The sequence below is a fragment of the Meriones unguiculatus genome, chromosome 16 (genome assembly GCF_030254825.1).
Source record: "Meriones unguiculatus strain TT.TT164.6M chromosome 16, Bangor_MerUng_6.1, whole genome shotgun sequence".
Taxonomy (NCBI): domain Eukaryota; kingdom Metazoa; phylum Chordata; class Mammalia; order Rodentia; family Muridae; genus Meriones; species Meriones unguiculatus.
Window position 1 is genome coordinate 6,715,350 of NC_083363.1, and position 122,635 is coordinate 6,837,984.

General features: G+C 52.8%; 2 protein-coding genes across 2 annotated transcripts; both read left to right on the forward strand.

The window, feature by feature from the left end:
- The first annotated feature begins 19,376 nt into the window (after positions 1–19,376).
- On the forward strand, positions 19,377–52,011 carry Glp1r (glucagon like peptide 1 receptor). The gene is made up of 13 exons (XM_021652392.2): positions 19,377–19,725; positions 26,444–26,540; positions 27,770–27,877; positions 34,995–35,113; positions 35,432–35,538; positions 39,828–39,981; positions 40,436–40,595; positions 45,300–45,360; positions 45,871–45,940; positions 46,056–46,144; positions 46,481–46,619; positions 48,190–48,231; positions 51,712–52,011. Exons 1-13 carry the CDS (start codon positions 19,648–19,650, stop codon positions 51,877–51,879), a joined length of 1,392 nt encoding a protein of 463 aa, XP_021508067.1. The 5' UTR covers positions 19,377–19,647; the 3' UTR covers positions 51,880–52,011.
- An 8,126-nt stretch (positions 52,012–60,137) lies between these two features.
- Positions 60,138–118,542, forward strand: Umodl1 (uromodulin like 1). The gene is made up of 24 exons (XM_060369986.1): positions 60,138–60,303; positions 60,369–60,430; positions 68,836–68,920; positions 72,391–72,633; positions 79,948–80,109; positions 81,659–81,777; positions 84,683–84,872; positions 86,194–86,310; positions 93,739–93,993; positions 95,358–95,470; positions 95,918–96,137; positions 96,707–96,844; positions 98,112–98,681; positions 99,187–99,444; positions 100,725–100,837; positions 103,535–103,748; positions 105,378–105,512; positions 106,304–106,623; positions 107,224–107,369; positions 107,662–107,898; positions 108,118–108,277; positions 111,277–111,355; positions 116,713–116,912; positions 117,760–118,542. Exons 1-23 carry the CDS (start codon positions 60,138–60,140, stop codon positions 116,886–116,888), a joined length of 4,278 nt encoding a protein of 1,425 aa, XP_060225969.1. The 3' UTR covers positions 116,889–116,912; positions 117,760–118,542.
- Positions 118,543–122,635: the final 4,093 nt, after the last annotated feature.

Sequence of the window (122,635 nt, forward strand, 5' to 3'; positions counted from 1 at the left end):
GCCAAAGACCATGGGTCCAACCCCGTGAGCCTGTGGACCATTGAACAGGAGAGAAGGGAATGAAGAGAGGATGTATCCAGAGACAGAGACTGCCATCACTAGGACTATACACTCTAGGTACCAAAGGCCTCTCGTGAGGTAGCCCAAACTTCAGCTTTGTTGTCCAACCTGTCAGTCAAATGGTTCCCAACCACCACCACCCACTGCAAGCTTCTGCAAAATACAGCCTTTAGCCATCCCCCAAAGTACCGTCAGCAGAAGAATCAGCAAACAGAAGGCAACCCAGCTTCCTGGCAGGTGATGGTGAGGAAGGAAGGCAGGACCATCCATGAGGGACAAATCTACGGTGCTAGAATCCCAGAGGACAGGGCGGAGCTGGAGAGGACCGTGCTGGAGCGCTGATGGGCAGAGGTGGGTGGGATAGTTGTGGATTGGAACCAGGGAGCTGATGATTAGAAGAGAAGAAAGTGGGTGTTCTGAAAGCTGTGGAGAAGGGAGGGTCCGGAGACTCAGCGAGCAGGGTTGAGAAGGAGCAACAGGAGGAGCCTGAAGAAGGCTACCACAGAATGGCAGAGTGCTTGCTTAGCATGGTCATCGTACCACACACACACACACACACACACACACACACACACACACAGAACCATAACACACACACTCAACACAACCGCCCACAACACAAAAATGCAACATACGTGCCACATACACAACACACATACCCCACACAACACACACATACAAACACCACATACATACCCCTCACATGCACACTCCACATACAAGCTTGAAGACACAGCTGTTTATAGTCTGGAGAATCTGGTTGGATGTTTGTTTCTTTTGTTCTTAAAATTTAGGAGAGGGCTGGGGAAGTGGCTCAGTCCATAAAGCACCCGCCACATAAGCACAGAGACCTGAATTCGGATACCCAGGGCCCACGCACCAAGGTGGGCACCGCAGTGTGTGTTTGCCATCCGTTAATGGTGGGACGGGAGACACAGGCAACCAGATCCCTCAAGACCCTGGCTCAAGGTAGAAGGTGAGGACCTCCCTGTTTGTGGTGTGGTCCACATGTGCCTGTACTCACAGACACAAATATTCAAACACACACACACACACAATGCAACCACAGTCATCAAATTATGTCTGTATTCATTGAGAGAAGAGAAAAACAGACTAATTCAGCAAAAGATAAAGGAGTAAAAGCAAAAGAAAAATTTATTGTACTGAATGACAGAAAATGGTGGAGAACGTTCCATTTTTTCTATTTTATCTTATTTAGATGATGTCTTGCCTACACGTATGTCTATATGCCACATGTGTGCAGCGCCCAAAGAGGCGGGAAGAGGGCTTGGACCCCCTGGAACTTGCAGATATGGGTGGTTGTGATCCACCATGTCGGGGGCTGGGAGTCAAGTCTGAGTCCTCTGCAGGAGCAGCCAGCGCTCTTCACCCTTGAGCCATCTCTCCAGCCTCTTTTCAATCCTAAAAAGCCCAAAGCAGCTCAAGTTAGAGTAGCTTAACGACATAGGTAGCTGTTCCAATCTCCAATGTTGGCATTTTTGGTAAATTAAGAAAAAAAAAAAAAAAAAGAACTTTAATAACTAGCCTACGCAGAAAGACTCGAAAGACACAGCAGTTGAAAAGGCTCCACACGGTGACTTAGCCACTGTCAACACGCTGATCACGGGGAGTCCTCGGGAGCTCTCCAGGACAGTTGAGCCAGTGTTGGATGTGGCATTTGTAGATATGACCAATGAAAATTACAAAAGCTCCCTTCTCGTTTTCCCTGTCTTGGTTCTGGTTCTCCAGAAGTCAAGCGGGTGAGATACGGATTTGGAGTTGGGTTTGGGGTCCCTAGAAAAAGCTCCGAGGCACAGCTTCTGTGGGGCGGTTGGACAGACTGGGACCGAGGGAGAAGTTGGGCTGCCAGGCAAAAGATGGTGCTTCAGGCTGTCCACATGTGGGAGAGCTCAGGCAGGAAGCCAGGAACAGCCATAAGCCTGGCCGTCTTGGAGGCAGCTTGGGACCTGAGTGGGATTAGCCAGCTCAGGGCATCCTTGCCCGCTTCCCCACCCACCCACTACACACACACACACACACACTCACGCACACACACAGGCACTCCTTCTCTGCCTGCTTTGGTTATAAATCCAGTCCTGAGGCTGTTTTGCATCGCCTCCTCTTCTTTCGTTCTTCAGACACCAGAACAACTCGATGAAAAGTCCTGGAGGCTGTGAGGGACCGCGTGAAGGGTTGTCTCTTCCTGAGGGAGGACCCAGTCTGAGCAATGAATGGACAGGGTTCAAAAAAGCTGCCCCCTCTCAACACAAAAGCAACGAAAACTTTGAAAGCCTCAATTCTTAATTGCTGGGTTTAGTTTGTTTGTTTTATTGTTGTTGTTTTTGGGGCCATAACTTCCCTAAGAATTTTTTTTTTTTTGACAGACCTAGCTGTATTTTTGCCTTTGAAAGAATTACTTTTGTACCTTGAGCACATGGGGGAAAGTTGGTCCATGCCACTGCATCTGGCATTGACTGCAAAAGAGAACCGTAGTCTTTGAACGCTCAAGCCTTGATTTACATACACGCCTCCGAGATGAATACAAATACTTTTGGGGTGATACTCAAGAAATGAAAATCATCCTCATCTACTCTGAATTGGCACTAATGCCTTAGAGGGGTCCCTGTCTTCGCCCCAGAGTAAAGCAGAGAATGGGGTCCTTACAGGTGCTGCTGACCCCCCCACTCACCTCCCAGCCCCCCATGCCCCTAAGGCTTGAGCACCTTTCTCGGGATGATCGTGTGTGGTGCGGGAAAGTGACAGTGTTACAGGTGTTCCATTATAAGCAGTTTTAATTGAACAGGTGTTCTTGGGTAGCTGCCTCTACCCGGCACACAGAGAGTATGGTGCCCGAGGCTCCCACCCATTCCCGTCCTCACTCAAGGTGGGACGGGCTAATTAAGTCACTCCTTTCTTATTTATTTGAACCCGTCCAGACACTTCTCGCTCTCGGCTCCGACTGCTTGACACCTTCACGGCTTCCTCAAGGTGGTGTTTATGAGTGTGTTGGGGCCCCCTCTTCCATTCCCCCACCCTGATCAATAACGTGGGTGTGATTCTGTCACCAGGAATCACAGCAATGTGACTGGGGGATAAGGACACCCGCTGTCCTTTCTGGCTTCTGTGTATGCCTTCCTGATTATGCAAACGGCCTCTTCTCTATTGTCCCTCTTCTATTGTGAGCCCTAAAGGACATCCGTGTCCTGTCATGATAAAACCCAAAGAGAGGTTGCCAGGCAAATAGAAAATCCTCTGTCACCCTCCTCCTTTCTCTCTCCTCTCTCTTTCCCGAGCCGGACTGGCTGTTTGGCATTTAGCTACACTATATCAAAAGCTTCCTCTCCGATGTGTCATGCCCCTCCTGGGAAAAGCAGTCACTTTTGGTTTTTTCCACATTTGTGGAATTTTTTTTTCTAGAGAACTGACTTGCTCTTTCTGCCTCCTCTGCTTTCCCCGAAAGCTGGTCCCAAGTGCCAGCAGGAATTTGACGTTCCCTGGTGGCTCTCAAATCCCATGTTCCCCTTGGGTCTCTCTAGTGCCCAGTAGAACGGAACATCCGGCCCAGGGATGAGCAGGTGCATTTTATCCTCAACCCTGGCTCTTGCTTCTCACGACCACCCACCTGCTCTGGCCGGAAGCTATGGGAGGCGAGGAATGACCCCCAAAGAGTATGGTCATGCTGGCTTCCGTCGCCTCGCATTACTCACTCCTGGAACCCTGCCAGCAGAGCCCCACAGGCCACCTGTGTCAGCGCCAGTCTGTTACCAGGATCCTCTGGTCTGCTCCATTCGTCCTGGAGGAGAAGGGAAGGACACAGGTGGACGGCAGGCAGGGCGCTGACAGTCCTTCCACGGGTCACGCTGGAGCCACACCTTCGGAGCCAGTGTCCTGAGGTGACACTACCGGGCCTGCATGCCACTTGTTTCCCTCGACCTTAGCACCCGATCCGAGCTGTCTTCCCGCCAGTCCTGCCAGGAAACATCTGATTGACAGGTAACAATTGCAACCATCCATGCCGCCTGGCTGGCTCCGAGTTGCTCAAGCCACTCCATTCAGATCATCCATCCAGTATGTAGATGTCTCCGGGTCAATTTATGTATTAATTTGTCACTTGCTGCATAATATTTAGTACTGAGATAAAAAAAAAAAAACCAAAACAAATAAGCCAATCCTACGAGGAATTGATTTTCCCTTCCACATCTGTTCGCAAAGACATAAATCTAAAGTTTTGCTACTTTAAAAGCCTCCAATGCAAATATAATCTAAAATTGCTGGGCTTTGAAGTTAGCCTGTTCTGTCAGGAGATGTTTATGGACCTGATCTCTGGAGCCTGGCTACTCATCTGCCCGCCTGCGGGCTCCGAAGACATTGATCACCTCTTGAGGTCCTCTCCAATCCTTCCCAACCAAGCCCGAGGGGATTGTGTGCCTTTTGCAGACTCTCAGCTCGGTGCCAACCCCTAGGAGAAGTGCAGGAGTGACCAAGGCAAGAAAGGGATCTCAGACAGTTGTCAGAGCAGAGGACACCATCTGTGCCCACAAGACAGTGTGTAAACCAGGAAGCGGTGGTCTTTGTTACAAAGATGAAGAGCTATAGTAAGAAAGGGGACGGAAACCTGGCTTTTCTTTGGGAAGACTGGGGGACAGCTGTAGAAAGGAGAATTTAGGTTGCACTGGAGAGGATAAGGGGAGGGCTCAACCAAAGAAAATTCGATCAGAGCTTCTTGGGGGGAGGAGTTCCAGAAGAATCAAAGTTTAAACCTGTCGAGGTTGGTGACGTAGCTCAGTGCGAGCCGGCTTGCTTTAGGTCCAGTCCCTAGCACTGTAAGAAACAAATGAATAAGTTAAAAAAAACAATAATGAACAAATACACCATGGCAGGGTTCAGTTTGGCTGCAACCCAGGACTCCTGAGGGGCACAGCTGGACAGACAGGCTTTGGATGCGTGACTGTGGAGCCTCAAGGGCACTGTGGGTGTGGCCAGGATAGTTTCCTTCACAGTGGGCAGTCTCCAAAACGCTCTCCTGTGCATTATCCGCACAGCAACCCTGAAAGCAGGGGGCAGCTCTGGGGAAGGTGGGATTCAGGAGGGAAGGGTTTGGTCTGGGAGACGGGTTGGTCAGTAGAAGTGTTTTTCACACAGGCACAAAAAAGCAGAGCCTGAGCTCCAGCAAAAACTAAGTGTGCTGGTGGCACTTGTGACCCCAGCACTGGGGAGGCAGACATAAGAGGATCCCTGGGGGCTCGCTACCCAGCCAGCCTCCAGACAGTGAGCTCCAGGACAATGAGAGACCCCGTTAAGACAGCCAAGGCTGAGGCTACAGAGATGGCCCAGTGGTTAAGAGCATGCGCTGTTCTTACAGAGGACCTGAGTTTGACCTCCAGCATCGGCATCAAGCAGTTCACAACTGTCTGTAACTCCAGCTCCAAAGGATCGGACATAGCTTTGATCTTTGACCTTCTTTGGCACGCACCTATAGACATGTATACATATACAGCTTAAAACATGTTTAAAAAAGACACCCACGGTTGACCTCCGGACCTACACACATGTACTACATACAAGTGGATGTGTGCATACATGCACATAAAATCCATGTGCATACATGGATTTTAGTATGGTGGAGGTTGTGTGTGCGATCTGCTTTTGGGACAAAGAATAGTGGAAGCATGGAAATGAAGATATAAAACATTAAAAAAATACTAGTTCTTCCAGAATTTTATACAATGTATTTTTAAATTTTTGTTTATTTATTAATTACAGTTTATTCACTTTGTATCCCAACTGTAGCTCCCTCCTTTGTCCCCTCCCAATCCCACCCTCCCTCCCTCTTCTCCACCCATGCCCCTTTCCAAGTCCACTGATAGGGGAGGTCCTTCTCTTCCATCTGACTCTAGCCTATCAGGTCTCATCAGGACTGGCTGCATTATCTTCCTCTGTGGCCTGGTAAGGCTGCTCCCCGCTCAGGGGGAGGTGAAAAGAGCCAGCCACTGAGTTCATGTTAGAGACAGCCCCTGTTCCCATTACTAGGGAACCCACGTGGATACTGAGCTGCCATGGGCTACATCTGTGCAGGGGTTCTAGTTATCTCCATGCATGGTCCTTGTTTGGAGTATCAGTGTCAGAAAAAATCCCTGGGCCCAGATATTTTTTTCTCTCTTTGTGGAGCTCCTGTCCCCGCCCCCCAGGTCTTTCTATCTCCCCCTTCTTTCTCATAACGTTCCCTGCATTCTGCCCAAAGTTTGGCTATGAGTCTCAGCCTCTGCTTTGATATCCTGCTGGGTAGAGTCTTTCAGAGTCCCTCTGTGGTAGGCTCCCGTCCTGTTCCCTGTTTTCTCCCTCTTCCTGTTTGTCCATCCTGTTTGTCTTTCTGAATGCGGGTTAATCATCTTACCCAGGGTCCTCCTTCTTGCTTAGCTTCTTTAAGTGTACAGATTTTAGTATGTTTATCCTATATTATATGTCTAGTATCCACTTATAAGTGAGTATATACCATGTGTGTCTTTCTGCTTCTGGGATAGCTCACTCAGGATGATCTTTTCTAGTTCCCACCATTTGCCTGCAAATTTCATGATTTCCTTGTTTTTGATTGCTGAGTAGTATTCCATTGTATAAATATACCACAATTTCTGTATCCATTTCTCAACTGAGGCACATCTGGGTTGTTTCCAGGTTCTGGCTCTCACAAATAAATCTGCTACAAACATGGTTTAGCCAATGTCCTTGTTGTGTACTTGAGCATATTTTAGATATACGCCTAGGAGTGGTATAGCTGGATCTTGAGGTAACGCTATTCCTAATTGTCTGAGAAAGCACCAGATTGATTTCCAAAGAGGTTGCACAAGTTTACATTCCCACCAGCAATGGAAGAGGGTTCCCCTTTTTCCATGTTCTCTCCAGCATGTGCTGTCACTTGAGTTTTTGATCTTAGCCATTCTGATGGGTGTAAGGTAAAATCTCAGGGTTATTTTGATTTGCATTTTCCTGATAGCTAAGGATGTTGAGCATTTCTTTAAGTGTTTCTCTGCCATTCGCTATTTCTCTATTGAGAATTATGTTTAGCTCTGTACCCCATTTTTTAAATTGGATATACAATGTATTTTAAACATATTCATTCCCCTCAATTCCTCCCCATACCACCCTCTCAACACTCATTTCTTCCCATCCAACTTTGAGATTTCTTCTTTTACCTACCTATTTATTTTTCTTCTTTCCCCATCAAGTCCGGCTTCACTTGCCCAGCTAGTCCTTGAGATCTGACATGCAGTCAGCCTACCAGGAGGTACACCATTAAAACAAAAACAAAAACAAAAACAAAAAACCATGCCTGGTGCTCCCTCTCCACCTGTCCACACCACCCCCTCTGGGCTGAGGCTCCCAACATTTTAAGCAGGGCCATGCCCCTAAACAAACAGCGTGAGCAGGGAGCCTGTAAGAGAACTTGCTCCTTAGGAATGATGGTTCTGAGGGTCTTTGGTTGGATGGGTTTGGGGTTTAACTCACTGCCTCAGGCATGTCAGAGCGTTCCTGGAAGGGAGACACGGAGAATGGTCTCCTAGAGGTCAGAACTATAGGGTCATGGGTGTGTCATCAGATGAGGTTATGGCCAAAGGGGCAGCTCTGTAGCCATCGTTAAGACTGCCAATGGACCAATAAACCAGGTAGCATGGCACACACCACTGACACCAGCTCTGGGGACATGAGGGCAAGAAGGGATCAACAGGCAAAGGCACCTGCCACCAAGCTGATGACCTGAATTCAATCCCCAGGACCTCCATGGTAGGAGATAACCAGCTCCTCCAAGGCGTCCTCTGGCCTTCATCCGGGACACACATGCACTTCATCCTGGGGTCCTGAGGTATGTGAGTGCAGAACAGCGACCATGTCACCATGCCGGGCCTGGAGAGCAGCTTGCTAATCTCCTTCCCAGCTCTGGTTAGTGTCCTCTAGATGTCAAAAGTGTGATAGGCAGTGGCCATCTCTTTGGGCCACTCAAACCTCTTAACCAAAGTCATTTCCCGTACTGAGAGTTGCCACCTCCGGTCCAGCTCTTCAAAAGCATGACCTTCAGGAGCTCGGCTTTGAGGAGCACCCTTGGAAAACAGTGTGAGAATCCCTTGATAAGCAGGGAGAGGCGCTTTTGTTTGAATACAGAATCCACTTTAGCACATACACCATGCACACAACAAACACACACACCCCATAGACCCATGTTTTGAATGTCTGGTCTGGTGGTATTATCTTGGGAGGTTTTGAAAACCTTCAGAGGTGCCTAGAGCCTCACTGGTGACGAGAGGCACACCTTTGAGGGCTAGGTCCAAAGTGCCAAAGGACTGAGCCCTCTACAACCATGAGCCAAAATAAAATTTCTGCCCGGCATCCTGTCACACCGGTGACAAAGCTAATGTAAAAAGAGGTCTCCAGGCCCTTGACTGACTGAGGCTTGCTGTTGGGACATGCATTCTTTGCCTTAGGTTTGTCCCGAGAGATCTGGGGCCTCAGCCCTGGGATTGACCCCAGCCACACCAGTGTGGAGTCTCCGCTCCAGCACCCGTCCCTCAGTACTGACACTGTCAGCTCTTTCCGCCAGGAAACCGGCCTGTTTAAATTCATCCTGTGAGTCTACCCTCTGAGGAGCCACCCACCACCTTCCCAGAGCAGCTGGCTGGGGAGGGGTGGGCACCTGAGCCATTAGGCTCTGCAAAGGTCCGTCAGCTCTGTTTGCCATCCCGTTTGGCAAATGAGCCAGAAACCAAGGCATCTGTGTGGGGTGGAGGTGGGGGTGGGGAGGGTAGTTTTAGAGGGAAGAAGGCAATTTTGACTCTGGCCTTGTGAGGGGAAGGAATGAGTGTTCTTGGAAATGACAGGTTGGTAAGGCCTGAGGAACAGCAGGAGCCCTAGAGCTTTCGAAGTCATAGGCCAGTGTGAACTGTTGTCATGGCGCAAACCAGAGTGGCCCAGGAGAAACGAGGAGAGGTGGGAACAGGAGACAGCTCTGGGGTCAGTCTCAGGGAGTGGTGGCACCTTACTTCCTGCTGGATTCTGGGCGCCACAACGCTGGGTCCACACTAAAAATCAAGGCCGAGGCCGGCGGTTCCAGCTGCCCAGAGGAGCAGGGCCCCGGAAACTCCAGGTGTCACTGTCTTGTGTTCGGTTTCATCAAGGGGAAAAGAGGGAAGACCATCAACTGTCTGCCGTGCAGAAGCTGGGGAGGCGGCAATTTTATCAAGCCTGTGCGAGGAGACCAGGGCAGGATAGATGACTCAGTCAGCAAAGTCCTTGCTACCAAAGTATGATTCTCCAGGGAAGGGGTGTGTGTGTGTGGGGGGGGGGGTGGTTGGGAAGTTGGGGGAAGGGCGAGCATGATGCATGTGATTACAACCTCAGTGCTCAGAAGGCAGAGACAGGCGGGTACCTGGGGCTCATTGTCCAGCTAACCCAGCCTCATCAGCTAGCCTCAGGCCAACGAGACCCCGATTTCAAAAGCAAGGTGAGGCCTGGAGAGCTGGCTCAGTGGTCGAGCTGCTCTTGACCAGAGGGCCCAGGTTCAGTCCCCAGCACCCACATCTGCTGGCTCACAACTGCCTGTAACTCCAGCTCCTGGGTATCCGATGCCCTCTTCTTACACACACACACACACACACACACACACACACACACACACACACACAAACCTTTTTATTTAAAAAAAAAAAATCGATCCAGACATGGTAGCACACTGGTTTAATCCCCAGCACTCAGGAGGCAGAGGCAGGGGAGTGTACTTCCAACAAACAGGCACACACACACACACACACACACACACACACACACACACACACACGTGCGCGCGCGCGTACCGGCACCCACATGCCCACCCACGCTGCTGTGAACACACGCAGGTTCCAGGGGGAGGTGCCTCAGAAGGCTCCAGGATGAGCGGCTGCCCCCAGAGTTCCCTCCTTCCTGACCCCGGGGGACGCAGGTAAACTGCCATCATGACCTTTCTCCGCCTCACAGCGGCCCCGGATCCCCACACCAAGGCAGAGCTGAAGACAGAGGCGGCACAGGTCCCTGTTTCCTCTCCACCCTGACGCAAGGGGCAGTCGGAAGAGGGCGCGCTTCAGGGTCGCTGCGAAGGGCTTCCGGGTGGACCAGGGTGACGGTCTGGGCAAAGCCCTCGCTTCTCGCTGGCATCGCCCTTGGTTTCCTTCCTCATTTTGGTCGCGGTGGGTTTCTCAGCCGTGAGGAGGCTGACCGGCTCTGAGGAGCAGGCCCCTCGTGGCACTCTTTTTCCTTCGGCTTCTGAGCCTGTGAAATGTGGTGTGTTTTCTTTTTTCCCGGAAGAGCTTTAATTCAGGGCCGAGGAAGCCGAGGGCTATCATACCCGCCCTCCGCGATCCTCGGGTGCCATGGAAAAAGGCAGACGTGTGAAGAACACTGGAGGCGAGCCGTGCGGGAGGGCCGCGTGGGGCAAGACCCGCTCAGTCTGCTTTGGGCCAGGGACACAAAGTCACAGGGACCCAGAATCCCCTCTCTGGTTCTGTCTTCCTGGGGCATTGGTGGGAGGAGCAGATAAACCTGGGGGGGAGCCCCCTCGACTTCATTGTGTCTACTCTGAGGGGACCTTCCAAAGGACCCTCGGGTGGACTAACTAACCTTGGCCCTGGACCTGAGGGCACATTCCAGGCTGTCCAGTCTCCAAATTCCAGGGGAGTACCATGATACCATCCAATGCGGGTCCGGCAAGAGGCTCTGCTCCATGTAGGCCTTTGGGGACCCCCGCTCCTTCTCTGTGGTTCTGCCAGCCCCTAGGGCCCAGGCACTCTTTGAGGGTCACACATACCTCACAGAGCAGAGGAGGAGGGAGCCGAGGGTGGAGAGCAAGAGGTATCCAGACGCCTGGGTAAGCCATCTTCTTCTCTTTGTCTTTTTACCCACCCTGGAGACGGAACCCAGGCTCTCCCACGTGCTGCCCCACTGAGCTGCGCCCACAGCCCAGCATTCTCACATTCAGGATATACCTGGGCACAGAGAGACACACGCCTAGGAGAGAGAACACGTCACACATGCAAAGACACGGAAGGCCATCGACAACCAAAGGGGGTACCCGAGGCTACGGGAAACCTGGTGGGGCCTGGACTGGACTCTTCCCTCCCGGTCCTCAGAAGGTCCTGAACATGCAGGACCTGGACGGCAGACTCCCAGCCTCTCGGCTTCTGAGGTGAAATGCCTATTGTTAAGCCGCACGCCCTGGGCTGCCTTGTGATGGCTGCCCCAGGAAGCTGAAACGCACCGCGCCCTGTCCAGATCTGGGGAGAGGCAGCCAGCTCTGCCAGAGCTTCTTTTTGTCTAAGGGGAGAAACAGGCACTTCACCATCTCCCCAGGGGATGCTTTCTGGCTCATCAACCAGGCCCCATTTGTCCCCTGGGCTTTCTGTCACTTTCTTTGCACTCAGGGGACAGGCGAAGGCCTGAAACATTTCTGGCTAGTAGCTCCTGCTTCCGCATGAAAAGGGGCAGGAGCTACTCTGCCCTCGCCCCCCACTCCCCGGTCCCTCTCTCTTGGTCCAGAGTTACAAGAACTCTGCTCACAGTTTCCCAAGTGACCTCAGGCAAATCCTCATGCTCGTGGATGTGAAAAGGGGTTGTGATCCCACTGACTCTCTCAACCGAGGAGTCCCTTTGCGAACGACGATGCTCCGACACTTAGAAAATACAGCCTGCCGCAGCCCCTCAAGAGAGCAATAATCACCGTAGCTCAAGAGGTGGTAAATCTTCCCTGCTGACTGCCCGGGGAGCTGGACAAGGCCCAGTACCTGATAAGCTTGGCTGGCTCAGCGAGCGGGGAGCAATGGGAGCAGCTCTGGGATAGCGTGGGGAAAGCGGCCCTCAGGTAGGGCAAGCCTCCCTGTCCGCTGGAGCTGGGGGTCTCGGCAGCAGCCGGCCAGGCAGACAGAGCCAGGTGCTAAGGCCCTTGGGCCTCCACGGCCACCGGCACCTGAGCCCTGGCACTGAGCAGGGGAATTGGAAGGCGTGGGTATAACTGCAGAGCTAAAGCAGCTGTCGACTGAGGACTTCATTGGTGCCAGGTGTTGGGCAGGGGCTGCCTCTGGCTGGAAAACCTCTGTGCAGCGTGATCAGCGGCTTGGGGGGCCTGTGAGGTGCAGGCTGGGTGCGTTTGCACCCAACCCCTCATGGGCTATCTCAAGCCCTGTTATGGTCCTTACTACAGCTCTGCTCATTTGTAAAACTGTAATAAAAGTAACTTGGTCATAAGCCAGTGTCGCTCTGAGCAGCGGATGGGGTTGGGGGGGTGCTGAGGGCGGGGGGTTGTTGGAAGGCGGTGGAAGAGCCAAGCTCTCTCGCCTGTAGGGGCATCCTGTGAAAAGATCATGTACCCAGGCACTGCAGCAGGCAGGCTTTCCTGGCTTTTCCTGGTTTGGGGCTCCGTAGGCTCTGTGTCCTCTAGGGGGCACAGATCTCTTCAGGCTCCTGGTGACAAGCAGGGTGGAGACATGGATAAGCCTGAGGCCAGCAGATGCACAGTGACCATCCCCACACTGCACGGGCAATGGGCCAGAGTTAGCGATTACAGCTGCACAGGAAGAGGCCGGTCTGGTTTTGAACCCGTGACTGTCAGCCTCTAAGATCTGCATGTTTGTGTGCTGATAGCGGACTCGGTGATGGCTCCATCCTCATCCCTCAGGAGCAGAAGGTGATCTTGAACTTGGGAGAAGTAAGTTTCTGAGGGAAGTAGCTTGGGACGACACCCCTAGCTCCACTCCCCTGTCCTGTCTTTCTTCTCTTTTCTCTCCAGCCTTCTCTCATGTAGAAAGACCTTCCCCAAAGGTCTCCCTGCAGAGGGTGGGGCTTTCCTGGGCACGGATGGGGAGGGTGGGCGGCCTGCTCTCAGTCTGCCTCCCTGAAGGGCTTGCCAGCATCTCTTCCTCAGGGACACTGGCTGGTCACCCTCGCTCACACTTCTGAGGACAGTGTGAGAGTGACGCTCTCTTCATGGAAGGCGAGGAGCCTGCAAGGGCCTCAGGAGAAGGCCTGGGGGTGTAGGGTAAGGAGGAGGTGTTTTCACTCTGGGCTGCAGAAAGAAACCTGCTACCCACGAGGTGCCCACCGGCCCAGCTGGTGGGGTGGCAGCCTGATTCCTTCGGGCTGGTAGGCAGCAAGCTGCCTGGCACAGCAGCTTTGGGGGTTGGTGGCAGGCTGCAGTTTTGCTCTCCTGAGCAGTGTACTTTCTATACCTGAGCTTTGGGCTTCTATAGAGGGGGCATGACAATACCAGATCACGATACCTTTCTGAGATAAGGACCCCTGGAGAACACCCAATAGGCAGTAGGTGATTTTATTTATGGTCATTGTCTATCTCTGTGTCTCTCTGCTTCCCTGTGTCTCTGTGTCTGTTTGTCTCTCTTTCTCTCATGTGTACGTACGTGCGTGTGTGTGTGTGTGTGTGCGTGTGTGTATGTGTGTGTGTATGTATAGACCAGAAGACATGGGTGCTGTTCCTTAGGAGCCCTTTATCCTTCTATGATTTGGTTTTAGTTATGGATGTGTGTATGTGCACATGAGTGCAGTTGTCCATGGAGGCCAGAAGAGGGCATCCTATACCCCATAGCTGGAGCTATGTGTAATTGTATACGGTCTGATATGGGTACTGGGAAAAGAACTCAGGTCTTCTGCAAGAGCATCAAGTGCTCTTAACCACAGAGCCATCTCTGCAGTCATTTAAAAAGTCTGTTACTGGCCTGGAGTTCACCAAGTAGGCTAGGGTGACGGTCCAGTGAGCCCCAGAAATCCAACCTTCCTGCCTCCTCAGCCCTGAGACCACTGCACCTGGCTTTTTCTCTGGATTCTGGGGATTGAACTCAGATCCTGATTCTTGCAAGGCAAGTACTTCGCCAACTGAGCCCTAGCTGCGTCCCCTCATAATTCTTGCTAATTAGCAGACAGTACTTCATGCACTCGGATCTCTATCCTTAGAGAGCCATCCTTTCTCCCACTCTGCGATGCTTGCTCGCATTGTAAGGAAACCGGTGTGTGTTTTCGGAGCACACTCTGCCCTCTCTCCTGGCCTTTCCACCTCTAACAAGGGTTTCGGGACCTTCTCACCTTCTACATACCACGCGGCTACAGAACGCTTGCATCCCCATATGCCATTTGCAACAAAAGTCTCCTAAGCGCCTCCCACGGGCTAGGGCCAGTGCCGATACAAGATATTTGAGGGTGGCCAAGGGGAGCTGTGTTCACTCTGGGAGCTCTTAGCTTTGTGGGAAAGCTGCCTAGAGAGGGACAGAGCTCCCAGGCTGGAGGCTGTGAGTGCAGAGCAGTGGTTCTCAACCTGTGGGTCGCGACCCCCTGAGGGTCAACCGACCCTTTCACGGGGGTCCACTAAGAGCACTGAAAAACATACAGATCTTCACATCATGGTTCATAACAGTGGGGAAATTACAGTTATGAAGGAGCAGCAAAAGTAATTTTAGGGTTAGGGGTCACCACCACACAAGGAATTCTTTTAAAGGGTCGCAGCGTCAGGAAGGTTGAGAACCACTGGACTAGACCAAGGCTCTGTCACAGACTAGCCAGCACAGGGGACATGACGTGGCACTTCTGCCACTTTATAATTCCACAGTGCCCTGACAGTGGCACTCACATAAGGGGCCAAGGGCCCTGGGAAATGAGGAGTGACTGACCTTGAAAGCAAGGGTCATCTTTCCACTGGGGCTGAGTCTGGGCACGACTTGGGGGTCTTGGAGGAGATGTGTGTCTAGGGCAGCTTTCCAGAGCTGGGGCTGCCATTAGGGGTAAGCATCTATGTTGACCGAAAGGACACTGGGGACAGGGGTGAGGGACGAGGGATAGGGTGAAGACTGGACCCCTGGGCAGGGGGCTGTCTGAGCTAGCATTGGAGGCATGATCTGGAGTTCAGTTAGGAGACAATAAGGGGACTTCAGAGGGGCTTGTGTTTGCAGGAGAGTGGCCAGGGGAAGAGGGAGAAGATGCAGGGGAGAGGAAGGCAGGGTGGGTTCCAGCTGCCTCCTTGTAGAGGGGAAGAGGGAGAAGATGCAGGGGAGAGGAAGGCAGGGTGGGTTCCAGCTGCCTCCTTGTAGCTAATGAGAGTGAAGGGCTTGTTTCGAGCTATGGGAAAACCGGCAGAACATCAATGGCAAATCAGGCAAGGACTTGAGAGAGTTAATCCTCAGGACCCCGGGTGAAGAGGGAAGGCCAGCATGTGTCTGGAGCTTTTCTTGTGGGTGTGACAAAATCAGTGACAAAAGCGACTTAAGGATGGAAGGGCTTATTTGGGCTCCCAGCGTGAGGCTAAGGTTCTCATCTAAGCAGAAAGCACTGTAGCTGCGGCGGCAGGGACGTAAATGTCCGAGGTCAGGAAGTGGAGAGAGATGAACGCTGGTGATGAGCTCACTCTGCCCTCTTCATGTAACCCGGGCCTTTGCTCCTGGAATGGTGCCTCCACGTTCAGAGTGAGTCTCCTCATCTCACTGAGTCCCTCCGGGAGGGGCCAGAGAGATGGCTCAGTGGTTAAGTGAACTTGCTTGCTCTTCCAGAGCACAGGAGTTCCGTTCCCAGCACCCATGGCAGCCAGCTCACACCTACCTGTAACTCTTGCTCCAGCATGTGTTCAGATAGACAGACAGACAGACACATACACACAGACACACAAAAGTTTTTATAACACTACCCCCTCACAGACATGTAAAATATTTCTAGGTGATTCTAAAGCCAGTCGTGCTGACAAGATTAACCACAACAAGCAGATTACTCTGAACGAGGGATCTGACATTTTAGGAGCTGCAGAGACGAAGCCTCCCAAACGTCCCACAAACTGTTAAGGGAAACGGCCCTGGCTGTGAAAGGGCAGCCTTGGGTCTCACCCAGCGTCCCGAGACAGAAACCGGAAGGACCCATGTTAGAGACAGAAGCAAGCTGGGCTAAAATCCTGCCTTTGAACCCCGTGCTTCCATGGTCTAGAAGGGAAGGTGCTATTTGCAGAGCCCCAGGATGCTGAAGCCAAGATGGGGAGGGGCAGCACCACAGCATGCACAGGAAGTTCTGGAAAGCCAGGCACCCTGCCCATACATACCCACACAGCCCGGGACCCCACACACATGCTGGTCTGAGGGTCCATGCGCAGATGTTTGTTTTAATTTGGGAAGTGAGCCCCCAGAAGCTCTTGCCCCCAACCCACACTATTAGAAAATGAACCAGGAGAAGAAACAAAGCAGCTAAGCTAAGAGAATCTGAGGACCCCTGAGGGAGGGTAGGGCCCCTCCAAAGCTGTTCCATTCGAAGGGCTGTGAACCACGGCAGCAATTATTTAAAAAAAAAAAAAAAAAAAAAAAGCATTTCATTGGGGCTGGCTTGCAGTTTCAGAGACTTAGCCCACGATGGCGCAGTGCCGGAGAAGCAGCTGAGAGTTCCACCTCTGGATCCTCAGAAAGCAGCAGAGAGAGCCACTGAGTGTGACTCTCAAAGCCCACCCCCAGGGACACGCTTCTTCTCACATGGCCACACCTCCCAAGCCTTCTCAAGTAGTGCCGCTCCCCAGTGACCAAACATTCAAATAGATGAGCCAGTGTGTGTGTGTGTGTGTGTGTGTGTGGTGTCACTCTTATTCAAACCACCACAGGCTCTTTTTGCTGACTGGGATACACTGTGACCAGACATCTGCTGCTCCTGCAGCCGTGCCTTCCCTGTCTGGGATGGACTGTGGCCTCTTAGTCTATGAGCCAAATCAACCCGCCTTTCCTTAAGACGCTTCTTGTCAGGAACTTGGTCACAACAATGAGGGAAGTTAACTAATACACAGTGAGGAATGAGTGGGTTAGTGGGTTGGCTCCAACATGGGCTTGCTCTCTGTGTTGATGTTCTCTAGAAGAACAGAACTTATAGAATGAATGTGTGCGTGTGTGTGGGTGTGAGTGTGTGTGTGTGTGTGTGTGTGTGAGAGAGAGAGAGAGAGAGAGAGAGAGAGAGAGAGATGAAGGCTGGAGAGATGGCTCAGTGTAAGTTAAGAGCACTGGCTGCTCTTGCAGAGGACCTGGGTTTGGCTCCCAGTACCCCCATGGCAGCTCACAACTGCCTGCAACTCGAGTTCCAGGCAATCTGATGCCCCATTATGGCCTCCACAGTCATTGCACACTCGGTGCACAAACATACATGTAGGCACCCACGTATACACATATAATAAGAATTTTAAATTGTGTGGTCCTGAGAAGGACCAGTTAGATTGGTTTACATGCCTGGCCCAGGCAACCTGACAGTGGCCGCCTCACACCAGAGAGGCTGAGAATCTGGCAGCTGCTCTGTCCGTGTGATGCTGGATGTCTCAGCAGTCCTGGTTTCACCGTAAAGGCCGGGAGGGTTCTTGGAGAGCTTCTGGTTTGTGTCAAAAGCCCGAGGAAGCTTACACTAATCTCAGCAAAGGGATGTAGCAGTAGCAACAACAGGGCAGGTGAACTTGCTAGCAAAAGTGAAGACGAGCAGGTGAAAAGCCAAGACTTCCTTCTGCCACCAAAAGCTGCCACCGGCATTTAGGGTGAGGTTTTCCACTTCAAATAATCTGACCAAGAAAGCCCCTTAGGGGAGCATTGATTCTCTTCAGTTTGGCAACCAAGATTAGCCCTCGTTCTCTCAAAGCCACTGTTCTTAGGTAGGTAGAGAAGTCCCTAATGGTCACTGTGGGATACCCTTCACCAGTCCAGAAATTCTGTGGAGGAAGGATGCCACCAACTGCAGTTCCTCAGCCTTACACCAGAATCGGGGGCCCGAATAAAATAGTCTTCAAAATGTGCTCAGCCTAGCTGGGCATGGTGGCACACGCCTCTCCTCCCAGCACTTGGGAGACAGAGGCAGGCAGATCTCTGTGAGTTTGAAGCCAGCCTGGTTTACAGAGTGAGTTCTAGGACAGCCAGGGCTACATAGAAAGACCTTGTCTGACAAAAAAATCAGATCAAAAACAAAGCACTCAGCCTGTGGTATGAGGTTATCAGCAGCAGAAAGCAGAGTCATAAAAGATACACCACTTAACTGTATCCAGATAAAAGGTGGGGAGTTGATGGTTGGGACCTTCAGGATATGTCCCTGTGGGCAATCAGCTGGTCCTTCCCTGCAGGGCTTGGGATGTCATGGCTGGGTGCAGAGCAAGCCACTTGTAGCTGTTCTGGTGGGAGCAGAGACGCTGTGAGATCTGGAGTCCCTGAGACCAGAGAACGGCTACTCACCCCAGCCTCGCCTGAAACTCGAGCCTTGCTTTACCTTAGAGCCGTACTTACGTTATTTGGGGTGGAATTTTCTGTTACCGACAGCTCAACAGCCCAAGCCCATGCGGCACACAGGGGGAACCTCTTTGACCTCTGGGTAGAGTGAGAGCAAGGGAATCAGAGGCTGGCCAAGGGGAGCACCTTTCTCTGTGAATGGAGCCTGCAAGCCCCTCCTCTTCCTGGGATGCAGCCCGGGCTGTGCATCCCACTTCCCTCAGGACTTTGAGAAGTTCTCCAAAAGGCGCAGCTAAACTCACAGTCTCTCCTAGAGTGGTCCAGACTAGCCCAGGCAGGTCCAGGGCTGAGGAGAGCCACACCCAGCCCTTCCTCACATTAGTTCTTGGGGACTGGTGGCTTCTTGCCATCCTGAAGAGAGTTAGTTGTACCTCTCTGCTTGCCTGTCCCGCTTACTGGTCAGATGGGAGTTTGGAGCTCCTCCCCCCAGCCTGAACTGGATGGAAGCGTGGGGAGAAGCTCCCTGCTGAGAGTCTCCACAAAGTAGGAAGACAGACCGAAGAGCAGAGGGCTGTCAGTTGGAGGCACATGATCACATCCGCACAGTGGCTGTGGTAATTAGCAGGCCCACAGGCTGCAAATGGGGGCCAGGAACATTTGGAAAGTTCTAGAAAGACAGACCTCCAGAGTCAAGTCCCCTCAGCCTGCAATTTCTAAAAAGTTTTCAGATAGGAGGGAACCTGAGGACCCTCCTTGGATCTCCTGTCCCAATCCCTACAACCTTGACTCCCAGGCCGGCCAAGAGGACTGGGCTTGGCCTAAGGATGGGACGGGGGGAAGTAGGGTAGCCCCGGCTAGGTAGATGTTTCTTCCCTGGTCACTGGCAGCAAGTGAGATACACACTTTCCAGAAGTCTGATAAACACTGTGACCTTGTACCAATCCTACACCTTCCCGGGCCTCAGTTTCCTTCTGGAAGCACTGACTCTGTGGGGGCGTGGCTTTTCTTAGCCGAGGGGGAGCCTGGAGAAGATGGGGTGCGGGGGTGGGAGGCGGGCCCCACTGGTCGCAGCGCGCTGGCCAGGCGCACACACCGCGGGGCGCTCGGAGCTGGTGGCTCCTGTCCTGCGGGTCCTCAACCTGAGCGGGCGCCCGCGGGGAGCGCGGAGCGGAGCACCTGTCCGACCCCAGCCTCCCGACACGACACCCGGCGGAAGACGACGGGGACCCCGCCCGATCCCTCCCGCGAGCGGGCGGGGCGGCCCCACGCCGGCTCCTCCCCCGCAGCCCCGGCACGGCTCAGTCGCGGCGCGCGGTTCCGCAGGTGGCAGCTATGACCCAGTCCTGAGCGCCCCGCCATGGCCGGCATCCCCAGCCTGCTGCGCCTGGCGCTCCTGCTGCTCGGGGCGGTGAGCAGGGCCGGCCCTCGCCCCCAGGTGAGCCCCGGGGCACCCCGGCAGCAGAGGGGAGGGGGGCGCTGCGGTGTTCTGCGGGCGGGCGCAGGAGCTGGCGGAGGGGCCCTCGGACTTGAGTGAAACTCCAGGACCCCTGGCGGGGGAAGCGCAAGGCTCAGGGGGGAAACGGACAGCGGGGCTGGGGAGCCCAGGTGGGGACTGGACACCGGGTGACTACCTTCGTCTTGAAGAGGAGCCCCGCTTCTCCTCCACGGCCCCTCTGCCAGGGCAGCCGCTGCCCCGCGGTTGCCCTGCGCTGACTTCTGCGACTCATCTTTGTCCTTCGCCGCCACTTTCCCAACTCCTGTTTCCAAACCCCCTGGCTCTCTGCCTTCCCCCTGCACCCAGGACCCCTGAGGTGCCTCCCCCTACAGTCAGCTCCTGTGTTCTCTTCTGTGTGTGGTACCCAGGAATCTCAGGAGGGCCGAAAGGGCCTGATTGCCGAAACCCGGCTCCTTCCTCCCCCAGCCTTGGCCCCTCGTGACTGTCTTTGACTCATAGCCCCAGGGACCCTGCTGGTGGCGGCTTGTTGTCCTTCCTGGTGACCTCCCAGGTGGCACTGGCTTACCACCCCCGCCCCAGCCTCTGCGGCGGGCATGCAGCAGGTTCCCTGCTCCTCCTGAATCAGCCAGGCCCTCTCCACTCTGCTGACACCCATTCCGGTCCCTAACCCACCAGGAAGCATGCTGGGACACTTGGGAGCACCCTACCTCCGTGGGGTCACCAAAGAATAGGTGGCGTGAGGACTCTTGTGTGGACCTTTCTCTGGCTCTTTCTGTCCTGCCTGTGTGTCTTGCTCCAGGCTCCTGCCCTGGGCATGGTGGTCAGCTGCTTGTGGGGAGGGTGGTTGTTCAAAAGTGCCAGGACACCCTTGAGTAGAAGAGATCCAGGCCTGGGCACTGTCCTATAAAAGGGCACTTGACTATCATCTGGTGTCCAGACAGACCTACAGGACCGAAACCTTTGGGGGAGTGGGCCTGGATGGCCTTGAACTTGGCCTGAAAGAGGAGGGGAGGAGGCAGACCTCACCCCTGGCTGAGAACCCAGTTGTGGGCAGAGGTGCCTCCCAGCAAAGGTGCCAGCGCCCTTTGAGCTCCCAAATCCTTTTCCAGGTTAATCCTCTCCCCGTTCCCCAGGGCCAGCTGACCCCAAGGGACACCTTCCCCGGTCCCTGGCACTGTCCTCGCTGTTCCGCCGCAGGCCATGGCTTTCCTGGTGACATTGGGATCTTTCCAGAGCCACAACCGCAGATCCACTGCTGACTTCCCTCCTGTGAGCCAGGAAGGTGGGGGTGTGAGCCTCCGGCCCAAAGCTGCTGCAGGCCACGTTTGCAGAGCAGGTTGGGACTGAGACAGTAGAGCCAAGCTTGAGGCCTGTCTGTTTGCTCCCCCCCACCCCAAAATCCCCTTCCCCAGTGGCAAGCTCCTTGAAGTAACAGCACCGGGGCATCAGAAAATGCAGTACACTGGAGCTCTTGATGGGGTGCCCTTGTTATGGGGGTACTGACATCTCCAGCAGCCCCAGAGGCGCACACGACAGGCCGCTTTGGGGTTAGATAGCAATCACTTACAGACACAACCTCATGACCACTCAGGAGGCTGGAAAAGAAGCCTTGTGTTTTACTTTCTGTCTGTGAGGTCAGCGAGGTTAGAATGGCCCCCTCCGTGTCACTCAGGGTGCGGCGAGGGCTCGGTAACAGGCTCCCTAGGCAATGTGGTCCAGCAGCTTAGGAACAGGGAAGCAAAGAGTGCGGGGCCCCAGCTCTCCGCCTCACACCTTCTCCATGAAGGCTGAGGGAGCAGCTCTGGCTGGGCCAGAAGTTTCTTGCCAGATAGTGGGATGGCTGAACTGACTTCAGCAAAACGTAACCCCAGGCTACTCCAGGATGGGAAGGACACTCCTCTTCCCTGTTCTTGTTACAAACAGACCCTCCATGAGGGAACCAGGCTCCTGAGAGATAGGCAGGCCTTTGATGCTTGACGTTCCAACCAGACAGAACTGAGGTCAGGTCTGATCTCATCCGGAACTCTTCAGCAGGACCCTCAATGATCCTGAACCCTGGTTTCCCCATCCATAAAGCAGGGATCACAGAGTCTGACATGGAGGGATGGAGGGACGCCAAGGAGACCAAGACTTGGTTTCTGAAATGGCAGCTTACAGCCTCCGGGAGAACTGTCCTTTGGAACCTGCTGTGTTCCCCAGGCTGCAGACTAGAGCCTGGAGCGGGACTGTTAGAAGCCCCTGGCCTCCATGATCCAGCGAGGGGCAGTGGAGGCTGAGGCCTCCGCTCGGGCTGGGTGGACTTTGTCCCTAGCTGGGCTCCCTTCCAGCAGGGACCCAGCGTGGGGCTGTCCAGGAGCAGCCAAGAAACCGCATCCTGTCCTCCAGGACCTGGTGCTGAGGAAAAACAGGTCCTTCACCAACTGCACCTGTCCTTTGGCAAATTCATCTGTGCGTGTGTGAGACAGAGAGACAGAGACAGAGATGCATATGAGACAGAGATAAATTGGGAGATAGATGTACAAGTTGTGTGAGCACCTATGTCTCTGCATGTTTGTTGGGGACCCTTTTTGTGTCACCATGTGGGCAGCAACATATCAGCATGGAATAATGCATCCGACTGTGTGTGTGTGTGTGTGTGTGTGTGTGTGTGTGGTGTTTGTATCCTATCTGCTATCCTGTGCTGTAGGAAGGGTATGAGATTGTATTTAACACCCAGGTGAGTGAAAGGGATCGGCTCGTATGTGTCCATACAGGGGAGAGGCACTGTGTTGTGACTGTGTTTATGTGTGATTGTGTGGGTCAGTTGCGCATGCACGTGTGTGTGTGTGTGTGTGTGTGTGAGTCTCAGCATTTCAGCATGTGCCTGTGCGCCCGGCAGTCTGTGTGTGACGGTGTGGGGGCAGCAGGCTCTATGTCAGTGCCTCCGTGCTGGAGACAGCCTCGAGCGTGAGAGGGGTGCTGCGTGTGACGGGGTGTTTGGGAGAGAAGGTGGCTGCACCTTGCCCCGCCCTGTCTGTTGTCTGGTCAGCTATCTCAGGAATGACCTTAGGAAGACAAAACGTGGATGCAAACACGCAGGGCTCAGCAATGGGCAGCGTGATGCAGGCTCCGGGAAGGGACCGGAAGGAAAGCATGGTGCCCAGGAGGAAGTGGCAGGGACTCTTCAGGCGGTACCCAGTCGGGGCTCTAGAAATTGTCTTCGGAGCCCTGTTTGCTCCTTCTGAGGGGGCCCACCCCCCTCCTTCCTCTCCTCAGATGAGTACATGGGAAGCCAGTGGAGGAAGCCTGTGCCACCGTGCAGGTTGTGGGCAGAGCAGACGGGGCACGCCGTTCACAGGCTGTGACCGCCCTGGTGTTCTCCGTCCCTTGCTACTTCTCCTGTGGATGTCCCCTCTTCACTGCTCTCCACCTGGGCATTGTCCTCACTTGCCTTGATCCTCCTTTCTTCTCCCCACCCCCCCCCCCCGAACCCCCTGCTGCTGCTGGTCCCAGGAAATGCCAGCCTGTCCTTCTGGCCCTTGAGGTTCCTGACCTGCCGTTTTAACCATGGCTGGTGACCTGGACAGCCACGTTAATTTCTCCCTCCTGGGAGCTTATTGAATTTAGAAGGAAGACCCCTAAATCTAGGAAGCCAGGCTTGGGGTTCTGGTCAGTCTCCCAAATAGAGGAGACAAGTCTCTGACAGCCCCTTCCACGTGTGGGGACCCACGGTCCTCTAGGCGTGGACCCTTGTCCTTCCCCTTTGCCACGCAAGCGGGCTGAGGGTAGCAGCTAAGGCTTGCACAAGATCACAGACCTAATTTAGGGGAGGGCTGCAGGGCCGAGGGCAGATCTAACCCTCCCTCACCCCCAAACGAGGGCCCCTCTCCGTTTTGTCACTGGACTCCGGGGCCTGTGGCACTAAGTGGCCCCAACTTCAACAAGGCTTGTCCCAGGTCAGAGCCCCCCCTCTCTCCCGTCATTTCCTTCGCCCCAGAAATTGCCCTGGATGTCTCTGTAGCTGGGCATGTGTGTACGTACATACATGTGTTTATGTGGGGCGGTGCATGCATTCCGGGCATGCATATATTCGGTGTGTGTGTGTGTGTGTGTGTGTGTGTGTGTGTGTATGTATGTGTGTGTGTGTGTGTGTGTTGTGTGTGTAGGACAGGAATAGAACCACACATCTTCTGAGGTGGGTTCCGTCTCTGGGACCTGGGCCTGACCATCAGGCTAACCACTGAGCCTCAGGGAGCCTCCCGCCCCCACCTTCCCAGCTCGAGGATTGAAAGCATGTGCCACCAGCTTTTTGCCTGGGTTTTGGCTGTGGGATTTAGGCTTTCGAGGGTTTGCAGGGCGCACTTTCCAGACTGAGCCACCCCCCACCTGGGTCACCTCTACACTTTTGTCCCTACCGTGCCTTCCTGTCGAAAGGCCCGTCTTCCTTGCTAGGCCAGCCTCCATTTTTTCCTGCCTGTACCTCTCAGATGACCCCAGATGACCCCTTCAGGTCAACACTGAGACCTGCCCCCTTGCCCCCCCACCCCCACTTCCTGAGCTCTTACACCCACTGCCTTCTTATGTCATTTGTCATGCAAAGCATTCATACAGCCTGAAGGCCCTCAGGACAGCCTGTCTCTCCCCAGCACCATCCAAACTCAGCACTCCCTGGCTTTGGCGGGAGATGAGGCCCTGTCCCAACAGAACCCCAGACTGAAGTGAAGGTTCAGGTCTTTGCTCTGCTCTGTCACTGTCAGAGCCAAAGTCTCTTTGACACTCCCGTGGTGCCTGGCCATCAGGGTCCTGTCTCCAGTCGCTGGCTCCTTCTCTCCACTGGATGCTGCTGGTTCCTTGGACCACCTCCTCACTCCCTGGATAAACACACCCACTGCCCCATTCCCAGCAGTGACCTGGCTTTCTGCCACTGGCCCTATAAGGATGGGCATTGTGGGGATTCCTTCCCTGGTCACTGCTGCCTGCCCTCACCTGTCCCACTCACCTTCAGGGCACTGAGAAGAGAAATAGAACAGGAGGGAAATAGAAAAGGAAGTGAGGGATGCACCAATCTGCCATGATTTAGTCCGATGGCTCTGCCAGCCCTCGCCAATGGCTCCGAGCACAATTCTCCTCGGCTGCTGGTACATTTGGTTTCCTTTTCTTTATTTTCCAAGCAAGTACTGCAGACCTTTGCTCTCGGAAGAAGCTGTCCTTCGGGGCAGCCTCACCTGCACACACACTCCAGAGATGTTGGTGGCATTCAGAGCAAGCTGGGCACCACCCCCACCTTGCTTCTGGAACTTTCCGTGTCACTAGGAGCAAGCTCATGTCACCGTGTGTCGTTCTGTGGTGATGTCATATGAACCAGGACTCTGCTCAGACCAGGCCAGGCTCACCCAGAAATCATGTCTGTTGTGTGTAAGTCAGGGAGTAGGGGGGACAGGAGGGAGGGAGGGAGCGCCAACCGGGACTGTCCCAGGCACCTGAAAATCACCTGTTTCATTTCACCACCTGTTTAACTTGTGGTTTCAAAACGTGAACTAGGCTGAAGAGATTGGGGTCATTGAGGTGCTTGCTGCCAAGTCTAATCCTCAGCACCTTACGTGGCTGGAAGGAGAGCACCAACTCCCACAGGCTGCCCTCTGACCTCTACACACCCTCTGCATACCATGGTGACATGTGCTCTCTCTTGTGCACACACGTATGCACACGTGCTCATGTTGCACACTCGTATGTGAATTTAATTATGTATAAATCCCTACCGGGGGAGGTTCTCTGATCCTTTCCACATCTATCACTTGTAAGTGGGTAATGTTTTTTTTTTTAACCTTTAAGGATGTCTGTGAAACAAATTAAAAAGCATGACAGCCCAAGGCTAGCCATAGGGCGCGCCCAGAAATCAGTAGAGGGGGGTGTGCCCAGTGGAGGGGGCCTGTCAGAGCCACACACTCAAAAGCCAGCGTTGATAAGGCGTTGATTGAGGCGCCCATGACCCCGTCACAGGTAGGAGGTCACCCCCAAGGGCAGGCAACAACTTCAGTGTTCTGGAAATGTCCTGTCGTCACCCTGCCCTTCGCATCCCTTACCCTGCCGGGATACAGGAGCAGGCTGCGTGTCAGGTCTGTGTGCTAGAGAAGATGCTGTGGGTGGGAGTGTCTGTGGCCTCCCTAGGGCAGCGACTGAGTCTAGCAGGACGGGTGGATGATGGTTGTGGCTGTTTTTTCAAGCCCCTTGGGAGGCCACATCCTGCCTCCTGGGATGCTGCAGGTTAGCCACTGAGCTTGTTGACGCTGTGTCCTGGCCTCGGCTCTGCTTCCCACGATGCCCTGTGCCTTTGATGGAGTCCTCTCTTGACTCTCCTAGAAGGGTTGGAAGCAAGGCGTCTCCAGGCAGGCTGTCTCTCAGGAAGTCTTTCTTTGCTGAGAGTCAATGAAGGGCAGATGGGACCCCAGATGAGTCACAAAATTTCCCTCTGCACTTTCCTTCACCCCACCTCCTTAAGCGTTAATCTCTTCGACACTAGCTGGGTACTTGCTGTGCTTCAGCCTTGCACAGACCCTGCCTGGATCCCCGAAGGAAGTGGCAGTCACTCCTCTTCCTTTCAGGAGTTCCTGGTGGGCTTCGGGCCGCTGGAGATTAAGAATGCAAGAGGACGGGAGTCCGGTGGGAATGGAAGGGGCTGCTGGAGCCACAGAGCCCTCATTTCTGCTTTCCCTCTTAGGGTGCCACGGTGTCCCTGTCAGAGACGGTGCAGAAATGGCGAGAGTATCGTCGCCAGTGCCAGCGTTTCCTCACTGAGACGCCGCTTATGGCCACAGGTGGGTCTGGAGGAGCCCTCACAATTGTACTCCCGCACAGCTCCAGGGGGGCTTGATGAGCCCAGCTCCTTAGCTGGTGTGGCTTGTCTCTCTGGAATGCTAGCTGCCTGGGCCTCTGTCCTGGTGTCCACATTATATCCTCACTGAAGAGCCTTCCCGACTGCTTAACCTGTCTCCTTGCAAGCAGCTTTGTGGGTACTGTTTGAGCGATGTCTTTAACCCCATGTCAGGGACCCCACTTTCCGTTCTGTCTCCTCCTCGGCCCCTCCCGAATTACACACAATTAAGACTGAGTGCTCAACATACACACTTCTACAAATCAATCTTTATTTTTTTGAGTAAGAGCTCATGCGGCCCAGGCTAGCTTCCATCTCACTATGTAGGCATGAATGATTTTGAACTTTGGATCGCCTGCCTCTATCTCCCAAGCACTGGTGCCTAGCTACCATCAAACCTGTTTTATGCAGAGCTGGGGGCCGAAACCAGGGCCTTAGGCATGCTAGACAAGTATTCTACCAAGCCAGCAGGAGTAAATTATTGTGTGTGTGTGGTGGAGGGGGTTATAAGGTTGTTTAAAATCACAGCATTGGAGCCAGTTGGGCTTGGGTTCAAATCCTATCTCCGATTATATCAGTGACCTGGGGAAGGTCTCCTCAGCCTCATGAGCCAGCATTTTCTTCCCATCTGTGAAGAACAGCTCAACTTTGCCTTATAGGAGCTGTCTGTTGAGCCCTTACTATATTCCTTCTTCTACATAACATGTTATAACAAAGTCCTGTAGACGAGGGCATAGCTTCATGATGCAGAGGAGGCGTAGAGTCGTTAAGGAAGTTGCTTAAGGCCCTGCCCCTGATGAGAGACAGGATCCTTCCCTGGTCCCTGCTCTGAGGGAAGGGTGCTCAGTATCTAGTAAGCCCTGTGGAGAGAGTTCTCAGCATCCAGTGAACCCCAAGGGGAGGGGGGAGTGCTCCTCATCCAGTGAGCCCCTGGGGAGAGTTCTCAGCATCCAGTGAGCCCCGGGGCGGGGGGGGGGGGGAGAGTGCTCCTCATCCATTGAGTACTGTGGGGAGAGTGCTCCACATCCAGTGAGCACCGTGGGGAGAGTGCTCTGAATCTAGGGAGCGCTCAGCAGAGGTTGAAGGAGTGTAGCTTCCAGTGGTTGAGGAGGAGGCAGGAAGGCAGGAGAAATGACAGCCTGGGATTCACAGATGGCTCCACCGTTTCTGCAGGCCTCTTCTGCAACCGAACCTTTGATGACTATGCCTGCTGGCCTGATGGGCCCCCAGGTTCCTTCGTGAACGTCAGCTGCCCCTGGTACCTGCCCTGGGCCAGCAGTGGTGAGTGATTCCCTTCCCTGTTCCCAGGACTACGGGGCAGGATGAGACGTGTCCTCCCTTCCTTTGCGACTCAGTTCCTGTAGCCGAAAATGTCCTCAGGCCTCCCGGAGGGTAGAACGAACGCCTGCTTCTGGTGGTTGGATAGTTAGCAGTGACGGGAGTCAGAACTGCCTGGGGTGTTCTGAGGTGTCCTGATGCTCCTGCAGGCAGAGCAGGAATATGACTTAAAGCAGCAAGAGAGGGGATGAAAGAGGGGATGTCATTGCCTGGTGTATGTGTGTGTGTGTGTATGTCTCTGTGTGCACGTGCATGCTCATACGTGTGTGGTCTGTGTTTATGTACAGGTGTGGGCCCACAAGTGTGGCCCTCCATGTAGAGAGCAGCGGTCAGCTTTGGCTTGTGGCCACACAGACTGTCCACCCTGACTAGACTGCCTTTTGAGTGAACCCTGGGGGCCTACCATTCTTGGCGTCCCCAGCACTGAGATTACAGGCGCACGCCAGCACGCCCTTCTTCTCACGTGGGTGCTGTGGCATTAAGCACAGGTCCTTAAGCTCTCACGGCAAGCACTTGACAGAGCAGGCCATTCGCCCAGCCCAGGAAATACACTTTATAAGGTAATGATGGCTAATACCAAATATCTGTGTCCAATCCTGCCCTAACCGCTTCCTCGGGGGACGGGCTTGTTTAGAGGAGGAAACTAGGGCCCCTGAGACACTTAAGTGTCTTGTTCCAAATGAGCTGGTGACTGATGGAATCCTGAGTACTTTTCTTAGCCATTATTCTCAGCAGAAACCAGCCTGTGAGTGAGCATAGGAATGAGGTCAGGCTTAGGAAAAGCCAGCGGTCTTCTTGGAGGAGGTGGCCTGGCGGGCGAGATATAAACTTCTCCTCAGCATGAGGTATGGTCTGATGAGACCCAGGCAGGTCTTCTAGCAAGGCTCCCCCCATCTCTCCTGTGCTACTGGGGACAAACCAGAGCCTAAAAGAGGCGGGCTCCGAGGGGCTCAGCGGCCCCTTCACTCAGAATTCCTCAGCACCCGTTGGTCCGTTGACAGGCAAGACACACATCCGATCCTGCCTACAGCTCTCTGAGGCAATTACTCCTATCTTCCTGATGGGTGAGGAAGCTGAAGTACGGAGATATGACGTGGCTTTTCCAAGACACACAGCTAGCTGGCCTGGCAGACCCGGGCATCAGGCCAGGAGGCTGGATTAGTCTCTGCATTTCATTGTTTAATTGCTGAGCCGGGTTTCCTGGGGAGCTAGTCAGTGGGTCTGGAGACAGGTGAGTGGTCTGAGTGACCTCCATTGGCTGGACACACCTTAGCAAGGGCAATGGGATTCTGCCCTTTCCCCGAGAGCCACGCTCGCCGATGCCCCAAGGAGCTGTGTGGTCAGGAGCGGTGCCGAGACCTCTCTGTGCTCTGGTTTGTATGCTCACCCAGGAGCTGGGATGGAGTCAAGTGATGCAGCTGGAAGAGGACTGGGGATCCTTGGGAGAGGGGGGACAAGTCTCTGTTCATTTTTCTTTCCCCACTAGCTCTACGCCTTTCTGCATGGCACATACGTTCCCCGCCTCGAAGGTTTGGGACCTCTGCTTGGGCATCCTGGCTGAGCCCCTAGACCCCAGGGAGCCAGGCAAGGGACAGAACCTATCACTCAGCACTAAGCGCCCCCAGCTCTGCCTGCACTTGTGGCTCCATCCATCACCTTTAATTTTATTTGAGCAGGAAATAGGTCCTGGTGGTGCCCGTTTATGAGCGAACACAGTTTTATTGCTTTCTCCATGAAGATAACGGCCTCTGCACAGGCCCCCTGCCAGCCACCTTCCCTCCCTTCTCGCTAGGCTAATTTATTCCCCCCACCTTTCTCTTGACACCCAGATCGGCAGCTCTGCCTCCTCTCTCAAGAGCTGGGGACCCACAGAGGCATCCACTTGCCTCACGATAGCAGAGGGGCTCCCTAATCCTGCCCAGGGCTGTGAGGGATGAGGAAGGGAGCCTCTCTGGAGCATTCTTAGCTTTCCTCAGGGAGCAGCTAGTGAAGATAACTCACAGCATGAGCTGGGGACAAGGAGATGACAGGAGGGCCTTGTCTCTGGGGGAAGAGGGTCACTGGAAAACATGCCCAGTGGGAGGTATGAAGGGATTATAATGGACAGAGCTCAGCACCCCCAGATGACCAAGACGAAAGGAGCAGGCCTGTAGCCAGAGGTCTCCAAGATGGCCGAAGTTAGGCTAAAGAGGCCACAGAGGGGCGACGCCATGGACCAGAGTCCCAGACTCCAGGGGGAAGTAAGGGGACTCTGGGCGGGGGTGTAGGGGTGAGGGAGGTAATTCTCTCTCATCCTAGTGTCTTCTGCCAGTGTCCCCTGTTGACCAAACCCAGTAATGGAAGGCAAGAATTGTGCGATCAACACCGAAAGAGTGAGATTTCTGGGGTTCAGAGCGAGGCAGAGGAGTGGGTGGCCTCATAAAGAACCAGACTCAACTCAAACCAATGACCATGGCCGAGCTTGTCAGAAGCTAGGGATATTGCTTGCATGACATGGGCAGGGATGCCACACGGAGCGGGAGGGGTCAACTTTATGGCCCAGGCAGAGGCAGGTGGGTGAAGTCAGAGACATCTTTTTTATTTGGTTGGTTTTTTTGCCCCTGGGGTATGACATCAGGGCAGGTGACATTGGGGCCAGGCAAGGAGAACAGGCAGAGGCAGGAGAAGAAGGGGAAGAAGGAGGGAGAATGCTCAGGCCTCAGAGGTGCACAGTGTCCCAAGAAAACCATTCCAGGCCCTGCTGTGGGCTGACCCTTGTCACCGTGGACTTGGGACTCCGGATGGGGTAGGAAGATGAGAAGCAGATGAGGAGCAAGATTAGGATGTTGGAAGGAGGAGCCTGGTCCATGCTAGACAAGAAGATGAGGCCTGCATGGCGGCCTCCAGCCTGTTGGAGGCCTGTTGGCTGTCTCGGGCCCTTTCGGCAGCCCCATTTACTCTCCAGCGGGGATCCGCTCCTTGTACATCATCCCGGGCTCATTAGCCGCCCTCTCCAGGTTCCTACCTGTTTGTTAGCTTAACTCTAATTATATGGGGGTCATAAAATGCTTTTAAAATAGCCTATCACTCTTAGAAACTCTGACAGGCCGTCCTCCCCTATGTGATTTCCAGCCTACCTGGGAGCTTTCCAAGCAGGCCAGGGTTACCAAGTGGAGACTGGGGCCCAAGTCAGGGCCTCAGGGAGGCCCAGGAGTCAGGGAGTCAGGGAGCTCCGGCCTTGTAGAGCTGGGGAGGTGGCATGGCCTCCACGGGGACTGTGTGTGGAGGGTCTGCCGTGCACGTGGGGGGTGGGGGGGAGGGTTCCTGCACACTCCTCCAGGAATGGTCCCCATTTCATAGATGAGGAAAGCTGAGGAATGTGCCACAGCTGACTAAGAGTGGAACCAGGATTTGCGCTTGAGTCTGGACCTGAAACCTGTTGTCTTCCTAAGTTCTGATGCTCCAAGTCTCTCAGTCCCCCACCCCCACCCCAGAGCTGGCCCCTTCATTGCTACCCTGCCCCAATCCTGTCACACTCGGGAGAGGTGCCAGCTTCCCCGAGCCTCCCCTTCTCCATCTGTGAAATGGGGGGCCCCCTGGCCCTTGCCAGCCCTCTCTGTTGCCAGGGTGCAGGAGCTAATAGATTTCGTGAGCGGCTCTCCACAGCATTGAGTGCCCGCCATCCACGTGGAAGGGCTGCAGTTAGCTTGATTACAGACGCCGTGGCAGCTTCCGGGAGGCAAAGTGTTTAATTGGGGGTTTTATTTCCAGCACCAGGGTCTGACTTAATGAAATATCCCTGGGCCTCCTGGCATGCAGCCGCCTGGTTGTCTCCTCGTATTGACTAGACCAAGCCAAGCCCTGGCTGTGATTGGCCAGCTCCTCACAGGCCTGATAAAGCCCAGCTGATAAGCAGGGCTTTGCCCGGACCACCCATCTCCAGCCTAGATGGGCATTTGGGGGCCATGGGCTCGGCCTGTCTCCAGCTGTGGCTTTTAATATTTGATGTTAATGAGGGCTAACGGACAGATGAACTCGCAGCCTGGACTTCTCCGGGACCCAGAGCTCTCTTGACTCTAAGCCAGGAAGGCACACATTCATACACACACCCCCTCCCTACCCCCAAGCTGGCCCTGAGCAGGGCCCAGAGCTATGCCGGCTGTCTGGGGCCGCAGTGGCATGTGTGGAAATCCAAACCCAGGGGAAAATGGCACCTGGCCACGGTTGACTCTTGGCACAACTTTGGCGGCTGATTTTTTTGGATCCTGGAGGCAGAGAGCTGGGAGTTAGAATCCTGTTTGTGTTAGAAGGAGTTAGGCTCCTTCTTCCTATCTGCGAGCTCCTGAGCCTCTTGGCTGAGCAGCTTCTTGGCCGCTCAGAGGCTCAGTGTTTTCATCTGTAAAATGGGGTTAACCGTGCCTCCCTGGCGAGGTGGCTCTGGTGTTGTAGTGTGCAGCCATATAGTAGGCATTCGAAATTGGATTCTGCGAGCAAATAGCCCTCGGAGACAACAGGCACAATGCATGGAGGGAGGAAGCCTGCAACTGTAGAGCGCCTACTGTGTGCACGGTGCACATAGGGTACAGTGCCTACTGTGTGCTGGGGTCTGTGCCAGCTCCGGGAAGTCTTCTGCTGTGTTTTCTCCCTCTTCTGGCTCCCGAGCTTCCTTCTCCCTACCGCCCTCCCCACTTCCTCCCCTACAGACAGGCTGTGAGGCAGGCTCTGACACCAGCGTCATTTCCCACAAATTGGCCCAGGTCCCCATCACCATTCTTGGGGTGTATCTACAGCCAAAGACGGCTTTGTTACCTACCGGAAGGCCGGACCCCCAGAAAGAATTTTAAGTACTCACGCACCAGATAGAAGAAGCATTTGGGGACCTGAGAGTGGCTCTTCAAGATGCTAACACGAGACCGTGCGCCTGCCTGTCCCCCGTCCCCCGATTTTATACGTACCCAGCCGTTCCTTAGAGATGTCCCGGGGCCCAGCTCCCTATTCGCCACTGAGCATGCTGCCATCAGACTTTAGAGTTTCGTTAGAGCCTCTGAAAATGCATGTTTCGGGCCGAGGAGATGGCTTAGTTGGCAAAGTACTTCCTGCCTGCAAGAGGACCTGAGTTCAGATCCGAAGCTGCAAGTAAAAAGCTGGGCCTGGTGGGTGTGCCTGCACAGGGGAGGGGCTGGCTGGTGTGCTAGGCTAGCCCAATCAGGGAGCTCCGGGTCTGGAGGAAGATCCTGTCCAGAAAGTAGGGAGGTTGTCAAGGAGAGATCTGGCCCCCACGGTCAGCCTCTGGCCTCCATGCACAGATGCACATACGTACATGTGTGTGTCCCTGCCCAGACATGCATGTGCACAGCACACACACACACACACACACACACACATACGGCACTTCTAACAGTTATAACTCTGCAAAGCTGAGTACCCGGATAATGTCTCTCTCCTCAAGAGGTGACACCACCCCCCCCACCCCCCCAACCCCCCCGGCTATTCACGAAAGGAGAAGAAAGGTGTGAAGAGCGCCCGCCCGCACTGGGCTGGGTGGCGGGGCTGGTGTTGAGAATAAGGCCTGACTGACAGGGACACGGCTGCACCGGCTGCACCGGAGGAGGGCTGTCGCAGGACCAGCAGTGAGTCTCCCTGGCACAAAGCAATGGTCTCTGCGGCCGGGAAACTGGCCTTTCTGTGCTGAAAGGCCACCCTGGGGATGGGCGTCCCCTGGGGGTGGGAGTCCCCTGGGGCTGGCCTTCCCACAGGGTGCAGCCGCCACTAACGCTGACCAGCCACAGCCACCGTAGCTTTCGGTCTTTAAGATATCTGTATCGCATTTATTTGCTCATTTAGGGGAGGCACGCGTGACAGCGCCCACGTGGAGGTCAAAGGGCAGCTGGTGGGTGGTGGTTCTTTCCCCTTATCACATGAGTCCCGGAGACTGAGGTCGGGGCACCAGGCTTGGTGCCAGGCCACTCTGCCTGCAGATCCATCTGGCTGATCTGAGTTGTTCCGTCTCACAGAATCTAAATCTTCCACGGTCGGCCCCTGGCTTCAGCTGCCCTCCTTACTCTCCCATGCTAAACCGCTTTGTCCCCTTGACCCCTGACCCTGTTTCTTGGCCCCGGTGGAAGATTTAAGTTCTCCCGTCGGGGAGGCAATGGGTGAGGCATTTCCTAGATATGGGGAGCGCTGCTGCTCTTCCGTGGGGTCTGGGGCCAAAAATCACTCGTCCCCCTCATCTCCTAGACAGGGCATAGTGGGGACTTCCCCAGGGCGCCCCCACATGAAGAGCACAGGTGACAGCCCACTCCCAGCTCTGCTGAGACTGTGTCAGGTCCCCGCTGGTTTCCCTTTACGCTGTTGTTTTCTGGGAGCTGCTGTCACCTTTTTTCAGAGGAGCAGGTCCCGAAGCCCAGGCTCCTTCTTCAACATAGGACTAGGGGTTACCTGAGGAGCAAGCTTTCTCTCCCCATTTGAAGAGGAAAATTTTCAAGAGCAGCAGCTATGACGTCATTGTGAGCCTTTGTGTTTTTTTTTTCCCTCCCCCTCTGGTCAGGGCTTTCTAGGTAGAGGATGCTTTACTTCCGTTCTCAGGAGTTCAGCACCAGCTTTGTCCTGAGCGCTGTCTGTGCCCAAAGAATGCAGGAGGGCGAGGGACTCTGAGTCGGGAAGATCAGTCGTCACTGATGGTGACTGACTGGCGGGCTCCCATCCGCTCCTCAGCAGACCTTGTCCGTAGTGCGATTTGAGGGTGGGCAATGAGACATAGAGCCGACCTCTGTTTGTCTTGTCTAGAAGCTGTGGATTCACTCAGCTGTGCTGTGGGTGGCTAGGAGGAACAGCCGAGGGTGCCTGAGTGACCCTCACGTTGGTGATCTCTTGTCATGTACCTGGACTATTCTGGTGTGTGTCTGTGTGTGTGTGTGTGTGTGTGTGTGTGTGTGTGTGTGTGTGTGTGTGTGTGGTTACTAACTCAGAAGAGTCAGCTGTAGTGGAGCAGGGTGTCCCCAGGTCAGGAGGGAAAAGGGCGACATTGGGTGGGCTGCCCGCTTCTGGGGTGAGCCTCAGCCTCCGTCTCTCTGCTCAGTGCTTCAGGGCCACGCGTACCGGTTCTGCACAGCCGAGGGCCTCTGGCTACACAAGGACAACTCCAGCCTGCCGTGGAGGGATCTGTCGGAGTGTGAAGAATCCAAGCGAGGGGAGAGAGTGAGCTGAGGGGTTCCGAGCCTGGGCGGGGGCAGCGAGGTCCCCGAGGCTTTGGGTGGGGCTGGCTGCTGTCACTATCACCTGTCCCCCGCCTCCAGTGACTCCGTCCACCTGCTGTCTGGCCAAAGGTGATGTGTGCCCACCCCAGGACCAGGTTGTAAACAGGCCTGGACTGCTTCCGTAGGTCACTCTCTTTCTTGATCCTGGAATCCCAAGTGGGGCCCCAGGTCTCCTCAGTCCTTGAACCCTGGACTGAAGGGTATGGGGCAAGGAGGCCACCACACACGCGCACATCCCCGTGTCCCTCTGTGTGCACAGAGCTCCCCCGAGGAGCAGCTCCTGTCGCTGTATGTCATCTACACAGTGGGGTACGCTCTCTCCTTCTCTGCCTTGCTCATCGCCTCAGCCATCCTTGTTGGCTTCAGGTAAGGGGGTGAGGCTCGGGACTGGGAGGGAGGGGACTCTCCGATGCGCAGTTCCCAAGCCAAAGCAACCAGGGGGTCCTGCTCTCTAGAACTTTCTGGGAAACAGGAGGTTGAAAACGTACATGGCGACCCTGCGTGTTCAGTCTGATCTCCACCGTGTAACTGTGCATGTACACTCCAAATTACACACATGCACACACATTTTGAGGGGTAGAGGTCATCAAGAAAAGGAGAGCTGGAGTCTGGAGAGGCAGCTCAGCGCTCAGGAGCACGTCCCGCTGTTACTGAGGACCCTGGTTCAATTCCCAGTACCCATGCTGGGCAGCTCACAACCACTGTGAATCCAGCTCTAGGGGATCCGACGCCCTCTTTTGGTCTCTACGGGACCTGCCCACACCCCAGCACACCACATACATACTTTAAAATAATAAAAAGAAATGTTTAAAAAAAAACAGGGGATGTGGTTTTCCTCCTCTGGTCTCCAAAGCACCTGGTTTAACACTGGCCATACAGTCCGTGGTTTGAATAGGTGTGGCCCGTAGATGAATGTGTTTGAAAGCTTGGCCCATAGCGGGTGACACTCTTAGGAGGTGTGGCCTTGGGGGAGGAAGTTTGAGGTTAGATATGCTCATTCACACACACGCGCGCGCACGCGCACACGCACACACACACACACACACACACACACACACACACGTCTATATATATTAGGCCCTTGCTTGTAAGGACTTAATTTCCACCTTTCTCGTTGCCTCGCACTCCTTTGCTAAGTGTCTGTAACAACATACAGCGAGGCTAGTTGGGAATTTTAAGTGTCCATATCCTGCTGCGGTTTCGAGGGGTAAGAATCCCGCATTATGTGTTCATGGCATTCATTCGGATGCGGGGAGTCCTATTTCGTGAATCGGTGCTGTCTCCTGTATTTCTTTCTTCATCACAGCGGGTGTGGATATTTGACGTATTTTGTTGCTTTTTCTTTCTGAATCGCAACCCTTAAGGCGATGGGGTCCTTCTGGGATTCTTGCCTGTGTGTTTCCTCAGGGCATACCCCCAGAGGCAAAATTGCCGACAACAACCGACTGCCTGGTTTTGAGTGTTTTGTTAGCCAGTGTGAGGTTGCTTGCTGGGTGGTCATTGCGTTCTGGCCACCAGTGAAGATGGTCTCCTCTGCTTTACATCGCACCCACATTTGGTATTTCCAGAATTAAGCAATGCTACTCTATAAAGCATGTAAAAGACCTACTTACGATTTTAATTTACTTAACTTTCACTCCTAGAGAGATTAGTGGGGTTTTTTTTTCATATTTTAGTCTATGATTTGCTTGTTTATTGATTTTTTTTTTATTTATTTGGCTTGTGTGGCTTGTTTTAAACATTTGTCATCTGGATATTAACCCGAGACATATGTATTCTGTGCTCATTTTATCATTTTGCAGTGCCTTTTATACACAGGAATTCTGCATTTAAATGCAGTGAAATTGGTCAACTATCAAGTTTTATTGATAACTGTATTGATAAGAACTATTGATTAACAGGAGTTAATCTTATCAATGGATAGACGTTATTTTTTTCTTTCACTGAAGACAAGATTTCTTTTGCTCTCCCATAGGCGGGCTTTCCTTCTCCTGTGTTACAAAGCCACTCAGTTTCGTTCCCTTCAAGAAGCTGCAGGGTCTTGCTCTGCCCTTGTGGCTCTTCCTTTCCACCTGGAACTAAGTTTGTGTCAACCAGGTGGAAATTGGGGATCCCCCCCCTACACACACGGCACTCCCTACCCCTGCTGCGCTATGCCTTTGCTAATAGCCTTGCTTTGCCCCAAGGGTCCCTGGGTTTCTAAGTTGGTCTCTGTCGTTTACATTCTTTTCCGTTGCTCTGTTTATCCACCCTATTCCCAAACCACAGCACCGTCTCCTAAAGATTTATTAGAAATGTAAGGTCTCAGGCCAGCAAGTCAGCTGAGCTAGTGAGGGCTCCCGCTGCCGAGCCTGATGCCCTGAGCTTGAGCCCTGGAATCCCACAGTGAAAGGAAGGAACTGACTCCTCTGAACTCGTCCCCAGACCTCCAGCCTCTGCACAAGCGTTCAGGCATGCGTGGGCCCAAACACATACACATACATATATACCATATATACATAAAATAAGTTAAAATTAGTGTTGTGCTGTTTTTTTAAAGGAGAAGAATGAATCCTAGCTCTCTGGCTGTGGAGATGGCCCAGTCAGTTAAACAATTGATACGCAGTGTGAGAACCTGAGTTCGAATCCCCAGAACCCGCAGGAAGCCAGATGTGGTCAGTGGGGTGTGTTTGTGACCTGTTGCTCCTGCAGTGGGATGGCAGGTGGAGACAGGAACACCCGAGCTCAGGGGCCAGCCAGCCTGGTGTGGGGGGGTGGGGAACGAGAGGCTGTGTCTCAGACAAGGTGGTGGGAGGAGAGGACTGAGGCTGTCCTCTGACCTCTGCACGTGCCACTCAGACTCACACACACAAACATACACACATACGTGCAGGCTATACACACACACACACACACACACACAGAGAGAGAGAGAGAGAGAGAGAGAGAGAGAGGAATGCTAGCTCTCTTATAGCGAAGACTCCTGTGTTGTGATCCCTTTCCATGTGTTCATTGTTTTGGGACAGAGTCTCATGGAACCCGGGCTAGCTTTGAACTTGCTGTATAGCTGAGGCTGGATTTGAACTCTCGATCCCCCTGCCTCAGCCTGCCATGCTCTGGGATTATAGTCAAGGGCCAGTTGCCCACCTACACTATTCCTGACCTTTAGCTATTCCTTGTAAATCTTTTAAGTAGCATGAAAATAGTTGACATTTTATTGCAGCTGCTTTGAATTTGTTATTTAACATGGGACAGTGACAGTGGCCTCTCTGTTCACAAGTTTGGCGTGACTATGTATTTCCCACTAATTTAAGACTTCCCTAATAATTTTAAGCCAATTGTATTATGCTGCCCATAATGATTTTACCCATCTTCTTGTTCGAGATAGTTTCAGGAAATCAAATAGAATCTTAGGAATGAAGCTTCCATTTCTTTTTATTGCATATTGCTGGAACGTGTCAGGGAAGGCCGTTGCTGGACTCTTTAATTGTTGTGGTTCATCTGTACATTGTCCTGGGGTTCTTCCGAAGAAACTCATCCATCATAATCAGTTCGGACTCACCCCTTCCGTGGTCCTGCTGTAGTTGGGGGGGGGGAATCTGTAGACTTGTCATTAGGGGTGATGACAGCACACATCCTCCACTGGCTGCTGATTTTAAAGGAGATAGTTGCCAACTTCCTCCTTTAAGAATGATTTCAGAGAAAGGTGTGGTGGCACATGCCTTTGATTCCAGCACTCGCTCGGGGAGGCAGAGGCAGGTGGATCTCTGTGAGCTCAAGGCCAGTCTGGTCTACAAAGGGAGTCCAGGACAGCCAGAGCTACACAGAGAAACATTGTCTCAAAAAAAGAAAGGAAAAAAAGAGAATGATTTCGGCCTTTACCAAATGAAGCGCCATTAGGTTTCCAGTTTGGGGGGGGGGGGGAAGAAGGAGTGCATGTGTGTGCACGCACGAGCAATTGCATGCCAAGCGTGTGGAAGACAGAGAGAAACATCGAATGTCCCATTCCGCTCTGTTCCTCCCACCTTATTTCCAAGAGAGCAGGATCTGTCACGGAACGTGGAGCTAGGCTGGCAGCCGACAAACGTCCTGGTCTCTACGCCCCATCCCTGCTCCACCCCCGCCCTCCCCCCAGGACGGAGGTTTCAGGTGCACACACGTGGCTTTTCACGTGAGTGCTGGGGATCTGAACCGAGGGCCTCATGCCTGCACCACACGCACTCTTACCCACTGAGGCATCCTCTCGGCCCTGCTGCGCGTTTTTACTGGAGACCTTACTGACATTGAACCCGATTCCTTTTGAATTCCTACCATGTGCCCTAGACCCACTCGGCAGTCCAGAAACATCCCATCCTAAAGAATCAAAGCTCGCATTGGAAAGGCTGAGCCCCACACATACATAGCTTTATGGAGGAGGCACTGAAGCAAGGGGAAAGTAAGGGTAGAAAGCGGCGGTGACTGCCTGGATAAGGGCCTCTTAGACAGGCCGGGCATCAGGTTGTGAAGAAATGGGACATTCTCAGAGGAAGGAAGATGTGAATGTAGTCCCAGAAATGGACGCACGCCTGGCGTGTGTGGGAGCTGGCTGGAGAGCCTGGGCTGGCCAGAGAGCCGATGCTGGCCAGACGGTCGGTTCTGACCATCTTGCCAGGGAAGGGCCCTGCTTTTTCCCTTAGGCACTTGCACTGCACCCGGAACTACATCCACCTGAACCTGTTTGCATCCTTCATCCTCCGCGCACTGTCCGTCTTCATCAAGGATGCCGCCCTCAAATGGATGTACAGCACGGCTGCTCAGCAGCACCAGTGGGATGGGCTCCTCTCCTATCAGGTGTGTGGTGTGGCCCGGGGAACCTCGGGAGGGGAGGACATTGCTGTACGCACGGGATGGATACAAGCAAGAGTCGTTCAGACTTGGCCTTGGGGAGTCCCTGTGTAATGGGAGAGGCAGTCCACTTAGGGCAGGAAAGAGTCCAAGGTAGGTAGGAGACTGCCGTAGGGGGTTCTGTCTGACTCAGGGAGTCCTCCGGATGCAGACCTGTGTTTGAATCCCAGCTTTACCGTGTACTGCTCGTACACAGATCCAGACACGACCCCGAACATCCCCAGGGCTCTGTTCTCCTCCCACATGGGGGCAATAGCAGGTGCTTTCCTCAGTGAACTAAAGCGGAGAGAGTTCCCGGCAGTGTCCCTGGCCGTATGAAAGCTCCTTCCGGACAGCGGCCAGGCCGGCAAGGAGGGGAAGGAGGGGTGTCTGGCCCCACGGGACGCTTCTCTGCCCCCAGGACTCTCTGAGCTGCCGGCTGGTGTTCCTGCTCATGCAGTACTGCGTGGTAGCCAACTACTACTGGCTCCTGGTGGAGGGCATCTACCTGTACACGCTGCTGGCCTTCTCGGTGTTCTCCGAGCAGCGCCTCTTCGTGCTGTACCTGAGCCTAGGCTGGGGTAAGGCCCACCGTCGTTCACCTCGCCACACCTCCACGGGGACCAGCAGCAAGGGTGGAAGACCCTGGGTTTTTCTTTTCCTTTAATAAATCTCTTCTGCAGTAGATGCTTCCTCTCTTGCCACTGAGTACCAATCCCCTCCCCCCCAGCCAAGCCCCACCCCCAACCCTTAGCCCTGCCAGCCCACCTCTGGAAGTCAAGACCTCTCCTCCCGAGGTCCTACGGGAGAGAAGTTCGTACCCAGGGCAGGGAAGGGCAACCCGAGATCCTGCGGGAGATGCTACGCCCTGGGCCTCGTGGTAGGCAAGGGTTAGGCAAGTGAGCAGGATGCCGGGGTGGCATTGGATGCTGCTGGATGAAGGGAAGGGCTCAGGGGAGAGGCAAGCTGGGAGGGGTGGCCGGCCGAGGGAAGGGCTGGACTGCGGATGTGCCTGGAGCCCAGCTGGAAATGTTCTAGCCAAAAAAGTCTACTGAGAACCATGTGCCTTTTTTTTTGCTGGAACATTTCTGGTTGTGTTTCTACCTCTCGCCACGTGGGAGCTTCGCTGGGGGGGGCGGGGAGGGGGGTGTTGCAGTTTGGTTGGGGTGGGGCTGGGCGGCTTGGAGTCCTGCCGTAGCAGGGAGACAGATGGGGACAGCCCCTCCTAGAAGGATCAGGGGTACCCCTACTTGGGATGGAACAGAGGACAGACCTTGCCTGGCCCTCCTTGAGCTACCCTTGAGTTTTCCTCTTGGCGCCATACCTGTAGTCCCTAGAGCTATTCTGATCCCTCTAGCCTTGGCTTCCGGAGACTTCTCAGCTTAGTCACAGTGGACTGCGCTCTCTCCTCCGGGTCCTGCTTCGGCCCTTCCAAAACGCTGCTTGGTGCTGGGACTGTCCTCACTCAAGCTTGCCATGTCACCTTCCAGGATGTTGCCTCAGGTTTCCGGCCCCCTGGGGCCCTGCTCTCTGGCCCTCTCAGCCCCTCTGCACTCTCCTTGCACTCTGCTTGTTCCTTCTGGTCTCCTCAGCCACCTCAGCACTGAGGAGCTCTACCTGGGGTTTAGTGTGACCAAAGTGTTAAGGTCTCGAAGACTCAGAGAGTAACAGGGCCCTAGAGGCAGAGCAGGAACTGGGTCAGAAGAGGCTCCCAGCTTCCTGGCTCTTCCTGGCCATGATGTCTACTTCTGGGCCATGATGTCTACTTGCCAAACATAGGTCTTGGTGTCTGTTTCCCCTTAGTCCCCTGCTGGTTCTGATGAGCAGACTTAGGTCTTCATACAGATGGGAGTGGCCCTGGCTCCAGTGTTCTGAGATCCCTGATGGTCCCTTTCCTCCTCCCTCCTTCTCCTCCTCTTCCAAGACCCAGCCCATCCTACTAGATCTTTCCTTCCTTCCTAGGCCTCTCTATCTTGCCAGGCAGCACCATTAGGTGGGGCATCTGGAGAGTCCTGATGCTCCCTAGGGCTGGGCGCAGGGACAGACCATTAAGGAGAACTCAGGGATGGGCTCCCTCTGTGCGGGGGACAGATAGTGTCTGTCTGTTCTGGGAAATAACATCAGTGCTGTTTGTATCTGTCACCATGGCAACCCAAGGGGCAGGACCAATCAAAGGGATGTGTGCAGGAAAGCCGGGAGTGGTAGGGGTCAGTGGAGACATATGGGGGAAGGGTGACAGGTCTTTCTTGCCTCTCCTACCTCAGGGCTCGGGACTCTCGGGGACATCATCCCCAACGAGAACATCTTTTCTTGAGAAAGTGAGGTAGGGAGAGAAGGAGACAGAGAGAAAGCAAGAGTCCCAGAGACCTGCATGCTCAATGGCCATGTCAGGAGGCCTAGCCCAAGTCTGGCTTCCTGTGCAGCCAAACTAAAAGTAAGACTGATGCAGTTGTGAGAAGCTCCTGAAAGGTATCAACTGTGCTGCCATCCAGGAGCAGCTGGGCGTCCCCAGAAGGGACATAAGTGACAGCGGGAAGACATGACTTCCCAGGACCACCTGTTCTGGGCATCTGGTTGACCTTTCTCCCCTAGCTTGTCTTGAGGAAACGCAGCCCGCAGGGGGCTATGTCACCTTGGCAGGAGGCAGGGCTGTGTCTCCTGTTTCCATGTAAGGATCTTGATCACCAGATGTCCATGAGTGGATGACGCTCGCCAGGGCTCTCTGGTGACATGAGCAAGCAAGCTGTCTCATACTGGAGTGAGGTCTCAGAGAGAAGGAACCACAGCCGATGGCAGACACACAGCGGGAGTTCCTGTACATGTGTGACCTAAGAAATTGCATGTTTTGTCTAGAGAGCATCCTTTCACTCCTTGATATACTTATCATCCCTACTGGGCATATTCTGCCAAGAGGGTCCATACTATGCCCCCGGGGCCCTCCCAGGCATCCCATTATTTGTTCAGGCCAATGAAAGCCTGTTTATAAAACATCGTGGGTGCTGGAATGGCTGGTCTGTGTGAAAAGAAATTGCTTTCTGCACAGTCATGAGGGCCGGAGTTAGATTCCCCAGAACTCAGCAAAAGGAAGTTGTGACGCATGCTTATAATTCCAGTGCTGGGGAGACGGGAACAGAAAGATGCTCAGGACTTCTTGACCTAATAAGTTTGGCCTAACTGGTAAACCCCAGGTTCCAGTGAGAGCCCCTGATTCAAAGAACAAAATCGACAAGATCCTCAGGAATACACCTGAGGTTGTTTCCTGGCCCTCACATCAATGAGTATGTTCACTCACACACCCTCGAACATAGACAAGGACACACACACACACTAAATGAACGTGATAATACTTCTAAACAACAGTAAACTAAGTGACCAGACCAACAGGGAGATCCGATGAATGCTGGCCGGATCTGCACAGTTGGATCCCCCTCCCCTCTCTGAATCACGGGCCAGTGCAGTAAGCCTGACTCACAAGTTGCTCGGCAGCCATGACTATGTGTGACCCAGTGACTTAACGACACTTGATGATGATGATGGAAAGGTTATGAAGTAGTTCTGCCTTGGAAATGTACACCTGGGAGAGATGTCCCAAATCCACATATACACACACACACACACACAATCACACCCTGTGTCCTACTTCATATACCGAATGTCCAACTTGAGAAAGGCGTAGGCAGCAGGCGGGTAGAGAGAACATTCATGCAGAAAGCCACTGAGCGTGGCTGGAGTGGGCAGAGGGTGACAGCCCCAGATCTGCTCCCCGCTGAGTTCCTTCCTCCTGATCTACCTCCTCACCTGCCATGAGAGGGCAGACAGCCCACCTGCCAGTTAACCAATAGAGACTAAGCTCGGGGCGTGAGGGAGGCCCCGGTCTGCTCTGGAGACCTGAGAAAGCAGCTAGCTTGCACTTCCATTGCTGTATAACAATGACCTTGAACCTTGGAGCTTAGAACATTAACCCACTGTCTCATAGTTCCCATGTTCAAAAGTCCTGAGTTCAATATGGCTGCACTTGCCTGACTCAGAATCTCCAGCTGGATCTGTCTGTTAGTCAGAGTCGCTGTCATCCAGGGCTTGACTGGGGACTCTGTCCTCAAGCTCACTCAGGAAGCTACAGGCAGGAACCCTCCATTCCTTGCTATAGGGACCTCTCTGTAGGCTGTCACAGAGAAGTCTTAGCATGACAAACTCCCCTCCCTTTTTTTACTTTCCCAACTAAATGAAGAGAAACCACAAAAGTCTACAACCCTAGCATTTGGGAAGTGGATGGAAGAAGATCAGGAGTTCAAGGTCACCTTTGACTTAGTTTTAGGCTAGTTTTGGCTGCTTGAAATCCTGTCTCAACAACACCAACAGTGGCAACATGAATACAAGAGGTAGAAATCCCTGGGAACCATCTACGTGGCTACCCATAAACTGTATTGTCGACTTCGCACTGCTGTAACAGAAGGCCTGCAACAGAAAGAGAAAAGGTTTATGTGTAAGGTCACACCATAATGCAGGCTCAAGTCAAAGGTTAGGCAGACCCATGGCTTTGGCCCCCTTGTGGTGGGGCCACATTAGTGTTGGGATGCCTATAGATGAATGAATAGCCCACCTCATGCCAAGAAACAAAAATGAGAGACGGGACAGGTTGGGGTCCCAGTGTCTCCTTTGGGAGTGAAAGCTCTCAGAGCCCTCAGGACTCCACCAGCTCCTAGCATCACACGATGCTTATCTGGACCCCAGTGCCCACTGAGAAGCCTGGCTGCTGCATTGTTGAGCCTATTGGCTCCTGTGCAGCTGGGGACAGGGTGTGTGTCCCTTCCGGGCCTCGGACGGGTGCATGGGGGAGGGAACAAATACCCAAAGGGGCTTCTGGGTCCTGGAGGAGTGGACCAAAGCAGACATGCGGGCTGAAGGAAGGGAGGACGGAGCATCAGAGAGTTTCCCTGGTCCCCTCCTCAGCCACCATGCCCCCCACCCATCACGTTCTGATCCTTTGCTGCTTGAGTATCTTGGGTCTCTCTAAGCCAAGACCCCGGAGGCAGATCCCGAGAGTGTGCCCGACGCACGGGAGTGCTGGGACATGAAGGACTCTGTCAGGAGGGATGCTGGGCATTGTTGTGGAACCCCCAACCTCCGGTTTCCCATGCACTCAGACCAGCATGTTTGAGGGCCGGGAAGGGAGAGGGACTGGGGGTGTGAGGGGTCTGGGGTGTGGAGAGGACCTGGCACCGCAGCAGCAGCTCTGTCCTGCCAGCTCTTCTCCTCTCCGCTCTGTCTTTCCCTCCCTCCTGCAGGTGTCCCTCTGCTGTTCGTTATTCCCTGGGGCATTGTCAAATACCTCTATGAGGATGAAGGGTGAGTGTCCTGCTGCAGGGGAGTGGTGCGCTGGGCTCTCATCCTCATCACCCATGGGATCCTTGAGCCCCAGAGCACAAGTTTATCACCTGTTGGGGAGGACTCATGGAGTCAGCAGGAGTTTAGCATATGAATTCAGTCTCTCGTCTCCCCTCCCTGAACCTGCCGTGGCATGAATGATGATCAGTGTTGCTGGCCTTTGCCTTCCTGATGGCTTTTATGAGCATTCGTGTGAACAGCCTGTTGTTTTGCGTGTAACGCTGGGCGTGCGTGTGACTGTTTGCAGAGGTCCATGAAGATGGGGAGGGGTAAGGGTATCTCTGTGTGTGGCCATCTATTGAGGACTGGGGGTGCTGGGGGTGGGTGATGTAGCTGCAGGGCTCTGCGTGGGTCTGTGGCTGGACGCAGCACTTTTCTTGGCCTCGTGCACTGTGCCTCTGTCCCGCACTAGCCCCTGGGGCCTCTGTGCATCCAGCTGGATGCCTTGTGTCCCCGTCTCTTCCTCCCCAGCTGCTGGACTAGAAACTCCAACATGAACTACTGGCTCATCATCCGACTGCCCATTCTCTTTGCTATTGGGGTGAGTGGCAGAGCTGGGGCCTGGGGTGGAAGCTGCCAGACCTGGACTGAGACCAGGCCAACGACTCGGGGAGGATGAGAGGTCCCAGCCTCCTACCCATGTGCTCTCTCTGCAGGTCAACTTTCTCATCTTCATCCGGGTCATCTGCATCGTGGTATCCAAGCTGAAGGCTAACCTCATGTGCAAGACTGACATCAAATGCAGGTGCTTTACCAAGCTGGCTACGGGGGTACCCTCAGCCTTCCCTTCCAGCAGAGAGAGAATCCTGGGGCACTCTGTTTGGAGCCCTGGCTAGTGCTCTTTTCCCATCCAGGCCTGGTTTGTGACCCCTCAGCTTTCTCCTCACTCTGTTCTTAGCAGCCCCTGGACTTTTTTGGTGCCTTGACCTCTGCCATCACCCCCCACACACATCCAGGCATATTTTCCGTGAACAACGTCTATAAATCAGAAAGCAGGAAGGCAGGGGATGGGCGCGGGGAGGGAAGAGCCATCTATGCACAAGCCCAGATTGACGCAAGTGGTCTCTCACCCTCTCTCCAGGCTCGCCAAGTCCACGCTGACACTCATCCCCCTTCTGGGGACGCATGAAGTCATCTTTGCCTTTGTGATGGATGAACACGCCCGAGGAACCCTCCGCTTCGTCAAGCTCTTCACAGAGCTCTCCTTTACGTCCTTCCAGGTGACTCAAAGCTAGGGCCACTTGCCTGGGATGTCCCAGAGTGAGGGAGGGGCAGGCACCAGCCTGCCTCGTGCAGATGGGAAAGATGGGTAGGCCTCGGCCTAGGAGAACAGTCCAGGCCCCGAGTCACACGTTTGGGGCAGAGCCAGAACGAGTATGCTCAGGTAATTGGGCATATGTGTCAGTCTTCTCTTCAAGTCCACAGGACAAGAAGCCTTCCCAGATGTGGGCCTGGGCATCTGGGCATCTAGAGAAAGGCATTGCCATATGCTAGCATCCTGCCAGACAATTTATACATACAATACATTCAGTCCTCCCAGAACCCACAGCCGAGAACTTGCCCCTGCTTGACATAACTGGAAACCAAGGCCCAGAGATGTTAAAACAAGATCTACAGGGCGTTGTGTGACTTCTCTAGGGAGACGTGAGCAGACACCTGTTCAGCCCAGAGAGGGCACTGACAGCCAACTAAAGAAATGAGTCCACTGAAGTCCAGTTGGTGAACCGATGAGCCTGTTAAGGTTGGATACAGCAGCATGCGTGACTCAAAGACAGCTACATCACTGAAAAGCCCACCCCAGCCCGGGTGATGACTCACAAAACTTGCATCCCTGGTGCTCCCTGCACAATCAGGGAGAGTCTCCTCTTTCCCCAGCAACTGCTCACATAACCCTGTGGAGAGACCTGTACCTTTCTCAACTTCCTGAGTCTTGTAGGCTCCATGACCTTCCTGGGTCTTGTAAGTTGCCTCCCTCCTTCTGGGAAGGAATATCTCAAGTCAGAAGAACTAGCCATACAACACAGAGGCCACACAGGTTCAAAGCAAGGAATTGGCCCTCCTCACTAGCATTAGATAATGCAGCATGGGTGGAAACTGTAAGAAACCTTGGCTGAAGAGACGGCTCAGCCGTTAAGAGCCCTTGCTGCTCTTGCGGAGGACTCAGCATCCTTGTGTTACCCTGTACCTTGGTTCCCAGCATCCATGTGTTACCCTGTACAGTTGCACACACACAAATGCAGCCCAGTTGCTTAGCTGTGGGCCACTGGGACCTAAGGTCAGTAATGGCCTGGAGTGGGGAAAGCTTTTTACCTGGTCCTACTTGTCTCAAGAAGCAGTAGCCAGGGAACTTCCACAGCACCTGAGTGAGGGTCCTCCTGTCTCCTGAAAGGAAATAAGGAAAAACAAAACAAATGAACGACCTTGCCTGGGGCTAGAGAGATGACTCAGTGGTCAAGAGCTGTTCTGGCAGAGGACCAGAGTTTGACTCCCAGCACCCACATGTTGGCTCACAACTACCTAGAAGCCAGCTCTAGAGGATCTAACCCCCTCTTCTGGCTCCTGGGGCAGGCATGTTGTGTAGAGACATACATGCAGACAAAATACACACATACACATATACACACTCCCCCCCACCCAATTTATTTTGAAAAGTTAAAAGGGGAAAAAAATAAACCTTGTCTATTCCCAAGCTTGCCTGGAATGCCTGATTTGAAGAGAGGGATGCCAAGGGCTGGCCACCCAGTTGCCTCCTTTGGGATCCCTTCCTGCTAATGTGCCTCTTGTTTCCAGGGCCTGATGGTGGCTATCTTGTACTGCTTCATCAACAATGAGGTAAGGTCTGAGGAGGGGCCCTGCTGGGGCTGCTGCCATTGCCTGGAATGGGGCTATGCCGTGGGAGCTCTCTGCAAGTCTCTCTAGCTGAAACCTCCAGTCCCCTCACTATGGCTTAAAAATCGAGGTGACATCTTGCCTTCACCTTCTGTTCTGTGCTCCCCATGACACACACACATACACACACACACACACACGAGAAAAGAGCTTAGAGTGATCCACCCTCACGTTCAAGGGTTAATGCTGACTATTTCAAGCAAGGGTGTCCAGCCTTTTGACCTTGCCACATGTCATTGTCATGCGCAAGTGACTGTGGACACATCCGTTGCTATCCTAATATGCATGCGGCCATTAGGCCACAGGTTGGGCACACCTGATTTATTGCAAAGTGATTCAACACCCATGTGCCCAAGCCACTCTTGCGGCCTCTGCCCACAAGAGCTGTTCTCCAGACCCGGGGTTGCCATGGCAATGCCAGGTACTTGTGACCTGAGAAGATGGCTTGAACATCCGTCTCGTGGGGTTGCCAAGGCCTGCACCAGCTGCCGGTCGGTGGGGAGTGGGGACGGGAGGGGTGGACTGGCGATGGATTTACTGTGGCTTGTGTCGGAGGGCCAAAGTGAAGTAACTCAGGAGTGCTTGGCCCATCCTGCTGTGCCAATAGCTGTGACTTTCTTCTGCCCAGGGGTCAGTGGAGGTGAGAAAGCTTTAGAAAACCCTGAGCCCCCTCTGACACCTAGTCAGGGAGGGCACTTAGGATGTGATGCTGGGCTTCAGTGCAGAAAGGGTTTACATTAGATGGTGCAGAGGTTAACATTAGATGCCAGGTCAGACCATTCATTCATTCATTCATTTGTTCGTTCATTGAGGTATCGGCAGTGTGTGTGTGTGCCATAGCGCACAGATGAAGATCTATAAGGTTCTGGTGATCCAACTCAGGTCATCAGGCTTAGTGGTGGCAAATGCCTTTACCCACTGAGACGTCTCACCAGCCCCAGGGTCGCTCTTTGTTCTCGGGTCAGCGGGAGGACCTTGCGTCAGAGGCCCATTCGTTCAGTGGCCATTCATTCGACTCATTCATTCACTGGGGTGCTGCGGCAGCCTGCAGTGAGTGCCTGCTATGTGCTGAGCGCTGTGCTTGGGGCACGGGTGCTCGGAAGAGGAGGATGTGGTCATGACTCTCAAGTGCTCTCTGCTGAGTGGGAGGAGACATGGCCGGAGACCAGCCAGGCTTCTAGAGCAGCGGCAGACAGGAAACTGGTGGTGAACTGCCGGGTGCTAGAGTCAGGCCTGGGCTCTCATCTTGGCTGAGCCCTGGGAGATATTCACGTGTTCTCTGTCCCCTCATCTTTCCTTGAGGAGTGATGGCTGCTTCCCAGTATTAACCAAGATAGTGTTTCTCTTTGGGTGTGGCTATGTTTGGATGTGGCTATGGTGCGCACATGTGTGTGGAGGCCATGGAGCTGTGCCAAGCGTCTTCCTCACATTCCCTCCGCCTTGTTTTGAGACAGTCACTCTTGTTGAATCTGGGGTTCATCAATTAGTTAGAGCCCCAGGGATCCACCTGTTTCTTCCCCAACACACACACACACACACACACACACACACATGCACCCCTCCTGTGCTGGACTTTTATATCTGAACCAGCATGCTCAACTTGTTTTTAAGATTTATTTTTGTTTTATGTATAAAAATGTCTTTACCTGCATGTGTGTCTGTATACCTCATGTATGCCTGGTGCCCATGGAGGCATTGGCTCCCCTGGAAATGGAGTTATAGATGTCCAATGGTCATGAGCCACAAGTGGTTGCTGGGACTCGAACCTGGATCCTCTAGAAGAGCAGCTAGTACTCAGGTTCTCATGTTTCTGATGCAGGTGATTTATAGACTGGACCATCCCCCACAGCCCCTAGTTGTTCTTGATGACTGGAGCTGCCATGGTGGCTCAGAAAGTGTGAAGGGAGACAGGCTGAAAAGAAACCATGTGCTCTAAGTCCTGCTGGCTTGGCCACGCCTCAGTGTACCAGTTTCCTCTTCCAAGTGGAAGACTCTGAGAGGTTTGCTTTTCTGCTGCTGTGCCGAAGGGATCCATCTTTGGGCTCAGTGTCTCTATCCAGCTGCTCACACTACACAAGCCCAGCCAGGCATGAGGGCCATAGATGGTGTCTGCTCTACCTCCTCCCCTCACCCTCTACGGCCGGTCCACGAAGCCCTGCGAAGCACAGAAGTTCTTGTAAGGGATGGCTTGTAGCCACATGGGGTGTCTCAGGGCTTAAGGCTCCCTGGATGGCGTGGGAAGAGGAGGAGTGTCTGCCTAGGGGCAGGTAGAGGCACTGGCAGGGAGCCGCTGGCAGCTGGCCCTCCTGATGGCTTGTGTCTGAAAGGCACGCAGTCCCCAGACAGCCCTAGATGGAAAGGCTGGTGGCAAGGATGCAGAGCAGACAAGGAGAACAACTCCCGGAAGAGCGATCCAGCCCTCAGGAGATGCTGTGCAGCCTGTAGCAGCCCTCTCTGGAACGGCCGTCACAGAGCTGTGACGGAGCCGTAGCCTTACCACGAGCTCCACCCGGAGGCATCAGAGCCCCTCCCTGTTCTGTGTAACTTTCTGCCCCAGCAGTCTGACCTCCAGCGTGTACCTGCTGAGAAGTCTCTTCCCGTGGGGAAGGCCTGAGCTCAGCACAATGGGGAATGAGGTTGGCCAAGCTCACATGGGCAGATTGTCCAGTCAGGCTCCCTTCAGTTTTCCTGAATGGAATGAGTTCAAAGCTGGGTCTTGTCTCATTCCCTGGCTTCCTTTACCCCTTCCCTGCCCTTGGGAGGTTCAGGGACTGAGTGAAAACCGTGAAGGGAAACTGGGCTTGGCATTCCAAGCATTCAGGAGGCTGAGGTAGGAGGGTGAATAGTTCTAAACCAGCCTGGACTATCTAAGTGAGAAAACAAACAACAAAAACCCACACCCAAACAAAACAAAGCGAACGCTCCTGAGGGAGTTTAGATGCTGTGGGCCAGGGGCAGGCAGGCCTTCCCTTTTCAGTTGTCCAAGCCATGCTGTAAGAGCATGTGATAAAGCAAGACTCCATCTTCTCCAGTCCTTTCTCCCTCCCTGCATCTCTCCCTCGCCCTCATTCTCTTCCGTTAAATAATACCGTGATGGATCGTAAGAGGTACTTAGCTGAATCACTGAATTTAGAGATGGGAAGGGCCGATTAGGTCCTCAAGCCCAGCTCTCTCCAGAGGAGAGGCAGAAAATAGGAGACAACAATAAACAATTTTATTGGGATATTAATTTAGGCGCCTGAAGACCTTGACTTGTGTCTCTTAATATAATCCAGTGGATTTTTTTCCCCTTCTCTGCTAATGTAATAACAGGCCCATTTTGTGGGCAGTTGGTTTGCCTGATGGCTTTTTGCTTCTCTCTCTCTCTCTCTCTCTCTCTCTCTCTCTCTCTCTCTCTCTCTCTCTGTTTCTTTCCCACGGAAGGTCCAGATGGAGTTTCGGAAGAGCTGGGAACGCTGGAGGCTAGAGCATTTGAACATCCAGAGGGACAGCAGCATGAAGCCCCTCAAGTGTCCCACCAGCAGCGTGAGCAGCGGGGCCACAGTGGGCAGCAGTGTGTACGCAGCCACCTGCCAGACTTCCTGCAGCTGAGCCCCAATGCCACCCTTCCTGGGGTCCTTGCTGCTGGCTGGGTGGCCATCCCAGTTGGGGGAGAGCCTCCCAGAAACAGGGAAGGGGAGGGGCACAGGCACACACACACACACACACACACACACACACACACACCTTGCTTTCCTTCTCGAAACCTATTAGACAGGCAAGTGGGACCGTTAGCCACACGTTCTCCAAGGAGAACAGCCTGCTAATTTAATCACCACGGCAGGAAGAGAGTAAGAAATGATTGCTGCTAAAATGAGGAGGACTTCTTCCTGTTAGAGCCACAAGGCCCTTGGGGTTCCCTCGGACAGAACAGCAAATCAACCCCAGACTCACACTCAAGGGCAATTGCTGATTAGTGAACTGGGGCCGCTGAGAGGAGGCGGTTCCACAAGAGACCTGCCATGGGAACCTCAGCCAGCACGGAGCTCGGTGAGCCGGGCTGCAGCAGCCTTCCTCATGAAGAGAGGCGTTCTCTGTGCATCTGGGTTGCAGCCCTCATCTGCCCTTTCACCTCAGCATCCTGTCTTTTCCTGGGGGCCCTGGGGTGGGGAGCTTTGTTGAAGCTACGATGTGCAGCTCTTTCTGGAAGCGGCTGGGTGGTGTTGAGGATAAGTGTTGAGCTGATGCTCAGAGGCGGCCTTTGCCGGTACCTGCTTCCTCACCCAGCTGTTTCGGCTGCTTTGATCTTGGCCTCTGCTGTGCCTAGGGTACTAGGGCAAGTCCCACGGTGCGGAGCCCAGACGTGGGGAGTGGAGCCTCAGTTCTGTTGTGAAGATGCTCAAATGGCCTCCAGGGCTCATCTAGAGACACTTAAGGAATGTCCCCCTAGGGGGGTTGGTGACATGAGTCTGGAGGACCGTGGGACCCATGGCCTCCACACCTTCACCTCACCTGTGACCAGCTTCTATGTCTTGGATGAAAACTGGGGTACATCCTCTGACTTCAGAAGAGGCTCTCCACAGAAACCAAAAGCTCCTGCCATTGCCATGGTGGCAGGCTCCCCCCTGCCTTGACAGTCCTGCCACTCTGAACATACACATACTTCGTTATCTTTTTCCTGTATTGCCTTGACTGCTGGGTCTATTCAAACACAGAGTTCCGATTTCTCCCAACCATTGGAAGAACTAAGCCGTGCTGTTTGAGGGGAGTGGGGGAAGTGATTGACTTTTAATCCCCCCACCGTTGTTGGTAAGTCATGTCTGTCTTACCTCCAGACTGCCCCCACACACAATGAGTGGCAGATAGAGCAGGGTAGATGAACATATATCACTCCTGTCCCCCGGCTACTGTGGGAAAGCTGGCAGGGGACAGCTCTGCAGGGACCCAAACCCAAGGGCTGCAATGGGCTTAGAGAGGCCAAGGAAGGTTTCAAAGGTGGAGAGAACCTCCAAGTTGTTCGGACCTCCTTTGAAACTGGGGTGGGGCTGGCTTTGAGGGGAGTCTCTCATGAGGCCGATCTCTTCCTTGACCTGTAGAAAGTGGGGGGACCCTTCCCAATGCTTACATAAGGACATTCTCCTGTGCCCTTTGGTGAGGCATGAGGCATGTATGGGAGATGATAATGGGCCATAAAACATACCAAGCAGAAAATGTTTTATCCTTCAGCTTCATCCAAGTGTTGTGTCTACTTTAATAGAGAAGCAGAACCTCAGGCTAGAGAAAGGAGCCGTGCAGCCTGGCTGCCTCCTTGATCAAGGCAAGGGGGTTCAGTGGGGGAAGTGGGCCTGGGGTCCTCTGCTCCCTAAGAAAAGGGCAGGTTCCCCAGTGGGCACCTCTTTCTCATTTCCACTCTGGGAGCAGTGGAGAGATAAGCGTAGATAAACTGGGAAATTACACACAAGTGAAAGGAAAATATGTCTGTCTAGATGTAATCTGCCTGAAATAAATTTTATAGGGGAGAGATGCTGAAACAGCCTAGACAACTCAGGAGGAGCTTTTGCATGGAGTTCTTTTCCCTCTGGAACCCTGGATTCCCGGGTTCACCACACCCCACATTCCAAGATCTTTATTGTGGGCTTTACTTCCCAGATTCCTGGCCCTCAAAAGGTCTTTGCCATTCTGTGAGTCCCTCCCCACGCTATTAATGTCTGTTTGAGTGGCACCACACTCCGTCTGAGCTCTTTCCAAACTTGTTTAAGCTAAATATAGCTCCCCCAGGTCTGGGAACCATCCGATGCTATGTACTCTGAAATTCCACAGCTGTTTACATGCCTCGGGCCATAAATCTAAGCCTGGCCCTTGCTGAGAGTTCTCCGGCTGCCCCTGACGCTGTCCTGGGGCTACTGTTGCTGGTCTACAGGGTATCAGAGGCGGTTTTGTGGGAGCTACACAGCCAGCAGGCTCATGGTCATCGTCAATGGTAGCTGGCTTCAGCACTCTGGCCAGCTCCTGGGAATCAGGTCAGGGCTGAAGTCTCCTCAAAGCCTCTTCCATTCCACTTCAGCCTTTGAATAGCCGAATTGCTGAACTTTACAAACCACAGTGCAAAAAGCTGCCTTCTCCTTCAGATGACTCTGTCGAAGGCGGACGTGATCACAGTTGCGAAACCCAGCGCCGGGCCTCTGGGCAGGCCAGGTGAAAGCCTAAATGGTCATTCAAGATGTGCCAAGCACAAGTCTTCATGTGACCAGGAATTTCTATTGAAGAAGAAAGAGACCCATGCTGTGGCAAAGAAGAGGCGAGAGGAAGCAGGGGGTGTTTTACAGTCCACTCTAGTCTCCCTTGTTCTGAAAATTAGCAGAGGAGGGGGCTGGAGGGACGGGTGAGCGGTTAAGAACGTAAGCTGCTCTTGGAGAGGACCCTTGTTCCCAGCACCCACCTCAGCAGGCTTACGGCCTCCTGCAATTTCAGCTCCAGGGAAACTGACACCCTCTTTTGACCTCCTCTGGAACCTGCACACATGTGACATGCCCACAACTCGCATGGACACACACACACATGCACAGTAACAAATGAAGATGTGAAACACATCTGCACGCGGGGCTGCAGAGAAATGGGACTGATGACATTTGAGCGAGCAGTCACGGGATTCTTAATGCCTTGTCCTAAATTTCTTCAGATTCATCTCTTCGTGTGCTTGATAGGCACATGCAAATCGGCTGAGAGAAGTGAAGGGCTGGCCCTGGACTTCATCTCTCCCGGTCTAGTGCTCCCTGAACTGGGAGCACTCCCTGAACCACTAGATGGAACAGTGCTCTGAAGGACGAGCTGAGTGAGTTCTCACACAGGCCTGAGCTGGCTGGGTTTCAGCAGCTCGAGGGAGAGAGCTGCTGTGTCTGTGGTTGTCCCAGGCATCCCAGCCCAAGGAGAGGAGATGCTGGAGCGAGACTCAGCCCTCCTCCACCAGGAAGGTCACAGGCCTGCCACAGCCCAGGGTGGGGCTGGCTGGTAGTCTGGCAGATACAGCCCCTCGATGCGGAGACAGAGGTTCCCATTATCACTAATGCCTGCGACGTGCTCAGGGAAGGCAGGAAGATGTTTCCAGGCTTTATTTTCCATCTGCTGAATTGACTCTAATCTACAGGGCTGACTCTACTTTTGGCTCCTAGGAGGCAAACTGTCTTTTCTTTTTCTTTTTTAAAATCCTCAAGTAATAGAACACGGGGATTGATTCCGCTAAGACAGCTATGCAAATGGCATGTTAAATATTCAACAGAAAGCAAATTAGCATCAGCTCTAACGTGGGTGAGGTGGGCCCTCCTCCCGCCCCGCAACCTTTTTTTTTTTTTTTTTTCCTGGTTCAAATGTTTCCTTGGTGAAAAAAAAATGGAGTCCAATTTGAGAAACTTTTACCAACATTTCCCTGCACCTATGCTGCCGTCTGCAGCATGAACTATTTCCCTGGCCCTGGGGAAGATCACATCAAGAAGCGTTATTTAGGACCAGTGGATGGATGGGCAGCGAAAGGCATTTGCCTCCAAGCCAGATGACCAGAGTTTGATCGTGGGCCCCGTGTGGTGGAGAGAATTGATTCCCAAAGTTGTCTTTTGACTTTCACATGCATGAAGTGGCATGTGTGTCCCCTCCCCCACATACACAGACCCACATAAATAAATTAAATAATAAATAAAAATAGGTGTGATTTTGAAACATTTGGAAGAATGATAACAGACGCATTGCTTTGGAAAATGTTCTCCTTAATAAAGAAGCATGGGTTAGCGCTGTAATTTCGAGAGCTTTCCTCGGTGCCATGATGGGGGTCCAGAGTATTTGAGGTTATTTCTGCTCTGCTGCTGGGAATGATTGGCAGGAAGCAGACAGGGCAGATGGTAAATCAGAGCAGTAGAGACACCACACAAGCACTTCAGCCTTCGCTTTGTCGTTAAGGACCTCGCTATGTAGTGCAGGCCAGCCTAACACATCCCTGTCTGGAGGTAAAACAATAACAATAAAACAAACAAAAGCCAGAAAGAACAGTATTTAAAAAGTGAACTTGAGAGGGCTTGAAAATCTAGTTGCTGTACATAGGAAGAAGTACATAAAATAGGAAAAGGAGAGATTGGGCTGCTGAGATGAGTTAAGAACAGTTAAGAACAGTTGTGATTCTGGCAGGCTGGGGTTTGATTCCCATCAGCACCGAGAGGGCTCACACCCATCCGTAACCTGAGTTCCAGGAGATCCAACAGGCATGCGTGTGGCACATACACATGTAAAATAGTAAATCTAGACAAAACACAGAATCGAAGCAGAGAACCTGGGGTGGTGGCTGGCATCTATAATCCAGGCACTTGGGAGGCTAATGGAAAAGGATTGCCTGGTGTGGACTAGAGCGAGGCCTGGTCTCAACACGGCAAAACAAAACTCGCAGAATTGAAGGAGATACATTTCTTAGACACCTGATGGCATGGCAATCCCGTTCTTTTGAGACAGGAAGACAGACCATAGAATTCTCTGCGAACCTGCTGGCCACAGTGGCCAGGGAAACAGGTAGGTGATCTTCACTCTCACCCCCAGCTCTGAAACAGACCTCCTACTGTGGCCTCCTCTTCCTCCCCACCCCCATTCTAAGGGGACTATGAAGATTCTGCTCTTCTTTCTCCTGTAGACCCCATCAGTTCTAGCCCCTCCCCATTCCTAAGTGTCAGCTTTCAATACGGAGAAGTACATTTTACTTGGAAACCCCGGGGGCCACACCTGCAGGGTCTCACAGGCATTCTTTACCAGGCCACGCACAGCCACCATACTATCCTAAGAACCAGAGAGGGCAACAGACACTAACGAATGGAACACTCATCCAACAAAGACAAGGCCAGATGCCAGCAACTTAGAGCGCAATCATCCCAAACTGAGATGCCTAGATGCCAGGGCACAAACAGAGTCAGTAATAGCCAGGGCAATATGTCTCCTCTAGAGCCCAGCATTGCTTCCGCAGTAGACCCTGAAAAAATGCACTATAGCTGCAACACAAGGCCAGGACTTCAAGATAGTCTTTATATACGGGAATCTCAGAGGCAAGCCTCACCAACAGAACACAAGAGATGGCAGAGAGACTCTCAGGCATTGAAGACGCGATAGGAGAAATACCTCAGTCAAAGAAAATGTTACATCTAAAAAAATAAAATTCCAGGCACCCAACATCCAGGAAATCTGGGACACTATGAAAAGACCAAATCTATGACTAATAGGAAGGTGAAGAAACCCAGGTCAAAGGCACAGAAAATATTTTCAACAAAAGCCTAGAAGAAAATGTCCCTGATCTAAAGAAAGAGGTGCCTATCAAGGTACAAGAAGCACACAGAACACCAAATGGACAAGAACACAAAAAGAAATTCCCCATGACACATAATGACCAAAACACTAAATGTCCAGGACAAAGAACACATATTAAAAGCAGCAAGGGACAAGGGCCAAATGACATATAAAGGCAGACCTATTAGAATAACACCTGACTTTTCAGCGGAGACTCTAAAAGCCAGAAGGGTCTGGACAGATGCTCTATAAACTCTAAAGAGACCACAGGTGCCAGGCCAGATTACTATACTCAGCAAAAACTTAGTCACAATAGGTAGAGAAAGAGAGGCATTCCATGATAAAACCCAATTCAGGCAGTATCTAGCCCTGCAGAAGGTGCTGGAAGGGAAACTTCAACAGGAAAGTGTCAGACACAGAGAATAAACACAAAGAATAAATAATATCGGACCAGCAAATCCAAAGGGGGGAACCCGTACGACAACATAATGGGGATAAACACTGCTCACTGAGAGCTCTCAACGTCAATGGTCTCAATTGCCCAACAAGAAGACACAGACTAACAGAATGGATGTAAAACAGGACCCATCCTTCTACTGCATCTAGGAAGCATGCCTCAACATCCAGGATAGACATCAGCACAGGGTAAAAGGATGGAAAAGGATAGTAATGTGAGTGGTCCCAAGAAGCACGCCAGCGTAGCCACTTTAATGCCCGACAAAGCATACTTCAAACCAAAACTAATTCAAAGGGATAGAGAAGAACCCGACATACTCCTCAAAGGAGAAATCCACCACGAGGATACTGGAATTCTTATTTATAGGCCAAACACAAGGGAACCCAAGTTCATAAAAGAAACACTACTGCAGATTAAATCAGATACCAACTCTCACACGATGATAGTGGGTGACTCTCCCCGGTAGACAGGTCATCCAGACAAGAACTAAGCAGAGGAATGACGTAGCTAACTGATGTCATAAACCAAAAGGACCTGGCAGAGATCTACAGAACGTTTCATTCAACCACAAAAGAATATGTTTTCTTCTCTGCTCCCGATGGAACTGTCTCCAAAACTGACCACACACCTGGACACAAAGTCTCAATAGATAGGAAAACTGAAATAACTCCCTACATCCTATCCAGCCACCCATGCATATCAATAACAATATCCAAAGCTTACAAACTCATGGAAAATGGAAAACTCCCTACAGAATGAAAAAAAAAAAAATGGGTCAAGACACAAATTGAGAAAGAAATGAAAAACTTTCTAGAATAGAATGAAAATTTAAAAAAAAACAACACAATATACCTGAACTTATGGGACACAATAAAGGCTGGTCACTGTTTCCAAATTCACATTTATGTGACTCGTATTGAGTTATGACCCCACAGTTTCAAAGCTAGGCCCAACAGAGCCGCACACTAAGCTTTCAGTCACGGGCGGTCTGGAAAGGTGGTGTGGAGACTGCTGTTCAAGTCAGTACGTCTTGGCCACATAGGAATCAAGAAAGGGCCTGCTTCCCTGGCTCCTCCTTGGTGTTCCAGCCTTGCGGGCCTTCCGCTTGCTTTGTGGAAGGTAAGAATCTGGAAATAGAGGCCTGCGATCCCGGCCACTCAGGAGGCCAAGGCAAGTGGATCACAGTGTGGTCAAGGCATGCGTGGATGAGAGTGGAATTCAAGGCCAGCCTAGGCAACCTTGTTCAACCTCATCTCCCAGCAAGGGTGAGAGAGAGCTGGTGGCAGATGACAGCTGGGGAAGTGCTTGAAGAGCTGCCCTAAGTTGTAGGAGGTTCTAGGTTAAACCCCCAATGTCAGGACAAAGAACAGAAACAAAACCTGTCGGTATAATGTTCTTTTGGAATGTATACACCTTACCCTTGTTCATTCAAATGCTGATTTCTCTCCCCCACTCTCTGGTTTCAATCCGGGCATTACAGGTGATGCTTGGAATAATATATATATATATTTACATATAAATATATATTATAAATTATTTATATATAAATATATATTTACATAAATATTTTATTTATATTTATATAAATAGATCTCAGGTAGCTTTGCATGCAAATATTCATTGCAACTAGTCATTGGTCTTCAAAGTTTCTGGTTTTTATTTTATTTTAAAATATTTATTTTGGTTTTCTGAGACAGGGTTTCTCTGTGTAGCCTTGGCTGCCCTGAACTCCCTTTGTAGACCAGGCTGGACTCGAACTCACAGAGTTCTGCCTCGCTCTGCCTCTCTCTGCTGGATTACAGGCCTGTACCACTTCCCCGGGCTTCTGGTTTTGGTTTCTGGTTTCTCAGCTATCCTGCTGTCGCAGAGAGTCAGGGTGAAGCTGCAGCTAGGCAGAGCGTCTGGGTGCAGGTTCTGGGCGAGCTCCCGGCTGCTGCCTACCTCGCTGCCCTTGAGGGGGTCTGCCACCCAAGGCTCGCCAGACCCCACCTTTGTGCATGGCTGCTGCTGCCCCACACTCGGTCAGGGAGAGCAGCACAGGCCGCAGCCGCAGCAACTCCATGCTGGGTGCTGGCGGCGGAGCTAGGACCAGCCCTTTTCAGATATGACACGTTTCCGAGGGAAGCTCCGGGCCTCTGCACACCACCCTGCCTCGGTGCCAGCCACCAGGCACAACAGCTGCGCCTGTAGACTTCGGGCAGTGCTGCTGCCACTCGCGTTCCGTCTCCTAGCCGGGCGAGCGACACAGGCTGCGGCCATGGGGGCTCCATGTGGGGAGCTGGCCGGTGGGCCGAGGGCTGGCCCTGCTCACGAGGAACGCTGCTTGTGCTTGCAGCCTGCTGGCGATTCATCGCTCTCCGCCCGGCGCTCTGTTCCCCCATCTTTCTGTCCGATCTGGTGAGTCCACATTTTAAAAGCATCTTCCCATAGGACTGCCTCCCGTCCCCTCTCCCCCCATCCTCCAGCCCTTAGTTGTTTGGAGCTCCTGTGGGCTCTGCATATTCTTTATGGGTCCCCCCTCGCAGCTCTGCGGTGGATGTCAGCCGCTGTCATCTTTATTTTCTCGGTTTAGTTTATTTTCAACCACGAAGACAGCTGTGTGTTTGTGTGTGGGTATATGCCCTGTGAGTGCCCATGACAGAGGCCAAAAACCAGTGCTGGCTCTCTTGAAGCTGACATGAGCCACCTGGTGCTGGGAATTCCGTCCCCAGGTCCTCTGGAAAAGCAGCATATGCTCTCTCTCAGTCACAGAGCCACGCATTCAACCCTCCAGTCGGACCTTCTGAGGGTTCATCGAGGCTGACTTCAGCCTTGCTCTCCAAGCTGAGGCCCTCAACCTCGCTTAGAGCGGGTCAGTGTGGGATGTCTCCTCACTGCCCCAGTGAGGCTACTCCCCTTTTCCTGGTTTCACAATTCTCTTTCTGTTCTATTCTCTGCTTTTCCTCTGTAACGGTGGAAGGTATCCCCCTGAAACCTTGGGGGGTGTAGAAGAAGTAAAAGCGTTGAGGACTCAGGTACTTCAGTATGGGGCATATATGTGCGTATATGTATGCAGCCTTTCTTGAAACAGTCACTCTCAATAGTGCTGCTGGAAATGCAAGCTGGCACAGGCTCTCTCGGGAGAAATCAGATAGTATGCACGCAAATGACAAATATGTTTAGTCCTTGGCCACTTTTAAGAATCGGAGCTGAGGGCCAAAGCTGTGGCCCAGCGATACGTAGTGTGTGTGTGTGTGTGTGTGTGTGTGTGTGTGTGTGTGTGTGTGTGTTCTGCATGCGTGAGGCCCTAGGTTCAGTTCCCAGTACCAAAGAAAAAGAGAGAATACGTGCCAAACAACACAGAGTCAGAAACACAACTGAGGCCCGTACAAAACCGTTCATCAGTGCACCGTTTGTAAGAGCAAAGGAATAAATCAGCGAAATGGCCATAAATGACAGAACAGCTGTCCGGTGAAGCACTGTGCCGTTGAAAAGAAATGAGAATGTGCTCTCTTTCTCTCTCTCTCAAAACTCCTGCTATGGAGAGGCTTGGAGGGATGGCTCAGCAGTTAAGAGCAAATACTGCTCTTACAGATGACCCCCAAGTTCAGTTCTGAGCACCCGCATCTGCCTCAGGGGATCTGACATAGTCTTCTGGACTCCACCTGAGTTCACATGGGCACATACCCACACACAGACACACATAATTCAAAATAGAATAAACCTTAAAGATAAAACACTGCAGAGGCCATACTTTCGGCTACTTTCTTTGGGTTTGTATATCCGATACCTTTCTTCACTCCAGTCCCTTCCAATCCCCCCAACACGAGGGAGGTGAGAAAGAAGGTTAGAGAGGAATTGGGGCAGAGTAGTCCAAACAGGCCTCTTTAGACTACTTCCTGCTGATTAGGGGCGTTGAGTTTCCTGGGGCAAGTCCAGTCTTCATCAGAACACTAGCAAAAACAGCAGCAGGGACAGTAGCAGTCTCCACAAGCCCTCTCAGGGTTCTTGCATTTATACCTTCTCAAGAGTCCCAGAATTCCAAACGTAAACTATCCTCAGCTGGCGAGATCATGCCCCGCCAGAGCACGGGACTAATCATAGCCAGCTGCTGTGTTCAGTCTGAAGCAGCCCCATATCCCACACCCGAGAGTAAGACAAAAACATGTTCCCGTAACATTTCCGTGTTTTTAAAGAAACCAAAACTCTCACTACACACTGCTATGGACTTGTCTGCTAGGCACTTTATCAAGTGGAAATATAAAATTATGGGGCCCCGAATGTGTCATGTTTCTGCCAGTGCTGTGTATCTTGATCAGGGTAGTGGCTGGTTAGGGTGTACAAGCTGAACTGCTCATTTTGTGCACTTGAGATCAGTGTGCTTTACATAGAAGTCAAACATCTCTGCGAGTTTTTCCCTACTTAGAAAGAGGTAAAGGAGTGAGAGGGGACTAAGGAAATGCAGACAGTAGGCACGTGGTCCATGAAAAGGAAGGAATTTATGATGCGACGGGAAAGAGTTTCTTCTCTCCTTCAGTCCTCCCCCCTCCTTTTGGTCCCTTTTGTAACGGGGAGACTTAAGTGTGTCAGAATGCCAACAGCTGCTGAGAAGATCAGTTAAAGTAAGACTGAGCTAGATGTGTGTGATGATGCATGCCTGTTATCCCAGTCCTGGGGAGACTAGGCGGAATAATCATGGGTTTAAAGCAAGCCTGGGGGCTGGAGAGATGGCTCAGAGGTTAAGAGCACTGGCTGCTCTTCCAGAGGTCCTGAGTTCATCCCAGTAACCACATGGTGGCTCACAACCATCTACACAGGGATCTGGCGCCCTCTTCTGGCAGGCAGGTGTTCCTGCAGACAGAGCATTCATCTACATTAAACAAACAAACAAATAGACCTTAAAAACAAAAAGCAAACCTGGGCTACATAGCCAGTTCAAGGCTAGCCTAGGCTACACACTGAGATTCTGACTCCAAAACAAAACAACAAAGAGAGGAAGATGGTGTTTGCAAGAGAAAGGAGAAGCTCCGTGGGAAACTGGGAGAATGGGAGAGTCCATCCCCATTGTCCCAGGCGTGAAAGGGGAGGGTGGGGACGGACACAGGAGACCCATAGGATTGGGAGCACTAGACACAGCTGTGCTCTATAAACGTGCTAGGGCCACATGGCATGAGGTGGAATTCAGAAAGGGGAAATATTCGAAACAGTCACGCAGGAAGCAGGATGAACGCCGGAGCTATAGATCTAGTTAGCTTATGAAGTACTTTTCCGGATGGTCATGTGACTTTCTCCAGCAGGGTTGAGTGGAAACAGAAAGACGGCTCCACGCGAACATGAGCTTTGCCAAATGGGCATGAGTAAGAGGTGGAAAAGAGGGACAAGGTCACCGGCCAAGCGTGCTACTCGCGTGATGTGCCGATGTGCCTAAGAGGACTAGACAGGAAGGTAAGGAGAGCAGAGGGGAGACCGATTTGAGGTAAACGGAGGCGTGAGTGATTGAGGTGATGGAAGCCGGCCAGGAGGCAGGAGGATGTGGCCAGAAGGACATGCTTGCACTGCAGATGGGGGCATCCGTGATCGCTGGCTGAGACAGCAGAGGTGAAATGAGTCTCTGTCACTCAGAGATTAAAGACTGTGCGAGCCAGTGTTTCCTAGAGGTTTTTTTCAAATAACATTACCCGGTCTTAGGCTATTGTAGTAATAATGGCTTATGTGTAAATACGTATGTATATTTATGTTCGTAACATGTATATTTAATATGTGTAGAAGTGTATATTTATGTGTGCACACGCGTATGCATGTGTGTACATGTTCATATGTATGTGTTTACATGTGCATATTTGTGTGTATATATGTTCATATGTATAAAAGTGCATGTTTACATGTGTGTTCATGCATGTTATGTATGTATTGCATGTGCACACTTATGTATTTGTGCATGTGTATGTTTGTGTGTACATGTGTAGATTTATGCGTATGTTTAATGCATGTGTACAGCATGTAATGTGTATATTTATGTGTGTGTACATGTGAATGTTTGTGCTATGTACAAGTATGTATCAATTATTTATCCTTCCTTCTTCCTCATCACCAACTGGAATTCCATATGAACAACGTAGTGGTATTACAGAAATTTATGCATGTCATAATTCTCTGCAACAATGTGTAACTCCTTACTTACAAGAAATTGTAGAGGAATTTTAAGTCAGAACATGGCTGCTCTGGCAAGAGCTCATATCTTAACATCTTCTAGGTCTGAGTGATCCAGCTGGAATACAAACACACCTTTAATCCAGGAGATAGAGGCAAGCAGATCTGGGTTCAAGGCCAGGTTGGTATAGAGCAAGTTTCAGGTAAAGAAAAGTTCAGGCATGGTGGTACATGCCTTTAATCCCAAACAATGAGGTAAAGTTAGTTTGTAGAGGGAAGCACCACCCATGTTTGAAAGTAATGTCAAACTGAGTGGCAGAAACAGTGATAAATCAGAGAGAGATTTGACAGAATAGGATACACCCACCTCTCATGAGAAGGGAGAGGAAAGAGAAGCTACCTAAGGGAGGAACACAGAGAATGGGGAGAGAGGAGGCATTTTTACTGGGACGGTAATAGGTTGCAGAGAAAGAACTCAGGTGAAGACTAAATGCGACAGAGAAGAATGAGACAGAGCCAGATTAGAGCAGATTGCTGGAGTTAGTCTGAGGCTAAGCAAAGCAATTCAGAGTCTGAGAGGAAAGCCAGATTGAATAAGTCATCTGAGAGGAGTTTGAGCCACACAGCTGAATTGAACCAGCCAGCCCAGAGCTCAGAAAAAATAAGAAAGGGTGAGTTGGTTAAGATGTCTCAGAGGCTGAAAACATTCTAGGTGTAGATTAGATGGGCTGGAGACGAGAAGCTGCCAGTTCCTTTTTACAAGAAATTATAGATAATGATGGGCAGGGTACCTCTTCCACTTACTGATAAAGAGCCTCCAGAAACCATGTGCCATTAAATAAAATGCAGGTTGGTTATTTGGTCCACACTGATCATAACTGGCAGGTAACATTAGCACGTAACTAAGGATCTATAGGTAACCATCATCCTGAAGATCCCCTTTCAATTTTTCTTTTAAAGATACCCCATGGGCATTGCTTAAAATTACATCTAAAAAAAACCTACAGTGATCACTCTTAATGCTTTTACAGATGGCTCTTCAAATAAGGAGCTTATGTCTTAAATTTCACACGTTCCTCAAGGAAAGATTGCACCCGCCCCTGCTCAGACAGCTCACCAGTCTGAACTCTAGGAAATCAATCAGCTTTTAATTAGATGGTTTTCAGCCATTGAACATTTTAACTGACTGCATAGTGTGCTTAAACCGTTTCTCTCTTAGAAACTGCAAGAGTTAAACCTAAGGCCACTACTAATATTATTTCACAATCATTTCCTCAGACATCTATATGACAGTGAACTCAGCCTTTTTTCATAACTCGTATTCCTGCAGGTTCTGATTCGCCAGGTCACTTAACAGCCGCTTATGCTCAAGCTGATTCGATGCGCTCTGGCTCTTCCTAACCAGAACGGCATCAGCACGAGTTCTTGTACACCACTGCCCTCTGCTGGCAGAACTAATCCTTGAAGGTTAAAATTTAATGCCACTCAGCAGAATTTGGGCGTTCAAAGTAGGCCCGCACAATGGTTGACACTTTTTTTCTGATGTGATAGTTTCTTCTGCTCTCAGGGTTGAAACAACCTCGGATACCATTTGTTACACACCTCCTTTCTAGGACTCCCACCACAGCTAAAAACTGACAGTGGTCCTGCCGATACTAGCAAACACTTCAAGGAATTTTGCAACTTATGGAACATTAATCATAATACTGGAATCTCTCACAATCCACAATGGCCAAACTGTTGTGGAATGACACCATCAAATACTTAAATGGCAGCTTTAAGAAAACACAGTATTCAATAATATATACAGTATTTGCTACTTATATATAGTATTTAAAAGTATATATTCGGTCAATAATATATGTGATAATGTAATGTAACAATGTATTATACTATATATAATATATAATACTATACAAAAGAACTAGATATATAGTTATATACACGTCCACCTAACTCTCCTCATACTATGGCACATTTAGCTATGCTAACTTCACATTTTGGACTGTAAAGAATAATGCTTCTTCTGCTGCCCCAAAACATTTTGCCCTAAAGGACACCCAGGGTAAAGTATATGTTAACTGAAAAGATCTGGAAACTAACCAATGGGAGGGCCAGATGCTTTTCTAACACCAGCGTGAAGACGTGCTTGTCTCTTTCCAGAAAAGGAACCAAGTCCCAGCTGGCTTCCCATCTGTTGAATCCAACAGGGACAGCATCCCAGAGACCACCGGACAAATGACAAGCCCATCAAAAGGAGATACCCCAAGAGAAAGAGTAAGCCAGCGACTCGGGGAGACGGCAAGAATACCCTGAACCCCAAATGATGCCATTGTGTTTACTGAGTGCATGTTAACTCTTAGCTTGCCAATGCAGACTCCAGATGCCTTCTGTCGGGGGATAAGCGGCACTCCTTTGAGACTGTACGGCGTTGTTTTGCCTTGCTAAGATTGTTTTTATGCTTTTTTGTTACAAGTCCCAGGGATGATTACCTAGATTACAGACAGGCCTCAAAGGTGGCCTGGCCTGCATGATTAGTTAAAATGATCAGCAGAAATCAACCAAGAGATGGGCAAATTGAGAGCCACGGTTTTACCAAAATAGAGCTACTATCGATTATTTGTTGACCAAGCGTAATCTTGGTTGTCAATTTCCTGGCGTGTGTTGCTTTAATGTGTCAGGCTTCTCTCATACAACCAAGGGTCAAATTAATGATATACGTGAAGAGATAGACAAAGTCTCTCAAGGGACCTCTGAAGGTCCGGCATGGTTGAGACGGCTTTCCCCTGCCCTTGGTCCTTTGTTGACTATCACAATGCTAGGCTTGCCTGCATCAGCTAGCCTGGCCATGCAGGCAGTGCATTCAACACTGCCCGAGACGTAGGAAGCAAGGAGGCCCTGCGCCCTCAGATGAGCACTAGGGGAATAGTAAGGACACAGGGCTGTTCCTTCCAAGGAAGGGATGAGAGCCTGTCATCCGCCCAGAGGCTGGGAGTGGGTGGGATCAATACCCTGGTTGCCTTTGAACTGTCCGTGAGGCTAAAGCCATGCTGGGTCCCCTCCCCCCCCTTATCGGAACCTTGTTTTTCTCAGTCAATCTACAAAATCCACCTTTGCGGAACGGGCCGCATGTACTTTACGAAGGGTTTCGATGTGGTCACGTCTGATCTTCATTTGGCTTATTGTGCTTTTGTTCGTGGGCGCATCGCTGGGTCGATTATCACCGGGAAAGTGCTCATCAAGTGGTGCTGTGCTTAAATATGCCTCGAATAAACCACTCCGGGGTCAGACTCCAGAAGTTTGAACCAATACCCGCCGCTTAGTCATGCTGAACCGAACTAATTACCTTCTTGCCTCCTGCAGAGGGTCACTCTGCTGGCCCTGGTGGTCACAGAGACCCCCCCAAAAAACATATATGTATGTCTGTACATGTTTGTATTTATATGTATGTACCTGTGTATGTTTAGGTGTATACAAGTGGGTATACATATATTTATGTGTGTACATGTATGTATTTATGTACATACATGTGCGTGCTTCTTTATGTGTACATTTGTATGTTTGTGTGTGTGCATGGGTGTGCTTATGTGTGCTCTGTGTATGTTTACGTGTGTGTGTGTCCCTCTGATAGGTTCTCGTGCAGCACAGGCTAGTCTCGAACTCTCAATGTAGAGTAGAACGACTAGCACCTCTGACCTTCTTTCTTCTGTCTCCTAAGCCCTGGGGCGACAGGCACACGACAGCCTGGTTTACACAGTACTGGGATTGAACGCTGGTGAGCATTCTGCCAACTGAGCCTCACCCTCAGAGCAGGCAGACACTTTAAAAAGTCCGTTTCCTGCAAAGCATGATAACTAGTGAAATGCAAGCCACATCATCAGTGTCTACAGTTCCTGGGGATGTTTGTGTCTGTATAGCTCCACAGTGGCATCTTTGTGTGTGTGTGTGTGAGAGGGGGATTGTAGGAGGTTTTGTTCTGGCCTCTCACAGCTGAGTTTCGTTCGCTGGTGCTGGCGTGTCTCTGAGTGAACATTTTTGCCAACCCTGTGACTCGGCATGCAGACACACTCACCCCCAGCTGTCCGTTTCAAGCTTTCCCGTCTTTGAACCCTGACAGGCACAGAATGTTTCAGGGAGCGCAGCATCTCCAGGGCCCAGTCAGGGCGGCATGGAGCTGAGCGTGGCTGTGGCCTCTGAGCTCTATTGTTGAGCGGCACGAAGGCTCTTTTCTGGAGCTGATGCTTTGAAGTGGGCCTGTCTTCTCCTGCCAGCGGGGGAACGGCAGGGTAACGGAATACTTTGCGCCCGATGTGGGGAGTCAGATTTGGGTCTGAAATGCATTCTCTACGTACAAACAAGATGAGAACCAGCGATGTGGCTGAGGCTGCTAACTGCTCACCTTTCCTAAAAGATGCCATCTGCCCAGAACAAGAATAGGCTCTGCCATGCAGGCGCCCCCAGGGAAACAGCCGTGGCGGTGGCTGGCGTTAATGAGCAGCCATAAGGGACTGCTCCCCGTGAGTGTTCCTCTGAAGTCCCTGTCTCTAGCAGCAGCACCGGGGACAGAAGGGCCGTTTCTCTGGACCGAGGCAGCTCAGGCTCATCTGAGCCTGGCTTAGGGCTCAGACCACTGCGGTGGAGGTCCCGAGCCCTGTCTGCACCGTCCCTCTCAGCACAGGATGGTGTCCAGGACCCTGAGGCTGGCCCTGCTGGCTTTGGCCTGCACTGTGGACCTGAGCCGGGCCAGTGCCTTCACAGGTGAGGGATCTAGGGGGAGTCTTGAGAAGGGGCTTCTCGGGGTCTCAGGAGGACAGGGCGTCCCGGCAGGCTAGCAAGCATCCTCCCTGAGAGAGGCGTCTTGGCTTGGCTTGCCACAGTGTCTGTACCAGCAGCAACAGGCTACAGCCCAGCCTCAGAGAGAGGGCTTCCCCAGTGGGAGCAGGCCTCGGATGCCCAGGGTCCATGGGGTTGAGAAGCAGATTTTGAGGTTGGCATTGGGGCTGAAGCACTCCATTTTTGAGGGAGGAAGGGACGTGGTTAATGAGCTCTTAGGTGCCCAGCGTAAAGGTCTCTCGCTTAGATCAGGGGAGGGCAGCGGAGCGGCCTGCCCTCAGCCACATGCCCTCAAGCACAGATGTACGGAATGAGGGTGCCGAGCAAAGCACCGGGCAGCTCATGCTTCACAACGTTGTTAAAAACGCATTGTGGAGTCGGGGCGCAGCCCAGGGTACCCAGCATGTGTGAGCCCTGGCTCCTATCCCCAGAACTACCAGAACCAAACCAACATAGCCAACCCTGCATGCCTGAAATCCCAGGCTTCGTGGGATTGTGATCGCAAACCATGTGAGCCCTCTTCCTCTTAAAATCCACCTGGCTTGGCTGGGCATTCAGAGACCCGTTCAGTTTCTAAAGTCGCCTCTGTTTGGTCGTTGTTTGTTTTTGTGCCAGGTCCATATTGTTTTCTATCTAGAGGAAGGTTACACTATACTCAGGATTTTGTCTTGTGCCGTGTGTGTGTGAACCATAAAGCTTGGTCACAGAAAGAGTGGGACATTAGGAAGCTCATGGGGATCTGGTATAGGGGCTGTGACCCCCTTATTGGTCTTGAGAGGCCACAGTTCCGAGCGCAGCTGTCCTTGGGGCTGCCTGTCTGCTCACTCTTCACAGGAAGAGCCACCCTGTCCTCGCTCACCCCTGTGTGTGAGGCATTGACTTGACTGCCTAACCCCTCAACTACAGGACACAGGCGTTATTTTATGAACAACAGGGCCGGGACACTGAGGAGCATGACATATTGCTGGGGGCTCCATGCCAGGCATGGCTGGGGTCAGTGAGGCCTCTGAGGGAGTCAGGTATCACTTGCCTTCCAACCAAGGGGTTGGCCACGGTGTACTCTCGGGAGCAGTGAGGGCCCTCGTGACGTAAGTGGGCATTTGTGGAGCAATGTGGGAGGGTTTGAGGGGGCTGAGCTCGTGACCCCTTGGGAGGGGTCAAATAACCCTTTGATGGGGAGGGTCATCTAAGACTGTTGGAAAACGCAGTTGTGCGTTACAATTCGTTACAGTGGCAAAATTACAGCCGTGGAGTAGTAAGGAAGATAATTTTACGGTTAGGGCTCACCACAACATGAACTGTTTTAAAGGGCCGCAGCGTTAGGAAGGGGGGGCCAGGGGGCCACTGGGTTAGAGCAGCGAGTTTATCCACTTCCTCCCGTGATGGCTCTTGAGAGAGATTGTTTTTGCACAGCAGAATCTACACAGGGTTTTCTGCCTGTGTAGGCTCTCCCTGTCCCCAGGATGGCACAGCAGCCACGGCAGAAGATAGAAAGCAAAACAAGATAAATGTTTCCCAGGCTTTCCTGGAGATGGAGGGGGCAGAGGCAGGTGAAGGAGGAACTGTTGGCCCTAGAAGGATCAGGTGGGGACAGGTGGCCCCCTAGAGCCTTCATTAACGTGGCTGACATCTCAGCTAAGTCGGAAGACTCTCCATCAACTCCAGGGGCTTCCTGCGGGGTACCCCAGGCTTCGCCTGGCTCAGCTTAGTCATGCTGCTGCTCTCTGCCGCCCCTCACCCGTGTCACCTCTGAGATCTTGGCCTCCGGCCACATTCGTGTCCCAAGAGCCTCGATTTCTCTACAGAATACTCTGTGACCACTTTGGGCGAAGAGGAGAAATAGGCTTTCCAAAGAGCAGGCTGACCCCATGGCGGGTGACTGGGCTATCGCTGTCCCCTGTCCTCCCTCCAGAGGTGGCTGCAGGACACCAGGAAGGGGCTCACTCTGGGGGCAAAGGCTTTCCCCTCACCCCCCCACAGTGGCAGCCAGGCTGTGTCAGGCCATCCACACCTGTGGGGTGCTGTTGGGCGGGCCCAGAGAGGGGTCAGCAGAGGTGCCTTCCTGGTCTAGTGGGTAAAAATGGCCGCCCCCCCAGGATTACTTCTGTCCCCAAGCCTCCCCAGACAGCTGTGGCATTGGGCCACTTAGGAAAGCTTGGGGGTGGGGCTCTGAAGATGAGCAGTCAAAGATGCTGGTGTGCAGACTGGTCTAGCAGATGGGGGGGTGGCATGCTGAGAGAGGGGGCTCATGGGACCTGGGTGAGGGCTTCAGGACTCCTGAGTTAAGAAGCTTAAGCAGCAAGCAGCTTCTCCCACAATTCAGCCCTGAGGATCCGGATGGATCTAATGCCAAGTGTCGGCCTGGCTCCCTCTGGGGCCCTGGGTCCATTCCAAGCCTGCGGTTTTGATGTGCTCAGAAATCTTTGGCACCGCTTAGCTTGTAGGAGATCACCCTGATCCCCCTCACAGGGCTCTCCTCCCTTTTTCTCTCCCTCCTTCCCTCTCTCCCGTGAGTGTGTGTGTGTGTGTGTGTGTGTGTGTGTGTGTGTGTGTGTATATGCATGAGTGCCTGTCCCACTTGAGTCCCAGTATTCCTGTGACATAAAGTGACAGAGGTTTCATGGGGTGCAGCCCATCACGAAGCAGTGAGGGGCAAGTCTGTGATGCTAAAACAGGACAGTATCTCAGCCCCAAGGCCAAGCTCAGACAGGGAGGCCCAGCCAGGCCTAAGATGAGCTAAGATGGATTGGCCTTCAGCAAGGGCAGTTGTGTCCTCTGACAGTGATGATAATGGTGACAAAAAACCTGAAGCGCATACATACATACATACATACATACATACATACACATGTTTGGTTATGCATCTTCCATTAAAAAACAAAACAAAACAAAACAAAACAAAACCTGTCATTGCCATCTGCTGGGCCATGGTATACGTTTTTCAGGTGACTCCTGCCTGTCTGTGGGCCACGTGGCCATATTCAGGTTTATGGAGACTGATGGATAGGGGAGTCTGCAGCAAGCGGGACCAAGAGCAGAGTGACAGTGAGGACATGCTCCCCAGACCTCGGACTCCAGCTCTATGCTCTTGATCGGGCTGTCTCTTGAACCTAATATTACACTCAGGCCCTGGCTTTAAAGGAGAGGGTTCCTGACACGCAGGCTGGTGCCAAAGGATGCTGTTTGCATCGATGCAGAGGGATGGTTTGGTGTTTCAAAAGGCAAAGGCTGTGTTGGGACTAGAGGGCTGGTTCTGGGGTCCGTCCAACAGTACAGACCTGGGTCCGCTGGCTGTTTGCTGAGGGCGACCTGTCATATCCTTCACAGTGATCTGCCCCGGCGCTTCTCCCCGCCCGCACCCCTTGGCTTGCTAAGGCGTTCTTTCTCCTCTGTAGAAAACGGCCTCTCGCTGCTGAGCTACCAGCTGTGTAGCCACCCTGCCACACGAAGGGTCCAGAAGCTACAGGAGGTGCAGACCTCCCACACGGCCTATGTGCACTGCGGAGGATGGATCCCGTGGAGGAAGTGCCCCAGGACCGTGTACCGGACCCAGTACCTGGCTGTAGAGGTCTCCGAGGCCAGGAACGTGACAGACTGCTGCGAGGGCTACGAGCAGCTTGGCCTCTACTGCGTCCTGCGTGAGTCCAGGGCTTCGGGACGGGGCGGGGCTGAGCTGCTTTTCCCTTGGAGCGGGGAGGTGCTGGGCCTCTGTGTGCAGGCCGGAGAGGGCTCGCTGGAATCTTGGCTCTTCCTAGAACATTGCTGCTCAGTCTTGATTGGACCTCAGGGGCTTCCTGGGGGCTTTTGACAGGCCCAACCAAAGATTTCTGATTCCACAGATCAAGTAAAGTGCAAGAATCATCGGCCCTTTGTTTTTTATTTGTTTGTTTGTTTGTTTGCTTTTAGTTTTTGTGATTTTGAGACAGGCTCTCATGAGGTGGTAGCTCTGGCTATCCTGGAACTCACTCTGTAGACCAGGCTGGACTCAAACTCACAGAGATCCGCCCGCCTCTGCCTCCTGAGTGCTGGGATTAAAGATGGGTGCCACCATGCCTGGCACCATCGACCTTTTAACATGTGCTGGAGAGACACCACGGGCTGGAGAGCCTTAGTGCCCTCAGAACTGAGTGTTCAGCAAGGGTCTCAGGACACTCTGCCCCTGTAGCAGCCTCAGAGCTGATGGCAGAGCCGATCTGAATCCAGCACGAACATCTGTGGCCTTTAAAATGTCAAACGGTCCTAACACGGTGGCATTTGACACCCAGTGTCCAACCTCTCCAAAAGAGAGAGGCCGCCCTCTCTTTCCAAGGCTTCTGTGGAACTGAAATTCTAATCGGGACTCCACTGAAAAGAGATGGGAGGGGCCGGGCCTCCCACCTCACTGTCCAGAGGCCCCCATACCAGCCACCTCCTTGAGGCAGGCTTGTAGGATGATCCAGATGGCCACCCACATCACAGCTGGAGCTGGGCGTGGCTTGGGGTGCAGGAAACAGTTCCTAGCTGGCAGAGCACCTTTCCTAGCAAAGAGGTGTGTGCGTGGAGGCAGGCGCCTGCTTGAGTTGATATCAGATTGGAATGGGCTTGTGTATAGAAGGTCCTCCCTCCCACTCAAAATCCATGGGATGTGGGGGGGGGGGAGTGTCAACTGGGCCCACCCTGAGATGTGAGAGCCGCTGCTGCCCTCGAGTGCAAGAAGTACGAGTTTGGGTGCTCCAAAGGGAATCACATGTGACTCATCCCTATGGCCCAGGGCTGGGACACGAGCAGGTTAAGGCTGGCTGTGGACCCTCCTAATCATGGAAGCCCGGACTCTTCTCTTCTCCCTCAACGCCAGCCATCCCATAACCCACCAGCCGGCCCGCCCTGTCCCTGCCACTCCACCCCCACCTCTGCCATCTCCCAGAGCAGGGTATCACCTCTCTTCCTGCCCAAGCCTAGGGCCCCTAACTAGGGTTCTAACTGGGGGGGGGTCAACCTGCCCATGATCTCCCTAGTAACACTCCAAAAGTGGGGCGAGGGTTGCAGGCTTAGGTGCATCCTTGACTCTGGCCTTGCTAAGCCCTCCTGAATGCTCTTACTCTTCAGTCCCCAGCAGTATGAGGCTAGAAGAGCTGACACTTCCCAAGGGTCAGACAAGATGCCGGTGTGGGCCAAACCAGTCAGGGCCAGCAGCCATTCCAGGTTCCCACTGTCTCCCTGCAGGGAGGCTGGAGAGGCCATCTTGCAAGGTGCTGGTCCAAGGCTTCCTGCTCCCTTCCCACAGTCCTTGGCCCCACTTTAAGGCTCACGGGCATCAACTGCACAGCTCCTGGTGCTACTCCAGCTCCTAGGCTAAGCAGCAGCTTCCACAAAGTGTCTAGGTGGACCAGAAAAGGTCTTGGGACCCCTGACACTGTGGTTCAGAGAGTGTGGGCTCTGCTCACGTCTGGCAGTGGAAGGCTGGGTGTGGCCTGGCCCACCCTCATTTACCAGGGCCCACCATGCCATCTCCTAGCTTTTGGCTAGTGTCAAGGTTATGAAGGGTCACACAGCTGAAGATGAGGGAGGAGGCTGCAAGGGGAGGCCCAACCCTCAGCTTCTCCCACCCCGAGCTGTGGCAGCCGCAGCAGCGCCCCCCCTTCCCCGCTGCATTAGAGAAAGTGATGCTGGGATTGCCCCCCCACCCCATCTCTCATCCTCTCCCTCACACCAAACTGTTCCTGGGAAGATGTCTACTGTGGGACTTGAGCCTCACTTTTGGAGTGTTACTAGGGAGATCATGGGCAGGTTGACCTCCCAGTTAGAACCCTAGTTAGGGGCCCCAGGCTTGGGCAGGAAGAGAGGTGATACCCTGCTCTGGGAGACAGCAGAGGCAGGGGGTGGAGTGGAGGGGGCAGGGCAGGTGTGTGAGGGAGAGCGGTCCTGTAAGGTCCAGTAGCCCGTGATCCCTTAGATCTTAGAAGGATGATGGCGGCTAGAGAGCAGCCCAAAGAGAGTGGGAGAGGGGAGGAGACTGGCATTCTCTTCTAACAGAGGTCTGCCTGGGTCACGGCAGACAGGAGATCCCCGGGTCTGCCCACTGGGACCCGGTGTGGGAGAGACCAGTGGCCTGACAGGCAGTGCAACTGGGGTCAGACCGGGACTAGGTCCTGAGCTGTGTGACCCAAGTCACGCTGTAACTGGGACAGTTGTGTCTGACACCACAGAGGCAGGAAGACAGGAATAGAAGCTGTACTCAGGAATTGTGCCATACTCAAAGAGCCGGCAGTCTGGGAAGGAAGGTGGTTACAATGCAAAGAAGCTGCCTCCCTCTCGTCGCCGGTCAGCGAGCTCTGTAGAGATGGGTGAAGGCAAGCACCCTGAGCCCAGGCTTGGTCCCTGGCCGGGAGGTCAGCCTTGTGAGATGTCCACATCAGCCCTGGAATCCCTCCTTCACTGTGGAGTTTTGGCTGACCTTCTTTTTTTTTTAAGTGACTTCAGGGTTTGGGGATTTAGATTAGCAGTGAAGTGCTCACCTAGCAAGTGTGAGGTTCAGTCCTCAACTACGGGTGGAGGGGGGGAGACAAAGTCATTTACGTGTGTGTGTGTGTACGTGTGTGTGTGTGTGTGTGTGTGTGTGTGTGTGTGTCTACGTCAGAGGACAGCCTATAGGAGTCAGTTCTCTCCTTCCACCATGTGAGTCTGAGGGATCAACCTCAGGTTGATTGATGCTTTGCACCCTGCCTTAACTCACTGGACCATCTTGCCATCTCGCCAGGCACTTTTTTCTATCACTGAGCCAAATTAGCATCTGATCTGCAGCCAGTAGCATCAACCTTGTACGTATCCAAGGACATCTAGATTCGGCGTGCGGTTAACCCGGAACAAACACGCCGTTAGGAGTGTGTTGTGCTAGGTTATTAATAACAGGCAAAATCCTTCTACAATATGCAATAAAAAACTAGTGTCTGATCTTCCCTTCTATCCCCCTCCCCCAATCAAGGACATTTTTTTTTTCCAGTTCACCCAGGGCAGCCTGCTATAAGGGAGTCTGAAATTTGAGGCTGGTTGTCCCAGTGAGAGAAGCAGGGGAGGCGTTTCGGGACAGAGGACATCAGTGATGATGGAAACAGAGGCTCCTCTGTCCCTCTCAGAAGCTTGATGGGTTCTCTTCCTGCGTCAAGACCTCCATTCAGGAGGAACTGGGGTTTATTGGCTTCGTGGCAGGTTCCAGAACATGCCAGTATTACAGACTTGGCGACAGGTTATAGAATGTCTCTAAGTAAGCATGGCTTATTGGTTGTCTTTGAGATGTCTGTAGAAAAGGACACGGCTGTCTGGGTTGGGCAGGTTGGGCCTTATCAGTGGGGCCTGGGGTTCCCTGTCTTTCTCACTGGGAAAGGCAAAATGGACCCCATGAGGAAGTGTATCCTTCCTTCCTGCTTTCCTTCCCAGTCACCATAGCGTCTCTGTCTCTTAGCCTTTGTATCCTGACACTGGGTTTCCCTTAGGGAGCACCCTGCTGGTGTTAAGGCTTGGTGTTGGAAATGCCTCATGGGGCTGCTGTAGTGTATCTCCCTCCATCCCCTGCCTATGAGGGCGGATCCCCTAAGTGTCCCAGCTCTGCATTCGGGGACACCCCCTTAGTGGCTTGAGGCTGCCTGAAAGGGGCAGCGTTGATACCACAGGTGTGGGCCGACAGCTTTCCCCATACTGTTGATTTGAGGTGAATTTCATAATTGCCCGTTCACAGTCACTCCACCACAGGTTGGCTGCTCCGGCCCAAGGTGACAGTCTCAGCAGCCCGGGGCCCAGGTGTGTGTAGGCAAGGCTGGGTCCCAGCTGGGCCCACAGGTGTCGGGGAGAAACAAACACAGGACCGAAGACACACGCCCTTTGACTACATATGGGCAGTATTTACCTCTATGGCCTGGCGTGTGAGCCTTGGCATCTCAGCCCAGCCGGCAGCGCCTTCCTTCCTCCCTCTCCTCAGTACCCTAGAGCCAACAGTGCACAGATGCGGGCCGCCCAGCTGGAGCTTTCTGCTGCATTTTCTCCATCTCTTAGCAATTCCCCAGAATGTCTCTCGCAGCGATAAGGATTACCGTAGCCCTTGATTGAGCGGCCTCAGGGAGTTATCTCCTACGGATGCCTCGCCAGCGATCTCGCTTGCTCAGCACCCAGCTGTTCCTAAATGTTAGTTCTCAACAATGCTGCAGGCGACGGGCATTACGTGGGACCATCCCTCCAAGTCGGAGCTGGATCCCTCCTCAGGGAGGTGGAGCCCTGTGCAGCACCCCCGGACCTCCTGGCCCAGGTTGCCCTCAAGCTCCCATATCCACGCAGATGCCCAGGGCCCCCTTGTGCCGGCCAGGCTGAGAAGCAGAGGGAGGAGGATCCCTGAAGGACTGTGCCCACCGGCTACTGACTGCTTCACCCCAGGCAGCCTTGGGGGCCATGGTCCAAATGTCAATCTCTGGGGCTTGTGGTTGAACTGGGTTCCTGGGCACCGAGCTGTTTCATTGTTTACCTCAGGTTGAGGAAGGAGAGATTTCTGACTTTAGATCAAGCCAACTGGCTATTCTTTTAGGACACAGGGCTAGTCACCAGCCTCAAGCGGGGAGGGGAATCCCTAGCGGCGGTCAGGTTCAGATGAAGAACTTGGGTTCCAGGACTCTGCTGTTGCTAGGCAACCACTACTAGAGCCTGTTCCCCCTACCCCCTATTTGATGTGTGTGTTTGTATGTGCGGCCAGAGAACAACCTCGGGTGTCATCCTAGGGTACCGTTCCCCCTTTTTTGAGACGGGTTGTCCTTACTGCCTGGAGCTCTCTCCACTCCAGCTATGCTGACTGGCCAGTTTGCCCTAGCGATCCAGCCACCCGCGACTCCCAAGTGCTGGGGTGACAAGTGTGCGCTGCTATGTGAGGCTGTTTGTACCTGGGTTCTGGGACTTGAGTTCAGATCCTGGCACTTGTGGGGCAAACACATTACCCATCTCTTCAGCCTGGAGCCAGCTTTTATGAGGTGGCATATGTATTTCGGCAAATCTTTTCAGTTTAACATTGTCTTAGATTTATGGAGAATGTGCCCTAGCTAGTAGCAAACCTCATGCTGTATCTGAACCTTGTACCTGAATCTGCTACATTTGCCTCGGCTGAGTGGCTGTCCTTGGGAATGTTTCCCAACAGAAATGAGGCCATAGTTCTCTTCATTAGCTAAAGAAAGTTCCAGAGACCCTGGGAGACCCAAGAGGATTATCTCTGAGACTGTAGCATCTCTGGGCGGCCTTTCCACCCCTCCAGGGCCCTGGCAAACCTTCCTCCTGCTCTCATGAGGTGTGTATCTTAGTTACCTTTCTATTGCTTGGATCAGACACCACGACCAAGGAGACTTATAAAAGGAAGCATTTATTTGGGGCTGACTGTTTCAAATGGTTAGTGTCCATGGCCGTCGTGAACATCATGATGGGGAGGATGGAAGTAGGCAGGCGGGCAAGCATGGCGCTGGAGCGCCAGCTGAGAGCTTACATCTTCATCCACATCTCATGGCAGAGAGAGTCTAACTAGGAGTGGGGTGGACTTTGGAAACCTCAAAACAATACATTCAGCCTTCTCTAACAGGGCCACCCTTCCTAATCCTTCCCAAACAGTTTCATCAATGGGGGCCCAAGAATGTAACTATCTGAACCTAAGAGGCCCATTCTCACTCAGGCCGCCCCTGGTGTCCTCAGAACAGAACTATTGGTTGGCATTGTCAGAGATTCCTGACACTTTGGGGGGGGGGGCTGGAATGGCACCTCTGAATGCTCTCTGGAGTGCTGGCAGAGATGTGTGAACCTTGCCCCAGGAGGCAAGACAGCAAAGGGAAGGGAGCAAACGTTGAAGTCATGGCATTGACTCCAGCTGGGAAGCTGGCATTTGAGGCTCCATCAGCTCCAAAGCCTAGAAAAAGCCCGAGGAACACAAGAGAAGGAAGCATGGGGCTGATCAAAGAGGCACCAAAAGAGTGCCCATCACCACAAGATCTCCAGCCCCAAGGCCCGTCGCACAGGAAGGACCTCTGCAGGATCCCTTCTGTCCGCACTGCACTTGGCCAGCAGGTCCTACCTCGTAGCTGTGGACAGCAGGGCCGTTATGAGCTTTCCTTGACCCAGGTGGAATCCCTTCCAAAGGGCTGCTTTCTCCAAGCCCACCCAGCCCCACCCAACACTTGAGGCTCCGACCCTGCTCACTCACCCTCTGGGGGTTTGCTAGCCTGTTTCCTTCGGAATTTATTTCCTGGAGGTGAGGCATAGCCATGGCCAGGGCCCAGGCACAGAAGAGCTTGTCTGGCTTAGTAAGTGCTCAGTAAATGTGCAAGCATTTATGATTTATGTGTGCGCGAGTGTGTGTGTGTGTGTGTGTGTGTGTGTGTGTGTGTGTGTGGTGCTGTGTGTGCGCGTTCTCAGGAGTAAGCTGTTAAGACCAGAAACAGCACTGGTCCTAAAGTGGATTAGAGGACCCCTGCAACTAGACTCCTCAGGCCTCTGGTGTCAGAGCCGGTGTAAGCAGGGCACGTGGAGCCTCTGAAACTGCAGGTAGAATCGGCTGTGGACGGGCGTAGCCCTCCCAGTTCATCCAGGCTGCTGCCCTTTTGTGTTCTGTTGTTCCCTTTATGATAAAAGATGTATTTAATCTACTTCCAGTATGCGTGTCTGTCTGGGCTTGCCACATGTGTGCAGAGCTATGGTAGCCAGAAGAGGGTATCAGATCCACTGGAGCTGTTGCATTTGAGACAGGGTCTCATGTACCCCAGTGTGGCTTCCAACTTGTCCTATAGATGAGGGTGCTCTTGACCTCTGATCTCCGTGATCACCGGGATTCCAGGCATGTGCCACCACTCCCTGTGTTATCAGGCGCTGGGGACTGAGCCCAGGCCTTCCTGTTGGCAAGCACTGTGCCAGCCGAACCTACTTCCAGTGCTAAATATGGTTAACTTGTCCCATTCCGCCAGCCCTGAACCGGTCCTCAGAGTTTGCATCGAGACCCGGGGTCTGCCCGACAGCTGAGCCAGAGCTGTCCAGCCCAGCGTGCAGCTTGGACACCGACTGCCCTGGACTTCAGAAGTGCTGCTCCTGGCCAGGGGGCCGCCGCTGTGTGGCCCCCGTCCCTGCAGGTAGGGCCACACTGAGGAGGGTCTCCGGAAGACACTGATCGGGGGGAAGGTTCCCTGAGGAGCCCGGAGCTGGGAGTAGGGCAGGGGCTCTGCCTGTCTTCCCGGCTGGTCCCAAGCCTCGAGGGGGTTACGTGAGGGGAAAGACAGCCATGCTGAGCAGGGCCATGGTCGCTTGTCAGGCTGGGCAAGGTTTGGCAGCAGCAGCTGGGCTGGTTGGAGCTGTATCCCCCGAGGAAACGAGACCTCATGACCTGCACATGTCTCACAGAGCAGCGGCTGTCCGTCTGGCACATGTGCTCCCTCTGCTGCAAAGTTCTCTCTGCCTACGGGCTGCACCGCGAACAGAGCTGGAGCATGTTCATGACTAAAGAAGTACAGAAAACGAACGTGTATGCATGGATATAAATGCACGCATACCACATGTGTTATATTGTCCTGTTAGCATGTAATCCTAAAATTAGCACATTCAACATCCAGATTGATATAAGTCCTTTTGCCAGTTATACTCCTGAGCATCAGCTGGCCCTCCATATCCAAGGGGTCTGTATCCAAATTATTTGAGACATTTGAAAAATGTTTTGTTGCTGATGTGTCCTATATAGGTAGACGTGAGGTGGATGCATTGATATTGGACGTACAAGGACATAAAAAAAAAAAAGATCACCACCCTCTAAATAATCCCTATACAAAGAGTGACCCGCATTAACATTGCACAGAGCACATAAGCCATCTAGAAATGATTAAAGTGTCTGGAAGGGAGTTTTCTTACATGCAAACACTTATCCACTTTAAGCAATTTTTAAATTTTATTTATTTATGTATTTTTTTAATGTGTATGAGTGTTTTGCCTGCATGTATAGTACCCACAAAGGCCAGAAGATGGCATTAGATCCCCTGGGAATTGAGTTACTGATTTTTGGGAGGAATCATGTGGGCATTGAACTCAGGTCCTCTAGAAGAACAGCAAGAACTCTTGACCGCTGAGCCATCTCCTCAGCCCAACTTGATGGGTGTAGAAAGGGAACTTGAAGATCTACAGACTTTATTGACCCCTGGGAGCCTTGGAACCCACGTTTGCTGTTGCTGAGGGTAACTGAAGAGACTGAATAGGAGTGTTACATGGGCTACAAGTGACAGAGGCTGTTTCTTGCATAGTCCTATGTAACACTCCAATGCCAGGGGCATGTACTATTCACCTAGGCAGCGGGGACTCTCTAATATAAACAATGCTACATAGACTATCACACACACCCTACTGTCTGCTGTCAGTGTAAGGAAACATTGGTGGCTTGGACTGATTTTGTATTACATTGTAACAAAGGCTGTAGCCTGAACTGTATCCCAAGGGTCTCTATTCAAGACAGACCTTTGACTCGTCACAGGTAGGAACAACAGGAGAGAGAGAAGTGAGGGTGACAGAGGGAAGTCCCCTGCAGGCATTTTATGCAGAAAGATGGTCTCCTGACCTACAGGCCCTGCTGCCCACCCATGGCCTCTGGTAGCCATGTCTGGTCCTCAGGATTGTAACTCATTGGCATCTAACCTGCAGGTGCAGAGAGGAGCCTGGTGAGCTGGTACAATCTGACTGTGCTGGTGAAGATGGGCTTCGAGGACCTGCAGCGAGAGGACCCTGGGCTCCGCAACCACACGCGCCTGCTCTACTCTTTGGTGAGTGTGGTGGTTACAAACATCATGTTTCTCCCTGAGCAGCTAGAACGAAGTGACATCCCACAGGTGCCCCGAATGACTAACCCTGAACCAAACTTGAATTCTTAAGGAAAGCAAATCAGCCTCACCTGTAACCCCAACCCATGGGGCACGCAGACAGAAAGATCGGAAGGACTGAGGTCATCCATGATCATATAGCAAGTTCAAGGTCAGCCTAGGCTACTTGAGACTGTCTCAAAAAAAAGGAATGGTTGTGATCAGAGTGTGATTTCATGCGTTCTGACATGTATCTGAAGCCATGCCTGGTGTGAGGGTGGGAAAGCCTCCTTTCTGGGATGCTCAGTTGAGTAGATATAAAAGGGTGTCCTTCTCAGAACAGCCTTGGCCCCTCCATCCCCAAACCCCGGAGCCCTCCTTCTCACTTTGTGGAATCCTGGCCTGGCCTGTTTAGGCTAGGAGCATCCCCCAGAGTGACAACCATACGTGTCTCCAGACAGTGCCCAGTGTCCTCTGGGGTCAAAGCCACCTTGGTAGAGACCCCTCTATTGCAGCCACGCCTCAGACATGCCACAGCTCTTTCCACTCAGGGTATCTCTCTATGCCAGCATTGTCCCAGACTTGGGGATCCTAGGGTAGCAGGGCATCCGCTCCCCCTGGTTTGCCCTTAAACAGCAGCTTGCTCTTATAGCCAACCGTGGATAGAAGTCTCTGCACAAGGAGGGCCCGGCGGGGTTTGCCACCACCCTGCTGCCAGCTTACCACAGTGTAATGAGCCCAGCAAGGGGCAACAGTTTCCATTCTGTACCTCTAGGCCCCACAGATAATGTCCCAAGGGTGCAAGAAGGAGAATGTGATTCCTCCTCAGTCTTACCTACCAGCCAGGCAGCCTAGCACAGACAGGGCACGCTTACCCTGTGCCAGCCGCTGTGAAGGGACGCTGCTGCCCCAGGGGTCCTCTGCAACCTCACTTCCACCAAGCAGCTCCTTGATGCCCACCGCTGGAGGGTCCCTGTTTGCTGCTGTTGCTGAGGGCCTGCCCAAATGGCCACTTAAAAGCGTAGCTCTGCAACCAGGCCACCAGGGTGCAAACGCCAGCCTGGCACCTGCTGTGTGACCCTGGAGAAACTCTTTCACCTCCCTGTGCCTCTGACAGCCACCCACTAAAGACGTGGTCATCATTCCGCGACAGATGGCAGCTGAGGTTTGAACCGTATCTGCGACCGAATGCCGGACTGAGCAACTCAAGGGAGGGAGGTTTAGTTGGGGGCTCACAGTTTGAGGGTGCGCAGTCCATGAAATGGTGCCGTGTACATTCAGGGTGGACCTTCCCAACCTCAGTTAGCTTAACCAAGAGGCTTGACCCTTAGGTGAGCAGATCCTATCCAGCCGACAGCATCGCCGCTAGTGAGGCGTTTGCAGCAGCTCACTAGGTCCTGAGACGGTGTGGCTTGCGCCCATTATTTCTGTCGCCCCGCAGCTGCCGCCCTCCTGAGGGAGTCAGCTTGCCCAGGCAGGCTCCTTGGCTACAGCAGGTGCTGGCTCCCGACCTCCCTCACTAAAGGGTTCCAGAGGGCGTGGGGTGGATCTTGGCTTGCCTCCTGAGTTAGTTACATTCTGTCTCCTGGGAAGGGCTCCGGGTGTCTGGTCCCACAGAGTCAGGTCTGTTTACAAACCTGCTTTGGAGATGCCAGTCAGGGTGTGCAGTGCCAACTTGCCTGGTTTCCCTGGGGCTGAGATGCTGAGATACAGGCTAACTGGGAAGCATCGTGCAGAGTGAGTAAAAGAACCGACTCTCTAAAAGAGAATCAGACAGGGCCACGGGAGGCCTCGCCTTCTGGTAGCTCCTCCATAACTCTAGATCCCTTGCCCCTGAGGCCAAGTTCCTGCAGGGTTGGGAGCTTAGGTATCCAGGCCACAGCTTTGCAGAAGACCCGGGGCTGCCCCAGCAAAGGATTGCTGAGATGGCTCGACAGAAAAGGTTCTCTGTGGCTCCATGGGCTGGAAAATCTATCATCAAGGTATCAGCAGTAATGTTCCCTATGGAGGCCAAGAGCCCAAAAGAGCCCAAAGCCCTTCCTCTTGGCTTGAATGCTCATCTGTCCCCTAAGCCTCTTCACATTGTCCTTACTCTGACAACGCCCAGATGTGTGTCCACATTTCTCCTTCTGATGAATCAAGATGGGGGTCTCACTAAGTTGCTCAGGCTAGCCTCAGACCCCTGGGGTCTAGTGATCAGCCCCTCAAGTGGCCTGGACACAGGCTTGTGTCACCACACCCAGCTCAAATTCCCTCCTTTTAATAAAGACCCACCATCAAGGTCTGCCCTCAGCTTAGCCGGTCACACCTATGTCGACTGAGGCCACACCTGGCACTGGAGGTCAGGGCTTCGTACCTGAATTTGAGTGGGGCTGGATCTATCTGCAGAAGCTGAGGCCGCCCCGGTTTTCTGTGAGGGTCACAGATGTGAAAGATATTGTAGCAGACTTCTTCCTACTCTTCTTTCTCCTTCTCCCCTTCCTCCTCTTCCCCATCATCATCATCATCTTCATGTCCGTTTTACCATCTCATGTAGCCCAGGCTAGCTTTGAACTCACCAGGTAGATAAAGTGACCTTGAATTCAGGCTCCTGCTCCACCTTCCAAGTGCTAGGATTTACAGGTGTATGCCACTACGCCCAGTTTATGCGGTGCTGAGGATCAAACGTGGGGCTCCACGCACGCTGGGCAAACACGCTGCCGACTGAAACACAACCCCACCCCTAACGGCTCTATACTGCTGGGTAGACAGGTGCAAATGCCTGTCCGGGTATGCTCCTGTCCAAATTGCTCCAGCTTCCCGCGCCTCTGGTTCCTTCCCCCGGCACAGGGTGCCCTTCTACCATCCATCCTCTGGTTCTCCTTTCCAGGTCACCAGCGCCTTGCAGCCTCTGAACCCAGCTGTCCACTACCTGAACTCAACTGGCGGCGGGGACACATTCACCACGGCATCATGGCTGCTGCTGGGCCTTCCTCAGCCCATGGCTGTGGCCAACGTCTCGGCCATGTTGGATGACATGGTGAATCGAGTGTATGAAGTGATCAGCATCCAGCTGCAAGGTGGGCCTGCCCTCTGGGGACACTGCCTGTCTGGCTCTGGGGCTAGACCTGGTCCGGAGTGAGCTGTTAAGGCAGGCTAAGCTCAGATGTGGGACATTGCTGGCTCGGGTCTATTGCTCGGCAGGATGTGGGTGTTGTTCGGCTCATCTGCTCATTCTGGCCCAAACCAAGTTCAAACTCAAGTTTCTATGTGACAATTTGAGGAACTTTTTTTTTCTCCATCAGCACCTACTCTCAGTGTGCACCTCTCTCTCTCTCTCTCTCTCTCTCTCTCTCTCCTCCCTTCCTCCCTAGCAAGATCATCCTGTATCTGTGGTACACTAAACTGTGAGCCACAGATGACATGTAGGAGGAAGAATTTATAACACCTACACTTTAAAAAACAATCCATGTCAGGGATTGACAAATGTTTTTAAAAACATTTCCTCTTTCGTTTCAGCTCCTTAGGTCTGCTGTTGCCATGTAGGCAGTCGCTAGTGTAGGAGCCAAGGGCTGAGACCCCTAACCTCCTCCTGGTGAAGCCAGGGGCGGGGGCAGCTAATCTCTGGGCAGCCCTGTCTCTGGTGTCAATCATGTTTGGGCTGGAGCCCATGACCAAAGCACTCATCTTCTCCTCCTGAAAATGTCCCTCAGCCGTTGATCACAGGCCTCTTCCTGGAGGCCAGGGAGCACCCTTATCCGGAACCCGCTACAGATGTGGGCTTTCACGGGGAGGCTCTGAGAGGTCTGCACTGACCTCTCTTCTAGACTGGAGGCTATCCGGACACGAGGTCGTGGCGCAATTGGCTATCTTCATAGATCACATGCATAGAAAGTAGAAAATGCGTGAAGATGCATAACTAATAACCACACACTCATTGTCCCCCCCCCCCCCCCAGGAGAAGGGGTTGGCGGCTGACTGGGAGCTTTCCTGCTTATGGTAGGACACATTTAGAAAACAAAGTAGCCTAGCTTTGTCCCTTTTCATCCTGGAGAGAGTGGCTTTCTGTGAGGCAGGTGTTCTGGGGCTTTGCATGGGAGGATGACAGACGAGGGCCAGGCCAGCTGGACATGTCGGGGGAGGTGTTCCAGATTCTTCTTAGCTCAGGAAACTTCTGGTTCCCTTGGTTTATTCCTGGCCCCGTCCTGTGTGACCACTGAGACTCAGGCCAGCCCCAGAGCCACATGTGCAGGCTCTAACAGCTGCCTGGAGTCAGCAAGCTACCCATGAGTATGCTTGGACCTTGTCTGAATCTGTGGGAGGTCACGTGGACCGTGGGAGGTCACGTGGAGGATGAGGACGCAGCTGCGGTCCCGTCTCACCCAGAGTCCCTTTCCACAGACGTGAATGAGTGTTTGTATGGTGGACTCCATGCCTGCTCTGGAGGACAGCAGTGTCTGAACGTGGAGGGCTCCTATCAATGTGTCTCTACCGAGCAGAAGAACCACATGGATGAAGGTAATGCTGGAGCCCTCAGGTGGCATGAGAGTGACGAAGAGGCCATGTCTGGGGCAGATGGCCTACAGACCTCAGTCAGATACAAGGTGTAGGATCCAAAGCCAGGAGCAGAGGAAGGTCACAGGAGGCTGGCGGGTTGAAGAGATCTTGAGGATTCACGGACAGATAAGAAATATTTACTCATTGGCACTCAGGCCGCTGGGCAAGAAGTCAGGAGCAGGCACTCAGGCACATGCCTGCACACATAGGCTACATACAGGTGGACACAGGCACAAACACGGTAGACACACACAGGTAGACACACACAGGCAGCCTGGCGAAGGCACACAGCTCTGACTTCAAGGCCAAACTTCTGCAGAATCACACAAAAGCGTCATTCTTTCAGGCTATCTCCCATCCCCGCTTATCTTCCTCACATCAGCACCAGCCATTCTGAGCTGATGGGTGGCCCCTCTCAATGGCCAGCATTAGGTATCTGAACCTGGAGATCTGTCAGCACCATGGTGTACAGCCTTTCCCCCCCCCCCCTTTGCTCCCAGGTGAAGAGTGGCCTCTGGGTTCCTGCAGCCATGCCTGCTCTCCTAGTGTCTCTCTCAAGCATCCATTCTTTGACATAGCAGCTGTCTGGTTAATACATGGCCCACACTGGAAATGCAATGTGCAGGTCAGAACCCTCCTCTCAGACGTGCCCTGGAGAGTGGTCATGGGTGGTACATGAATAGGACAGTTACTGGTTTCCTGAGGTGCTGAGGAGAGAAGAGACTCAAGGAATATTTGTACCAGTCCCCAAGGGATGATCTTGGTTCATCTCCAGCTGGTGGCATGAAGACAAAGCTGGAGGTGGGGGCGAGGAAGCTATGGGAGATTTGAAAACACACACACAGAAAGAGAGAGAGAGAGAGAGAGAGAGAGAGAGAGAGAGAGAGAGAGAGAGAAGAGATTCACAACAGCACCCCCACTACCTCTCCTGGGCCCTCTTGCCCCAGCTTGGCAAGCTTCCCTCTCCTCCCACCTCCAAGAAGCATCAAACCTTCATCATCCCATTTCATCATAGCCACTCTAGAGTATATCTCTAAGAGATAAGAGATGCTAATATCCAAAAGATCTCGCCCTGCTATCGTAGCCAAGGTAACATCTCCTTAACATCCAATATCCAGTCTCTAAAATGTGACAGTCTCTTCCTTATCATCTTTAAAGTCCGAACTCGTTTTTCCGCTGTGTTCACCACTCATCTCCGACAGTTGGGCAGCTATTTAAATTATGTCGTCTCCCCTCCGCCTCTGCTCAATTATGTCGTCTCCCCTCCGCCTCTGCTCTTGCCTCTTGTCAGGTATTCTGGTCACCCTCAGCCTGGGAGGTGCATTATCTCAGGTGTATCCTGGTGCTGAGTGGGGACAGATTAGAGACCTGGACAGATACCCCGTGCCGTCCTGTTGGCTGAACTTTGTGGCTATCTCCCTGGGACCCTGTGATGAGCACTCGGCTTTGGAGTGGGGAATCCCCCTCTCATTGAAGTACTCTGGTAGGGCTCAGAGTACTTCGGAGATTGGTCCCGGGTGTATATACACAGAGACAGAGTGAAGGCACCTCTGGCGGTGCCCCTTACCCAGGGTTCCCCGCTGCTGCCCCTTGCACAGTGAAGGCTCTGTGTCACTTCCTAAGGATATCTGGCCTGGGTTCTGGGGACACCATTCCCTCACCTTTCCAGGTAGGATGTGTAGTGTTATCTCTTGGCCCCCTGTGGCCCCTTGAAATCACCTTCTCTCCTGGAGTTTTCTCCCCAGATCTCTCAAATCCAGGCATGCTGGATGAGAAAAGATTAGGGACCTAGATAGAGACCCACACCACCTTCAGTGGCGTGGAACCCACTAGCTCTGCGACAGCTGCCTGAGTCCCTTCTTCCCCGGAAAGTGACAGGCCATGTCACTCAAGTGTTGTAGCACAAAGGTAGTGGAATGTGCCCCAGGGATCAAAAGTTACGGATCTCTTGAGAAACTGCCGATTCAGGGAGGCCGCATTGTACATCTCTGCAATACAAGGACCTGAGGGTTCTGTTCCGAGGGTTTCCTGGTGTTGAAAGCCTTCCCCTGCCTGGGGATCCCATGGCTTGAGGGCCTGCAGAATTGCACGCCTACCTCACACGCTATCATGTGTGAGGTAACTTGATGTGTGTCTCCCCATGTACCAGAGATTGCCTGGTCTGTGGACTCCAGGCTGACAAACCTGTTCCTGTTGTGGGAAGGCAGGGTGACGCTGTCACTTTGACTGTGGCCAATGGTCCTGAGAGGATGCTGGGCTCTCTCGGCAGTTAGCAATGTTTCCAGTTAAACTGGCCTATCCTCTAGACATAGTTAACCTCTAGCAGCCTTCTAGGTCAAGGACTTCAGATGGATGGGAGCCACAAAGGAAGGCTGCCCATCCCTAGTCACACGTCTCTAAGTGAAACAGGCGCATGTGTGTTTCTGGACTAGAGAGGCAGAGTCAGTTTTGGCTGTATATCGCTATAAGAACCACAAGTACTTTTAAATTTAGAAGCTAATACAAATGAGCAATCTGTTGAGCTGGCTCAGCCATACAAGTCGCTGGAAAATACAGCACAAATTTCAGATGCCTTTCTTGTGGAATTAATCACCCAATTGATGGCCCAAGGGGCAGCTGGATTTTTGCACAAAACAACGGCCAAAAGAAATCTTGTATGATTGGCCCTTGCTATTCTAGGAACACGTCCTGCTTTGAGGAAGGCCTGAATCTTTCCCACACTATCTTCATGCTCAGCTGGCACCTGCCAGCTTTCTAGCTGTCACCTAGATTTGGGGCCTGGAGGGACAGGGGTGCCAACTACAGAGGTGAGCAGAGATGGTGTGAAGTGAAAGGTCAGACACCCTGAGGCAATGCTGGTGGCTTCAATTTCGAGTTTGATTTCAACAGTCAGAATGTTTGATTGAATCTGTCTTCAACGGTTCATGTTCCACAAGGCTTGAGGGGGGTCAAGGCGCTGGATGCGAGAGAAAAGAGGAGCAGAGTCTGACAGAGAGATCTCAGGAAAGCTGGTGTCCCAGTGTTCCTCCTGAACAGAGGGAGATGGGCCAGGGCCACACAGAAGGAACAAGAGCCCAGACCTACAGTCCTGGTGACACTGAAGAACAACACTGAAAGGACCATCATGGAGTTTGGGGGTTCTGTCCCCAGCCACAGGTTGGGGAGAGCCACAGAGCAAGGGCTTTGACCTGGAATTCAGAAAATTAGGGTTTCTTTCTGCAGCACTCTTCTGTGTGAACCGATGTCTACCCACTAAAGATAAGGCTCCAGCAACAGGCCACGGAGGGACTTCCATCAAAGCCTAGTGTGGTTTACCTGCAGGAGCGTGGATAGCTTCCCAACAGCCACATCGATGTCAGGTCTCACGCCAGCATTGTGGTTGGCTAGCTTAGCAGCAGAGCAAGTGAAGTCTGTCGCTGGCTCTTAGATTGTGTTAATTCACTTAGACCTTTCTAGGCCTCGGTTTTGTTTTCCATAAAGTGGGGCCATAGAAGGATGTCTTATCTGGGACTGGAGTGAGGACTCGCTGGGCTCACTGGGCTCACTGGGCTGGCATACATGGCATTCAGAGGAAAGGTGTCACAGCAGTCATGGACAGCCTGAATGGGAGGTGCATGTCATGGAGGGCCCACGTGAGTGTACAGCACAGAGTGACCATGCCGTCCTGCCGACCATGGGTGCCACGCTGCGGGCAGTGTTGATCTGCACCCTTCCCTGTGCCCACCTGCACGGAGGTGGATGTGACCTCATCATTCCCTGAGTCTATGGCAACATGAGGTTAATAAATGTGGAGCTGTGGGAAACTGCCAGCGCTGTGGGTCAAGGGTGGTTGGCTGGATGCGGACACTGTGTCCACTGTGAAGGAGCCAAATACCTCTAGGCAGTGCTGCCCTGAGTGGGTGAGCTTTTTGGATCGGGAAGGATCTTTTTGCTGATGCTGTTAGGGCGACTTCCATAGATGCCTGGAGGGTCTCACAGCAGCCAAGTTCTCAGTCCTCATCTCCGCGATCAAGGAGCTGCTGGCCCTGAGAGCAAGAGGCACTGTGTGCGTTGCCAGCTGGCCGCCCCTTGACCGCTTCCTAACCCGTCCTCTGCCTTCCTTTCGGTGGTTCTCAGTTTATTTAAATCTCACCCAATCAGAGACGGTCTTAACTGAACACCCCTTTAAACAGCAGTCCAGGCAGGCAGGGAAGTGATAGCAGGAGAGAAATAGGATCAGGGAGCCTGCTCAGTACCTTCTGAGTGAGCTCCCAGCCCCAACTTTCTTGTTGAGAAGCATATTGCCACATCACTGTCTTCCACGCCCCTGGACTCGGCAGTTCCTGGCCTTGAGTGTCCACTATAGAAACAGCATGAACAAGGCTTGCAGCATAGTTTTTGGTAGCCCTCCCTTTTTCCTTCCCTCTTTCCGTCCCTTCCTTCTAGCTTCTCTGAGGCATCTGCTCCCAGCACATGTCAGTGAGCTTTGCAGTGACTAGATGGTTGGAAGGGGCGGGGGTGGACTTTATACCTCAGGGTCCCAGTGACTGGAGCTTCGGGTAAGAATCACAGACAGGCCAGGGCTGTCGCTGCCCACATGCTCTGCCTTCCCGGCCACTGAGAAAAACATCACTGTCTTAGGTCTCCATTACTGTGATAAACATCATGACCAAAAGCAATCCGGGGAGAAAAGGGTTTATTTTAGCTTACAGCTCACAGTCCAAAATGAAGGAGAGAGGGCGGAGGTCATGGAAGAATGCTGCTTACTGGCTTGCTCCCCGTGGCTTGCTCAGTCTGCTTTGTTATACCCAGGGATGGGCAGCCCAGGAGTAGAGCTGGATCCTTCCAAATCAATCATTATTCAAGAAGATACACACAGAGCATATTTTTAGAAAGAAAAAAAAATCTCAAACTATATTGTTTCCCAAAGCCTTGTATGTCAGAACTTGGGGATACAGGTAGGAGAGGTAGCTCACTCAGTAAAGTGTTTGCCTTGTGTGGTCGTTTGAATGAGAAGAGCCCCGGACAGGCTCAGATATCTGTGTGCTCCGTCCCCAGCTTGTGGAACTGTGTGGGAAGGATTAGGAGGTGGGGCCTTGTTAGAGAAGATGTGTAAAGCTGAAGGCATTTTCTCAGCTAAGGATCCTCTTCTCAGATGACTCCAGTTTGGTACAAGCTGACAAAACCCAACCAGAACAGTCACAGAGTGAGTGAGTGTCTGGGCCCACACCTATTCCTATAGCCTAGACTTCAGAGCATGCTCACTTCTGCTTCCTGAGAACACAGGGCAGAGCTGAGTGTTAATCACTGGTCCTGTCCAGCTCGGGCAGGGAGCGTGGGCTGTTGGCAATTTAAGCCCACCGTCTTGAGGCGGGTCTGAGAGAGCTCTCCATTAGAGAGCTCACCCTACAGGGAGCTAGCTTGACCAAAGGCAGCTAAATGCTGGTTGGAAGGAAGAGGCAAGGGGGTGGCGTTGGAGAACTGTGACTGGGCACTACACTTGACAATGGGTGTCTTGGCAGTCAAGGTAAAGATGGGGACAGGTTCACTGTTTTTTACTTCTTTACTGAGGGAAACAGTCAGGTGCATTGGGAAGACAAAATTTTCACACCATTAGAAATCGAACAGTCTTTACGACCTATTCCTATATGCATTACATGCAAATGTGTGTGTTCATGTATGTGTGTGTGAGTGTGTGTGTGTGTGTGTGTGTGTGTGTGTGTGTGTGTGTGTGTTAGCATCCAGGGGGAAGCCTCAGGTGTCATTCTGTGGACACAGTGTCTCTCACTGAACTCAGTGCTCTTACAAGCAGGCTGTGTTAGTGAGTCACAAGGATCTGCTAGACTCTGCCTTTCTTAGTACCAGGATTACGAGCACATGGCAACATGCCTGCTCTTTGCCTTAGAAACAAAACAGCAACAATGAAAACATGACATCTGGGTTTAAACTCGGGTCCTTGTGCTTGCTGAGTGTCTCAGTTACTGATAAATATGTCGCTGTGATGAGATACCATGACCGAAGAAAGAATTTATTTGGGGCTTACAGTCTCAGAGAGTTAGAGTCCATGACCATCATGGCGGGGACCATGAGAGCAGGCAGGCAGGCACGGTGCTGAAGCAGTAGCTGAGAGTTCACATCTTGATCCACAAGCAGGAGATAGGGAGACCTAACTGGTCACGGTGGGCTTTTGAAATGCCTCCAGTGACACACCTTCTCTAACAAGGCCCCGCCTCCTAATCCTTCCCAGACAGTTCCACAAACTGGGGGCCAAGCATAGAAATATGTCTGTTGGCATCCATTCTCGTTTAAACCACCACATAAGGCGAATACTTTACCGAGCTTTCTCCCCCACCTGAATCCTACACGTTCTGACGTGCAAGGCTTTGGATGACAATACAGTTTGAGACAATTTTTTTTTCTTTCTTATTTTTTTTCTATAGTTTTTGTAAAAGCTTTTTTAAAAAAGTCCTACTTGCTTATTGTTTTAACCGAACTGAAATTCTGATGCAAAAACTCTGATGCCTTCACCTGAAGTCACTTACTCCTTACATAATTCCCACTGCCCAGTGGAGAGCCAGAGCATTGGTCCACCCAACGTGAAGCTTGAATTCTGCTTGAGTTATAGGACAGACGCTGCCCAGTGCCTTGCTTGCTCCCTAGAGCTCAGTTCTGGGTGGGAAAGTCAGAGTAGGGCTGTGAAGGAAACCCAGCCAGACTCCCAGGCCAATGGCTGAAGACAGGCAGGATAAAATCCTTGTGCACATGCAGTTTACATGACCATAGCCTGGGAATGCGTGCTGAGCCTGTATTTCCACACACAGCCTGGCCACAGCCCAGCCCAGCCCAGCCCAGCGGCATTCACCATGGACATCTTTCTGTTAGGGCGTCATGGTCCCCAGAGACAGTTCTACCTTCTGTGTGTGGGCACATGCAGAGGCCAGGCCAGGCGTCGGTGTCAGCTGACTTCCTCAGCCTCTCCCCACCTTGTTACTCGCTTTAGTGTCCACGCAAGTGTGGTATGTGTCCACATGTGGTTGTGTCTATGTGCACAGACATATATGTGCACATGGAGGCCAGAGCGTGTCAGGGTGATTTGTCTAGAGTCACTAGCCAGCTTGCTCTAGGTGAGAGGCAGTGGCCCTTGTTCCCCCTCTTGTAAGGTCTGGAATTACAGGCAGCTGCCATGACTGTTGGGCATTTCCATCGGTTCCGGGGACCTGGTCCTCGCTCATGCTTCCGAGTCAATCAGTTTATCTACCCAGCCATCCCCTTAGCCTCTGCCTTACTTTTTAGGTCACTATTGTAAGACGAGTGAGCATTCGTCTGCACATTGGTCATCCTGTTCGGTAAGCGGGTGGGACTGGAGCTGAGGCGCCTCCTCTCTGAGGTCCAACACACATTTCTCCCCAGACTGCCCTCCCATCCAGGACTTTATGGCCCTTCATGTCACCAGCAGCAGTTTCCGTGTGTCCTGGAGTCTGAACTCCACCCAGAACCACACTTTTCACGTCCAAGTATACAAAGGCAAAGAAATACTCAAAAGCACTTGGGCAAGGAGCCGGATTCTGGCTGTGTCTGGGTTGGAGGCTGGAGTCCTTTATGGAGTGAGGACCAGCTACCAGGGGTGCGGGACCAACGTCTCTGCCTCCCTGATTGTCAAGACAGGTAAGATATTCGCCTGAAAGCCATGCTTTCTTGAGTGGGCTTCTCTTTGTTTTTTTTGTTTGTTTGTTTGTTTGTTTGTTGTTTGTTTGTTTTTGTTTTTTGTCCTGGAGTTCTGGGGCCCTAGCATGTCACATGATTCCTCCTGAATGCAGAGGGGCGAGAGATGACTGCCCCTACTGTGTGTATGTCCTCTGGCCCTCTGAATGTCCCACATCGGACTGGGAGCTGCATGCCACTTATGTGGGCTTCTTGCCGGGTGTTGTCAGATAGAGGAGGTACCCACAGATGGTGCCCAGAAGACCTTCATCTGCACAGACTCCTTAACAGTCTCTGAATAGCCTCCTACCATCAGGGCTGGCCAGTTCGGTAGTGTCTTGATGAGATGAGAGCACATCCTATTTCCGGTGCCTCATAGCGTCCACTATGTGGGTGCCAGTCAGAACGGATCCTTCCAAGCCGACAGGACACATACATTTGCTCAGACCCCTGGCCCTGGGCGGCAGCTGATGTAGCCACCCAGCCTTTACCGGTTGCCCACCTGGCTCTGCCTGGTCATGGTGACACACAGACCTCCCCAAATCAAGGCAGCGAGGTGGCTCCCTTAGTTCTGAGGCTGTGGTGTGTCAAGGGGAGGGGACTCTGCAACCTTGGGGTCCTACAATCCTTGGGTCTGTCTCCGCTCTAGCACAGATGGTAGCTGAGGGCTGGGGTCAGGCAAATTGTCACTGCAGAGTCCTCTCTGGGTGTTTACCCTCATAGAAGAGACCTAGGTAGCCAGCACATAGAGGAGAGGCACCCTTGGGGCAGCGGGACGAACTCTACCAGATTGCTAGGTACAAAGAGGTGGTGTTTTTGGTGACGAAACCCAGGAGGTTCTAGCAAACCGGGACCAGCAGTCACTCTAATGGAGAGGACCTGGGGAGCGACTGAATGGGAGGACCTGGCCAGGCCTGGCACATTGTCCTACCCCAGGAAAGGGGTAGGGACTGGAGGGGCCTTGGGACACCACCCCCCAGCTCCTATGGGGTGGTGACTCAGTGCCCCTGTCCGCATTGACAGAGTGCAGCTGGCACTCCTTGATTCCTTTCCCTCCAGTGCAAGGGTTAGAGCGACCATTCCTTGCACCAATCTCCCCAGCTGAAGCACCTTGGTCTAAAACTGATGTCTCAATTTATTTTCTTCAAAAACTGTACCAATCAAAGAGGAGGTCTCAAGGAAAACACGGGCAGAACAGCCCGTGACTGTTCTTGTGTGAGCCATGCTGCGTGCGTGCTCGTGGGACATTCAGCCATCTAGGGACACCTTGGCCCCAGCACGTGTCCCCCTCTCAGAGTTTCAGCTAATCTGTGTCACTTCTGCCTCAGATGCTCAGGTTTTCCAACTCACCATACGGGTCACGAACCTTAACCTGACGGAGCAGCTTCTCGACTGCAGCAGTGTGGGATTCTGGAACTTTTCTCGACAGCTGTTCCGTGAGGTAGCGGGAAGAGCAGCCCTCTGGCCTGCCCTCAAGTCCTCAGAGCAAGGGCACACGTTTGCCCGTGCCCACATGAACACGCACACACATGTGCATTCACACGCACACTCACACACGTGTCCATGCAGACACACATGATACACATGCGCACATGTGCACATATATGCACACACATGTACATATACAGGTACCCACACACACGCACACCTACACAGCATCAACCTGGCTCCTCCCTGAGGTTGACCAAAGTCACTTGTTCAGTAATGGCCCGAGAAGGTCACGCCCGCCAACCAGAGCCCCTCGTGGGATGGCAATCCTGTCAAATCTGCGCCTTGCTCCTATGGCTGGACTCGCCCCGTTCCAGGGAAAGCAGGGTGGGCCCCGTGGCTGGGAGGGTGCCCCGACCGGCCGGCCATCTGAGCAGCCATGTGTGTGTCTCCTGGCTAGGTGGAAAGCTCCTTCCCCCAAGCCATCGCCGACATGTACAGACGAGGGAAGCTGAGGATGCAGATCGTGTCCCTGGAGGCGGGGAGCCTGGTGGTGACACTCAGGCTCACTCTGCAGGACCCTGAGTTTCCGGTGGGCGTCTCCAGCCTGAGGCCCATGCTGCAGCCTCTGTCTGCAAGCGCCGTGTTCCAGGTTGACCAGCAGGGGACGCTAGTGCAAGGTGCGTCCCTTAGGGCAGCAGGGCCTACCTCCGCTCACGGGTAGCCCAGGCAGCAACGGATTGAGGCAATCTTCCCTTTACCTGAAAGGTGAATAAAATAAAAGTATGAACAGTATCCTGGGCTCTTCTATGAGAAGCCAGGGCCAGGGGCTCCTCCCGGAGTAAGGCTCATGCCCTCTGGAGGATGCCCTTTGCAGGCACTGGTCCAGTGACACGCAATGAGAGAGAGCAGGGGTCCGTGGAGGGGAAGGGAATGGGGATCCCCGAGTCTGGTGGTCTGGGCTCAGTACTACAGTGTCTGTCACTGAACTGCTCGCCCGTGCTCCTGTTTCGTTCACCCTGTTGTTAATTCATTTTTGCCTCCGTGCAGGGCAAGCCAGAGAGAGAGAGAGAGGGAGAGAGAGAGAGAGAGAGAGTTTTCCTCTCGAGTGTTTAAAAGACTTGGGCCTCAGGAAGTCCACCCATGCCCAACAGTTCTCCCTCCGTGGGAAAGGCAGGAAGACGACCGCCCTTTTGCTTCCTGACCAGTCCGGCCCCTTTCTCACTGGCTCTCCCTCCCCTCCCCACAGATTGGGATGAGTGTGCGCACAGCTCAGAGCACGACTGTCACCCAGCCGCGCGCTGCATCAACCTGGAGGGCTCCTACACGTGCCAGTGCCTCACAGCCAGGGATGCCAACCCCTCCAGAGCTGGCCGGGTCTGCGAGGGTACGTATGCATGGCAGCGCTCTGAGACCCGAGACCTCGGCAGGGAGTGCCGGCTCTGCCAGGCCCAGCGTTGAGGGCCACGGTAGTGTTTCCATCTTTTGTTTGTTGTTGTTTTGTTTAGTTGATGATTTTGTGGGTTTTGGTTCTGTTTCTTATTCAGAAGGAATCAATGTGTACCTAAGAGCAAATGCAGCAGCAGGGGTTCTGTGGCTCATTTTGTTTTGTTTTTTCGAGACAGGGTTTCTCTGTGTAGCCTTGGCTGTCCTGGACTCATACTTTGTAGACCAGGCTAGCCTCACAGAGATCCACCTGTCTCTGTGGCTCTTTATCCCAAGGAAGCTGTAAAATATAATTGGAGTATACACACACACACACACACACACACACACACACACACACATACATTTGTATATATATAAAGGGGTAAAAGAGTCCATGTAAACTAAGTACCCCAGCCCCAAGGAAGTCACAAATATCCTCAGGAGGGAGGAGTCCTCTCTTGATGACTTCAAGATGGAGATTCTGTAGGTTGCTAGAAAAAGGGCACTCCTGTGGGGCTCCTGGGTCAAAGTCCCGCCACATCTCTGCCTCCCCTCAAGGCTTTTCATTGGGGAGGGGCCTGAGCTAAGAAGCAGAAGGCAGCTCCTCCTACTATCTTACTCTGTGTCTGATTAGTCATGTCTGCCTTGGGAGCATGCTGGGGAGGAGGAGGTTTTGTCTTCTTTTCCTCCTTTCTCACCACCTCCCTCATGTGCAGGTGTGTGTGTGGGGGTGTTATTCACACATGTAAGTGTATGTGATTCTGGAAGCCAGATGTCAACCTTGGACATCATTCCTCAGGAACCATACACCTCAAGCTAGGATTAAAGGTGTGCACACTACTGGTTAAGCTGCCTGGTTCCTGAACCCCTCCTCCTGCCTGTAACCCCAGAGCTGCTGGGTTTACAAGTGCACACGCTTTTTTTTTTCTTTTTTAGATTTACTTTTAATTATGTGTCTGCATGCTTTTGTCTGTGTGGATGGGTGTGCACTAGGGCAGCTGCACACACAGGCCAAAAGGGGGAGCCAGACTCCCTAGAGGTGGTGTTAGAGGGTATTGTGAGCTGCCTGTTGAATCTGGGAACTGAGCTTGCATTGCCTGGAAGAGGAGTGAGTGTGTTCGAGTGTGTGTGTGTGTGTGTGTGTGCAATGCCTTTCTCTAGGGAGGGCTCTTGCTTATAGGGAGACTCTGATGGCCTTGCTAGCTGATGCTGGATGTATCTTGCAGGTGACATGGTGACCCCCACAGGAGGTGGACTGTCTGTAACAGCAAAGGCCACAGCCCCCGCTGTCAGCATGGAAATAACAGCCTTTGGCCCGGAGACCCTCACCTCGACACCAAGTCCCGAGCAGCCAAGGAGCACCCCAGCAAGAGGCCAAGCCCAGACCCCAGGGCCTCCATCTAAAAGAGATGGCGGTAGCACAGTTGGGCAGGAGAAGAATAGCACAGGGCAAGGTGTGGAAGTGCCCAGCATGGCCCTGAGCCTGGACAGGAGCCATGGAAGTACCAGCGGGGTGATCAGCTCCTCTTCCGAGTCTCCAGAGCCAATCCATGGCTCCCCTCGGGGGTCCACAGACATCTCGCTGCGCCTCATTGGAGAGTCTCAGGAATACCTCCTCACGGACCCACCTTTCATGACCTCCTCACCCACGGGCTATGTTGATGTGTGGCATCCCAGTCTCGATTGGGAGATACCTCTGAACTCCACCAGACTACAGAATGCAGACCCTTGGCCTTCCTCCTTCCCCGGCCTGCCGTCGGCCCCAACCCCTGAGGCTCCAGAGCCCCCCACCTGTGGTGAGTCAGCAGGGGACAGCAGGGACCCACTGATGTCAGGCTCGCCAGAGATGCAATGCGGCGTGTGCTCTCTCCTCCCCAGGCATAGAACAGTGTGGTCCTTGGTGGCAGTTCTAGGCAGAGAGAGAGAGACTTCCTTTTTTATCCCTTGTCCTCTCCTTCTTACTCCCTATAAACCCCTGGCTTTCAGCAGCTGGGGGAGGAAGATAGACCAGAGAAGGAAGAGTGCTTTGAGGCAGCCTAGGACCCCGGGGCTGAGTATGAACCACCCTCTGCAGCAAAATATCCCAGGAACCAATTCCTGTTGTGGCAACCTAGGGCTTCCGCTAAGAAGCCAAGCTAGGGGCCTGGGCACAGGGGGACCGTCTCTTTGAGGGGTCATGACAATCAGTATCATTGGGTGTCACCCCCCACCTCTCCATTGTTAAGAATTGGACTTTGGGCTCTGGGAAGCTCTTTTCCGGCTGATTGGTTTTCATGTCAGCATCTGTGTCCCACTTCCCAGTTCCTGGATCCATCAGAAAGGTCACCGTCTCCAACGTGACCAGCACCAGCTTCTCCCTGGAGTGGCCAGCGGACATCAGCCTTTCCCCTACCTTCTACCTCACTTTGGTCTCCCCTCGGGGCCCCGCCGTGACTATGGAGACCCGGGACAATAACGTGACATGGTCAGGGTTGGAGCCCGGAGCCTTGTACCTGGTAGAGATTGTGGCTAAGGAGTGTGGGAAAGAAGGCGCCAGAACACAGGTCAAAGTGCGGACAGGTAAGGACCTCTGGACGAACAGACAAGCATGAAAGGGTGAACAGAGGCAGGCCTGCCTGTGGGCTAGCGGGGGTCCAGTCTCTTCTCACCACAGGAACGCCTGGCTCGCTTGGTGAGGCGATGATGGCGGACTTGAATAATGACCCAGGGACCGCATTATGGGGGAGATGGTCCTTCCCAGTTACCTAGTCAGATGAAGTCCTTTTTTCTCTTCATTACTTCTTGACATCTGTTTTATACACAACCCACCGCTGTGGGGGTGGGGGCGGGGGTGTCACATCTCGAGGAGTTTCCCACACACTGGGAGCTGTGTCTCCCAGGCTTGGGGTACATTCCTTGAGATGATCTACTGAGGTGCAGTAGGAACAGCTCATGGCCAGTGGGAGGGGAGTCTGGTGGTGGTTGGACGGTCAGGCAGGAAAGCCCTTGAGTCTGAGCTAATCCGGGAGAACTCTGAAGGTCTCCTTCACTCTAGAAGGGCTCTGTGAGCGTGTGGCCCTGTGCCTTGAGACGAGTCCCATGTCTGCTGCTGTCTATGCTCCTGTCCTGCCTCTGTGCTTCTTACATCAAGTTGCATGTACCGCTGGCCACGGTTCTGGCCCCTGGGCATAATGACAGCAATGTCCCCCAAGGATGGGGGTGTGAGTCTCTTCAGGAATGCTTGGTAGGATGGGTTTACAGTTTATCTTGGGACTGAGAGAGATTCTCTTGGGGGTGGGGGGGTCTTGATGTCACCAGGGGGAGAATGTTGTCATTCTCATTTGATGCTCCAGGCCCCTTATGTGGAGCAGGCATACCACAGACGTTCAGGAAGGGGCTGGATGAGAGTGACAGAGACTGTTAGTCAGAAGCCAGGATGTGACTGGGAATATTCCGGACTATTCTCATGTCCCATGTGTTCTTAGAAGCCTCAGAGGGTAAAGACTCTCAGAGAACAGGCGGGGTCAAAGTGGCCCTCAGACCACAGACACGTATGACTACGGGGTGGGCCAGGAGCTGCCTGGACAAGGCCCCTGGTGAGGTATGGGCTCTGAGCAGAGGCATCCAGGGACATCTGGTTTACACCGTGGCCCTGATCGTCTCTTGGCGCCTGTTCCCTCTCAAACTGTCCTGGTTCACTAGCCAGCCGCCTGACTTTCAGGGAAGCCTCACGAGGGCCTGGCTGCGTGCTGTGGGGAGCGGTCACCATTCCCTCTTTGGAGGCAGGTCAGCCCCGACGCTCACGCAGTGAGCAGGGACTCTGAGATGACAGTGTGTGACCTCCCCTCCTCATCCCTCAGTGGCCCAGAAGCTCGCCGGGGAGGTCCGGATAGTGAACATCCAGTACTCGGAATCCTTCCGCAACGCCAGCAGCGGGGAACATCGAGATTTCCTGCAGTTGTTCTTCAGAACGGTGAGTGGTCAATCCTACTCCCTGGGAAGAAAAAAAAAAAGAAAAGGAGGCAGGAAGGTTCTAGATTGTTCTGACGAGGAATAAGACTCGTGGGTCTTGTGGATTTCCTGTTTCTGGAGGAAGCTGGGCCAGACTGAAGCACTTTTGAGAATTCTGAACTGAGACTGAGGCCTGCCTGGAGGAGAAAGCAATACCTTCCCCCGTGCATCTTGCTTTGTGCTGCCTTGGAACAGGAAGCCCTGTTTATATTTAACAAAGGGCTCAAGCAGGATTTTGGTGGTGCAGGCTCCTGATCCCAGCAACTCAGGAAGCTGAGTCAGGAGGATTGCAAGTTCAAGGCAAATATAGGCTACAGAGAGAGCTCAAGGCTAGCCTGGACAACTTAGTGGGACCCTGTTCCAAAGTTCAGAAAGTGGAAAGCTAAGGGTGCTACAACGTTTACCTAGAATGTACCAGGCCCTAGGCTCAGTCCTCTGTAATATGTAACGAACACATGTGGACATGTGGACACACACACGAATATTTAACAATTGAGTTCCATTTCAGATAGCATAACAATCTTAAGTGTAAACTCCAGTGATTTATATTGTTTGAAAAAAAATTTGCAGCTACCATCACTGTCTAATTCCAGATTGTCTAATTGTCCAGATTGTCCTCAGTGGACACCCTGCACCCGTGTTCCAAGTTACTCCCCTGCCAGCCCTCCCCAAGCCCTCAGGCCACTACTTTGCTCCCTGTTCATGAACGTGGAATAGCAAGAGAAGTGACACGTTATGCCTGTCACTCGTTTAATGTGTTCCGGGCACATCCACCTTGCCACACATGTCTGCACCCCATTCCCTTCATGCCGCTCCACTGCGCCTTTCATTTATCCATCCACTCGTTGCTGGATAGTTGGGGTCCTTCTGCTCTGTGTTCAGAACAAAGCTGCCCTGACCCTGCGTGTGCTATTAATTATTCGTATGCTAGGACAGTAATTAGCATTACTCAGGTGGGCTCTCGTGTGTCCCGGGGTGGCCTCAAACTCTCTAGGGAGCCAGGAACTCCTGATCCTCCTGCTTCTACCTTCTGAGTGCTGGGATTATGGGTATGTCCCACCATGCCTGTCTTTGGGGTGTTGGGGATAGAACCCAGGGCTTCACATATGCCTGGCAACACTCTACCAGCTGAGCTACAGCCCGGCCCTAGATTATGATACTTCCTATAGTGTAGAGAATGCGTTTATAATCTAGTGATCTTATTTACCTGGAGGAAATGTCAGCCTTCCTTTGGCTTTTCTGTAGTTTTAGGGGAGGGCTGGACAGTGCCACCTAGTGCTAGTTTCAAAACACACGGAATGTCCAGAAGCCAATGGGTGGCTACTCTCTGGCAGAGGTGAACTTTCAGCCTCAGGAGCTGTCCCAGTCTGGCTCCATGGGATCGGAAGCCCTTGCCTACCTTAGCCTGGAATTCCCAACTCTCCAGTGCCTGGATCCAAGAGTTCCTCAGTAGTGTGCCTGATAATGTGCACCACCTCTCTCTAGCAAACCGTGGTTCTCTATAACATCAGGCAACAGATGCTGAGCCCCTTGCCCACTCTGGTGGCCAACTCCAGCAGCTGCACCCCCACCCCAAGTTTCTAGATTCATCTCTCCTTCTAAAACCATTTCCTCCTTAGCCCATGTTTGAACACAGTTGCTTTGTTTTGTCTAGTGCCTTGGGGTAGAACAGAAAACAACTGCGTAGCCATGTACACATACAGGATACCAAGAGCAGTTTTGGAAGTGGTGGGCTAATGGCTCATTTCCCGGCAGGGTCTAGAGCTTTGCCTGGAGGCCGCTTTGAAATGGCGACGTTTCACTGGTGACCCAGTGCAGTGGCAGATCTAAGGAAATCAGGGGGAGGCGGGTGAGAAGCAGGAGTCCCCGAGATGAACACAGTGGCTGTCTGACAAATGCAGCAGGGGTGGGGTTGGTGATACTCAGCTTCTGATGGGGGAAATTGGGGTTCTCTGCCTTGGGTGTCCCAGAGGAGGAAAAGGGGGGACCAGGAGCTCATGCCATGGGACACTGGCCCTCATGGGTACCTCTGATGGTCCCGGAGGTGCTCTTTTTGGGGTCATTTGAGTCACATGGACTGTTCGGGCTTATTTTATAGACACTTGTGTCTTTAACTACGTTGGGCTGGGTTAGAATGATGCAGCCTGTGACATGTGACACAGAGGATGAAAGGGAGCCTTTCAGAGGCAGGAACTGTGTGTCCCGACAGGGCTGTGTGGGAGGTGCTCATTCAGAAGCGGCCTGTGAGCAGGTAGAGAGGAAGAAGAGAGGAGAGAGAGAGGTCCTGGAGCATTGGAGGCGAAGGGAGGTTCTAGACAAATGAAAGGAGTAGGGTAGCCTCCTGCTCTCCCTGCCTCTGAGCTAAGAGCAGCTGACTGCTGTCACTGTGAGCATCTGTGTTACAGGCCTGTATGGGTACGGCCTTGCTGCTGGCGCTGTCCCCTGTTCAACCCAAAGGCAGCTCTCTGCTGCTCTGAGCATCATCAACACTGTCAGGCATTTGTACTGGGGTGAAAGGGCCAGTAACTGATTTGAGACTTGGACCGTCTTGCCACAAGCCTGTCCTGCTGCCAGGCAGAATGCCAGGGGTGTCCATTCTTAGGACAGATGCCCTGTGGGCTCGGCGGGCAGCTCTTCTCACACAGCCTGTCTCTCGAAGTTGCGGGAGTCTTTACCATCCACGCTGTGCCAGCACATGGACACGGGCCGGATCCGTGTGGACATCACCAACATCACGAACGGCAGCGTCGTGGTGGAGTTCAGTTTGCTAGTCATGGCCGACCTGAATGTCACGGAGGTGTCTGCTGCCTTCCTTGCTGCCCTACAGAACACATCGCTGCTGGAGGTGGACAGAGGCAAAACCTTTATCCGAGGTACGCAGGGGCTGGGCTAGATGCTTGTCTGCGCCAGTCACAAACTCAGCTGTGGTCCTGGGTTAGCCAGACGCGCTCTGAGCCTCCTTGTGGGAATTCTCAGGAGCTGTCTGAGGCGCAGAGCGAATGGGGGTTTCCTTGTCTCTCTTATTGCTGCCATGATTATTGTTAAAGATCAGATGGTTGAACCTTCTAAGTCTCACGGGTGTCCCTCTCCTGTCACCCGGGGCTGAGAACAAATGGGTCATTCTGGGCAGCCAGACTGTCCAGGAAGTGTCCACGGAGAGCCTAGCAAGAGTAGCGAAGAGAGCAGGAAGAGGAAGACAATTTAGACTCTTCCCTCCTCAGACCTGAAGAAAAATGACAGCTGGCTCATAGATCTTTTATTTTATTGGGTCAGGGTCTCACTGTGTAGCCATGGTTGGCCTGGAACTCACTGTGTAGACCAGGGTGGCCTCACATTCAAAGAGACCTACCTGTCTCTGCCTCCAAAGTGCTGGGGATAAAAGCGAGTGCCTCCGTGCCTGGTCCTAGATAGTTTATTTATTTATTTATTTTAAATAAATGAAGACTTTAAAATTGAATATCTTTTTTAATTTGAAGAGTGAGAAGAATTACCTGAGTACACTCAGGTTTTCAGAGGAAAGGACTACAGTATATGGATTACCTAAAAGTATCAGTCTTCTTGTCAAGAAGAGTAAAGTTGCTATTGTAGAAATGATAGAATAAAACTTCCAGGAGAGTTAACTGCCTGGGTGCAGAGTGGGATCACACAGGGTTGCTGGATACCAAGCCTGATGGGTCAGTGTGTGAAGAAGGGGCTAAGAGACAAAACCCAAGAGAAATACAAGTCACTGACCAAGCCATAATCACCAAGGACATCGCTGCTTTTGCCCATGGGATTGTAAGGAAAATAAATAAATAAACAAAACTAAGTTAAAACAAAACAACAAACAAGCAAAACCTCCCGGATTCTCCCTGAGAACGGCATGGACAGGCACATTGCGCAGGCGCTGTTATCACCTATGAATGGGGTCTGTTGAGATGGAAGATGCTGGAAGGCCATATGCTGTGCTACGGTGGGGCATCACGTGTGCATACGCATGCATGCTTGTGTTTGTGCTGAGCAGGCACATGCGTGTATGCATGTGAGAGAGTATGTATGTGGACATACGTGTGCCTGCTAGGTAAGTGTGCTCCCACTGAGCCACAGCCACGGCCCAGGAGTCGGCTTTGTGAAGAGCGGAAGGGAGTGGTATGACCCTTCGGCCCCACGGTCTGCGCTCTTTGCTTTGCGTTATGGTTCACATCCCTGTTCCGCAAAGCCGATGGACTGAGTGGGCAGAAAGATGGAAGGCATGAGGGAGGCTGTGCTGGGCTCCGTGACTGTGGCTCAGGCCTCCAGGTCTGTGTATCTCCTGCCCTAACAGTGGGTTGGAGGGGGGTCAGCTCTGGGGAACCCCTTCTCTGTCTCAGGGCCGTATTTTTCCAGAATAGCCCTGGCTCCCCATGCCCACATCAGCTCCCACAAACACTGGAGAGTCTTATGTAGCTTGGTGGCACCTCCCACACCGGTGGCACTGCCTACTCTGGAGCCACAGACCCGTCATGGCTCCTGTTCTCCTTCAGATTACAACGAGTGTGAAATGAGGGAGGACGACTGTGCACCCGGGGCGTGCAGAAACACCTTTGGGTCTTTCACATGCACCTGCGATGGGGTAAGACCTGACTGGCGTGTGGAATATTCTGGAAGATCGTGCGACGGTAAGTCTCCTTCTGGAAGTCGAGCTCATCGTCTTTCTTGAGGACTCTCATTCCTCAAAAAGTAAAAAAGGGACCTCTGTCCAAAGGAAGCCAGCATGTTTCTTATGACCTGGAAAGTTGTCTACGTGTGCATGTGTGTGTGCATGTGCATGCACGTATGGTGTATTTGCATATACATGTATGTTATGTGTGGTGTGTGTGTGTTTGGTGTGGTGTATTGTGGATATATGTGTGTGTATAAAGGTATATGTGTGTGCATGTAGGGTGTGTGTATGTGGGTGGGCATGGACGGTGAATGTGTGTGTGGAAGGTATGTGTGTGTGTGTGTGTGTGGAAGGTGTGTGTGTGTGTGTGTGTGTGTGTGTGTGTAAGGTATGTGTGTGTTCATGTAGAGTATCTGTGTGTGTGTGTGTGTGTGTGTGTATGTCTGGCCCTTCCTCTTCTTTCACATATGTCCAGTGGGGGGAGACAGCCACCTGTGTGAGTAAACAGTGGAGTGGAGACCCGGGGAAGCGGAGTACAGAGCTGGTCAAGTTATGATGGCGCTCAGGAGGGGACAATTTAGGACTGTCCTTGGAGATCGGCCTCAGAGACTCTGCAGAAGGTTGCTTGCCCATTCACGCATGGTGCGTCCGTGGCACTCAAGTGCCAAGTCATGGGGACGCTGGCTGGAGCAGGCGGCTCCTGGGCATGGCTGCCTCAAAGCACAGTGTGGGGCCTGCCAAGTCCACCCTGTGCCCCGAAGCCCCAGACATACTCACCCTGAGCCTTCGTCTCCCTGTAACCTGCAGGTGGCTCTCCTGGCAGCACCGTCCAGACCTCAGGCCTAGAGTGGCCCCCGAGCCCCGCAGGAACTAGGGGTACTGACGTGCCGGATGCCAGCTCCGTGCCCCAGGCGCTGCCCCTGCGGCTGAACCTGACAGACGCGGTGGGAGTGTCCTGTGAGATCGAGACGGTGGGCATCGCCATCCAGAAGCGCTTTCTGCAGCAGGAGGCCATACCCGAGGCCTCCCTGTACCTGGGCGAGCCCTCCTGCAACGTGAGCGAGAGCAACGGCACGCACGTGTTCCTCACGGCCGGCTGGGCCGAGTGCGGGACCCTCGTGGAGAGCGTGAGTGGACGCGGCGGCTGCGAGCCATCTGGGGGGACCTCAGCGTGGGGAGGGTCCGCACCCGGTTAGAGATGTAAGGTTGTTGCGTAATTCAAATGCTGATTTCTGCATCAACCTCTCCCCTCCCCCGCAATCTGGACGCGAGCCTTGTTGTGAACTCTGCTCCCCAATGCCCCGCCCCCGATATGTCAATAAAGCCGCTTACAGCCAATCACTGTGCAGGGGAGGGAACAGGGCTGGGGGGAGGAGTTAGAAGAGGAAGTCCGGGATTGAGCCGCAGGAGATAATCCAGGAAAGATGAAGAGAGAAAAGGCAAGACCTTGTCACGTGGCAGGACAAGGTCGGATGCGGGTTGGCCCAGGGACACAGCTTCGCACGTGTGATGGCGTAGACGTGATTCGTAGGCTGGCCTCCCTTTGGTGAGCAGGATAGAAGCCGGAGGTGGAACCAATGCCTGATGTGAAAATCTCTAGCAGGGGACACTTGTCGGGTCCTCACGCCTCTGGGGATGAGCCTCCAGTACCTGGGACGTATCTTTGGTTAGGGCTTGGGCAGCCTCGGGCCCAGGAGGTCGCTTACACCCCATCCGTCTGTGCACAGAACATGACCAGCACCGTGGTGAAGACCACACTGAGGAACGACGTGTCCCCAGACGGCATCATCCACCACCTGCAGATCCTCAGCCCCATCCACTGTGTGTTCCGCAATGACCTCCTGACCTCCTCGGGCTACACCCCGCAGTGGGGGTGAGTGGGAGGCCGGCCTTGCCGCCACGCAGCGGCGTGGGCCCCCTCCAGCACCCCTCGGCTTTCTTGAGTCCCGCTTACACAGGCAGACAGCCCCTGGGCTGACTTTAGCCAGCTTCCCCCATCTCTGTCCCCTCAAGCTCCTCAGACCCACAGCCTCTGCCATGGCTACCCTCTGTGCGTGGGTCACCTCTTCTCTCCCGGGGGTCCTTCTGTGGCCTCTATGCCAACCCTGAATCACCTTGGAAAAGGACAGTGCGGAGTAAGCTCCTGAGAGCCTCTTCCCCCACAGGGTCTACACCGTCATTGAAGACCTCCACGGTACCGGGAATTTTGTCACCGAAATGCAGTTGTTCATCGGAGAGTCTCCCATACCGCAGAATTATTCCGTGTCCGCCAGTGATGAGGTCAAGATCCAAGTGGGGCTTCACCGGCAGAAGAGCAGTCTTAAGGTGGTGCTGACCGAGTGCTGGGCCACGCCCTCCAGCGACGCCAGGGACCCCATCACCTTTGGCTTCATCAACAACAGGTAGATGAAGCACCTTGCCCGGCCCCATTGCCGACCTTGAACACCTTGAGATTTCCAGGCGAATGCTGCTGTGGTCTGGGTTTGGGGCCAGATGAGGCAGGCCTGTAGCTCTTCCAGGAAGGCTGTAGGATGCCTGTGAGGGGCAGATGCTCTCAAGAAGCCTGCCTGAGTGGCGGCCAGGAGAGCCGCTGACTCAAGGTGCCACGTTCCCCCCCTCAGCTGCCCTGTCCCCAACACCTACACCAGTGTGATCCAGAATGGCAACTCCAGCAAGGCCCAGTTCAAGCTGAGGATCTTCTCCTTCGTCAACAATTCCATCGTCTACCTGCACTGCAAGCTCAGAGTGTGCGTGGAGAACCCCAGGAACTCGTGCAAGATAGTAAGTGCCCACCGGCTCCTCCTTCTGCCCCCTGGGGCTGTAGCGGGGACGTGTGTGTGTGTGTGTGTGTCTGTGTGTGTGTCTGTGTGTCTGTGTGCGTGCTCGTGTGCATGCTATCCTGCTTGGCAGAGGTGCTGCCCGAGCATGAGAATGGGGGGGAGGGTGATTCTCAGAAGCATGCAGCTTAGAGGGTGGGCCCAGGACAGGGAGTGGCACATTTTGGATGTGTTGATTTGGGCCAGACATGTTCTTCCTGTTTTTTTGTTATTTTTTTGGTTATCATACAAAGAAACGAGTTCCATTGTGACATTTTCATGTGTTCATGGTTATGCTTTGTTATTTACTCCTATTTCCCCTTCCTCCTTCTATGGTCCAGTTTTTTGCTTGCACCACACATACACACATACATACATACATACATACACACACACACCTACATGCACATACACATTTACATACACACATATCACACATATGTCTATACATAGACACATACATAGATGCTCACACACATGCACTCAGACATACCGCACACACATAGATATACATACATACACACATATATACATATATAGACACACACAGGCACACGCACACACACACATACACACACACACACACACACACACACATTACTCTCTGTCCCCTTCTCCTTCCCTTCAGACCTCACAAGCTACATCCGAGCTTTCTGTTCTAGTTTGCTTTCTATGGCTGTGATAGAATCCATGACCAACAGCAACTTGGGAAGGAAAAGGTCACTTTAGCTTACAGGTTACAGCCCATTTTCAAGGGAAGCCAACTCAGGAGCTTTAAACCGTAATGGTGGAGGATTGCTCCTCACTGGCTTGCTCGCCCTGGCCTGCTGAGACCTAAGAACGGCACCACCCACAGTGGACAGGGCCTTGCTCTGTCAAATAGCAATGGAGAACCTGTCCAACAGATGTGCCCACAGGCCAATCCAATCAAGGCAAGTCTTCAGTTGAGGCTCTCTCTTCCCAGGTGTGTCAAGTTGACATCAGAACTAACGAGTCATGTCACCCCACCCCACCCGAGTCAGCTGTGGGAGCGTTCCCCTACGATGACACCGACGCTTAGGCATAAAATGTCACCTTAACCTAATGCCATTTTAGTGACATGAACAGCGTATCAGCAGCTGTCAGCCTCCACAGCAGCCCTTTCTCTCCTTGGGTGCAGCGTTTACGTGGAACTTGGGAATAATTTATGTTCTCTTTTACCCAGGCTACGGTGTGTTCCTCCTTGGGGAGACGGCTTGCTATTGTACTTCTCTGAGGGTGGCATGGATGTGCCGCATGGCTGGGGTTTTTCAAGTGACGAGCCTTTGGCCGTTCGCAGTGTGTGGCCGAGCGATGCGGGGCCGGATAATTCAGTCATCCCGTTTTCTCACACAGTAGGTCTTCCTGCAAGCACAGTTGATCCCATGACACTCACCGTGGGGCAGGCTCCAGTATGTGCCTTGGAACCATAGCATCCCCGAAAGCATAGGGCTAGCAGGGACAGCAATGTTGTCCCTGCAGGGGCCACTCTCAGGTCTTTGCAACCTGACCCTACCTTGCCCCTCCACCTCCCTACCCAACCCATTTCCTTCAGAGAGGGCTTTCCATTGGTTTCCAAGGCTGCATGACAAGATACACGAAAACTGCTGAGTGAGTTGGGAGCCCTCAGTGTTAGCAAGCCAGGTTCCGAGCTGTGCAAGGCTCTTCCGTGGCCTTGATTAGCCTCTTGTGGCCTGGCCATTCCCTGACTGACAGAAGCTCTTTCCCCCCAGTCTGTCTGACCAGATCCCTCTTCTTTTTAGGCCTCAATTCCCGGGTTAGAGTTCATCTCAAACTGATCATTTTTCCAAATAAGGTCAACTGGCCAGTTTTGCATGAACGTGACACAGGCTAGAGTAATTTGAGAGGAGGGAACCTAATTGAGAAAATGCTTCCATGGGATCAGGTAAGCCTGTAGGGCATTTTCTTTAATTAGTGACTGATGGCGGAGGGCCCAGCCCACCATGGGCAGTGCCACCTTCCAGGTGGTCCTGGGTTCTGTGAGAAAACAGGCTGAGCCAGCCATATGGAGCACACCTGTAAGCGGCACCCTCCCTCCATGGCCTCCTCATCAGCTCCCACCTCTGGGTTCCTGCCCTGTTGGAGTTCCTGCTTTGGCCTCCCTCAGTGGACTGTCGCTCCGGATATGTAAGCCAGATAAACCCTTTCCTTCCCAAGTTGCTTTTGGTCATGGCATCCATCACAGCGATAGAAACCCCAACTAAGACAAGAGTTAGAAAACTGGGGTTAGGATGCCAACATTCTCTTGGAAAACCGTGGTGGGTGTTGGGTATACCGGGAGCAGACCGCACCATACCGCTGAGCCAGACAGTGATTCCGAAGGACAAAGTTATCTGGAGGAGTGAAGGCCTGGGTGAACCTTTGGAGGAAGGTTCATCCAAAAGGAACTGTGGGTTGCGTGGTTAAGGCATGGTCCTAGGGAGGGATTAAGCGTTCATGTTTTCTTCATCTTTTCTCTGTGTGTGCCCACTGCATGCCTCTCATGCTTTGGGTGGTGCCTTGGTTTGTTTAGGTCAACTGGACACAAGCTGAAGTTATTTTAGAGGAAGAAAATGCCTCCATCTGATTGGTTGTGTGCAACTCTGTAGGGCATTTTCTTGATGATTGGTTGATGTGGGATGGCCCAGTCCACTGGGGCCAATGTCACCTCTGAGCATGTGGTCTGGGTTGTATAAGAAAGCAGGCTGAGCAAGCCACGGGGAACAAGCCAATGGGCAGCATCCCTCCATGGCCTCTGCTTCAGCTCCTGCCTCCATTCTTGGCTTCCCTCAGTAGACCGAGGCTCCCCTGTTTCCACATCCCCATCTAGACTCTCCCATCTCATGGTTTGATGCCCTGTTCTAGAAGACCAAGTTGTCAGAGTCAGGTAGTGAATTCATGGAAACACCGTGGGACTAAAGTGAGGTTTTTCTCTTTTCAAAACAGAGCTGCAACGACTTCCGGTTGCTGAGAAGGAGAGAAGCCGAGCACCAGATGTCCTGGGGGCCCCTTCTTCGTTCTCAAGGTGAGTCCCCTGAGATTCAATGGATGGCAAAGAAACTATCCCAACCTCCCAGCATGCAAAGCGCCCGTTTGAAATGTGGGGCTTTAAAGATTCCTCTTAAAAGACTCACACTCACCGCAGTGGCTAAAATATTCCTCAAGGCTCTTACGTGTTAGTGTGGTGTTAAGCTCTTCTCCTGAAGGAGGTTTTGTTGTTCTTCTTGGCTACCCCAAGAGGGGAGATCTACTTCCGCCTCTGGGGAAGCTGGGTAGAGTCCCAGCTTCCAGAGGTCCAGGGCACTGGGTTTGGATGCTGTGACTTGAGTCCCAGGAAGCCGAGAAGGTCTTTTGACCCTGAGTAAATATGTCAGGTGGATACAAAGAGGAAGGAGCTAATCTGTGAACAGATACCTACTGTGTGTGTGTGTGTGTGTGTGTGCACGTGTGTGTGTGTGTGCACGTGTGTGTGTGTGTGTGTGTGCACGTGTGTGCACACACACTCGTACATTTGCTTAAGTGTGCACACAGGTGTAATTGCACATTCACCTGAACAAGCTGTTTAATTCAGAAGAGGAACAAAAAAGACTTCAAAAAAAAAAAACACAGACTTCAGCTTCCCCTGAATGCAAATGCCTACCGGATGACAATATTTTCAGGATCAATTTTCCAAACATGTTCCCCTCCCCCCACAGGATCTAATTATTTGTAAATAGAATTGGTGAATCTGTGTGCTTTGGGTACTAGGACAGAAGTCTTTGGATGCGTCCAAGTTCCTGTCTCCTCTCTATAGTTAGAGAATTTTCAGACTTTAGCTGACACCCGGCTGCCGAGAGTCGAAACCTTGGCTCTCAACCTCCTGGCAGCTGCATGTGGCTGGGGAGGTCAGTCCTGGCCAGTGAGGGGGGAAAGAAAGCACTGAGAACTCAAGGGGACCCTCCTCAGGGACCATCTAGAGCCATCCCTGCTACTTCCTTCTTCTTGTCTCCTGATGACCTCTCTATGCCAGAAAGAGATTTACGCTTTTCTCATTGTTCAGCCCAATCCTGGCTGTTTTCTTTCTGTTATTTTTTGTGTTGTTGCTCGTAACTTTGAGGAGCTTGTGCCTCTCTGTATCTTCTTGCATAATTGCTCCTTGGATTCAGTCTCAGGGTGGGAGCTGAGATTCAGGCTCTGGGTTTCAGGTAAGAGAGCAAGGGAATCAGACCTGGCTGGCATTTTCCAACTGTTGCTTTTCATCCAAGCATTGGGAAAATAAGGCCTTAGGCACAGTTGGCCAGGACAGCCCCAAACCACTAACTCAGAGTGTTCCTTACCCAGGTGGGGGATCCTCAAATGATTGCTGACCTAGGTTCTGAGACCCAGGTGGGGGTCCCCAGGTAACTATAGGCCTAGATTCTAGAACCGGGTGTCTTTTCTTTGCTCATTACCCTCGTAAATTGTTGTAGAGAACTGGTCAACCTGGGGCCCCAATAAGAAAGAGCACATGCGTGTACCATGTACTCTCACTAATAGAAATGGGACCTCTTTGTTCATTCACGGATGTCAGGAGTGAGTGGCATTGGACTGGAGTTAGTAGACCTGACCTGAATCTGATCATAGGCTGATGCATGAGCTTTGTGATCTTTGTGATATTATTGATTCTATCCATCACCATCTATCCATCCATGCATCTCTGTTCATCATCTGTCTTCCACTGCTCCATGCAGCGTCATCCATTTATCATCCATCAGTGTATCCATCTATATGCCATTCATGCGGGTATTCAGTCTTCACTAATCCATCCATTTCACACATTCATCTAGTCCTCTACCAATTAATCATCTATTCATCCATCCATCCACCATCTGTTCACCGTGACTGCATACAGATTTACAGACAAGACAGACAGGCAAGGCAAACAGGTAAGAGAGATAGACAAGACACACAGACTTCTCTTCCTCCATCCACTGTGTGTGTCAGGAACCTTGGTTCTCCTTTATAAGGCTGTAGTTAGAGCAAATTGCCCTGCCCACCCCTCAGGGTTATATCTAGTGTGAAATGGAGGTTCTTTGGGAGTCCCTAATTTGTGAGGCTCCCTGAATCTAAAACCTAGCTAATGATAATACTTTTGGGATGTTGGGCACACTACCGAGAATTCCTCATTTTCCTATTGTGCAATGCGGATATCGTTTTCTACTTCAGACGGAGCGTGGCCTGCATGGCTTCTGGATGAGAGTTGGTCACTGCCATTTGTAAGAAGCAGAGGTCAACTGTAGGCCAGCGCAGAGAGCATTGTAGCCAGGGTCTGGCTGGTGTGTCCCCAAAGCTCTGCCGTCTTCCTCCTGCTCACTGCACTGTCTTGCTGTCTTGTGGCTTTTTATTTCCACTACATTCCCAAACAAATGGGCAGAAAAGCCACTCTCCACACATGGCACCCTCAGTTGGTGCAGAGTGCTCTGTCGCAGGGGGAGTGTTAGCAGGAGCAGTGTGGGAGTCTGCAGGGGCCGAGAGAAGTCTGCAGGGGCCGGGAGAAGCCAGCAGACACATTCCTTCAGAGCCCAGCCTCTACCCCCACGGCTGCCATCACTTCCCATTCAAGGAAGCACTGGCTTCACCTTGAGAGCTGAGAGAATGCGTGTGTGTCCACACGGCTGGGACTGAACTGTGGTGAAGTGGGCCTCAGAGGTAGAGCCAGGCTGCCCATAATCCTCTGCTTGTCCTTGTCCCCAGAGGTAGAGGCCACTTTTGCAGAAAAGGCTTGTCCACCACCCCACCCTCCAGCCCACATGGCCATAAGTAGCCTGAGCTGTGGGTGCTGTAGGACCACAGAGTTGTCTTCTCTCACAGCTCTGAGAGCCAGAAGCCTGAGTTGGGGCTGTGGGCTGGCTCTGCTCCCTTTGAGACCTGCAGCCAAGCGCCCGTCCAGCCTCTGCCCGGTCTCACATGCTGTGGCCCGTCTTTGGGTTCCCCAACCAGCAGCTGCATCTTACCACGGCCAACTTCTTCTAAGAAAACCAGTCCTACTGCGCGAAGGTCCAGCCCCTTGTGTGGCTTCATCATCGCTAGTGCCCCTCCAGTGGCCCTGTCTCCAGAGGAGTCCTCTGTTTCATGGATTTGGGCTTTGCTGTATCTTTCTGTAGGGGATAAACTCGCACGCATAGTTTCATGTGTTGGTTGTAGGGAAACAGGGCCTTCTTCTGGAATATGTACTGCCTGGGAGTCTCCCATGGCCGTCGCTTCACTGGTCCCCTATTCAACCTGCTGATTTTGCTTTGCTGGGCAAAGGTGTGGGTGGTTCGAGATGACTGGGGCGGGGGCGGAGTGCAAAAAAATGTCCAGGACGGTCTCCTCGCTTCGTGGATAGGCAGGGTCTGACTGTGGGACCCACTCAGGTCACACTGTGATGTATGGAGCCTCACATGAGGCCCCATGCCAGGGGACACACTCATCGTGTCAAATTGCACAAGGATTTGTGAGAGTTTGCTCTCCGTTTCAGACTCACCTGTGCGGTGGACGCAGTCAGGAGACGGCCTGACCTGCAGGCCCCACTGTGAGCCGTGCTGAGTTAGCGACCTCATCGGGGTGATAGGATCTAACTGGATAGACGGCATCAGGACAGGGCCTCGTTGTTCTCAAGGGCTGATCATCTGGGCTATCACAGTCTGTTCCACAGTGCCAACAGGGCCAGTCTCCTACCTCTGCCTTAGCGTACTCAATTAGGGTACCCCAACCGTGCTGGGTCTTCCTGGAGGCCCCAGGAGGCTGGCCGGACTGACCAGACACGGGGGACCCACATTCCTGGGGAAGTTAAGTTACACAGTAGTAGCTAGGGGTTGGCACCCCACCCCGGCATGTCCAAGCCATAAGATTGTCTGGTTGAAGCTCCTTGTCTAGGTGGCCCAGAGGGAACCCCAGGACTGCTGTGCTGACAGCAACACTCCCATGGACCACATCCCAGAAGACAGCTCAGGGTCCACTGTGGGTCCCAGAAGTGACATGGGGACGGGAAATAGGATTTGAGTCCTACAGATGACCCAGGCTCTTTTCTAACCAGACCTTTCACGTATACCAGAGCATGGCTGGGGCACATCTGTGATCTCTGCTGTTGATGTCCTTGGCAATGCGTCACCCGCGTGCACAAAAGCACGAATGGGCCCAGGCCACTGGAGGGCAGGCCAGGGGCTGGCTGCTGGCTTGATTCTCTTTCCTACAGTGTGAGGCACGTATGCGTGTGTGTCCAGAGGAGGACATTGGTGTCCGGCTCCGTCATGCTCCTCCTTGGTCCCTCGAGGCAAGGTCACTCACTGCTCCTAGAGCTATGAGGGCAGCCAGCCCCAACTATCCTCCTGCCTCCACCCCCAACAGCACTAGGATTTCAGGTCTGTAGCCTTCAGGTTCTGGGAATGTGAGTTCGGGAGCCCGTGATTGCACAGCTAGAACTCTTACCTTCTGAGCCCTCTCTCCCAGCCCTGACCATGTGGATTTTTAAAGCCTGAGGTCAAGCTCCCCCCGCGCCAGGCAGCCCTGATGAAAGAGAACTGGGTGGTGTGTGTGACAGCCATCGGAGGGGACAGCCTCTTCACCTGTGCAGTGTGAATGAACACCCACACCCAAGACAAGTCTGGACCCTTAAACAGCTTCCTCCCTGCCCCACACCAGCCTCTTCCCCAGGCCCCAGAACCACCAGGCTTCTCTCTGTCTCTGGTTTGCCTGTTCTAGAGCGTTCTCATGGATGGGTCTGACTAGCCGCTGTCCTTTGTGACTCCCTTACGTCCTGCCTCCTAGGTGGCATGTGACACCGAGCTCTGTTCCCTTCTGCGGCTTGGTAATATTCCGTTGTATAAACTGGACATGGTGTGGCTCTTTCCCACAGTCCTACCACGTGGAAGGCTGAGCAACAGTGCTATAAATGTGGTGTCCAAGCAAGCATTAGAGGACTTTTTTTTTCTCTCCATTCTTTGGAGTCTACGTTCTCCTGGACTTTTGGCTGCTACTCTGGCTTGGGGAAGGCCCTGGCCTCTAATGTGGGAGATATACAGCCCCCCCCCATGTCTCCCCACATGTGGGATCTGGCTGGCTTTCCAGCTAGGAAGGGACCAGAGGCTCTGCAGAGCCTACCTCTGGGCAGAAGCTTTGCTTTGCACCCTCCCAGGCTGAGCCGCCCTCATTGGACGAGGGCCCCTGCCTCCCTTGCTGACCCACAGGTACACACAGGGCTCTGCCTTGAGGCTCTGCTCAAACCTAATTCAGAGCAGGCTGCTCAGATCCATGGCCACACCCCCAGTCTATGCACACCCTTTGCTCTCGAAGGCTTCACGGTTCCCAGGCCAGGCGCCAGGCACAGACCATGTTTTTCCTGACACAGACACCTCTCTTACCCTTCGCGCCTCTCACCCACAGCTGCACGTCCAGAGCCAGGCCTGGGGACTGGTTACATCATTCTTATCTCAGTGGCTGCCTTTACTGTGGTGGCCGTGGCTGCGACCCTCCTGATCTTGCGCTACCAGAGAGCAAGGGGAAAATACAATCTCAGAATCCAGTCTGATGACTTCAGCTACCAGGTCTTCTCTCAGTAGGAGGCCCAGCTGACCAGGAGACGGGTAAGAGCGAGCATGGCTGATGCCACACCCTGCCTTCGTCATCTACGGCGAGGGCAGAGTGGGCCTGGCAAGGGGGTAGCTCTGTAACTGACTCCCAGAAGCCGCTGAGGGCAGTCACAGAGGGAACACGGACCATTTGTAGATCAACAGAGAGTTCTGCCATTTACACCATGGTCCCAGAAAGCCAGAAAAAAAGTGCAGTGACCCTGGCGCCCACTCTACACCTTGGCCAGGGATGACCCACAGTCTCATCTACAAAGGCCGGCGTTCCTGTCCTGGGAGTGCAGCTGGGTCCACCGTGTCACCACACTGCCCGGGCCGGCACTGGTGCACTAAACTCGAAGGCCTTCTGGTGTGAAGGTTCAGTCCCACTCGTTTTGGGGGAAGCGCAGTTTGCCTCCCTCAGAGGGCAGTGTCTGCGAGTCGTCCGCACACATCCTCCTGTATGCCACAGGCTACCTCATGATGAACCAAGCTGGCTCGTGCAAACGCTCCCTAGTCAACACGGTGTGCTCTCTGAGGAATGATGGCCAGGAAAGCCAGTCCATGTTCGGAGCAGACAAATTAAATATTTGCTATCGATTTATTTATTTGAGCAGTGTTAGGAAAGAGGGGGAGTTGGTTTAACCATGTGGGTATCAGGGGTTAAACTCTGGTCCTCAGTGTCGGTACCAGGTCCCTTTCCTCACTGAACTACCTCACCGGACCCAGGGACACACTTTTTTAAAAGAACGCTTTGGTCCACCGTTGGCGGATCTATGGTTGTGGGGCCTGGGGACATAGAGGGTCCCTCTGCGGACTTCTCTCCCTCCTATAGACTGATCTCGCGACCTCCTTCCCCACACAGGGCGGCACACTGAGGGCCAGTGGTTAATTCATCAAACGTTGACAGGAGTCCACTCTGAGCAGTGCCGTGTCAGCGCTTGGGGACGAGCCCCCACGATGACAGCGACCTCTGTTGTCCCCAGGAGGCTGAAGGCACAGAACGCCACTCAACCAGGCCGGTGACGGGTGACGGGCCTGCTGAAGCTGTGGGCAGCGTGATGGAGTGGCCTTCCACCCTCAAACCCAGCACAAGCACCGCCCCTCCATCGCCCAAGCTCCGTTCAAACTGCCCCTGTGACCCTTGCTCCCTTGCACGTCACACTTTCACAGACTGGATCCTTCTGATAAGCATGCTCGCCCGGCTCTCCTCATCCGCACTCGGCTTTCACTTAGGCCACAGTCATGTGATGTGCACCCACCGCTCACTCTCCCGTGTTTCCCAGCGTGCCCATGACCGCTTTCCACATAGTCCCTCGGAGAGGAAGGTGTGATTTTTCCCGAAGGAAGGGGTGGGGAAGGTATGTACCAGGCCATCAGTTCCTCGCTTTGTCAATTTGGAAGACCAGAACTGGTCACGTAGTAGTTACCACCTGAGGTGATCGCGTTTTCCCTGATGGGTTTAGGATCGCCACGGGGTCTTAGCTTTTAATTAACTGGCATGCTCGGTTCTGTTGAGTGTGATTGTCACTCACACAGAACATTCGGGGGCGTCTCTTGATTTATTGTATACTCTTGGGGTAGGAATGCCCGCCAGGAATCTGTGTGGCTCACTGACTTCCAGCAATAAATCTCTCCTGGCACTCAAGTGTGGCTCGCTGTCTTGCTGTCTTGCTTCCCCGGGTGGCTCATTCGACAGGCTCACCATGACCTCTGAGGGCTGGCTCTGTGCCAGACACTCCAGGGGGGTGCTGGGGCTCCCCTGGTCTCCTCCATCTGTTCTGGCTTCAACCCAGCACCTTCCATTGACTGTTCTTCAGGGAGAAGGAGTAAGAAAGAATCTCATAAAACCCCGATACTGAGCCCAGGACCAGGCAGCTCTTTGGAGTTTGAAATTCTCTTTCACACTTTGCCTTCGGTTTCCATACAGTCTCAGTGCCCAGCTGTGAGGCCAAACTGCAGCGTCTGGAGACTCTGGGCCACAGATGAGCAGACAAGGTCTTCTGTTTGGTAAGGGTGGAGGTGGGGGTGGGGGTGAGGGTGGGGGACTGGCATTGGCTTCCTCAGCACTCACCAGGGCCTCTGGGTGGTGAGGCTGTCACTTTGCAGCTGAGGACAAGGACCTGTCAGTTAGGAGAGCTTTATAGAGTATGTTGAAGACACAGAATTGGAACCAACCCTATCTCCTGTCAAATCCGTTGGAGCTAACAGATGTGTTATCAGAAGTCTGCCTCTCCCTGCTGAGGGACAGGGGAGGAAGGCCTTGTGCATTTCTGTATATAGCTGAAGAGTCCAGATGGTGGCGGAGCTTCCCCCAAAGCGGTCCTTTGTTCCCTGCTGTGGTTCTGCCTGCTGTGGTTCTGCCTGCGTCTCTGGGAATCCTCACCTTGGCCCTGATCTTCCCGACACGGGGTCCTCAGGGTGTGTAATGATACACACTAGAGATCCGATTGAGGTCAGGGTCTGATGGAAGAGGCTCTGTGATAGAGGCTGTGATAGCGGGAGGGCTGCTGGGGCAGGAAGTCGGATGGAGGGGAAGGGGCCATTGAAAGAGGTCTGTGGGAGGTAGAAGGTCTGAGGGAGGAGGATTTGATGGAGGAGAAGGTCTGATGGGGAGAGTCTGGTGGAGATGACGCTCTAACCAAAGTGGGTGTCTGGTACAGGTAAATTCTGAGGGGGGAGTTGCTGTAAGAGGGTGGACGGGAGGTAAATGGTTAACAAGAGAACCTCGGAGCTTTGACCCACTGCCTGGTCCAAGCTGCAGCTCTCCATTAACACCACTAGATGGAACCCCGAGCCAAGCCCACACCCAGGGCTGTGCAAACCCTGCCGCAAAGCTCTGGCTTCTCTTGTTTATTTGCTGGCTTTAAGCCTCCTGCCCGTGAGCAAAGGTGAATCTGAAGGCTTTCTGCAGGTCAGCGCCTGCCGGTGCAGGGCCTTAGAGGTGACGCTCGGCTTTGAGAAAAGGGCCCTGAAGTTCAGTTCAGCACACTGAGTTCCAGGAAGTGTCGGGGGAAGAGAAGGTGGCATATATGGGGCGGGCGCTCACCGACATCCACTTTACTCAGTGGATTTCTTAGGGACAGCAGTCCCTTTCTTCCCTCCCTCTCCATTTCCAGGAGGAAAAGGTGACTGGGCAAGATGGCTGGGATGTCCTCGTCATTCTGTCAGGTGTACCCAGGGCCTCCAATCCAGCCTTGGCCACAGTGGCTCTTGGGCACCATGTGCTTAATTTGCAAAGCCTCAGCGGCTGTACTGGTAAGACCCCACATACAGGGGTGGGTGAGCGCAGTGAACCTGCACAGCTACCCTGGAACCTCTCTTTCTCCCTGAACCCCCTTTCCTTCCAGGAACGGAGAGGGAAAGAAAAGGTAGATAGATACTACTTGACATGAATCAGAGGCTGGGACAGGTCAGTGGACCCTCCCACACAACAAACAATAGGGTGTCTCTGTGTAGGCTGTTAGAGCCTGCCCCCGCTGGGCCTTCCCCCTCCAGGACTTGCAGGTGTTGCCCTGGGAACCCTGGGCAGGCATGTGGGCAGCCGAGGCAGGATGCTGGAGCCCCGGTTGAGACCGTCATTACAAGCAGCTGCAGTGACCTCTGGCTCACCATGCTGAGTTCTGGCGCTACTTGTGGGGAAGAAGCGGCCACTTGCCTTTTTCGGGGTGCCCATAAGCAAGTTAGCCTCACAGGAGCCAGCTGGCATCTTCCTGGGGAGGTCTCTTTTCTGCGCCTTTCCCCTTTCCGTCTATTGAACCACCATCTGACTGCTTGCCATTGATCGCTGCCCCCAGCAGCCCATGGCATTTCTTGGCAATGAATCCTCTGTCTAATGACATCTGGGCCCCCTAAGGAGGCGGACTGCTATTGTAGAAGTCAGATCCAGGGAATGGCTCATGTTTCTCTTCCTCCACAGTAGGCACCATTACTAATTTAGCTTCACGAGAGCAGCCAAGGGCTCCCCTCTCTGCAGGCACATTGGACCTGCCCCATCCCTTCCCACTGTCACAGATACTCACTCACCAGATGTGCATCCGATAAGCCAACCCACGTGGCTCCTCTTTGGAGCAGCAGGACCAGGGTACCGGGCTGTCTCGGAGATGTCAGTTTCTGTCTGGAAGGTTCCCCGGGCGGTTGTGGGCAGTGGGCAAAGGTGAGCGATGCCTCCAAGCCTGCAGGTCCTCTCTGCCAGCTGCCGCCTCAGGTCATATCTGTTGCTAAATCAGCTCTTGCTGGTACAGGGTGTAGGAGATGGAGCCTGGGGAGGAAGGGCTTGCAAGATCAAAATCGCCATCCCAGGTCTGCCTGGCCTTTGGTTCTCGAGTTTCCTGGCTCTGGCCATAGGCTTGGTGTTGACTGGTACCTCATTAAGCAGATTTTTTTCTCCCCCACTCCCACACACGATAACCAACTTCCTCTGACAAGAAGATATAATATAGATTCAAGAAAGATTTTTTCCAAAGGTGATTTATTTTCCTTAAGAATATTCAACTTAGAATCTTATTTATTTATTTAGTACACATCTGGGGATTTTTTCAAGTCATGTTCAGAGGGGCCCTTGATTCATGTTTGACCAACTCCGGCCACGAAAACCTCATCAGCAATCCTGCTAGTTAAATTCCTCTGGGGCATTCTAAACTGACTTTACAAATTTGATTTATTCTGTCTGTTTTGTGAAGAGCCTCGGCTGCCCTGCCTAGGTCCAGAAGGACCGTGGAAAGCTAATGAGTCTTTCTCTTTGTGTTGGTTTTGGTAATATGAAAGTGGGGTCCGGGGACGGAACCTGAGGGCCCTCTGAATGATAGGCAGGTGCTCAAGCCCATTCTCTCTACACAGGTGGCTCCCAGGCTCTAAATAGTCCAAATTCTGTGTATGAGTTTACTTTGCTCTTCCTGGTACCTTTTCACTCAGCACAACTAAGCCACAAGGAGGATGAACCAAATCAACCATGTGCTGTAGGCAGGAACCAGAGGCGCCGTGAGGGGAACCCTGCTATATACACGGCTCTCACCAATGTTACACTTTAAACACAGAGTCCGCTGTGTGGCTTAGGGGGTCTCTGGGCTTCCCGTCAGACGTTTCTCAAGTTCAGAGAGCACTTCTACCTCCATAGCCGCACCCCAAGCAAAGGCTGGCTTCCCTTCCCAAGTATGGGTGATCTTTTGGGGTACTCAGCCGTCCTCCCGACAAGCCGGCCCCATGCTGTCCAGTCTCTGGCCTGCACATCCCACAGCTGAGCCAGACCCCTGGGGCCCATCCGGGCTCCTGCAGCTCAGCCCACCCTTCCTAGAGACAGCTCACATCTCTTCTTACCCAACCCCTTCTCTGGATTCTCTCCAAGTTCCTCCCACAAGAGGGCCATGACTCCTGTAGGGAAAGTCTCTGTGTGTTTTGCCAACTTGGCAGCTCCTGCTTGGAGCCACATCCCTAGTACCAACTCCAAGTCCAGTGGTTTCCAGCCACTCCCTGGCCCTCTGGGCCCGGCTCTTTACTTAGGTACTGGGGTTACACTCAGTTCCTCAAGATCTTTCCTGGCTGAGCCGTCTCTCAGCCCCACAGGCAGGATTTCTCATGCTGACATCTGTTGGCATCTTACCGTGTCTCTTTGACAATGAGGGGAGAGGAAGACACCAGCCCGGCCGTCCATGAGTAGCAGCGGGCCTGACCTTTGTATATGATAATACTGAGGGATGGCAGGAAACCCAATCCAGCCTCCAGGGTTATTACTGGGGGTCAGT

Coding starts and splice junctions, on each gene's coding strand:
- Umodl1 (XM_060369986.1), top strand. CDS start 60,138: ATGACACGTTTCCGAGGGAAGCTCCGGGCCTCTGCACACCACCCTGCC. Junction 60,431..68,835: donor CCATCTTTCTGTCCGATCTG/GTGAGTCCACAT, acceptor CGTCCCTCTCAG/CACAGGATGGTGTCCAGGAC. Junction 108,278..111,276: donor CCAGGAACTCGTGCAAGATA/GTAAGTGCCCAC, acceptor TTTTCAAAACAG/AGCTGCAACGACTTCCGGTT.
- Glp1r (XM_021652392.2), top strand. CDS start 19,648: ATGGCCGGCATCCCCAGCCTGCTGCGCCTGGCGCTCCTGCTGCTCGGG. Junction 35,114..35,431: donor AATCCAAGCGAGGGGAGAGA/GTGAGCTGAGGG, acceptor CTGTGTGCACAG/AGCTCCCCCGAGGAGCAGCT. Junction 45,941..46,055: donor CCATTCTCTTTGCTATTGGG/GTGAGTGGCAGA, acceptor CTCTCTCTGCAG/GTCAACTTTCTCATCTTCAT.